Raw genomic sequence first — 140,656 nt, 5'->3', positions numbered from 1 at the left:
CCTGCTGCGGGCGGAAATGGGGACTGGTATTGACGGAGCTTTTAAAATAGCTTTTCTGCTACCACAGCACGGGGCTAGAAGGAGCAAATGGACCGAGAAGGCCTCTCACTGTGAGGATGGGCCAGGAGGGGAAACGGTCATTTGAGGGGTGGAGAGGAGGCTGCTGTGGAGAGGAGTTTGGGAGGGGGCCCGTGCAGGATGGATGGAGGTGGAGGGGACTTCTGCCTATCACCGTCTCCATGTCCACCCCACAGGGATCTCATGTCCCCACAGAGAGTTGTCCGCTCGGGGTCTGGTTTCCATGGTGACGGCACAGGCCTTGGCAGCCCACTCCCCCCCCCCCCCCATTGTCGGCATCAGCGTTCCCAGCACTGTGGCCCGGCCACAGCTGTCTGTCCTTCCGAGACCCTCCCCTTCTCCCTTCTCCATTTTGCCATCCTCCCCCTACCCACTCCGCCACCACTGGGGGTCAGAGTGGGTGGATGAAGGAGCAGAAAAGAGCCAAATGGAAGACTGTCTACTTTGAGGGGGAACAATAATATTCCCTGCCCATAAGGAGTTTACAGTCTAGAGGGGGCTGGCAGGCATCAATATAAATAAATAAATTATGGATAAGGACATAAGTGTTGTGGGGCTGAAAGGTGCAAATCCAAGTAGTTGTTGTGGAAAGGGACTGGGAATATGTGTATATGTGCGTGGATATAAGAGGAGTGGGAATTTGTGAAATGTCTGGGCACCAAGAGGGGAATATTTCTGGGTGGGATTTGTGAGTGCAATAATTGTTAAGTGAGTGTGAAAGAAAGGGCAAACAGAGATAAGAGTGAATTTGCAGGGCAGAGGGAGAAGTGTGTGTGAGTGAGAGAGAAATGTAGGTTGGAGGATTATAAAAATGGGGTGATCTATGTTTAACTGAGAAAAAAATTTTAATTTCCAAGTGTGGATTGCAATTTGGGAGTCTCAGAGAAGCTGGAGTGGAGGGCCCCAAGATCCCAGCTCTTCTGGACTGGAAATACTGGGAAAGCAAAGAGCAACTGGTTGTTTCAGGAAGGGTAGTTCTGAAAGCCTGGAACAGGGACTGGGAAGGACTTTGGAAGGGAGGTCAGGGAGAGGAGGGTGGATCCAGGGAATTAAGGTAGCATGGAGGAATCCCCAGGCCCTTTCTGTGGATTAAGTGACAGAGCAGGACAAATTCCATGGGACATTATTTACTTATTATTTTTGGAATTTATTAAGGACTTAATGTTTGCCAAGTACTGAGGTCACTGTAAGACAATCAGATCAGACTCAGTCCCTGCCCCTTTCCCCCCACAGCCTCTGTCCCCTCCACCAGGCCTGACAACCCAAGAAATAAGGAGGGCAGGTATCAATAAATCAATCAATCCATCATATTTATTGAGTGCTTACGGTGGGCAGAGCGCTGTACTAAGTGCTTGGGAGAGTACAGGCCAATAGAGTTGATAGACACACTCCCTGACCACAAGGAGCTTACAGCCCAAGGAGGAATTAACACATTTTACAGATCTTTTCCTTATTTTACAGATGAGAAGCTAAGTGACTTGCCCAAGGTCACACAGCAGGCATGTGGCAGAGTTGGGTTTCAAACTCAGATCTCCTGAATCCTAACCCCATGTTTAAAGCTGCCCTGCCTCCTATCACGTGACTCTCCAATGGACCTCCCCCCTCCCCCTACACACACCTCACTTGTTACTTAACCAAGGGATATGGAGCCGATATGAGAAGTGAGGGGGTGAAAGCCATGACAATTTTTAAATGAGTGAGGTGCTGGAGTGCTTTTTTTAAAAAAAAAATCCATGGCTAATGAGAAAAATAATGAGAAGAAATCTGAACAATTAAGAAGTAATGAGGAACTTGTAAAAATAACTGTTGACAAAGAGCATAAAATGGGAAAAATCTGAACAGGCTTCCAGCCAGCAGGTTGGAATGACAAGCAAGAGATGGGGTTTTAGCAGGATTGATGAATTAACTCATTAAACCCCTGATGCTTCTTTTTTGAAAATCATAATGAAGTAGAGAAACTAAGAGAGACAAAAGGAAAAGAACTGACCCTACGGTGAGCTGGCAGTCTCACAAAAAAAGGGAAGCCACAAATGGCCCTCTCCCAACTGCTCAGAACGTGCTCTTGCAAACAGTAAGTGCTCAGTTAAGACCTTCGATGGAATAATTGATCCTGACCATTATTCACTGGTGCATAGGACTCCAAGCCTGGTAGCCCAAAGAAGTACTAAACACCTAGATTTTGAGAGAAGAAATGAGCCACACCAGGGGGCTGCAAGGGCAGCTGACGGGGGCAGTTTCTTTCACAGAGGGAGACCATGCTGGGACAAGGACCTGATGGAGAAGGAGTTTGATGACAGGTGCGTTCTTGTTACTGGTTAATCAATCAATCAATCAATGGTATTCAGACTGTGAGCTCCATGTGGGACAGGGATTGTGTCCCACTTGATTAACTTGTATCTACCCCAGTGCTTAGAACAGTGCTGACACAGAATAAGCACTTACCAAATACCATAAATAAATGATAAGAATAAATGATTTATTGAGTGCTTACTGTGGGTAGAGCACAATACAACAGTTCCCTGCCCACAAGGGATTTACAGCTTAGAAGGTGAGACAGATACCCAAATGAATGACAGATATGTACATAAGTGCTGCGAGGCTTAGGGTTGGTTGGCTATCAGATGCTTAAAGGGTACAGATCCAAGGATATAGGGGATGCACTCTGGAGAAGGAGTAGGGGAGATGAGGAATTAGTCAGAGAAGTCCTCTTGGAGGAGGCATGATTTTAGAAAGGTTTTGGTGGCACCGCTGGTGCCGGAGAGTTGGCAGCTCCCGGCTCTGAGCCCAGAATTTGGACCAGGTTAAGGCCTGCGACCAAGGATCCAGCCAGGATGCTTCCCGGGGTGGGAGGGGTGGCACTGAGGAGGCTGGGAATTGGCTTCAACTGTTAATGACCCGGGTGAGGGAGCAAACAGCGCAGCAATTAAAATCACAAACGCTCAGCAGGCAGAAGTTGCTGCAGACTTCTCTCTGGAGGAGGAGGAGGAGCAGGAGGAGATTCACAGGGGCCCAGGGAGGAGAGAGCGAGGGCGGATAATACCAGCCACAAAGGCAACTTTGGAAAGGGAGCCACTAGGTTGGGAGGGCCCAGGAGAAGAGCGATGGGATCGGGGGGGTGGGGGTGGGCAGGGGAGAGTTGCTGTGGTGGCTATCAGGAAGTGGTGGGGGGCAAGGGGTGAGGGAACAGGCAGGAAGAGATCACATAAGCAATGTGCCATGGAGCAGCCAGCCCCAAAGTCACCCCTATTCTAACCAGAGGGGATGGGATAGGGCCCTTTCTGGTGATATTCCCATCCTGTCGGACTACCCCCCACCTAAGCCGAGACCAAGAGATGGCGAAAGGTCAGAAGGCAGTGCTCACAGGAGCCTCATTTCTTTTTAATGGTTTCTGTTAAGCGCTTATTATTAATTTATATTAATGTCTGTCTCCCCCCTCTAGAATATAAGCTCATTGTGGGCGGTATGTGTCTGTTTATTGTTGTATTGTACTCTCCCAAGCACTTAGTAACAGTAAGTGCTCAATTCACAAGGGAAGCAGCATGGCCTAATGGCAAGAACACGGGCTGGGGAGTCAGAGGATGTGGGTCCTAAACCCGGTTCGGCCAGTTGTCAGCTCTGTGACTTTGGACAAGTCACTTAACTTCTCTGTGCCTCAGTTATTCCATTTGTAAAATGGGGATTAAGACTGTGAGCCCCACGTGGGACAACCTGATTACCTCATGTCTACCCAAGTGATTAGAACAGTATTTGGTACATAGTACTTAACATATACCACAATTATTATTATTGTTATTACAATTGAATGAGTGAATGAATGTGCCAGGCACTGTACAAAGCACTGGGGTAGATACAAGCTAATCGAGCTAGACACATTCCATGTCTCACATGGAATCCCCATTTTACAGATGAGGTGACTGAGGCCCAGAGAAGTGAAATGACTTTCCCAAGGTCACACAGCAGACAAGTGGCAGAGCTGGGATTAGAAACCAGATCCTCCTGACTCCCAGGCCCGTGCTTTATCCGCTAGGCCACGTTGTTCGAGCTCCAGAAATTATTGAAGGGAAAATGGGATGAATGAACTCTGCCCATCTTGCCTAGACTAAGTGCAGGGAAGAGAGCATCCTACCCAGAGACCGGTGGAAAGGAGGAAGTTCACAGAGCCGAAGGTGCCCATGCAGGGCCCGCAAGGACACGTCGCTGATGTGGTGAGGGGAAGCCCAGACAAGTCAGCCAGTCAGTTAATCATATTTATTGAGTGCTTACTGTGTGCAGAGCACTGTACTACATGCTTGGGAGAGGAAAATATAACAATATTACAGAAACATTCCCTGCCCACAGTGAGCTTACAGTCTCCACCGGGCACAAGGACAGTTTGCTGGTCAGGAAAACTAGCATCGGGCCTTGGGCAAAACTCGCCTAGGCCTAAAAGAAATCAGGCTGCAGGCAAAGGAAATGGTCTGCCTTGAGGATGATTCTATGGGTGCCCCCCTGTCTCTGGTGACCGTTACCACAGGCAGAGAGAGCAGAGAGCCTAGGGAAACACACATGTGAACTGGATCAGTCTGTCAGTGAGTCCGTTGCACTTATTGAGTGCCTACTGTATGCAGAGCACTGTACTAAGCACTTGGGAGAATATAATGCAACAATAAATCGACACATTCTCTGCCCACAGCGAGTTTACAGTCTGTAGGGGGTGGACAGATATTGATACACATAAATAAATTACAGATATGCACATTAGTGCTATGGGGCAAGGGGAAAGGGGGAAGAGCAAAGGGAGCAAGTCAGGGTGACGCAGCAGGGAGTCGGAAAAGAAGAAAGGAGAGCTTAGTCGGGGAAGGCCTCTTGGAGGAGATGGGCCTTCAATAAGACTTTGAGAAAGGGGTGAGATATTTTCAACCTCCTGGCAGGGCTGGCAGGGCTGGGGGAGATCTTAAGAGATGGGGCTGGGAGCAAGGAGGAGGTGAGAGAGTACCAGAAGACCCCTGTGGGGTTGGCTGGGTCACAGTTTGGAGGCAAGAGGATGGAACAGGGGGACCTGCTGGTGCTCACTGCCTCCCAGGATACAGGAAACAAGGTGAGTGTGAATAGGGGTCTCTCACAGAGCAAAGCCACTGCAACCCAAGACCAGAGACAAGACAGAGACAGGTAGCCCTTGGGAACTTGTTCTGAGCTGGGCCTAACGGTGGTGCTCCATGAGCTGGAGAAGAATGCAAATCCAGGAGCCAGTCACAGAGGTTTCTTCTTTTTTTTTTTTTTGATGGTATTTGTTAAACACTTACTATGTGCCAGGCACCGTAATAAGTGCTGGGGTTGATACAAGCTAATCGGGTTGGACACAGTCCATGTCTCCCATGGGGTTTACAGCCTTAATCCCCATTTTACAGATGAGGGAACTGAGGCACAGAGAAGTGAAGTGACTAGCCCAAGGTCACACAGCAGACAAGTGGCAGAGCCCAAGTCCTCTGACTCCCAGACCAGGTCTGTCTACTGGACCACGCTGCTTCTCCAGGCTTGTGAGGGAAGGGGGGCCATGGACAAGGGATGGGATGGTAGTCACGAGAAGTAGCGTGACCTAGTGGAAATAACACAGGCCTGGGGTTCAGAGGTCTTGGATTCTAATCTTGACTTCACACTAGCCTGCTGGGGCACCTTGGTCAAGTCACTTAACCTCAATGTGCCTCAGTTTCCTCATAAGTATAACAAGGATTTAATACCATTCTCCCTCCCTCTTACGCTGTGAGTGCCAAGTGGGACTGTGTCCAACCTGACTGATTATTCTTGTATCTACTCCAGTGCTTGGAGTAGAACAAATACTATAAAAAAAGAAACTCTCTCCCCTCCCCTCTCCCTTGGGCAGACAGAGTCCAATTTTGTCTCCAAGAGAGTCTCTCAGTCAGTCAATCATATTTATTGAGCACTTACTGTGTACAGAGCACTGTACTAAGCACTTGGGAGAGTACAATATAAGAATAAGCAGGCACATTCCCTGCCCACAGCGAGCTTACAGTCCAGAGAGGGGACAGGGACGGGGAAAGATTGGCCTTGTTTCTGCCCATGCTCCTGATGTCCCTCCCTCCTCTACCTTGTCACTTTTTGTCCCCCTGCTCCAGGGATGGGGGGAGCTGGACTTATCCAGCTCAGACCTACCCTGCTGACCCCTCCAGGCTTTCCCTTGGACCTTCCCCATGACCTACCTCCCCCAGGTCCTCATCCCTCTAGAGGCGGGGGCTACCAGATGCCATGAGACCAAGTCCCCACCCCAGTGAAGCAAATCAAGTCCCAGGTGAAGGCCACCCAGAAGCACAAGAAGGTCAGGGTAGGCAGAGGGGTCTTGGCCCCTGGAACACTGGTCCATCAGGACTATGAAACCTCAGGAAGACCTGCTGATTGCTGGACTGTCAGCTCCTCCAGGGCAAGGAGAGGTCAACTATCTATTTTTTGTTTATGGTATTTGTTAAGCACTTTCTCTGTGCCAGGTACTGTCCTAAGCACAGATAGATACAAGGTGGGACACAGTCCATGTCCCATCCACATGGGCCTCACAGTCTTAATTCCCATTTTACAGAGGAGGTAATTGAGGCACAGAGAAATGAGGTCACTTTCTCAAGGTCACATGGCAGACAAGTGGCGGGGCTGGGATTAGAACACAGGTCCTTCTGACTCTGAGGTCTGCATTCTATTCATTGGGCCATGCTGTTTCTCTATTGTAATAAATAATAATAATAATGGTGATTGTGGTATTTGTTAAGCGATAACTATATGCCAATCACTCGGAACAGGGATTAGAACCTAGAACTTCCAACTCCCAGGCCCAAGCTTTTTCACTAGACTACAGTGGTTCTCTACTGCACTCTGTCAAGTGCTCAGTACAAGGCTCTCCTTACTGAAGATGGTCAGTAAATACTACTGATTGATGGTGCTCCCATGGGGAAGAAGGGGGAGATGAGGTAATCCAGGACCTGGTGTCCCTGAAGACACGAGCCTTGAGGTGGAATGGGGTAGGGAGTGACAAGCAGACAGGGAGACTTCTTCTCACCTCTGAGAAGGCAGAGAGGGCAGGAAGGGCAGCACAGAGGCAGGTCAGGGGGAAGGAGAGGGTAGGATGGAGATAAGCTCCACTGAAGCAACGGCGAGCGAGTAGGTTGAGGAGCTGGAGGCTCTGAAAGACAGGGGTGTAGGCCGGGGCAGAGCGGCGGAGAAACTCAGGGAGGGAAAGACATCTAAATTTAACCCACCAGGCAACAGGGAGCCTGGGAGGACACGAGGGGGAGTGATAGGGAGAGGGAAGATTAATTTAGCTGCTAAGGTTGGAACCGACCAGAGGGTGAGAGGCGAGAGGCAAGGAGAAGGTCACGAGAGCAGTGAGGTGACCATAGATCACGGCTGGGGGGAGTTGGGGGATGACGGGAGGAGATGTGGACAGTGTTAGGAAGGTGCTGCAGAAGGGGAAGGGAGGAGGCAAACTCTTGGGGTGTCTGCCCATCTAAAAGGCTGGGAAAATACCCAGAATGTCAGGTATGGAGCAGCACTATTAGGGTGAGTCTTTGGGGCTTGGCGATACTCTGCCTGACATCAATGGGGGCAAGGTTAAAGGTCGAGCAGGGATTCTGGAGTTGATGATGTCCTGGCCTTAAGAGAAGGGGCACAGCAGCTGCCGGCAGACTAACTGACCTGGCAGTAGAGAAGCAGAGTGGCCTTGTGGAGAGAGCAAGGGCTGGGGAGTCAGAAGGACCTCAGTTCTAATCCCAGTTCTGCCACTTGTCTACTGGGTGATCTTGAGCAAGTCATTTCCCTTTTCTGGGCTCCAGTTACCTCATCTGTAAAATGGGAATTGAGACTGTGAGTCCCATTAGGGGCATGGACTCTGTCCAATCTATCAGTTTAAATCTACCCTGACGCTTATGGCACATAGTAAGCACTTACCAAATACTATGAAAAACTATTTAACTTAATCAATGGTATTTATTGAGAGTTTCCTGTGGGCAGAGGACTTGGGAAAGTATCATAGCTAGTAGGTATGATCCTGCCCTCAAGCTGCTTTCAGTCTGCAGACCTCATTGTGAGCAGTGCCAGGCGTAACATACACCATATAATGAGGTGCCTACTATGTATTCATTCATTCATTCAATAGTATTTATTGAGCGCTTACTATGTGCAGAGCACTGTACTAAGCGCTTGGGATGAACAAGTTGGCAACAGATAGAGACAGTCCCTGCCGTTTGATGGGCTTACAGTCTAATCGGGGAGACGGACAGACAAGAACGATGGCAATAAATAGAGTCAAGGGGAAGAACATCTCGTAAAAACCGATGGCAACTAAATAGAATCAAGGCAATGTACAATTCATTTACAAAATAAATAGGGTAATGGAAATATATACAGTTGAGCGGACGAGTACAGTGCTGTGGGGATGGGAAGGGAGAGGTGGAGGAGCAGAGGGAAAAGGGGAAAAAGAGGGTTTAGCTGCGGAGAGGTAAAAGGGGGGTGGCAGAGGGAGTAGAGGGAGAAGAGGAGCTCAGTCTGGGAACGCCTCTTGGAGGAGGTGAGTTTTAAGTAGGGTTTTGAAGAGGGGAAGAGAATCAGTTTGGCGGAGGTGAGGAGGGAGGGCGTTCCGGGACCGCGGGAGCACGCGGCCCGGGGGTCGACGGCGGGATAGGCGAGACCGAGGGACGGTGAGGAGGTGGGCGGCGGAAGAGCGGAGCGTGCGGGGTGGGCGGTAGAAAGAGCAAAGGGAGGAGAGATAGGAAGGGGCAAGGTGATGGAGAGCCTCGAAGCCTAGAGTGAGGAGTTTTTGTTTGGAGCGGAGGTCGATAGGCAACCACTGGAGTTGTTTAAGAAGGGGAGTGACATGCCCAGATCGTTTCTGCAGGAAGATGAGCCAGGCAGCGGAGTGAAGAATAGACCGGAGCAGGGCGAGAGAGGAGGAAGGGAGGTCAGAGAGAAGGCCGACACAGTAGTCTAGCCGGGATATAACGAGAGCCCATAGCGGTAAGGTAGCCGTCTGGGTGGAGAGGAAAGGGCGGATCTTGGCGATATTGTAGAGGTGAAACCGGCAGGTCTTGGTAACGGATAGGATGTGTGGGGTGAACGAGAGGGACGAGTCAAGGATGACACCGAGATCGCGGGCCCGAGAGACGGGAAGGATGGTCGTGCCATTGACGGTGATAGAGAAGTCTGGGAGCGGACCGGGTTTGGGAGGGAAGATGAGGAGCTCAGTCTTGCTCATGTTGAGTTTTAGGTGGCGGGCCGACATCCAGGGGGAGACTATGTAGGGGATGGCTTGTCTCATAGTGGACCTTTCAGCTACTTCACAGCCACAGGGAAGCTTTTGCCAATCGTCTCTGGATGTGAAGTGATTATATGCCCCAGAAGTCTCGGTACCGACACCCGAATTAATCCATCAGGAAAACAGTGTGGGCCCAGAGGAAAGAGCAAGGGCCTGGTAATGAGAGGACTTAGGTCCGAATCTCGACTCTGGCACTTGCCTCCTTTGTGACCTAGGGCAAGTCACTTCACTTCTTCATGGCTCAGTTTCCTCATCTGTAAAATGGAGATTCAAATCCTGTTCCCCTTCCCACTTCCGACTGCGAGCCCCATGTGGTACAGGGACTGTATCCAACCTGATTGTCTTGTATTTAGCCCAGGGTTTAGTGCAGCGCTAACAGCTTAACAAACACCATCATTACTATCAGTCAAGAATATTTACAGAGTGCTTACTGTGTACAGAACCCTCTAGACTGTAAGCTCGTTGTGGGTAGGGAACATGTCTACCAACCCTTGTATTGTAATATCCCAAGCACTTAGAACAATGCTCTGCATACAATTAGCTCTCAATAAAAATAATTGATTGATTGATCAATTTAACTAGGCGCTTGGGAAAGTGCAATAGATTTGGGAGACATGATCCCTGCCCTCAAGGAGTTTACAGTCTTTTGAGGAGTGGAGAAAACAGACATTATCCATCCACTCCTAACCCCAGCTGGGCCCTGGAGTTAATCACTTCTGTTCACTGAGCCTCAATTTTCCTCCACTGCAAAAGAGAGAGAAAAACAGTGCTAGCCGCCTTTCCAGGTGACTGGGAAGAGTAAATGGTTATGAAGCACTTTACGAAGTGCTATATAAATGCTTACTAATAATTCTTATTGAACTAACAACACCTCCTCCCCCTTTCCCCCCCACACCACTCCACGTCAATCACTAACAGCGGCTAAACGAGGTTGGCAAGGCAAATGACGACATCCCGAAAAACCAGATGCCGTCCCGAAAAACCAGATGCTCCATTTGAGCTGTTCTTCCCAGTCCCCTGGGAGACAAATTATACCCTGAAAAGGAAAGGTGCTGTGACTCACTGGAAAGAGCATGGGCTTGGGAGTCAGAGGTCGTGGGTTCTAATCCCACTCCGCCACCTGTCAGCTGAGTGACTTTGGGCAGATCACTTAACTTCTCTGTCCCTCAGTTACCTCATCTGTAAAATGGGGATTCAGACTGTGAGCCCCCTGTGGGACAACCTGATTACCTTGTATCCTCCCAGTGCTTAGAACAGTGTTTGGTATATCGTAAGCGCTTAACAAATACCATTTTATTATTATTATCATTATTATTATGGTAATTTTCAGGGAGAGGGGAACCGGGCCGACTCAAGAGCGTCACCTAGGGGCCAGAAGGAAGGCTGCCGCTGCAATTCAGTCTCTTCCTCAGGGAACCTGGTGCTAAATTGACCAGATGTCCCGCTTTGGGTGGGACTTAGTTAAATTCATTAAAGTACCTAGTTAAATTAATTTGGGTGGGACTTTCCCTCCTCCCCACGCTTTTTTATGGCATTTGTTAAGCGCTTAGTACGTACCAGTCACTGTATACTAAACACTAGGGTGCTTGTTGGGTTGTATGCAGTCCATATCCTACGTTTTACAGATGAGATAGCTGTGGCCCAGAGAGATGAAATGACTTGCCCAAGGTCACACAGCAGACAAGTGGAAGAGCCGAGATTAGAACCCAGGTCCTTCTGACTCCCAGGTCCAAGTCCAGTCTAAATTAGGGGAACAGGAGAATAAGTATCCCTATTTTACAGTTGAGGAAACTGAAGCACGGAGAAGTTAAGTGATGTGCCTATGGTCACACCGAAAGCAATCGGACTCCCAGGCTTGTGCTCTCTCTGCTAGGTCATGCTACTTCCCATAGCACTTATCTGCTATGATAATAATAATAATAATAATAATAATGTTGGCATTTGTTAAGCGCTTACTATGTGCAAAGCACTGTCCTAAGCGCTGGGGGGATACAAGGTGATCAGGTTGCCCCACATGGGGCTCACAGTCTTAATCCCCATTTTGCAGATGAGGTAACTGAGGCACAGAGAAGTTAAGTGACTTGCCCAGTCACATAGCTGACAAGTGGCAGAGCCCATCCCAGCTCCGCTCCTTGTCAGCTGTGTGACTGTGGGCAAGTCACTTCACTTCTCAGTGACCTCATCTGTAAAATGGGGTTTAAGACTGTGAGCCTCACGAGGGACAACCTGCTTACCGGGTATCTCTCCCAGCGCTTAGAACAGTGCTCTGTACATAGTAAGCGCTTAACAAATACCAACATTATTATTTTTAAAATGGGGATTAAGACTGTGAGCCTCATGTGGGACAACCTGATTACCCTGTATACCCCAGCGCTTAGAACAGTGCTGTGCACAAAGTAAGCGCTTAGCAAATACCAATATTATTATTATTACCCCAGCGCTTAGTACAGTGCCCGGAACATGGCACTTAAAGAATACTATTTTTTGTTTAAAAAACCCAAAACTCCATCAGTGACTACCCACTCCTTTCTGCCTCGGTCGGAAATTCCCAGCCGTGGCCTCGATGGCCGCTCAACACGCACCGCTCCGCCTCGGCCACATGGTGGCAGCACCTGCAGGAGCCTGAAAAGGCATCGCTCTCCCCGGAGGCCCCGAGCGGCCACGTGACACGTGACAGAGCACGTGTCCCCCATATCATCTTCATCATCATCATCTAATAATAATGTTGGTATTTGTTAAGCGCTTACTCTGTGCAGAGCACTGTTCTAAGCGCTGGGGGAGATACAGGGTCATCAGGTTGTTCCACGTGAGGCTCCCAGTCTTCATCCCCGTTTTAATAATAATAATAATAATGTTGGTATTTGTTAAGCGCTTACTATGTGCAGAGCACTGTTCTAAGCGCTGGGGGAGATACAGGGTAATCAGGTTGTCCCACGTGAGGCTCACAGTTAATCCCCATTTTACAGATGAGGTAACTGAGGCACAGAGAAGTGAAGTGACTTGCCCACAGCCACACAGCTGACAAGTGGCAGAGCTGGGAGTCGAACCCATGACCTCTGACTCCGAAGCCCAGACTCTTTCCACTGAGCCACGCTGCTTCCGCTGCAGATGTGGTAACTGAGGCCCAGAGAAGTGAAGTTACTTGCCCACAGTCACACAGCTGACAAATGACAGAGGTGGGATTCTAACCCATGACCTCTGACTCCCAAGCCCAGACTTTCCACTGAGCCACGCTGCTTCTCTTATAATTAGGGTGTTTGTTAAGCACTTACTCTTTGCAGAGCACTGCTCTAAGCGCTGGGGTGGAGACAGGGTAATCAGTTTGTCCCACGTGGGGCTCTCATTTTTTAATCCCCATTTTTACAGAGGAGGGAACTGAGGCACAGACAAGTGAATCAACTTGCCCAAGGTCACACCGCAGACAAGTGGCGCAATCAGGATTAGAACACACGACCTCTGACTCCCTAGCCCGGGCTCTTTCCACTGAGCCGGCATGCCCAGCTGGTGTGTGGCATTTACCAAGGAGCTCCGGGCAAGACCCGGGACCTCCTGGGCTGCTCACCTGAAGCATCCTGCACATACCCTGCATTCCTCTACCTCATTGCAGCAGCCCAGCTCGCTCCAGCCCAGGCATCATCCTGCTTACACACCGCCCAAGTCCAATTGTTGGACTGTGTCCAACCTAATTAGCTGGTATTTACCCCAGCACGTAGTACGGTGCTTATCACACAGTAAGTGTTTAACATATACCATGAGAAACAACAAATAACAACAATAAAATCACTGTACTAAGCATTTTGGGAAGCAGTGTGGCTCAGTGGAAAGAACCCGGGCTTGGGAGTCAGAGATCATGGGTTTGAAACTCAGCTCTGCCACTTCTCAGCTGTGTGACTGTGGGCAAGTCACTTCACTTCTCTGGGCCTCAGTTCCCTCATCTGTAAAATGGGGATGAAGACTGTGAGCCTCACGTGGGACAACCTGATTACCTTGTATCCCCCCAGTGCTTAGAACAGTGTTTTGCACGAAGTAAGGGCTTAACAAATACCATCATCATCATGCACAGTAATCGGGTCATTCAATCTGTGCTCCACATGGGGCTCACAGTCTAGGGGGGAGGGAGGACAGGTTTTGAATCCCGTTTACAGATGAGGAAACTGAGGCACAGAGAAGTGAAGTGATTTCCCCTTGGTCACACAGCAGGCAAGTGGTGGAGCTGGGAGTAGAACCCAGGTCCTCTGATTCTCAGGCCTGTGTTTTTTCTACTAGGCCATGCTGAGAGCCCAGGCACCAGAGCTGAGCTTTGGGCAGTGGCTCTGGAGAGGGGGACGGCTAGGGATAGGCAGGGGGTAGCCCTGGGACCCCAAGGAGAAATGCTGGACAGGTTGACCAAGGAGTCCAACTGGCCCCTAGGCCCCTTACCCTAGGGGAGACCTGAGGAGAATAACCGTAACCTCTGGGCCTACTTTCTTGGGTAACTTCATCCTCTGAACCTACTTTCTTGGTTAACCTCAACCCCTGGGCCTTCTTTCTTAGGTAACCTCTCTCTGGGCCTACTTTCTTGGGTAAACTCTACCTCTGGACCTTCTTTTCTTGTTCCTCTCAGCCCCATTCACAGAGCTTGGTCCCAACCAAATCCTTTTCCAATACAGAGAAGTAAACTTCCGCACAGAGGGGAGAATCAGGGAAGGTCACTGAGAAGCAATGTGGCCTAGTGGAAAGAACACGGGCTTGGGAGTCAGAGGACCTGGGTTCTAATCCCTGCTCTGCCAACTGCTTGCTATGTGACCTTGAGCAAGTCAATTGACCTATGTGTGCCCAGTTTCCTCAACTGTAAATGGGAATTCAATACCTGTTCTCCCTCTTACTGTGATCCCCATGAAGGACAAGGACTGTGTCTGACCTAACTGACCCATATCTACCCCAGTCCTTAGAACAGTGTTTGACACATAGTAAGTGCTTAACAAATGCCCTGAAACAAAACAAAAAAACTGAGAGGCTTCTCTCCCCCCTCCACTTGGAGAATAATAATGGTGGGATTTGCTAAGCACTTACTATCAATCAATCATATTTATTGAGGACTTACTGTGTGCAGAGCGCTGTACTAAGTGCTAGGGAGCATACAACAGAGTTGGTAGACACATTCCTGCCCTCATTGACCTTAAAGTCTAGAGGAATTGCGCCCTATGACCCAAGCGCTGGGCTAGATACAATCCATTCAGATCAGATCTAGTCCCTGTCCCACATGGAGATCACAATCTAAAGGGGAAGAAGATTAGGTACGTAATCCCCATGCTACAGATGAGGAACCCCGAGGGTCAGAGAAGTTCAGCGATTTGCCCAAGATCACCCCTCAGGGAAGTGGCGGAGTTGGGATTAGAACCCAGGTCTCCTGACTCCCAGGTCTGCGCTATTTCCACTAGGCCACATTGCTTCTCAGAGAATGCGTCATTTCCGGCTTGGCAGAGTTATTCAGCCCTCGAAGGATCCCCTGTGTGCTGGCACAGGGAGTGGAAGAGCTTGCTAAACATCTGCCCAAGAAAGTACTCGTCTCTAAGTCTGAGGAGGAAGATGCTTCAGAGATTGGAGGTGGCGGGGACGTGAGCCAGGGACCAAGGATGACATCATTATCAATATCATCAACACCATTATTACCAAAGAATGTTGATTGCCCGGTGGACCGTGCCAGGCACTGGGCTGGGCACCATACCGAGGAAATCTTAGCCCCCCTCGCCCCCACCCCAACCCCAGGCCCCCGCTTCCGGCAGCTGCTGAAACTCAAGCCTGGGAGGAATGTGGGAGAGGAGGGCTAATGAAGAGTCCAGGCTTCTTCTTGGTCATCATCACGGTCATTATCCCTGTCGTTGTCCTTCATCGTTAGGGTCTTGGTCATTCTCCTTCTCCGGAGCTGTCACCTGATCCTTCTGGTAGACTGGTAGGGGTGGAGGGATTGGTGTGTGAAAAGTTCTTGCCCGAAGTCAGGGGACTGAATCAGATGATTTTTCCAGGTGCCCCTTCTCAAGTTCCCCAAGGTGATTTGTCTTTTTTTCTTTCTCTCCTCCCTTTTTTTTTTTTACTTCTTCCTTCTTCTTCTCATCCTGCTCCTCTTCCTCCTTCATTTGGCATTGAATCATCCTGACCTGCTGCTGGGCAGCAGCAGGTCAGAGTCTTTCCCATCTCTACCTGGGCACCATCGACCCCAAGGGCACCAAGTTTGGGTCTTCCCGGGGCTGCCTGGTGGGGGTGAGGGGTGGCACCCACAGCCATCTGGACACACGGTGATTCTGCCCCCTCCCTACTGCTGCACTGGCTGTGCCCTGCCCCTGTCATTTATTTTTATTTCTGTCTCACCTAGTAGACTGTTAGCTCCTTGAGGGGAACAATTATATTTACTTATTCTATTACTCTCTCAAGTGGTTGGTATTTGTATTTGTTAAGCGCTTACTATGTGCCGAGCACTGTTCTAAGCGCTGGGGTAGACATAGGGGAATCAGGTTGTCCCACGTGGGGCTCACAGTCTTAATCCCCATTTTACAGATGAGGGAACTGAGGCACAGAGAAGTTAAGTGACTCGCCCACAGTCACACAGCCGACAAGTAGCAGAGCTGGGATTCGAACTCATGAGTCCTGACTCCAAAGCCCGTGCTCTTTCCACTGAGCCACGCTGCTTCTCAGCCACGCTGCTTCTCACGCTGCTAAGCTTGTAAGTGCTTAGTACAATGCACAGCACATAGTGTGTGCTTAATAAATACTACTGATCATTTGTTTAATTGAGCCATCTTGGGCACCATACAAATTGAGTTCGGTTCGGGGAGGCCTGGTGCTTGCCCCCTGGGAGTTTGCAGTAGCAGAAACAGTGTGGTCTAGTGCCTTGGGCACGTGCCTGGGAGTCAGAGGCCTTGGGTTCTAATCCTAGTTCTGCCACCGTCTGCTGTGTGACCTCGGGTAAATCACTTCACTTGTCTGTGCGTCAGTTACCTCATCTGTAAAATGGGGGTTAAGAATGAGCCCCATGTGGAATAGGGATGATCTTGTATCCAGTGCTCAGAACAGAGCCTGGCACATTGAAAGTGCTTAACAAACACCATTATTATTATTATTATTGTTCTTATCATTACAGGCTGTGTCAGTCTGAGCAAACTCAAAGCTTTCATTTAAGGAACAGGTCCAGTCTAGGGTGTGAGTTGGAGTTTGATTTTTTTCCTGAGCTCCCCTGAGGGCATTGAGTTTAGGCAGTTCACAGCAGGTTCCCGGACCGCTGGGAACTGGTGGTTAAAAGCAAGGAGGCCCCACCCACCACCTGACCCAATCATAACCTATCTGGCTCACACAGGGCCCAAAGAGCAAACTATCAGTGATATCTATCCAGAGCCTACTTTGTGCAGAGGACTATACTAAGCGCTTGGGAGAATACAACAGAGTTGGTAGATTATTTTTATTACTATTATTATGGCATTTGTTAAGCACTTACTAGGTGCCAAGCACTGTACTAAGCTCTGGGGTAGATACAAGCAAATTGGGTTGGACACAGCCCCTGTCATTCATTCATTCATTCATTCAGTAGTATTTATTGAGCGCTTACTATGTGCAGAGCACTGTACTAAGCGCTTGGAATGTACAATTCGGCAACAGATAGAAACAATCCCTGCCCAATGATGGGCTCGTTGTCCCATGTGGGGCTCACAATCTCAATCCCTATTTTATAGATGAGGAAACTGAGGCCTACAGAAATAAAGTGACTTGTCCAAGGTCACACAGCAGACAAGTGGTATGCATATCCACATTAATCTGTACATATCCCACGCTAGGCTGTAAACTCCTGGTGGGCAGGGAACTTGTCTGGTCGTGATGGGTTCTAATCCCTGCTCCGCCACTTGTCTGCTGTGTTACCTTGGGCAAATCGCTTCACTTCTCTGGGTCTAAATTACCTCCTCTGTAAAACAGGGATTAAGACTGTGAGCCCCATGTGGGACGGACTGTGTCCAACCTGATTACTTTGTATTTACTTCAGTGTTTAGTACAGTTCCTGGCACATAGTAAGCGCTTAACATATACCATTAAAAAAAAATAAGAACTGGGGGCTGGGGGAGGAGTGAATATCCAAGGGCTTTTAAAGGAAAAAGACCCAAGTGAAAGGGGACACAGAAGGGAAGGGTAAGGCAGGTAAGTGAAGGCTTAGTTGGAGTGGAGAAGACCTCTTGAAAAAGGTGTGATTTTTGTAGGGCTTTGAAGATAGGGAGAGTGGTGGTCTGTCGGACACAAAGTGGGAGAGGATTCCAGGCCAGGCGGAGAACTTGGGCAAGGGGTCGGCCCAGAAACAGACGAGATCAAGGAACAGTGAGTAGGTTGGAATTATTCATTCATTCGCATTTATTGAGCATTTACTGTGTGCAGAGCACTATACTTTAAGTGCTTGAGAGAGTGCAATAGAACAATATTGCTCATTTGGGACAGGGACTGTGTCTGACCTAATCAATTTGGATGTGCCCCAGTGCTTGGCTCATAGTAAGTGCTTAATAAATACCATAAACAAATCAATCAATAAAATCAATTCCAGTAATCAAGCGCTTACTATGTGCAGAGCACCGTACTAAGAGCTTGGGAGAGTACAGTATAGCAATATAACAAACACACTCCCTGCCCACAAGGAGCCCACTGCAGCCTGGAGATAAACAGATTAGTTTTTCAGGTTAGAGGTCAGTTTCACATTTTGGTTTCAGTTTTGCTTTTTTGTTATCCTTGTGCTTCCTGCTCATCCAGTTACCCAGACCACAACCTGAAAATCCAAGGTTGAAATAGCAAACTGAGAAAAGAATGGTTTTTAAAAAAACAAAAAACACGTATTCAGCCCAATTCTTGAGCCCTTGACAGTTCGGGAGTGGGTGGGAGAAGGGTAGGCTTGCAGAGGGCAACTCTTCACCTTGAGAATGATGTCCCCCTCTTCTCCCCCACTCCCCTATCACATACTAAGGCACCTCACCTGTCCAGTGCTCAACCTTTAAGATGGCCCAGCCCAGATAACTAGACTGATTGTGAGCTCTGCCTCCTCTCTAGATTGTAAACTCATTATAGGCAGGGAACGTGTCCGTTTATTGTTAAATTGTACCCTCCCAAGTGCTTGGTACAGTGCTCTGCACACAGTAAGTGCTCAATAAATACAACTGACTGACTCTTCCAGGACAGAGATGATAATAATAATTGAAGCAGTGTGGTTTAGTGGAGAGAGGACAGCCCTGAGATCCAGAAGGACCTGGGTTCTAATCCCAGTTCCGCCACATGTCTGCTATGTGACCTTGGGCAAGTCACTTCACTTCTCTGGGCCTCAGTTTACCTCATCTGAAAAATGGGGATTAAGAGTGTGAGCCTCATGTGGAACAGGGACTGTGTCAACCCGATTAACTTGTATCTACCTCAGTGCTTAGAACAGTGGTTGGCAAATAGAAAGCGCTTAACAAGTACCATAATTCTAGTAATAATAACTGTGGTACTTTCTGAGCACTTACTATAGGTGTGAGATGATCAGTATGTGCTGTGGAGGAGCCCTGAGGAGCAGTGTTGCCTAGTGGAAAGAGCACCGGGTCTGGGAGTCAGAGGATCTGAGTTCAAATTGCCCTTCCATCACGTGCCTCCTGTGTGACTTTGGCCAAGTCACTTGTCAGTGCCTCAGTTACCTCCTCTATAAAATGGATAGTCAATCCCTGTTCTTCCTCCTACTTAGATTGTGATCCCTTAGTGGGACAAGGACTGTATGTGACCTATCTTGTATCTTCCCCAGCGCTTAGTACTTACGATTACCACGATTATTATTATTATTTTAAAATGGCATTTGTACCACCCTTACTATGCGCCAGGCACTGGACTAAGCTCTGGGGTAGCTACAAGATAATCAGGTGGAGTTCACAGTCTTAACCCCCATCCTGTGTCCAACCGGGTTAGCTTTTATTCATTCATTCAATAGTATTTATTGAGCGATTGAGCACTGTACTAGGCACATGGAAAGTACATTTGGGCAACAGACAGAGACAATCCCTGTCCAACAACGGGCTCACAGTCTAGAAGCAAAAGGGAAGCAGCGTGGCTTAGTGGAAAGAGCCCAGGCTTGGGAGTCAGAGGTCATGGGTTCGAATTCCGGCTCTGCCACTTGTCAGCTGTGTGACTGTGGGCAAGTCATTTAACTTCTCTGTGCCTCAGTTCCCACATCTGTAAAATGGGGATTGACTGTGAGCCTCACGTGGGACAACCTGATTACCCTATATCTACCCCAGCACTTAGAACAGTGCTCTGCACATAGTAAGCGCTTAATACCAACATTATTATTATTATTAGAAGGGGGGAGACAGACAGCAAAACAAAACAAGTAGACTGGTACAAGTACAATACCATCAAAAATAGATCCATAGAAAAATGCACATCATTTACAAATAGAGCAATAAATATGTACAAATATAGTGCTGTGGGAAGGGGGGTCAGCAGAGGGCAATGGGGAGGAGAGGAGGAGCAGAGGGAAAGGGAGGGCTCAGTCTTCTTCCTACGCCAGCGCTTAATACAGTGCCTGGCACATAGTAAGCGTGTTAGAGATGCCATCAGAACAAATATCAACGAATAATAATAACCAAACGCAAACTGTTTCCCCAGGGCAGAAAGAACTGGGGGAATGGGGCTGATGCAAGACAAATGACACCAACATCCGGGGCCCACGTCAAGCCCAGCGGGGCGCTCAGTAGGTAACGGGTGATGACGCCATGGCGCGAGGAGCCACGCCCCACTAATGAGACCCTCTCGGTGACGTCAGAGGACCCCGCCCCGTGGAGAGGTCCCGCCCCCGAGCCGGTTGGTCCCGCCCCCTGACCTCCTGACCCCACCCTCAGACTCAGTCTCCCGGGACAAGCCGGTGCAGACAAGCCGCAGGGGTGCAGACCGTTGTGCGCAGGCATTGGTCTCCGAGGTAACTGTCATCGACCTTGGGGGGGTGGGGTCGGCCGGGGGGTGCTTGGGGAGGGGGCAGAAAGGGGCACGGGGACCTGCCCGTGGGGGCGCGGAGTGGGGACGGTGAGGGATACTGGCTCCGGCCGGTGGAGGTGCGGGCAGGGCGTGGAGGGGGCTTCGGGTCCGGCCGGTGGGCGCGTGGAGTGGGGAGCCCAGTGCTCTGCACACAGTAAGCGCTCAGTACGATTGATTGACAGAGAAGGGCATCGGGTCCGGTCAGCGGGTGCATGGAGTGGGTAAGGAAAAGGGCACCGGGTCCGGTCGGTGGGTGCCCGGGGAGAGGCGAGGAGAGGGGCGCTGGACCCAGAGAGAGGAAACTTTGGCCAGAGAGACGGATTCTCTCTTCAGAAGGCCGAGTGGGCATCGGGAGGTCAAGCCTCAGCCCGATGGCCTCCGAGACACCACTCGCCATCAACCCAACAGGGTAGGCCCTGGGACACAAGTGGGAGGGGAGGCGAAGTGGGTGGGCAGAGGGTCAGTCCCGGGGGAGCAGAGAGCTGGGGTCAGGGGTCCCCGACCGACCTCCGGCCCCATCGTCGATGGCCCCATCGGGCGGGCTGCGAACGCTTGGAGGGCAGCGCAGAAAAGAGGGGCCACTGGGTCTGTGCCTTGGGGCATCCTCGGGCAGCCGGGGTTGGGCTACGGCAACCCAGGGCGGACCTGACCCGTCTGTAAACCGGGGAGAAGAGAGCCCTCCTCTCCCTCCCAGACGGTTAATGAGAAACTGTCTGTGAGGCAAACACCTCCCTCAGATGAAAGGGGCTGGCTGAGTTAAGGAATGGTTATGACTGTTATTAAGAACAACAATAACAATACTAATGGCAATAATAATGAGTGGTTATACCTCAGAGGTAGGAGATTCCTGGGCCTTTTCTGAGGGAAAAATCCTTCAGGGGAGGAAGAAGGGGGTTCTGGAGGGAGTGTGAGATGCAAGGGTGTTGGGAAACCGAAGGGGAAGAAAACTTCAGGCATGAGAAGCAGCTCGGCCTAGTGCAAAGAGCACAAAACTAGGAGTCAGGTGATCTGGGTTCTAATCCCTGCTCCACCCTTTGCCTGCTGGGAGATTGTGGGCAAATTACTTATATTTTCTTTGTCACGGTTTCCTCATCAAGATAATGTCGGTTCTCCTTCCCTGGGTGGGACAGGGATTGAGTCTGATATGATTGTATTGTAGCTAACCCAGTGCTTAGCATAGTGCTTGGGCCCTGGTAAGCCCTTGACAAATTACCACAGTTATTATTATTGAAGGCACCTGATAAGGATTCTGGGAAGAGGCTGGAGAAAGTGGGAAGGGGTGCAGGCTGGGAAACAGGGAGAAACAAGAGGCAAGAACTTTTTTGGAAAGACCCTGAAATTGGTGGGGGTTGGGAAGACAAGAAGCCTGGGGGGTGGGGGGAAAGAAAGCCAGAGAAGTGAGGAGGGTCAGGGAGGGGACAGAAGTCCATGAACTGTCTGCTGAGGTCTTGGAGGAGAGCGAGAAAAATGGGAGAAAACACAATGCCAACTCCCAAGGAGCTTGCGATATAACATAGGAGGCAGACATAAAACAGCTTACAACTAGGAGGAAGATACCATAAAAAAGAGTGTGCCAAAAGGTAAGTACAATGAGAAAGAAGTGCCAAAACAATCATCAATCGGTGGTTTTATTGAACACTTGCTGTGTTCAGAGCGCTGCACTAAGCACTTGAGAGTGCATCAATCCATCATTGATATTTGAGTGATTACTGCATGCAAAACACTGTACTAAGCACTTGGGAAAGCATACCAACGTGGGATTCCGGCCCTTAAGGACCTTTCAGTCTAGTGTGATGAGAAGTAGTGAGAGCCAAAGTCCTAAAGTGTCACAGAAGCAAGGAGAGGATTGCAAGAAGAATGTGACAGCGACAGTTTCAAAGGGGTTTTGAAGATGGGGAGAGCTGAGGTCTGGCAGATTTGAAGGAGGAGGCTTTGAAGTTTGATAGTTCTTATTTTTATTAAGTGCTCCAAGAGTGATCAGGGCAGAGGAGGACCCCACTGTCTCAGGAGTGAACCTATGAAGAACACAACGCTTGGAGCGGAGAGGCAGAGGAGAAGACGCTGCTCAGAGCCAGGGCGGAGGAGGGGGCCCTGTGAACGAAGCTCAGGAGTTCTGTTGTGCTCTCTGGGAGGTAGTGTGTCCAAATGGTAGACAGGAGACCCAGGTTGTAGTCCCAGCACAGGCCTGCTGTTTATCTACGGGCAAAATGGATATACAGCCGGGAAGCAGTGTGGCCTAGTGGAAAAAGCAGGGGCCTGGGAGTAAGAGGACCTGAGTTCCAATCCTAGCTTTGCCAATTGCCTGCTGCGTGACCTTGCGCAAATCACTTAACTTTTCTGGGCCTCAGTTTCCTCAGCTGTAAAATGGGGGGTCAATACAGTTCTTTCTACTTAGACTGTGAGGCCACGTGGGACAGGGACTGTGTCCAACCTGATTGATTTGTATCTATGCCGAATGTGTTTGACACATCGTACGTGCTTAACAAATACCATTAAAAAACCCACAACCTTTTTGGGCCTCATTTTCCTTGTCCGTAAAATGAGGATAATACCTGCTCTCCCTCCACCTTAGATTAGAAGCCCTGTGAGGGACAGAGACTGTGTCTAATCTACCTCAGCCTTTAGCACATAGAAAGGGTTTAATTAATACGGCCTTTGTTGAGGTGGTGGAAGAAGCAGAAGGACAATGAGCCCGAGAGGGCTGAGAGAGTGGATGGAGGCGAGGAGGAAGATGCCAGAACAGAGCAGTGACCAGGAAAGAGGCGGAGCTGAGGAAGAGGAGGCCACTGAGACGTCAGGAATGAGGTCACTGACAGAGATGTATAAAGGGAACCGAGGAGAGGGGTTGGGACAGATCCTGAGGGAGACCTGCTGAAGGAGAGGAGAGGCGGAGTTGGAAAGAACAGTAGCCAACGGAGAAGGAGCCCCGAGAAAGGCAGGTGAAGAGCCAGGGATCGGTGAAAAGCTGAAGGTGGTAGAGTTCCGCAGTGTCTGAAGAAGACTGGTCCAGGAGGATGAGCACGGAGCAGATGTCTTTCCACGGGGCCAGGAGGAAGGGCCCGAGAAGTCTGCTGACAGCTGCTTGAGTGGCCCAGATCGAGTTCTGGGGGATTCGAGAGAGTGGCTGAGAACAGGAGGAGACGTGGCCGAGAACAGGAGGAGAGGTGCCCGACCCCCAGGACCCCCAGCACGAGAGAGGACAGAGAGGGTGTTGACCTAGACAGGCAAGTGGCCTCCTGGTAGATCCATCGTAGGGATTGTGGCGTGCATTTGATGGCTGGGGGAGGGCAGGAGCCAGTGGAGGGGGCCGCCGGTACCCCAAACTTGGAGGAGCTTGCTGCCCCTCTTTGGGGGAAGGGGGATGGTGGTATTTGATAAGCGCTTACTAGATGCCCAGCACTGCACTAAGCACTGGGGTAGATACAGCTAATCAGGTTGGACACAGTTCCTGTCCCACATGGGGCTCACAGTCTTAGTCCCGATTTTACAGATGAAGTAACTGAGGCCCAGGGAAGTGAAGTGACTTGCCCAAGGTTACCCAAAAGACAAATGGCAGCACTGGGTTTAGAACCCAGGTCCTTTTGACTCCCAGGCCCAAGCTCTCTCCACTAGGCCATGCTGCTTCCTGGTTTGGAGGGGACCACAGACCCTAATAGCGAGGAGGGTGGGAGAAGGGAGGGTTTCGAAGACAGAAATGCCGCTTATTTCAGCCTGCCCCACAACGCTGGTGCTAGCCATCGAGCCTGCCATGGCTGGCTTCAGGACTGAGTGGCATTAATCCGTCAACAGTAGTACTTGCAGAGAGCACAGAGTCTAAATAGGAGGGGAAGTGGGTATTTAACCCCATTTTATAGATGAGGAAATTGAGGTGTAGGGAAGTTAAGTACAGTATCATCTGCAGAGCCCAGAAATCTCTTTTGTCTTCATTGTCACCTTCATCATTATTACCATGGGGACACGGATCAGCCCTCAGTGCCAGGGGGTTTATGAAGGCTAAATTAGGCCCCAGTCAGCAGTCTGTTCTGAACGCCCACTGGACAGTTATTGAAGAAAAACAAGAGTCATCACTTTTGAGAAGGTTGCTTTTTAATGGGAGAGGTTTCTGCCTTGAGGAGCTTACAGTCTAGTAGGGAGAAAAGGTAAGCAAGCATTTTGGCCTAATGGAAAGAACCCCAGTCTGGGAGTCAGAAGACCTGGGTTCTAATTCCAACTCTGTCACTTCCTTGCTCTGTGACCTTGGACAAGTCACGTAACTTTTCTATGCTTCAGTTTCCTCATCTGTAAAATGGGGTCAAATACCTGCTTCCCCTCCTATTTGGACTGTGGTCACCAGAGACTGTCCGACCGGATGAACATGTATGTACCCTAGCAGTGCTTGGCACAGAGTAAGTGCTTAACAAATATCATTTACCATGTTACCATTATTATTATTATCATATGATTTAGGTGTATTCTTCGATGACAAAGACGCCACACAAAGATGACATAGAATGCAGAAGTAACATGCACATGTACCTACCCAAAAGTGAGGATAAGGTGGGGATTAGGGGTATGAGGAAGGTAAATGGTTCTCAATTCATCAGGGAAGGCTTCCTGGAGGAAGTGGATCTTAGGCCCAGTCCTAAGGGGCTGGGAGAACCCAGATTGGCAGAGGGAAAGGAAGTAAATTGTTCTAGGAATCACCTGATTAAAGGATTGGAGAGGGGACAGGGAAGCCTGGCAGGAAGATTTTCTGGGGGTGGATTGGGGTAAAGTGGGAGGAAAGACACAAGCTCTGCTGGGTTCTTCCACCGCTGTCCTAATCTGTCCAACCTCCTCTGACCCTTCTGCAGTGTCCCTATCTATTTCACCCCAGGTGCCTCATCCAACTTCCCTTTCCCCACACTCAGAAGAATGTTCTTCTGCCAGGTTTTAGGGGTCACCTTTGAACTTGGCAGGAGAGGACCTGAATTTTAATTAGTTTTCACCTAGCCAGGTTTGGAGGGGAAGCATCAGCATAGAAAACAAATGGAAGACAGAATCTTATCGGCAGGGCTGTCTAGCAAACAGACCCTGACCCAGGAGTAGGCGTCAGGAATTTTTGAATTCTCCTTGTTAATTCACTGCAGTCCGGGGACAAAGTGCCGGGCCTCGGCTTGCCTGTCTGTGAAATGGAGGCAGGAATAATAATAATAATGTTGGTATTTCTTAAGCGCTTACTATGTGCAGAGCACTGTTCTAAGCGCTGGGGTAAACACAGGGGAATCAGGTTGTCCCACGCGGGGCTCACAGTCTTAATCCCCATTTTACAGATGAGGGAACTGAGGCACAGAGAAGTTAAGTGACTTGCCCACAGTCACACAGCTGACAAGTAGCAGATCTGGGATTCGAACTCATGAGCCCTGACTCCAAAGTCTCTATTCCAAAGGAATAGAGACTTCCTTCCCTGACATCCTGTGAGGATGAATGAGTTAAACTAGTCAGAGGTTTACGTAACTTTAGTAATGTGGTATGTGTTTATGTAGGGGTGTGTGTGACTGTGTGTGTATGTGTAACTGAATATTGTATCTCCTCTGGATATGCCTGCGGTGATTCAGTCAGTCATATTTGAGTGCTTACTGTGTGCAGAGCACTGTACTAAGAACTTGGGAGTACAATACAATAAACAGACACATTCCCTGCTCACAATGAGCTTACAGTCTAGAGGGGGAGTCAGACTTTAATATAAATAAATTACAGATATGTACATAAGTGCTGTGGGGCTGGGGGGGCGGGGAGTGAATAAAGGGAGCAAGTCAGGGTGACGCAGAAGGGAGTGGGAGAAGAGGAAAGGAGTCAAAGTGTGTTGTGTCCTGTCTCTATGATTGTGCTTGCATCGGCACATGATTTGGGGTATGTGTGTGTGTGTTAATTTGGGTTTTTGCATGTGCTTGAGTAAATATCATCATCATCATCATCCTACTCTGAAACCTTTCATCCTCAGATCTCAAAGAGCGTCCTAAGCCTTAATTACTTTTCCTAATGTCTTGGTGGGGGAGGTATCATTATCCCCATTTTACAGATGAAGAAACTGAAGCTCAGAGAGGCCGAGTGACTTGCCCAAGGTCACACGGTTTCATCAGTGGCAGGGCCAGGAATAGTACTTGGAAATCCTGACAATCACTTGGGTCATACTGGGCCTCTTGCTTCTGCCTCCCTTCCCTGACCCCACAGGCCTCTCAGTCTTCTCTGCGAGCTTCCTTTCTAGGAGCATGAGTTTGAGGGGCGTGAGGACTTAAGGGAAACTCAATTGTTTTCAGTCACTTTGGCTTATGACTCTTCAAAAAGTTACCCAAATTTAGCCAGTCATTTCCATACTAGCAGGCCTCAGTCACCAATTCTATCCTTTGGCCTGGGTCCGCTCTATCTCCTATAGACTCCAGTGCTTAAAGGAATCATTGGCCCCTAGTAAGTGGGAAATAAATACCATCGCTAAGCGATTTGAGACAAAGATGTCTCCTCCTGCCCCGACCTTTCCTCGGAGCTGCATCTCCATGGCAAAACGGGTTGGTTTGAGCTGAAGCATGGCTCAGTGGAAAGATCACAGGCTTGGGAGTCAGAGGTCGTGGGTTCTAATTCTGCCTCTGCTACTTAGCTGTGTGACTTTGGGAAAGTCACTTAACTTATCTGTGCCTCAGTTACCTCATCCGTAAAATGGGGATTAAGACTGTGAGCGCCACGTGGGACAACCTCATTACCTTATATCTACCCAGCGCTTAGAACAGTGCTTGGCACATAATAAGCACTTAACAAATACCAAAATTATTATTATTAAACGCTCTCCCAATCCCTCCTAGGAAGGTTGATAAAGAGCCATGTAGCGGCAAGTAGACAACAGGGCAGACAGAGAGAGAAGCGAGGGAATTGGCTAATCAACTCCTGCAGAGGAGGGACATCATCACCATCAAATGCACTGATTGAGAACCTACTCTGTGTAGAGCACTGTATTAAATGCTTAATTAGTCAATGGTACTTATTAAGCGCTCGCTATGTACAGAGCATTGTAAGAAGCATTTGGGCAAGTACAGTACAATAAGAGTTGGGCCACGTGATCCCTGCTCTCTGGGACCCGGCAGTCTAATAGGATATGACTGGAGCTAGGTAAATTTCATTCATTCATTCAATCGCATTTATTGAGTACTAACTGTGTGCAGAGCACTGAACTAGGTGCTTGGGAAAGTACAATACAGCAATTTGCGTTTGCGTTTCTGGGTTGATTTCCTCACATCTGTTTAATTGTGTGTCTGTTTGTGAGTGTGTGTCGAGTATGGTACCTTCCCAAGCGTGGTGGCTTGGTAGAAAGAGCGCGGGCTGGGAGTCAGAGGACATGGGTTCTAATCCCGACTCTGCCGCTCGTCTGCTGTGTGACCTTAACTTTTCTGTACCTCAGTTACCTTATCCGTAAAATGAGGATGAAGACTGTGAGCCCCACGTGGGACAACCTGATTTCCTTGTATTCATTCAATCGTATTTATTGAGTGCTTACTGAATGCAGAGCACTGTACTAAAAGCTTGTATCTTAGATCAGTGCTTGGCACATAAGAGAAGCAGCTTGGCGCAGTGGAAAGAGCCAGGGCTTGGGAGTCAGAGGTCGTGGGTTCTAATCCTGACTCTGCCACTTGCCATCTGTGTGACTTTGAGCAAGTCACTTAATTTCTCTGGGAGTCAGTTACCTCATCTTGGAAAATTGGAAATTAAAACTGTGAGCCCCACGTTGGACAACCTGATCACCTTGTATCCCCCAGCACTTCGAACAGTGCTTTGTACATAGTAAGTGCTTAACAAATACTATTTATTTATTTATAGTAAGCACTTAAATACTATTATTATTATTACCCCAGTGCTTAGAACAGTATTCCGCACATTCATTCATTCAATGGTATTTACTGAGCCCTTACTATGTGCAGAGCACTGTACTAAGCACTTGGAATGTACAATTCAACATCAGAGACAACCCCTGCCAATGACAGGCTCAACAAATACCATTATTATTATTATCCCAGTGCTTAGAACAGTGCTCAGCACATAGTAAGGGCTTAACAAATACCATCATCATCATTATTAGTATTATTACCCCAGCACTTAGAAGAGTGCTCAGCACGTAGTAAGCCCTTAACAAATGCCATTATTATTATTACCCCAGTGCTTAGAACAGTGCTCGGCACATAGTAAGCACTGAAGAAATACCATTATTATTATGATTACCCCAGCTCTCAGAGCAGTGCTTGGCACATAGTAAGCGCTTAACAAATATCATGATCATCCTTATTATTATTGCCCCAGCTCTTAGAACAGTGCTTGGCACATAGTAAGCGCTTAACAAATACCATTATTATTTTAATTACCCCAGCGCTCTGAACAGAGCTTGGCACACAGAAAGCGCTTAACAAATGCCATTATTGTTATTATTATTATCTAGCACTTAGAACAGTGCACAACACATAGTAAGCGCTGAAGAAATGCCATTATTATGATTACCCCAGCTCTCAGAGCAGTGCTCGGCACAGTCAGTGCTTAACAAATACTGTCATCATTATTATTATCATCATTATCCCAGCACTGAAGAAATACCATTATTATTATGATTACCCCCACTCGCAGAACAGTGCTTGGCACATAGTAAGCACTTCACAAATACTATCATCATTATTATTATCATTATTACCCAAGCGCTTAGAACATGGCTTCGCACATAGTGCCGAAGAAATATACCCTAGTGCTTAGAACAGTGCTTGCCACATAGTAAGCGCTGAAGTAATGTACCCCAGCGCTTAGAACAGTGCTCTGCGCATAGTAAGCTCTGAAGAAATATACCCCAGCGCTCGAAACAGTGCTCGGCACATGGTAAGCGCTGAAGTAATGTACCCCAGCGCTTAGAACAGTGCTCTGCGCATAGTAAGCTCTGAAGAAATATACCCCAGCGCTTGAAACAGTGCTCGGCACATGGTAAGCGCTGAAGTAATGTACCCCAGCGCTTAGAACAGTGCTCGGCACATGGTAAGCGCTGAAGTAATGTACCCCAGCGCTTAGAACAGTGCTCGGCACATGGTAAGCGCTGAAGTAATGTACCCCAGCGCTTAGAACAGTGCTCGGCACATAGTAAGCTCTGAAGAAATATACCCCAGCTCTTAGAACAGTGCTCGGCACATAGCGCTGAAGTAATGTACCCCAGCACTTAGAACTGGGCTCGGCACATAGTAAGCGCCAAAGAAATCTACCCCAGCGCTTAGAGCAGTGCTCGGCACAGAGTAAGCGCTGAAGAAATCCCATCATCATTATTAGCAGTAGTATGAATGGGTTCTGCCAGGATGTTGGATTTGGATGGGCAGCCTTTTGTGCGTACGTTTCCTGGGGAGTGTGTGTGTACCTGTGCTTAGGGGAGCGTACACGGGGGTGGAGAGTGGGGGGGAAAGTGTCGCCCCTTTAAATCAGGGGGGGAGGGCGAGAGCTTGGTAGGATGACATCAGTGGGTTTGGCTCCCAGGCTCAATGGAAAGTCAATGAGCGGCGGCGCCCACGGAGACCCATCAGAGGGGCCGGACAGAGGAGGAGGAGGAGGAGGAGGAGGGTGAGGAGGGTGGTGGTACTGGGTGGTTGTCGGCGGCTGAGAGACAGCGAGCGAGGCAGAGACGCCGAGGGAGCCCGAGAGACCAGACGAGAGACAGGGAGAGAGAGCAGGCGCGCCAAGCCAAGCAGGCGTTGGCGGCCCAGGCCCAGGGCCGGGAGCCACCAGCCACCAGCCACCATTCCTTCCCCTTCCCAATCCTCCGTCATCCTTCTCCTCCCGGCCACCTTCCTCCCTGACAGCCCCAGGAGCAGCAGCCGGACACCGGCCCCTTCCCGGCAGGGTAAATATTGGGGGTCCGGGGGCTCTTTTCGGGGTGCAAATCCGAGGGGAAAGGTGGCCCCTCTGGCCCTTTGTTTTTGCTGGGAAAGGAAGGTGGGGGGAGGGGAGGGCTTACACACTCACTCACACCCACACACAGACACCCACACACTCAGGGACACCCACACACAGGGACACCCACACAGACGACACCCGCAGACAGAGGGGCTGGGGAGATGTGACAGGCCAAGAAGACCGTACGACCAACCAGGAGGCAAGACAAAAGATTGTTGTTGGGTTTTTTGTTGTTGTTGGTCTTTTACAGAAATGCAGTGGAGACCTCCCCCCCCAATCCCGGCCGGGTTTCCCACCCCCCGCAATTGGGAGCTTAAAGGGGGCTTTTAATGTCTCTGTAGCAAAGATTTTTTTTTTGCAGCTGTCCCAGGAGTCGGGGGGCTGAGACGATTTGGAAGTGGGGATGGGGGGGAAGGAGGGGTTGATGTGTTCCCAGACCTGGGAGGGTGGGGGGGACACAGGCAAAGCTGTTTATTGCTGATCCTCTTCCCTACCCTCTGGGTCTTTGTATTTTTCACCAGACCGGAAAATTCAACCAACCACCCCTTCCTTTCCTTCCTTTCCCTTTCTTTCTTTTATGGTGGGGTGTCTCAAACTGAGGTGTCGGTTTCCCTTGGAATATTTATAAAGTCATATTTCTGGCACATTGTGTGTGCGAGTGTGTGTGTGTATTCAAGGGATTTATCCAGGAGAGGGTGGGGGGGGGGTTGAAAAGCAAATGAAAAATTTATATTTTCTTTTGTGCGGTAGGGGGAGGAGGGGCAGATGTCTCTCTGAAATGATTCCCCTTGTAGATAGTGGGGACAGGGAGAGAGCGGTATGGGTATATATATATATATATATATGTATGTATGTATGTATATGTTCATAAGCAGATGTAGGTATGATTGCATAGCTCTATGCAGCTCCGATCACCAAGGGCAGTACCTTTTCCGCCTGGCTTTCTCATATATTTCTTTTGAGGTAACATCAAATCAGGGGATCTGATTTATAGTGTGGTGGCGGAGAAGAGGGAGAGAGAACGAGTTTTCCCTTGAACCTTGAAAATGTCTTGATTTGGGCTTCCTTTGCCTTATGTCTGGAGGGTGTGTTCTCTCCTCTTCACCCCGCTTTTCTCTGGGAGGGGGAGAGTCTTTGATGGAGTGGAGGTGGGGGGGGAGATTGGGTAGTTATGGTAGTTGGCATTATAAAAAAAAATCTCTTTTTTTCTTGTCACTATTTGTCCCCCTTCCCCCCCAAGGGCCTCTGTGGTCTTTTTATTAACATCTCCCCCACCCCCTTTCTCATCCACCCCTTCCTCCCCTTTCCAGAGACACATTCAGGCCAGCAGCCTCCATTATGTGCCTGGCCAATCCTCACCCTCTCTCTGTGTTTTATTCTCCCCAGCCGGTGGGTCTCTGGGGGATCCGGTGGAGTGGGGAGGGGGTCTGCCGTCCATTCTCGATTTCTTCCTAAAATCAGATGTCTGCTCCTGAGTATTAACTCTGCCCACAGACCCAGTGCGTGGAGTCGAGAGTGTGTGTAGCGTGTTTATGTAAGGTACTCAGAGTACATGTGTATTTATATAACCTGGCGTGGGTATTTATATAATATCGGATGCAGGTATATTTAAATACCGTACCCTATGCGTACACAGGTTGAATGGGTTTCCTCTGAGAGGGCACGCATACAAGATGTATATTTACCCTGTCTGCAGAGGGAGAGCGTGTGCGTGCGAGTGAGAGAGAGAGAAAGCTCATAGTGTGCATGTGCTTTGCTTCCTTTGAGGACAGGGTGTACACACTTGGTGTGGGGATTCTTGCTAGGAATGTGTGGTACATGCAGGGGCAAGGAGAGAGATGTGGGCCAGAGCCCGGGATGGGCCAAATGTTGTCAGTCTGTTGTGGATGGGCTCTTGTGGTGAATTCGAGGGCCTCGAGTCCTCCAGGGGGCGAGGGGAGGAGAGTCTTTGTGGAGGGAACTTCCTGCCGAGCTGTGGCTTTGTCCCCACCACTGAGGAGAACCGGAGGCCAAGGGTTAGAAGAATGAAGCCGGTGGAGGGCAGGGCAGGTAGGCAGTAGCGGTGGAAAGGCGTGGATGGACCCAGAGAAATGGGCTGACTTTCTAACCCTTGCAGTGGGGCCTTGGGCAGAGAGTAGGTAAGAGTCATGGTAAAGCTTGGGGTGGCACATAGGGACACCCCCTGGCCCTACCCAAGAACTGAGCACTGGCCTGGCTCTTTAATAATAATAATGGTATTTGTTAAGCGCTTACTATGTGCCAAGCACTGTTCTAAGCGTTGGGGTAGATACAAGGTAATCAGATTGTCCCATGTAGGGCTCACAGTCTTCATCACCATTTTACAGATGAGGGAACTGAGGCCCAGAGAAGTGAAGTGACTTGCCCAAGGCCACACAACTGGCAAGCGGGATTAGAACCTGTGATTTCTGACTCCCAAGCTCTTCTGACTCCTCTAAGCCACGCTGCTTCTCTTTAAGGATATCAGGACACCTGTGGGTCAGCCCCGAGGAAACAAGCCCTGAGGGCTCTGTGGCCTAGACTCAGCCCAGCTGGTAGACCTCGAAGCCCCTTTCCTCAAAGAGCCAGGCATTAGGGATGGAGGAGATCTCTGCCCCATTCCCAGGACCCAGCAGTCTCTGGGCCTTGGGCAGTGCCTGGCAGCCTTCCTTGCCGCTGCTTTTTAAGAAGGGATGGGCACAAGAAGAGGGAGACAGACAATTGGTCTCCTGCTCCAGTGAGGTTCCCAAAGCTTAGTCCTAAGGACTTGCTCTGCGCCGCCCCCAAACCTCCCTCGGTTATCCCTCCCTTCTATCTCTGGGGCAAGATGTCTTTGAAGCTGCTAGCCCGGTCTTTGAAGCTGTTAGCCAGGGCCATTCACACAAGTGAAGCAAGAGCCCTGAGGGCATGGGGAGACACCATTCAATCATTCATTCATTTATTTAGCTCTTACTGTGTACAGAGCACTGTATTAAGCACTTGGGAAAGCACAATACAGCAATGAACAGTGACATTCTCTGCCCACAATGAGTTTACAGTCTAGAAGTGAGGAGTCAGATATCAATACAAATAAATAAAATTACACATATGTACATAAATGCTGTGGGGCTGGGAGAGGGAGCAAAGGGAGCAGGTTAGGGCAATGCAGAAGTGGGAGATGAAGAAAAGTGGGCCTTGGTCTGGGAAGGCCTTTTGGAGGAGATGTACCTTCAATAAGACTTTGAACGGTGGGAGAGAAATGGTCTGTTGGATTTGAGGAGGGAGGGTGTTCCAAACCAGAGGCGGGATTTGGGCTAGGGGTCAGGCAGGAGAGATCGAGGCCCAGTGAGAAGGTTAGCATTAGAGGGGTGAAGTGTTTAGGCTAGGTTGTAGGAGAGAAGCCAGGTGAGGTAGGAGGGTGATGAAGTGCTTTAAAGCCAATGGTGAGGAGTTTTTGTTTGATACGAAGGTGGATGGGCAACCACTGGAGTTTTTTGAGGAGGGGAGTGACATGTCGTGAATGTTTTTGTAGAAAAATGATCCGGGCAGTAATGTGAAATATGGCCTGAACTGGGGAGAAAAGGGAGGCTGGTCGGTTAGCAAGGAGGCCGATGTAGTAATTCAGGCGGGATAGGATGAGTGATTGTATTAATGTGATAGGAGTTTGGACGGAGAGGAAAGGGCAGATTTTGGCGATGTTGTGAAGGTGGGACTGACAGGATTTGATGATGGATTGAATATGCGGATTGAATGACAGAGAGGAGTCAAGGATAACACCTAGTTTATGGGCTTGTGAGACAGGAAGGATGGTGGTGCCATCTACAGTGATGGGAAAGTAAGGGTTCATTCAATAGTATTTATTGAGCGCTTACTATGTGCAGAGCACTGTACTAAGCGCTTGGAATGAACAAGTCGGCAACAGATAGAGACAGTCCCTGCCATTTGACGGGCTTACAGTCTAAGGACAGGGTTTGGGTGGGAAGATAAGGAGCTCTGTTTTGGACTTTCATGGTGGACATCCTGGTAGAGCTATCGTGAAGATAGGAGGAGACTGGAGAGAGGGAGAGAGATCAGGGCTGGAGGTGTAGATTTGGGTACCCCCCCTTTTCCTTTGCTCCTCCTCCCTCCCCATTCCCCCCGCCCTCTGCTCTTCCCCCTTCCCCTCAGCATTGTGCATATTTGTATATATTATTTATTACCCTATTTATTTTGTTAATGATGTGTATATCTCTACGATTCTATTTATCTTGACGTTGGTGTTTTGTTTTGTTCTGTTTTTCTTTGCTGTCTCCCCCGTTTAGACTGTGAGCTTGTTGTTGGGCAGGGATTGAATCTATCTGTTGCTGCATTGTACATTCCAAGCGCTTAGTACAGTGCTCTGCACATAGTAAGCGCTCAATAAATACTATTGAATGAATGAATGAATAGAGGTGGTAGTTGAAGCCAAGGGAGCGAGTTCTCCAAACGAATGGGTGTAGATGGAGAATAGAAGGGGACCCAGAACTGAACCTTGAGGGGCCACACAGGGGCTTTGAGATTCTGTTTCCAAACTGGTGTTGAAGCAGCCATGTGGGGAGAGGGCAGTCCAATGAGACCCCAGGCACAGGGGGCCAACAGCTATTCCTGTCTGGCAGGGCCTGGGGGCACTGAGGCAAGTCCCTGCATGGTTGTGGGTCTGGTGGATGGGAGGCTGTGGAAGTCAGTCAGTCATGGCATCTGCTGAGTGCTTACTGTGTGTGTGGAACACTGTATTAAGCACTTTTTTTATGGTATTTGTTAAGCTCTTACTATGTGCCAGGCACTGGGCTAAGTGCTGGGGTAGATACCAGCTAATCAGACTGGACACAGTCTGTGTCCTACATGGGGGTTCGCAGTCTTAATCCCCGTTTTACTGGTGAGGTAACTGAGGCACATAGAAGTTAAGTGACTTGCCCAAGGTCACACAGCAGACAAGTAGCGGAACCAGGGTTAGAACCCAGGGTGTAATCTAGAAAGCACTTGGGAGAGTAACAATATTGTTGGTCGACACAATCCCTGTCCTCAAGGAGTTTATAATCTAGTGGGACAAGCCCCCCCTCCCTTCATTCACTTTGGAGAGCAGGCTGCCCCATTGTCACTGCTGGCGACAGTCATTTGTTCATTCGGTCGTATTTACTGAGTGCTTATCGTGTACAAAGCAGTGTGCTAAGTGCTTGGGAGAGTACAATATAACAACAGACACATTCAGTCCTTGTTAGCATAGTGATGAGTATCCTACATGTCATGCAGGAAACTTGGATTTGATTCCCCAACAGGGAGTGTGATATCTTTTCATTCTTCTAGACTGTAAGTGTGTTGAGGGCAGGGAATGTGTCTGCTAATTCTGTTGTATTATACTTTCCCAATCGTTTAGTACAGTGCTCTGCACATAGTAAGCACTCAGTAAATACCATTGATTGACATGGCATTTATAAGGATCTATAAGGATCGGAGTTGGTTGTCCCTCTCCTTCATGCCTTTTCACATGAGGGTGGACCTGGGCAGGGCCCCTCATTGCCCTCTGCACCCACCCAAGCCCATGCTCCCATCCCCTGGCACATCTCTGGGTGGCCTGCTTCTATACTACTACTAATAATAATAGTGGTATTTTTTAAGCACTGGAGTGGATGCAAGCAAATCAGGTTGGACATAGCCTCGTCCCATGTTGAGCTCACAGTCTCAATCCCCATCTTACAAATGAGGGAACTGAGGCACAGGGAAGTGAAGTGACTTGCAGGCCCATGCTCTATCCACTCCGCCATGCTACTACTGACCCCTGCCAGCCTCCTGAGGTGGGGTCTTGGCTTGAAATGCCTCTCCCGGTTGGTCCCAGTTGGGACTGGGCTATGTTTTTTTTCCTCCCTTCCCCTCGGCCCCCAGCCCTTCACCGCCCTCACCCTACAGGGGACAAGGCATCCACCTACCCATCTTGGCTGTCCGTCTAGCTGTGCCGCAGTTGGATCTGGTACTTAACCCCAACCCTGCTCCACCTGTTGGCTTGCCCCAGCGCCGGGATGTGAGGTGTCCGGCTACCTGACTGACACCCACGTGCCCGGGGGCACTGAGGAAGCCAGCGCCAAATCCGATCCCGGTGTCAGGGCAGGAGTGCCCCTCCCTGCTGTCTGGGCCTGGCCCCATCGGTAGATCTGGCCCGGGGTGACGCAGGTCAGCGGGATTTAGAGTTGCTCGCGAGTGTTGATTCCGGCCTAACCGGGTTCTGCCTTCTCCTTCCTTTCTACAGCGCGCCAGAACCATGGAGCTTCGAGTAGGGAACAAGTACCGGCTCGGCCGGAAGATCGGGAGCGGTTCCTTTGGAGACATCTACCTGGGTGAGTGACTCTGGTCACAGAATTTCCGGTGTAGCTGGGAGGCTTGTGGCTTGGGGCAAATGGGAGAGACTTAATTCCTTCTAGAGTGGAGTGGGGTCCAGAGCCCGAAGCCTGGGACCTGGCCTGGAATTAGCTTGGAAAGTTAGCAGCGTTGCCCATTGGAAAGAGCACCGGCCTGGGAGTCCGAGGAGCTGGGTTCTAATCCCAGATCTGCCATTTGTCTATGGTGTGACTTTGGGCAAGTCAAGAAATTTCTCTGGGCATCAGTTACCTCATCTGTTAATGGGAATTGAAACTGTGACCCCTACATGGGACATTGGCTTTGTCCAACCTGATTAGGTTGTATTTACCTCACTGCTTAGTACAGTGCCTGGCACATAGTAAGTGCTCAACATGCGCTTAACATTTAAAAAAATAAAGTGGGTTGTCTAGAGGGCAGGGGACTCTCGCCGCTCCACCTTGACCTCCTGGGAGCTTCTTTGCAGGATCGGGACTGGGTCTAACCTAGTTATCTTGATTCTACCTCAGCGCTTAGCACAGGACTTGGCACATAGGACATGCTTAACAAAGCACACAATTATTATTAGCTGGAAAGAGGTCAAGGATTGGTGAGGATCTGCGGGGCTGGACTTCAGTCAACCAATCAATGCATCCCATCTCTCTCAGGCTCACCCCCTTAGAGCTTTCACAGAGGGACCCTTGAGCCCTGTTAATCCGGTGTAGGGCGGGGGCCGGGGCCCAAGGAGAGAAAGGCTTCCCCGTCTCCCTCCCGGCTGTCGTTTGACCCTCTCAAAACTCTCTAGAGAAGTTTTGTCCCAGCTGTTGCTGAAGAGGTTATATACAGCTGTGATTACCAGCCGGGGTCCCAGGTCCTGGGCTCGGCAGAAGACCGCCGGCCATAGCTGTGGGGGTCACCCGTGCCCCTGCTTATTGTAGGATTAAGTCCTCTTTTCTCCAATTCCCTCTCTCTTCTGCATCATTTATACAATTGGATCTGTATTCCTTCATTCATTCAGTTGTACTTATTAAGCGCTTACTCTGTGCAGGGTACTGTGCTAAGCACGTGGGAAAGTACAATACAACAATAAAGAGTGACAATCCCTGCCCACAGTAAGCTCAAAGTCTAGAGGGTTGTACCATTTGGGCATTTGGTATTCACCCCACAACCCTAATGTATGGATCTGTAAATTATCTGTAGTAATGCCTGTCTCCTCCTCTAGACTGTAATCTCCTTGTGGGTGGGGAATGTGTCTACCGACTCTCCTAAGCATTTAGAACAATGCTCTGTGCACAGTAAGTGCTCAATAAATACCTTTGATTGATAGGAAGTGGCCTGGGCGAGAGGCCGGTGACCACTCCGTGTCCAATCACGATTTATTTCCCCTTCCCCCATCCAGCTTTTAATGATGGAGCCAATGTGGCTTTCCCCTGGGGTTGGCTATTTTCCCAAGCTCAGGGACCTCCCTGCCAGGAAACGTTTCCTGTTTCGGGCCAAGTTTTTCCCTGGTTTTCTTCATTTCATAGTTTGGCCTCCCCTCCCTTCCGCCCCCGGCCCACCCCAGCCGCCAGGCAGCTTGGAACAGTCCCTCTTTCTCTCCCTCCCCCTGGATGGACGGACGGATGGTGTTTACGCCCGACCAGTGTTTGTGGCCAAGGGAACCGGGAAACTCGATCGCCGTGATGCTGCTGCCCCTTCCTTCCTGTTGTTGAGCCAGGAGGGGGGATATATTTAGTCCCCGTGATCTCGTTTCATAAAAGAGTCATGGCTAGGAATTGGGGACCCCTGGGTCCCACTCTCAGCCCTGGCCAAGACCTCCTGGGTGACCTTGAGCCAGTTGCAGTCTCGCTCCGGGCCTCAATTTCCCCCTCTGGAAAGGGGGTAGGTCACAATCCTGTCGTCCTAGAGGACCCAGGAGTTCGAAGAGCTCTATCTTGTGTCTACCCCAGTGCTCAGTACAGTGCCAGGCACATAGTACGTGCTTAGCAAATACCATAAAAAAAAAAAGTGGGCAAAATGCTTATTGCTGCAAGGGTGAAGGCTTGAGGACTGTTGAGCTATCCTGTCATCATTCCAGAGGTTCTGGGGGGTTGCCGTGCGTCACTTGCTCCCTTTGCCTCTGAGGATGTGGTGCAGCTGGGGCTTGGTCAAAGTCCTGGGGACCCCAACCCGTTCTCTGCCCGCCCTGCTCCTCTCGCTTCTTTTTCCCTTCCTGCTCCTTAGATCTCATCCTTTACCGTCTTCGACTTCAACCTTCAACCTGGGTTCCGGACAGTTTTTCTCTAGATGGGTGGGCCTCATCATTCCAAGCAGCATCATTAGAAGCAGCGTGGCTTAGTGGAAAGAGCTCGGGCTTAGGAGTCAGAAGACGTGGGTTCTAATCTCAGCTCCGCCACTTGTCTGCTGTGTGATCTCGAGCAAACCACTTAACTAATCTGTGCCTCCGTTGCCTCATCTGTAAAACGGAAATTAAGACTGTGAGCCCCATGTGGGACATGAACAGTGCTTGGCACATAGAAGGGCTTAACACATACCGTAATTGTTGTTGTTATTCCAAGCATCTTTTGTGATTTCCCTCACCTGCCTCCAGCCTCTGCTTCCCCTCCCCTGTTGTTCTTCTGGCCTTCTTGGAGCCGGGCTTCCCCGTTAAGTCCTCGCTCCAGGGCTTCTGGGAGGCTCTGCCAGCATCCTCCTCTGCCCAGGTGAAGAAGAGGGAGAGAGGGGATCAGCCCTCGCCTTGGCCTCCAAAACCTTCTAAACTTTCCCCACGGTTGCTGGCCTTGTCTCTGGGGTTCAGGCCTCCAGCTGCTGGCTCAGCTCAGCGGTGGGGCCCGGCGGTGGGAGAGTGTAGAAGGCATCTGACTGAGACGGGGGTGTCTGGGTTCTGAGGAAGAGCAAGCATATTATCCAGAGATTAGGCCCCCAGGCACCTGGCTGCCCTCTCTTTCCATCCCAGCCCGAGGTGAGTCTGAGGTGAGTTCCTACTGACATAACTGCAGCCTGATGCTCCTTCTCACGCTCAGGGAGGAGACTGAGAGTCCTCCCAGGGCGCTATGGAGGACGACTTAAACCGCCCATGGGGTCAGGCGATGATTGATTGGCATTTCCAGGAACTGTCTTCTCAACCACAGATCCGATCCTCAAAACACGATTGAATGACAAACCCAAACTCTGCATTTTTCCTGAGAGCTTGTTCTGTTCCAAGAGGAGGAGGATTTTCTTCAGGCACAATCTGACTCCCGGTCTCTGCATCTGCCTTTCTAAGAGGATTTCCCGTCTCCCTGTGTCTCTGTGGGAGCGGTCTCTCTCCCTGTCTCTCGTGGCTGGGGGTGGAATTCTCCCTCTGTCTTTGAGGGTTACGGGAGGGTCTTTCTGTCTCCATGGGTGTGTGGAGTCTGTCTCCTTGTGTGTGTCAGTGTGTATATGAAGTTCTATTTTCCTGCCTCTTTTAGGAGGGAGGGGGAAATCTGTGTCTCCCCCATCTCTCTGGGTGAGTGGGTTCTTTCTCCCTATCTCTCTGAGTCTCTGACAAACTCAAGTACCAAGGTAGAATTTAGGAACAGATGAACAGGCTTCCCTGGGAGGGAGAGACTGTGAGCTCACTGTGGGCAGGGAACGGGGCTACCAACTCTATTCTGTTGTACTCTCCCAAATGTTCTGCACGCAATGCTGTGCACACAGTAAGCTCTCAATAAATACGATCAAGAGGGTGTTTTTCCCTCACAAACAGCTGGTTCAGCGGTCAGACCCAAGGAGTCAGGTTGGCCCAGGCCTTCTGGAAGCCGAGGCTGACCATAAGTCATGTTGAATTTCCTCCTGTCCTCCTCCCGCCCCGTTCTCATAATTTCTCATCCAGTTGTCCTCAGGGCAAACCGGAGTATTTCAGTGCATTGGGAATAGACACCGGAGAGGGAAAACCACTGCACAGAATTTGGTGACCCACTTGGTCAGTGGAGTGGGAAGGAATGCTGACAAAGGGGCAAGAGAAACACCTGGGGTGAGGTGGAGCATATGCAGAGGCGGTGGGATGGCAGCATGGACCTAGGTGTTTGTCTCAGCCCTGTGTAGAATAGAGCCTGAGGGGAACAGCACCAATCAGACTCTAGCCAGAGGAATGGAGGGCCCTGATGTTTGAGGGAGATGTAGACTAAGTTCATTGAGAGCAGGGAGTGTGTCTCCCAACTTCAGTATATCGTACCCTCCCAAGTGCTTAGTATAGAGCTCTGGGCAGAATAGGTGCCCAATAAATATGATGGGTCGATTGAGCACTCGGAAAGACGTTCAGGGCTTGGGCTGGGAGGCCCCGGGGAGACTGCTGGGCGGGATCGAGGGACCCTCGGGAATGGGGGCGAAGCAGCAGTCCAGGGAAGGCCGGGCAGATGGTGGAGCCAAGCTGGGTGGGGCCAGGCCTGCTCTAGGGACGAGCCCCAGAGAGGAGGTCAGTGGACTGCGAATTGTACAACTGGCAAGGCATTGTGGGGTGGCTCTGGCAGTTCCTGGTTGCTGGCCCCTCCCTCGGAGGGGAGGGGAGCTGACGGTCTCTGAGCCTTTGTCTCTGGGCCTGTTAACTCCCTCGCCCCTTCCAGCTACTGCCATCTGCTCCGCCGCTGCCCGCTCCCCTCACTCCAGCCTGCAGGAGGCCTGGAGCGAGGGGGAGAGGAGCGGAGATCCCATCTCCTAGTAGCTGAGGCTGGCTTTTGGGATCGGGTGGGGGTTGGGGAATGCCCGGTTGAGCTACTCCCTTACGCTCCAGTCAGGCGGATGACGATCGGATCCCCTGTCTATTATTCTCACGCCCCATCAAGTGGAAAGAAAGCCCAGTGGAAACGGATTCCTTTGAATTAACACCTCTCCGCCCTCCCGTCCACATCCTCCGCTAGCAGCGGAGTGAGACTGGGGGAGTTGCTCCCGCAGAGGAGCCTGGGAAATGCGTCAGCGTCTCAGATGACTGAACCGAGAAGAGGGCACCTTAAACCTTTAGAACGTAATCAGGCTGGCCTGGGGGTCGGGGATGCTGTTTTCCTAGAGTCCTCTGCTCCAAATGCGAGAGGAGAGAACAATTGTAAAATGAAGCCCTCTTCCCTGCTGCCCTTCTATATTCATATTAGTTAATGTCTGTCTCCCCCTCTAGACTGTAAGCTCATTTTGGACAGGGAACGTGTCTGCTATTTCTATGTCGTACTCTCTCAAGCTCTTAGTACAGTGCTCTGCACGTAGTAAGCGTTCAATAAATACAATTGAGTGATTGATCCTCTCCCTACTCCTGGAATGGGCTCCTCCCCTGGTAGAGGTCACACTCTTTTTTGGGGCCCCAAAATTATCCTCCCTCCCTGCTTTACCTGTGGCTCGCATCAGCCTGAAGGGAGCCCCCAGTTCTCCCAGGTGAGAAGGCAGCTTCAGGCCTCCCGTCTTCAAAATCTCCTTGTGGGCAGGGAATGTGTCTGCTTATTGTTATACTCTTCCAAGTGCTTAGCACAGTGCTCTGCACACAGTCAGTGCCCAATAAGTACAGTTGATTGAATGAATGCTTTCTGCTGCTGCTTTGGGAATCCGAGACTTAACTTCACCCACCTTTGGTCTCTGCCCCTTTACCCCTCTCCCTGCTGCCTCTTCTTGGTCGCTCCCCTTCTCCCATTTCCCTCTCACCTTGCTCCCAGTTGCCTGCTAGTGCACCACCGCCAACCTTGCTGGGGCATTTTGAATCTTGGGGCACCTGGGGAGGGCTATTCCGTAATCCGCTTCACCTGGGTGTCCTTCGTGAAGTAGGTTAGTCTTGGTATTTATTAAGTGCTTACTATGTTCTGAGCCCTGAGGTAGATACAGTATAATTAGATAGGACTCGATCCCTGTCCAGCAGGGACTTCCAATAATCAATCAGGCAATAGCATTTATTAAGCCCTCACTCTGCGTAGAGCACTGTACTAACCCTGTAGGAGAGGACAGTAGAGTTAGACAGGATCCCTATCAAGGATCTGACAGTCTAGCAGGGGAGATGGACATTAAAGATACAGCTAGAGGGGCAAGGGAAGGTGTGAGTAAACAAGTGCTTAGGTGACAGGGAAAGTGCTAAAGTGGGAGTTGAGTGGGGGGATTAGGCTGTGGAGTTGAGAGATTAAGAAGTAAGCATAAAAGCAGGGTCCACAAACCAAGATTATAATGTTAATGTTAAGTGAATAAAGAGGTTTTAGGAGAGGGGACACTCTCTCTCTCTCTCTCTCTCTCCCCCCACTCTCGAAGATCCAGGTTAATTTTCCTCAGTTACAAAGGCTGTCCTTTCCTCGGTGCTTGAAGTGTTTTGAAGGCAGGGAATGGGGCTTCTGGAATGTGGTGGGTGGTGTGGGCACTGAGGCAGGCTGGTGCAGGCGACTGGCATTTTGTTTGTTTGTTCTTTTAATGGTATTTGTTAAGCACTTACCAAGTGCCAGGCACTGTACTAAGCGCTGGGAAGGATACAAGCTAATCAGGTTGATCACAGACCATATCCCATATGGGGCTCCCAGTTTTAATCCCCATTTTACAAATGAGGGAACTGCAGCACAGAGAATCTAAGAGACTTGCTTGCTTGTCTCACAGCAGAGAAGTGGCGGAGCCAGGATTAGGACCTGGTCTTTCTGACTCCCAGGTCTGGGTTGTATCCACTAGACCATGCTGCTGCTTGGTTTTGGACCCACATGGCCCTTGGACTCCACCTACCCTCACCCACCTCAGGAAATGGGGTATTCAGGATCCCGTGGTCCAGGCTACAGGGTTGAGAGGACGGGGAGGCAGAAGGGGATGGGGGCGGTCAGGGATGAGGGTTCACTGAGGGGTGTCGAGGAAGGGACCCTGTATCTCTCAGGGCAGAGATAGAAGCGCTCATACTTTGGCAGCCAGAGCCAGGTCTTGGGACAGGCCACTACCCGGGGGTGTCCCAAAGGTGACTTCCGTCCCTTCACTTCCCAGAAGTGTACCAGACTCCGAGTACGCTCGGCTCTTTGGATTCCAGACACATGACTCCGAGAGTAATCTGAGTCTGAGATAGGGTTTCTGGGGCTGTAGGTTCGAGAAGCCACTAGGGCCAATCACGACTCTTTCAATCAGTCGATCAAACGGTGGAGTTTATGGAGTGCTAACTAGGTGCAGAGCACTGTACTAAGCACTTGGGAGAGTACAGTGCAAGAGAATTATCAGAGGCATTCTCTGCTCATACCGAGATGATAGTCTGGAAGACTTGACTCTCAGTCTTGCTCCTGTTGGGCCGGGGCTGAAACTGGAGTGGGTGGGGCTAATTTTACCCAGAAGCGCCCCTGCCGATGTCTACTTGTGGGAGAGGGTCTACGTCACGTGGGATTCCCGAGCACAGCGAGGGCTCCCGATGGGATCTGCTAGGCTCTGGGAAGAGCAGTGGGAAAGCATAAATAAAGCACGGCATCATCCGCTATGGTCCCCTGCCAAGGGGCCTCCCACAGGAAGGTGATCCTCCCTTTGGCCTGATGGGAAAGGGATCAGTAGTAGAAAACTGTGGCTTCCCAGAACCAGAAAAGCCTCTGAGGGGTCATCTGGCCCAGCCCCCTGCCTCCAGGCAGGTGAGCGATCTAGCAGTACAGCACAGATTGGAAGTCTTCTCTCCTCCGAGATCCAGGGAAGAAAACTCGACACCCTCCCGTGGTTGCCGATTCCACTGTTTTCTTTCCCCGGTGGTCAGGAGAAAGTTCTTCCTTGCACCCGATAAAGCCCACTAATGCTTTAATGGAAGCCCAGTCGCCCTTGGTGAAGCCTCAGCAGATGAGAACAAGTCAGCTTTCTCCCCATGAAACCCTTCTCTTTTCCAAATTAAAAAATCCGAGCACCTTGACGTTTTCTCCCATAGGTCCCATTTTCTTTCCCTTTAGCTATTTTGTTGGTCTCCCCTGAACCAACTGCATGAAGCAACGTGGCCTAGTGGTTAGAGCGTAGGCCTGGGAGGCAGAAGGACTCTAATATGCTCTCAACTCTAATCCACATCCGTTATTTGTCTTTTGTGTGACCTTGGGCAAATCACTTCACTTCTCTGTGTCTCAGTAACCTCATCTGTAAAATGGGGATTAAGACTGTGAGCACTATGTGGGACAGGGACGGCGTCCAACCTGAATAATTTGTATCTATTCCAGTGCTTAGAACAGTACCTGGCACATAGTAAGTCCCTAACAAATACCATAAAAAAACCCTCCAGTACTTCTACACTGTCTTTAAAGTACGGTGACCAAAACCGAATGTGGTTTTCTATTAATTACTGCGCCTCTTGCATCGAACTCTTCTCGATTCGTCCTGGGGCCATGCTGGCTATTTTTCAACTTTACATGGCTGAGTAGATTTCAGCTTCCGGTCAGCTCTGACCCCCGGATCTTTTTCCTCCACTGAGCCTGTCTGCGACTGGTCTCTCCCCAACCTGTTTGTGGTGTTTAGTCCCGAGTGTGGGACACTGCACTTTTCTCCCTTTGAATTTCATCCTGCCTTTGCAAGACTATTTTACCTTGTCCAAGTCACTTTGAATTCCTCACTTGCTTCCAGCAGGTTCGTCGCCCTGCTCGGTCTAGAGCTTGCTCTGTTGTACTCTCCCTAGCATTTAGTACAGTGCTCCCTCTAGACTGTAAGCTACTTAAAGGGCAGGGATTGTGTCTTCCTACTCTTATTGTATTGTCCTTTCCCAAGTGCTTAGTCCAGTGCTCTGCATATAATAAGCGCTTGATAAATACCACTGATTTGCTCTGCACAGAATAAGCGCTCAGTCAATACCATTGATGGACCAGTTGAAATTTGAGGGGCAAACTTTCAATCCCTTCACCTGAGTCATCCAAAGTCCTAGATTCAAACCAGACCCTGAATTCTCCTCCACAGTGCACCCCACAATTGGTCCGATCCAAAGATATACCCCCTTTGGGTATGATCCTCGAGCCAATATGCCCCCACCTAATAATAATAATAATTATGAAATTTTATTAAGCACTTATATGCTAAGCCCTGGGGTAGATCCACGTTTATTGGATTAGACACAAACCCCTCGTACCCATGGGACCCCCAGTCTATCTATGAGGAAACTGAGGCCCAGAGGGGTAAAGTGACTTGATTTAGTTCATACAGCAGGCCATTGGCCGAGCTGGGCCTAGAACCCCGGTGTCTGGGTCCTGCGCATGTCCCGCTGAGTCACGCAGCCGCCCAGCTTGTCAGAGAGGATGTCATGAAGGGCAGGATCTGAAGCCTGGCTAGATTTCACCTGTTGCCCTGTGTGGGACTACAAGGCCGCTCCCTTACCGAGAAGGAGATTAGAGTTGTCCAGCACAGGTGGTTGTGTGGGTTGGTGGCCTCTCAGTATCTTCGGCTTTTCTGGGAGGCTGCCTATTGATTGGGCGATTGTTGGTTCAGCTGCCTTCCAAAATATGACAGTGAGCTGTCCAGCATGGGCCTGGAGTCAGAAAGACCTGGGTTCTAATGCCGACTCCACTGTTTGTCGGTTGTGTGACCTTGGGCAAGTCACTTAATTTCACGGTGCCTCAGCTCATCTGTAAAATGGGGATTAATGCTCTGAGCCCCACGTGTGGGGCATGGACTGTGTCCAACCTGATAAGCCTGTATTTCCCCCAGCACTTAGAACAGTGCTTGATGCATAGTAAGAGCTTAACAAATACTGTATTATTATTATTGTTATTATTTAATGATCGGGGCTACTTTCTCCACTTGGGAAAGGGGGACACAGCAGTTGTTCTTTCTTCTGTCTGTGTCCTGATGCCTGCTTGTTCATGTGGTCCCCATGGGCTTGAGTTGTGCAGGGCCTACCCCCTGCCCCATGGCACAGAGGGAGATAGCTACATTCAGTCCAGTGTCACCTAATGGCAAGATCATGGACCTGGGAGTCAGAGGACCTTGCTTCTAATTCTGCTCGGCCACTTCTCTGCTGATTGACTTTGGTCAAGTTACTTAACTTCTCTAGGCCTCAGTTTCCTCATCTACAAAATGGGCATTCAGTACCTGTTTGCCCTCCTACTTTACTGGGAGCCTCCTACCCTGCAACTTGGGAAACATCCCTGATCCAAATCAGAAGCGAAGCCTGAATGGGCAGCCCAGGGCTGTCAGATCACCAGGTGGGCTCCCGAGGATCACCCCGTGGGAAGCCAGGGTGGGCCGCCCCACTGACCTGGGCCACCCCCCGAGCCTCTTTGGAAGCCACGACAGCAGAGCGGAGCAGAGCCGACTCGATGGGGAAGAGCCGAGCGTTAATAATAATAATAATGTTGGTATTTGTTAAGCGCTTACTATGTGCCGAGCACTGTTCTAAGCGCTTGGGTAGACATAGGGGAATCAGGTTGTCCCACATGGGGCTCACAGTCTTAATCCCCATTTTACAGATGAGGGAACTGAGGCACAGAGAAGTTAAGTGACTTGCCCACAGTCACACAGCCGACAAGTGGCAGAGCTGGGATTCGAACTCATGAGCCCTGACTCCAAAGCCCATGCTCTTTCCACTGAGCCACGCTGCTTCTCCAGCGTTGCAAGGGCTGGGGGGAGCCTGTAAATCCCAGCCCAGCCTGTTGGGCAGTATCTCGTGTTTCCTGATCCTGGGGGACATCTAAGTTCCGGGGGCCCCCAGGGTGTGCAGGACCGACCTCGACGGGAGAAGGTCACTCTCTGGAATCGATATCGCTCTATCTGACATATGCACACTTACACATTTGATTTCTGAATTTATCTGTACCTGCTATTATTTGTTCAGCTGTTCCACCCTGCTGTGTTCATGCTGCTTCCGGCTCTATCCCCCCCCGGCTCTTTATCCCTCTGGCTTTTGCTTTTTGGAAATCGTGTGTGTCTGACTCGTCTAATCATTTGGAAGCCCCTTAAAGGCAGGGGAACGTATGTCTTCCTCCTGTTGTTCCCTCCCAACGGCTAAGCACATTGCCTAACCCAAAGTAAGCACTCAATAAATAGCACAGAATGAGTGAATGAATGGAACATCTGACTTGGCTGCTTTCTCTGCTCTGGAAGTCGCCAAAGCTGTGTCTCCGAACAGGAAAGTAGAGACAGGAGCCTCTTCCCTCTTTAGGGCCTCTCCAGTCCCCACTTTTAGCAGAAGGGGATGTTCCATGCTTGCCTACCTGGGGAGGCATCTGAGAGTCATCCTGGGCACAGATTCTTGGGGGAGGCATGGAAGGGGGCCGGGAAGAAGGAAGAAGAGGTGACACCCCCAGCTCCTGTCCTGTCGCTGAAATGGATCCTCCTTGGATGGGACAGTGCATGCTCCCAGAGGGATTGAACAGGGGGTCACTGAAGCAGTGTGGCTTACTGGATACAGCACGGACCTGGCAGGCAAAAGCACCTGGGTTCTAATCGGGCTCCACCACGTCTGTTGTGTAATGCTGAGCAAGTCACTTAACTTTTCTGGGCCTCAGTTCCCTCATCTGTAAAATGGGGATTAAGAGTGTGAGCCCCATGTGGGACAAGGACTGGGTCCAACCTGATTACCTTGTATCTTCCCCTGGAGCTTAGAACAGTGCTTGGCACATAGTAAGCGCTTAACTAGTACCATCATTATTATTGCTTTTATCACCTGGACCCTGGCCCTGGAGCGAGGGAAGGGAGAGAAGCTTTCTGGCTTTGACACTTAATAGTGAATTCACAGCGGTTCTGGGTCCTGCACGGAGGAAGAGGAGGAGGAATGGTATTTATCAAGTACCTGCTCTGTGCAGAGTTCTATATTAGGCACTGGGCACTGGGACAACATACAAGATTAAGACTTGGTCACTGTATCTTACTCTCCCAAGTGCTAAATACAGTGCTCTGCATACAGTAAATACTCAATAAATGCTTGATTTGGCTCCCAGAGGGTGTCCTGACTAGACTGATGAGAGAAAGGATAACCAGGATAATCAGTCAATCAGTGGTATTTGTGGAGGGCTTACAGTGTGCAGGGTACAATGTACACTAAATGCTTGGAAGAGTATAATACAACAGGGTTGGTAGACTTTTTCCTTGGGTACAGTGACCTTACGGTCTAGAGGGTAACTTCATTCAAAATAACTATTTACCAGAAAACAGTGTTTTAGTGAGAGCAGCCACAACCAGTTATCGGGCTCCCAGCTCACCCCTCCCACCTCAGAAAGGAGGAGATAGGGTCCTGCTCACCCCACATCCCACCAGAAAAGGCAGTTGTTTGTTTTGGATCCTCAGTCTTCCTTCCCCTCCCCTCCAGGCAATTCCACAGTCTGGGGGGCCGGGATGGGGAACACGACAGGTGACCCTATGGGCCTGGGAGTCAGAGGACCCGGGTTCTAATCCTGGCTCTGCCGCTTGTCTGCTGTGTGACCTTGGACAAGTCGCTTCACTTTTCTGTGCCTCAGTTCCCTCATCTGCAAAATGGGCCTTTAATATCTGTTCTACTTCTGACTTAGATCATGAGCCCTATGTGGGACCCAGTGCTTAGAACAGTGCTTGACACATACTAATGGCTTAGCAATACAACAGTCCTCAAAAAAGACAGCACTGCTGAGAGGGAATAGGCCTCAGGCTCCTCTAGGCCCAAGCCACCACAACTCTAGCCGTGTTCTAAGAGGGCACGGTTTGAACTCCAAGCCAGAATGGTTGGCCCTGAGTCATTTGTTTTCTCTGCCTTCCCCAGTCCTGGATAAAGCAGGAAACAGTGCAAACACATTAAGATCAAACAGCTAAGCGAATAGGCACCCCTACAGAAAAATACCGAAATCAAATGGGCAAACATCCAGATCTCCAGTAATCCACCCATCCCGTTTGGTTTGATGTCCCAGAGTCTGCTTTGCCTCTCTCAAGATTCTCCCAGCTGCCGACTAGTTAGTTCCTGGGTTTTAGAACAGGCTTATAAGTCGCTCCTCTACCCGCTCCGCTGCTGCTCTGCGTTGTCTGAGGGGAAGCTCCCCGTGGGCAGGGAATATGTCACTTCTTTATTCTGTACTTCCCAGGTGCCTGGTACAGCACTCAGTAGTTAGTACTGTTAATGCTCAACTTGTCTTCCCCATCCCTGCTCTGCCTGTCCAGGGTCCCAACTTGCCTGTGCAATTCACTCGACCCCCCACATATACGCCTGTCCCTCCACCGTGCTCTCTGCCACTATTCCTCCTAACACATAGTGGTTGGGTTTTTTTTCAATGGTATTTGTTATGTGTTTACTATGTGCCTGGTACTGTACTAAGCATTGAGGTAGATACCAGCTTGTCAAGGCCCGTTTGGCAGATGAGGGAACTGAGGCACAGAAAAGCGAAGCGACTTGTCCAAGGTCACACAGCAGATAAGTGGTAGAGTCAGGATTAAAATCCAGGGCCTTCTGACTCCCAGGCCCGTGCGCTATCCGCTTGGCCACGCTGCTTGTAGAACCCCGACGTTAAGGGCCCTCTGCGTCAAATGGCACACACAGGTACACTTGTGCCTGCCGGAGCCGTGGCTTTCGCCATCACGTCATGCTGGATCCAGATGGGCTCAGAGTTTCGGATCCCGGGTCCCTAATTCTAGCAGCTGCGTTCTGGTAGAGCTGAGTGGGGACAGTCGGTCAGTCAGTCGTATCTATTGAGCATTTAGTGTGTTCAGAACACTGTACTAAGCGCTTGGGAGAGTATAGTATAACACACATTTCCTGCCTATAACAAGCTGGGAGTCTAACAGGGAAGTCAAACAGTAATATAAATAGATAAATTACGGATGTGTACAGAAGAGCTGTGGGGCTGGGGGTGGGTGGTGAATAAAGGAGTCAAGTCATGATGACCCAGAAGGGTGTGGAAGAAAAGGAAAAGAGCTGAGATTTGCAAGTAAGCGCCCCTTTTTTTCAGAGGGGATTGATTTGGGTGGGTCTACAGACAGATTCAGCAAGGGTGTGATTGGTGGGGTTGCTGCACAGCAGGATGCCTATTGACACTTGAATGCCGTCTATCCAAACAAAAGGAAACTCTTCCCACAGCAGGTGGGGAACCTAAGGAATTCATTTCCTCAGGAAGTTGAGGTTGAAAATATCCATAGGATTTAGAGAAACTCATGGATTGGAGAGCGTAGTAGGAAATTAGAGGGCCAAGAGAAGGATTCTGGAAGAGTCAAGAAGGGTTTTTAAATAGATTCAAGAACCATGGGGGAGAGTGGTTGTTGGAAATGTGTCCATTAACCATGGAGACCACCATCACTCTGGGCCTCCAAGCTTTAGGGTTGGAGACCAGATCCTGAGTCAGGTAGCCCATTGGCCTGAATTAGCGTTGGCCTTTTTTTTTTCTTATTTTAGATGGTATTTGTTAAGCACTTACTGTGTGCTCGCCACTCTTCTGAGCTCTGGGTTAGATACAAGGAAATCAGGTTGGACACAGTCCATGTCCCACATGGGGATCACAGTATTAATCCCCATTTTACAGATGAGGTAACTAAAACACAGAAAAGTAATATTACTTACCCAAGTTCACATGGCAGAAAAGTGGCAGAGCCAGGATTAGAGCTAAGATTCTTGGACACCGTCAAATGTAAAGCCAAAAAAAGTACCACCCAACAAACTTTCAGTTTTCTAGCCCTCCTTCTTCCCAGAGAACCCATAGAGTAAAATGTGTGAATTTGACACTACTAGCCGCCTGGCATAAGCCGTGGGTGAGCCACTTTATGTAAGGAAGCTGGAGCTGGTTGGAGGAAAGGACATGGAAGAGGAATCCCAAGGATGCTAGCTGCTTGGGGTCTCTCAAGAGGGAGAGTTATAGCTCCCAACCCCAACAAGGACTGTGGAAGATCATTTAGGCCAAGTACAAGGCTACTGGCTGGGTGGGATTAGGAGTTATAAATTGCTAGGAATTGATTCAGGGCCTGTGGTGGTGGGCCCTATGAGGGAGAGGGAGCCTGGAGTTTCTCCTCATTCCACCAGGTAGCACCGCCTGGCACTGGGGGTGAGGAGCAGAAGTTCTCTCCACGAACCCAGGGGGCTTCACGTCTTGTCTCCCTCCGCAGGTGCCAATATTGCCTCCGGAGAGGAGGTGGCCATCAAACTGGAGTGCGTTAAAACCAAACACCCCCAGCTGCACATCGAGAGCAAGTTCTACAAGATGATGCAGGGAGGAGGTGAGTGCCCCTGAGGAGACGCCCCCCTCAAAAGCTCAGCCCAAGGGGCCCAGAACCCCACCTGTCGGAGTTGGGTGGGGATAATGGGGTCCTGCTCGGGGTGGGCGAGTCTTCCAGTCACAAGGGAAAGGGCACGGACCTTGCCTTCCTCCCATCCACCAATGTCCTGATGACTTCTCTCCCTCTCCACAGTGGGCATTCCCTCCATCAAGTGGTGTGGAGCCGAAGGAGACTACAATGTCATGGTCATGGAACTCCTGGGTCCCAGCCTGGAGGATCTCTTTAACTTCTGCTCCCGCAAGTTCAGCCTAAAGACAGTCCTCCTCTTGGCCGATCAGATGGTGAGCTCTGTGCTTTCTCCTTAGCACCCCCTCCGAATCAGTCAATCGGTCAATCGATGGAATTCAGTGAGCGCCTACTCTGGTCAGAGCGCTGTCTGAGCACTTGAGAGAGGACAGTACGACAAAGTCGGTAGACACGATCCCTGTCCTCAAGGAGCTTCCAGGGTAGAGGGAGAGACAAACGTGGAAATAATGTACAGCGAGGGGAAGTGTCAGAGTGTAAATGCTGTGGGACTTGGGGGTGAAGGGGGGAGCGTATCAGAGGGCTTCTTTCTTTAGTTGCCCCCGGTCAGGGAGTAGGGGCATACTCCAGGTGTGCTGGAGTTGAGAGGGACGGGCCGTTGTGTGGAGAGGATGCTTAGGGACTGTGAGCAGGACGACGCTGAGAGGCTGGCATTGACGGTGGGGAGCGGGAGGTAAAGGCAGACCCTCACACTCATCATTGCTCTGCGAGGCCCATTTGAGTTCCCATAGGCCCCCCGGGACGGGCTGTCTGTGGCCAGCACCCCCCAGGGGGCATTTGCCTCTCCCTCGTGTCCCAGGGGGCTCAGGCCATTGATTCTCTCCCCCTGCAGATCAGTCGCATTGAGTACATCCACTCCAAAAACTTTATCCACCGGGATGTGAAGCCGGACAACTTCCTCATGGGCCTGGGCAAGAAGGGGAACCTGGTGTACATCATCGACTTCGGCTTGGCCAAGAAGTACCGGGACGCCCGTACCCACCAGCACATCCCCTACCGGGAAAACAAGAACCTGACGGGCACCGCCCGCTATGCCTCCATCAACACCCACCTGGGCATCGGTAAAAGGCTCCCCCAGCCGGCTTGCTGAGGACCCCCTGGGTGGCTCTGGAATTGAACCTTCCCAGCTTCATTGGGTGGGATTTGGGCTCACAATCTAAGTAGGAGGGAGAATGGGTATTGAATCCCCATTTTAAAGAGGAGGAAATGGAGGCAGCAAGAAGTGAAATGGCCTGCTGGGATCAGAACCCAGGTCTTCTGACTCTGGGTCCGTGCTCTTTCCATTAGGCCACACTGCACACTGTGGCAGGGACATGAGCTTCTTTTCTCCTGAGGCTCCTTGGTTCAGCTGGTTCTATATTCCACTAGCCCATGTCCCTGGATTTTGAATGGCAGGGCTCCTGCTGCATTATTGAGCACTTACTGTGTGCAGAGCACTATACTAAGCACTTGGGAGAGTACAATATAATAGTAGACACGTTCCCCGCCCACAACGAACTTAATCAGTCGTATTTAGTGAGTGCTTACTGTGTGTAAACCACTGTATTAAGCACTTAGAGGAGTACAGTACAACAGAGTTGGGAGACACATTCCCTGACCACAGTGAGCTTACAGTCTAGAGGGGAACGCTGGACCCTGGACGTGATTCTACTTGGCCATTGAGCTGCTGGGGTGGGCAGCATCTTGGCAGTCCCCCTTCCCTCTGCTCCCCCCAGCCAGGCTCATTCACCTTTCACCTCGGTGATAGGATCCCCCGGATCCAGGCCCGAAGCTGCTTTGAAGTGTGCCCTGATTCATATACTTGGTTGCTGTCTGTGCTGAGTGGCAAATGTAGAATGCTGTCTATTTTAAACCAGGGTATCTACACTCCTGCACATTCTGGCCATTGTTTTTTCCCCAAAATGCATCCTTTTCCCCCCTGCAGTCTTGTTGTATCCCTGTCTCAAGTGTTGCAGTTTAAAGAGGCTTTGAATCTTTTCCCAAACTGTTTTGGAATGAGCCAAGATCCGATTGCACTTTTCCTTTTCCCCAAATAGTTTTAGTCTCTTCCGGTTACGTATCCAGTAGACTCCCCATCTCTATCTCAGCCCTGTGGATAGAACAACTCTCTCCAGCCCCTTTCAGGTGCATAACCTGTGCATAATAAGCATTTAGCAGTGGAGAGCTAATTATCCAAACTGAAGCAAGTTCAGATGACCAGGGAAAAAAAGTTCAATTAGTCAAATCCAATCGTTTGTCGACTTCAGTTTGGCTTAGCTATCCGAGCGTTTGTTAAACTGAACCAGCTAATTAGCCCCTTTCCCAGCTATTTCAGAAAACTGTCTATCTGTGCTAAGTTAAAATCCAGTCAATCGGTAGCATTTATTGAGTGCTTGCTTTGAGCGGAGCACTGTACTGAGCACTTGGGAGAGGGCAGTACGTTCGTAGGTATGATCCCTGCTCTCAAGGAACTGATTCTCTAACCAGAGTCAAAGGCCTCTATGTTTGTTCCTTGGCCATTGCGGTGGCCGATTTGGGGCAGGTGAGCCTTGACTAAGTCCCCATGGCCACGTGTCCATTGTCCCATGATGCTCTTGGGGCTCCGAAAGGGAGATGTTGCCATTGCTGAGGTCAAGTGGGAAGAGGCGGGAGGTTCTGGAGAGATGGAGGGAATCTTTGCTGACTGTAGAGAGTGAGGGTCACCCAGGGAACGGGAAACCCTGAAGAAGTTGGTTTTCCATCCACAACGCTCCTCCTGCCCGGCCCTCTTTCCACGTTAGCCGGTGCCTGACTCTCTCCCCGTCCCTCTCCCTCATCTCCACAGAGCAAAGCCGCCGGGATGACCTGGAGAGCCTGGGTTACGTACTCATGTACTTCAACCTGGGCTCGTTGCCCTGGCAGGGGCTGAAGGCTGCCACCAAGCGCCAGAAGTATGAGCGCATCAGTGAGAAGAAGATGTCTACCCCCATCGAAGTGCTCTGCAAAGGATACCCCTGTGAGTACTGTAAGGCATGGGCTCTGGGCTCGGCCGGGGGCCCCTGGGAGTGTCATAGGGAAGGGCCATTTGGCATGGCCAGGGGGCTTCTAGGAATGTTGTAAGACGTGGGCTTTGGGCTCAGCCAGAAGGCACCTGGGAGTGCCAAAGGGCTGGGACATTCAGTATGGCCAGAGAGGTTCTGGGAATGCTGTAGGATATAGGCTTTGGGTTTGACCAGGGGGCTCCTGGGAATGCTGTAGGATGGGACCTTTAGACTCGGCCAAGGGAACCCTGTAAGCCCTGACCTCTGCCTAGCAAGGGGCTGCTCAAATGTGGGCCCACTGTAGTTGATTTGGCTGCCAGTCAGCGAGTCTTCTTGAAAGGTATCAGCGGGGACAGATGAGGGGCATCCTAGCACCCCACCTAGGGAGAACTGAGTGTCTTGGAACTTTGCTCTGAAGCAGGCAGGCAAGACTTCCCCTTAGGCTGGAGAGAGGGGGATGCTTGGTGGTGGGCTCAACCTTTTGATGAGGCCAACAGGGATGTCCCCACCCCTATTCCTTCTCTTTCCCTTCCCCCCAACATGGGACCTTTCCTCTTCGTGGAGCCCCTGAGAACAATCTTTTCCCTTTGGGTGAGGTGACAACCAGAGGAACTCAGGTCATCTATTGTCTGCTGGAGGGCGGGTCTCCGAGCCACCGACTATCAAATATCTATTATCTGTCAATTACAGAGAAGTAGCGTGGCCTAGTGGATAGAGCACGGGCCTGGGAGTCCAAAGGCCACCACTTAATGTGCCGTATGACCTTGGGCAAGTCAGTTCACTTCTCTGTGCTTAAGTTACCTCATCTGGAAAATGGGGATTAAGACTGCAAGCCCCATGTGAGGCATGGACTATGTCCAACCTGATTACTTTGTTTCTACCCCAGTGCTTAGAACAGTGCTTGGAACATAATAAGCATTTAACAGATACCTTAAAGAGTATATCATCTATGCTAGCAGTAGATGGGAAATCCACAAGCATCATTTAGGCTTTATTTTAAGCTCTCTCCCAACCCACATCCAGCCTTTTTATCAGCTTCAGGATGACCGTTTGAGTTTCACCTAATCAATCCATCCTCTCGTAACTCCTCCCCACACACCCCGTAGGGGAAGTTCAGACCAGCAGGGAAATGATCCAGAGCTGGGTGGTGAAAGGGCTGGAAACGGTTCGCTCTGACAGTGAGGTTTTAAGCCCCCTCAGGCCCCAAGTGTAGTTGCCAGGATCCTGGAATGGGGAGAAGGGAAGGATGTGGCTTGAAGGGCAGGGTGGACAGAGTGGGCCTCCAGGACAGAAGGATCACGACGTCCCCCTCTACTTCCTCCCCTCGTCCAGCCGAGTTCTCCACATACCTCAACTTCTGCCGCTCGCTGCGGTTTGACGACAAGCCGGACTACTCGTACCTGAGGCAGCTCTTCCGCAACCTCTTTCACCGCCAGGGCTTCTCCTACGACTATGTCTTCGACTGGAACATGCTCAAATTCGTGAGTGGGCCCCTCGCTGACCTCGGTGGGGAGAGCGTGGGGGAAGAGAGGAGCCTGAGGAGGGGGGAGCACCGGGAGAAGTCTGCTTAGGTTTCCGCCCGGCCCAGGGAGCGCTCGATCAGAGCGGCGACGCTGGGGTCCAGCGGGGGAGTACCCCTCAGCCGGAGGTAACGACAGGCCGTGTCTCTGTCGGTAGGGCCAGCCCGGGGACAGGACTGAGGCCCCGGGCCCCGCTCCTCCTGCGGCCCAGGAGCTGAAGAGCCTGCTTAAGCCTGTCAAGGTCCTCCCGTTCCTCCCGTGCCCTCGCTGGGAGCCATGGGGCCCCTTTGGGAGCCATCTGCCCTTCCTCCTCACCGTAATGGTGCTGCTCTCCCTCCTCTTCCCCATCACCGCCGTCCATACCTTGCTGCGTGCCACCCTTTTCCCTCCCTCTTCCCTTGCCGATGGCTAGCCCACCGTCCGGGAGTTCCCACCGTGACCGGGGACCCTGACGTGGGCAGCGGTGGGGCCGGGAGGGTTGGATCCGGAGGGGTTGGATCCGGGTGGGCCAGACCTGCCGAAAAAGTGTGTCTTGTCTCTAATCTCTTCTTGAAAAGGGGGCTTGCTCTGGCCCGTTTCCTCCTTGCGAGACTGAAGTCAGCCCCAGCCCCCGCCTCTCATATCAACCCATGTACTGGTAAGAACCAGCCCATTCACTCATCCACGTTTCCCAATAGCCTCGCTTCCGGCGCCCGACGGCTGAGCCCCTCTGTGCTCTCTGTCCCCTTCCAGGTGCCCAACGCCCTTGGGCACCCAGTGCCACACAGATGGGCATGTGGAGGAAGTGGAGGAGGTGGATGAGATGGGCCGGCTGAATCGCTGGCCGGTGGTGTGGAGCCCCGGGCCCCAGTTCTGAGCCCCGTCACGGAGACGCTGTGCACCTGGAGCACAGACGGCCAGGGCTCTGTGACCTGGGCTGGAGCCAGGTGGCCGGGCCCAGGCCCACCTGGAAGTAGCCTGCTGGACCCGGCGCCATCCTCCCCGGAGCTTGGGGTGCCCCGGGGGGGGCGGGGTCCATCGAAGGAGCATCCAGCAAAGCGCTTGAGGAAATCGTGGGCCAGGAGAAGCCCCTTCCAGGGAAATGGATTCCTGGGCTGGCAGCCAAGAGGTCCGGACCCCTGCAAGAAGCCAGATGGGGCGGTTCCAAAGACCGAGCTCGCCCACCCGCGGCCTCTGTATCAATCCCGAGCTCATTAAAAGGTTTCTTTCTTGGTCGTCACGGTGTGGCTGCCTCTTTACTGGAGACTGCTCAGAGGAAAGGGGATGATGAAACGTGTGCATGTGCGTCTAAGAAACTCTGGGAGCTCCACCCTTCTTCTCACCAGAAGCAGATTGTGGTATTCACCGTGCTGCTTTCAGAAAACCTGGGAATCGCATCAGCCATCTCTTCTCCTTTCCTGTCGCTCCTTGGGGCAGAAACAGAGTCTTCACTTCTCAAAGGAAATGCATCCTCTCTGTCTCTCTCTGTCTCTGTCTCTCGCTTCCCCCCGCCCCTTCTCCCTTTTGCTTTGGTTTCCCTCACAACTTTCGCTCCTGTCCAACCAGCGGTTTCACAGGGTGGGCATCTTGAGACCCAACCCATCCCCGGATAATTCTGGCCAAAAAAGACTGGCTCTTTTGGATAAAAGAAAGGACCTTATCCTGCAGTGTTTCCCTGCCCTGCATATTCACAGCGGTGCTACTGACAAGGATCGCCATCTGGGTGGGAGAGCAAGTGAGAAGACCATTGCGTGACCACCAGCCCACCCCTCCCACCACCGAGACGCGAAGACCGAGTCTTGGTTAGATGCGGCACCGTGGCCAAGTGGGAAGAGCATGGGTCTGGACGTCTGGAACCTTGGATTCTAACCTGAACTCTCTCATTTGCCTGTTGTATGACCTTGGGCAAATCACTTCTCTGGGCCTCAGTTTCCTCATTTGTAAAATGGGGATGGAATGCCTGTTCTCTCTTGGTCTTAGAATGTGAGCCCCAGGTGGGACAGAAACCATGTCAATCTGATTATCCTGGATTTATCCTGGCTTTTGGGAAGCAGCCTGGTGTGGTGGATAGAGCACAGGCCTGGGAGTTAGAAACGGGTTCAGCGTGGCTCAGTGGCAGGAGCCCGGGCTTGGGAGTCAGAGCTCATGGGTTTGAATCCCGGCTCTGCCACTTGTCAGCTGGGTGACTGTGGGCAAGTCACTCCACTTCTCTGTGCCTCAGTTACCTCATCTGTAAAATGGGGATCAACTGTGAGCCTCACGTGGAACAACCTGATTACCCTGTATCTCCCCCAGCTCTTAGAACAGTGCTCGGCACATAGTAAGCACTTAACAAATACCAACATTATTATCCCGGCGCCACCACTTGTCTGCTGTGTGACCTTAGGCGTCACTTCACTTCTCTGGGCCTCAGTTCCCTCATCTGTAAAACGGGGATCGAGTCTGTGAGCCCCATGTGGGAGAGGGACTGTGTTCAACCTGATGAACTTTTATCTACATTTGTGCTTAGTACAGTCCCTGGCACATAGTAAGTGCTTAACAAATACACTTATTATTCACTTAGCCCAATGGTTGGCATATAGTAAGTGCCTAATAATGATTGTGGAATTTACTATTATTATTACTAACTGCCACATAGAGCACCTGTTCTGTTTTTGGCTCTATCCTCTTCCCTCACCTCCCAGTCAAGGCCTGTGTTTCCGATGGCCAAAAACCTGAGCACTATGTTTATTCTTGGCTCACCACAATATTCTCCCTCCCTGCCACCCGCTTGATGGTTTCTCTTCTGGAGTCTCTTAAATTAACTCGAATGTTTTGCCCTGAACTATTCAGAAGATTTGCTAGATGAGGTGAGCCGAGCCCCACGAGGGACAGGGCCTGACTCCGACCTGATTATCTTGTATTTATCCCAGCACTAAGTACAGTGCTTGGCACGGTAAAAGTAAGCAGTAACAAATGCCACAGTGATTTTTGTATTTTCATTATTATTATTATGAGGATTGGTGATAGGTGGTGACAGCAGTCACACAGTGTGCATGGCAGAGTGAGGTTTGGACCATTCGGTGGTATTTATTGAGTGCTTACTCTGTGCAGAGTTCTGTACTAAGCGGTTGGGAGAGTTCAATATAGCAGCGTTGGTAGACACGTTTCCTGCTCGCAAGGAGCTTACAGTCTGGAGCGGGGAGTTGGATGACCCAGCCTGGACATTCCCAACTAGCCACTTCCCCCCGGAGATATTTTCAGTTCTAAGATTTTCAGCAACCCCGGGGGTCTTAATCGTTTGTTTCCTTCCACGGGCAAGAGCTGAGAGACAGGAACTGTCTGTCTTTCGCTTGCCTCATCCCCACCTCTGAGCATAAGCAGCGGCCATGGTTACTGAAAGCGGACAGATGCTTCCGGTGCTGATCAGTGCAGGTTTTGCCTCTGTCCTCTCTTCTTCTTCTTCCTTCTGTCTTGTTGCTCCCCAGCCACCTCGCTGAATTCACTGGCCATTTGAGACTAGTCTGCCATGAGGGCCCGTTTCCAAACCTTCCCTGTGTCTCCTTTTCCCTTGGATGAACCCTTGGCTTGAGCTCGGCGCGGGGTGGGACTCAGGTCTGAGAGTCTTCGCTTGAGCCCTTTGGCGGTCCAGCCGACGGGGGCCCTGGAACGTGGACAACGCCGGTCACCACTTGGGCCTCTGTGGCCCTGACCTTCCACCGTCCTGTGGGAGCAGGTGGTCCAGGGAGACATCAGACCAGATCAGAGGAACGCTCTGCCTTCTCCGCCTTGACCGGGACCCCTGGCGTTCTCCCGGCTCTCCGACTCTCCAGGGAAAACCAGCGAGGACAGCTGCCTTGCACCTCTGAAATTGAGTTTTGGCTACTGCCCAGGGGCCAGGATGCCACAACGTGGCCAACTTTCTGGAAATGACTGGAAGGGCCTTACTGTTTGGGACTCTCACTGCCTTCCTTCTCGGGAGACCCCTTCTTCTCAGCATTGGGCTCCCAGCTTTCCAGACCACCTTACGGAAGATGGACCCCTCTTCCACCCGAGAGCCTCCATTTGGTCGCCATAAGGAGAGTGGCGGCGACCTCTGAGAATCCACAGCCCAGGGAGGGGACGGACCCCACGTCCGGCCAGGCGATGAGAGAACAGAAAAGCAGCCCACTCGACCAGGAATGCTTTGGCACCACTCACATCTCCCCGGCCTACACCAAACCATCCGGGTTTGGATTTCTTCATTTCCCAACCTCCTCATCCCCTGGACCCAGAGACGAGACTGAAGCTATACTACCACCTCAAGTCCTTCCAGTGCTACCACAGGAGGTGGGTTAAGGTGCCACCCCTTCCCGTTCAGATCCCAGCTGAGCTTCCTCAGGTGCGTGTGGCAATCTGAGATCCATCCCTCCATCCATCCATCCCTTCTGCTTCCTTCCTCATGTGGAAAATGGCTTCCTGGTGAATTGGTGTTGTGTGAGGTACCTCTCTGTGCTACCTCCCTGCAAGACTTAGAACTTTGCTCTTTTTCCTTTGGGGCAAGCTGCCCAACTCCGTCTTCTTTCCTTCTTCCTCTTGCTCCCCCGGTTCTCAGCATTCCAGGTGGTGGCCGACGAAGGCATGAACCAACTGGACAAGCAGGACGGGTCTTGTTTCCTGCATAACCAATGGATTGGGGCTTCCCCCAGCCCATCAGGTTTTTTATTGGCTTTGGGGGCTATTTTGGGGCCAAGCTGCCCTCACTAGCAAAGTGAGTTTTCCATTGGCAAGGGCGGAATCCCAGTCCACAAATTTCAAGTGTGTTTAGTGAAAAGTGCCTTCTTTATGACAGAAGCCACTGAAGTTCTTAATAATAATAATTATGGTACTTGTTAAGCACTTACTCTGTGCTAAGTGCTGTTCTAAGTGCTGGGGTAGATACAAGATAATCAGGTTGGACACAGTCCCTGTCCCACATAGGGCTCGTAGGCTTAATCCCCCTTTTGCAGATGAGGTAACCGAGGCCCAGATAAATTAAGTGACTTGCCCAAGGTCACACAGCAGACAAGTGGCAGAGCCTGGATTCGAACCTGTGTCCTCTGACTCCCAAGCCTGTGCTCATGCAACTAGGCCATTGGGAGCACACCAGAATCACCTTTTGAATCCAGCAGCACTAAAGCTCTAGTGGAGTTTCCAAGGGGGTTAAAGGGAGGCGAGAAGAATAGCGGGGTCCAACTGACCCCTGCTCAAAAGAAACTTTCTCCTTGACTCTGGAGAGAAGCAGCATGACCTAGTGAAAAGATCACACACCAGGGAATCAGGAGAACTGGATTCTAATCCCAGCTCTTCCACAGTCATTCAATCAATGGTGTTTATTGAGTGCTTATTGTGTGCAGAACATTGTACTAAGCATTTGGAAGGGTTCAATATAGCAAATTTGGTAGGTTCATTTCCTGCTGTGTTGTGACCTTAGTCAAGTCAGTTCACTTTGCTGGGCCTCAGTTTCTTCATCTGTGAAATGGGGATAAATTACCTGTTCTCCCTCGTCACTAGACTGTGAGCCCCCTGTGGGACAGGAACTATGTAAGATATGCCTATCCCATATCCCAGTTTTAGTAATAATAAGAAGAAGAATGGTATTTGTACAGTGTGCCAAGCACTGTTATAAGCACTGGAGTTGATACAAGGTAATCAGGTTGGACACAGTCTGTGTCCCACATGGGGCTCCTAATCTTAATCCTCATTTTACAGAGAGGTAAATGAGGCCCACAGAAGTTGAGTGATTTGCCCAAGGTCACACAGCAGACATGTGGCAGAGTCAGGATTAGAATCCATGACCTCTGACTCCCAAGCCCGGGCTCTTGCCACTAGGCCATGCTGCTCAGAATAGTACATAGTAAGCGCTTACCTAGTAGCACAGTTATTTGTTATTAGAGCCCCTCTTTCTCTCCCTGACCTTCAAGGATTGGTAGCAAGCAGCCTGAGCCACAGGTATGACACCCCTAAAGATGGGATTTTGAGGTGACATTCAGGTCACATACTATCCACTAGGAGCTGCATATAAATGCATTTTGGGAAATTCTAGCTTCTTTCTGAGTTCAGACCCTCGCAGTCAATTGTTTGTGGATCTTGTACGTGCTACCCGGTACACGTAAGCAGCTTCTCCTCCTTCCCCAAAGAGCAACTTTGGGAAAGTAGCATGACCTAGTGAAAATAGCACGGGCCTGGGACTCAGAGGCCCTGGGTTCTTATTCTGTCTCTGCAGATTCCTCATCAATAATATTTATTGAGCGCTTACTGTGTTCCAAGCACAGCATGGCTCAGTGGAAAGAGCATGGGCTTGGGAGTCAGAGGTCATGAGTTTGAATCCCAGCTCTGCCACTTGTTAACTGTGTGACTGTGGGCAAGTCACTTAACTTCTCTGTGCCTCAGTTACCTCATCTGTAAAATGGGGATTAAGATGTGAGCCCCATGTGAGACAACCTGATTCCCCTGTGTCTACCCCAGCGCTTAGAACAGTGCTCTGCACATAGTAAGCGCTTAACAAATACCAACATTATTATTATTATTATTACTAAGCACTTGAGAGAGAACAATACAGCAGTTGGCAGACACGTTTCTTGCCTACAGCGAGCTTACAGGGTTTACTTGGTGTGTGACCTTGGGAAATCACTAAACTTCTCTGGACCTCAGTTTCCCCAATGTAAAATGTGGATTAAATCCTCGTTCCCCCTCCTCCTTAGACTGTGAGCTCCATGTAAGCAAACTGATAAACTCGTATTTACCCCAGAGCTTACAACAGTGCTCGACACATAGTAAGCACTTATATACCATAGTAATAAATACTTCGGAGCGGCATCTCCAGCAGGCGTGGCTGGTGCGTGCCCTATGCCCAACAGCCATTTGCGATGAGTGGAGACTCTTGACGGTCCTCCTCCTGTTTCCTCATCCTCCTCCTCCTTCCTTGGGTGAGTTGTGAGCCTTCCTCCTGAGCAGATCCCCAGTCTTTGTCCCGTGAGCGTTGGGGCAGTGTAGCCGGCAGGTCTGGACTCGCGGCCAGGCCGAGAGCGGGCCTCCAGATCACCGTCTGCCTCCCGCTGCGTGGTAGCGATCCCGGCGGAGGGAAGCCGGGGGCTCCCCGCTGGAGGACCCCGGCCCCTTCTGCCTGGGAGAGACCGGGGGAGACGTGGGTGATTTTCCGAGTTCCAATCTCCACTCAGCCCCGAGCTCTCTTGTCTGCAGATGCGGCTCCCGCCCAGCCAGCCTCGTGCTGTCACTCCCGGAGCATCCCGCGATCCGTTAGGTAACGCCTCAGAGCCCCGGCTCCTCCCTCGGCTCGCCGCCCGCCGCTCCTGCCGCTCAAAGCCGAGAGGCCCCCGCAGGAGGCTGATCCTTAGTCCTGCAGACCATCCCCACCCGCTTCCCCTTTCTCCGCACTTAGTTAGACTTAGTTAGGCATCTACAGCTGCCTGGCCCAACCCGGGCACTGAGTGGGTTGGCTGGATCATGGCCCACACTGGGGTACTGGGGAGACAAGTCCGTCCCGTACTGGGAGTACTGGGGAGAAAGGCTTGGCCCATTCTGGGAGTGCTGGGACTAGATGGGGGTGTTGATCTTGGGCACTCGGATGTGGTCGCAAGGGAAGAATCACTTCCCTCTCAGGCATCGGACAAGGAGGATGAGATCTAGGGAGCTGCAAAGTCAGCCGGACCCGTTGTTGCTCCTGTGACGTATTTGTGAAAATGTTCGTGTTCCCCCCGACGCTTCCCGCAGGCAGAGTAAGGAAGGACCAACATCCTCTGGCCACAGCCACCTGCCGTGAAACCAAAGTAGCAGGGATCTGAGCAGGACCCCTCCCCACTTGGCCCCACCTCCAAGGCCTGGGGCAGGAGCTGCCCCGTCCTTGCCTTGGGCTCAGCTGCCTCTCTCCTCTGACCCCTTTTCCTTCTCCCCGACAGGGCGCGGCCCGGAACCCCGAGGACATGGACCGAGAGCGACGGGAACACGAGCGGGAGGAGAGGATGGGGCAGTTGCGAGGCTCGGCTACGCGGGCCCTCCCCCCCGGGCCCCCGGCCGGAGCCACCGCCAACCGGCTCCGCAACGTGGCCGAGCCTATGGCCTCTACACCCACCTCCCGAATCCAGCAGACTGGTGAGAGGGGGCAGGGGCCGTGGGGAAACCAGCTGGGAGTCCGTTGGGAGTCGATGAAAAGCAGCTCGATACAGTGGATAGACCACAGGCCTGGGAGTCAGAAGGTCATGGGTTCTAATCCCAGCTCCCCCACTTGTCTGATGTGACCTTGGGCAGCTTCTCTGTGCCTCGGTGCCTCATCTGTAAAATGGGATTGAGATTGTGAGTCCCAGGTGGGACAGGGACCGTGTCCAGCCTGCTATGTTTATAATCACCCCAACCCTTAGTTCAGTGCCTGGCACATAGTAAATGCTTAACAAATACCGCAATTATTATTATTATTATTATTATTACATCAGTTGGGTCAAAGCAGCAGCCCCTGATCAGTCTTTCCCCTACCCACCCCCAGCCCTCTAGTATGCTAATGCATTTATTTGTTCCCGATTTATTTAATCACCTGGGTTTCTGGGAGTCAGAAGGTCATGAGTTCTATTCCCAGCTCCACCACTTGTCTGCTGTGTGACCTTGGGCAAGTCAGTTCACTTCTCTGGGCCTCAGTGACCTCATCTTTAAAATGAGGATTGAGACAGTGAGCCCCACGTGGGACAGGGACTGTGTCCCTGATTTGCTTGTATCCAACCTAGCACTCAGTATAGTGTCTGGCACATAATAAGTGCTTAACAAATAGCATAATTACTGTCATTATTATTATTATTTAGATATGCTCTGCCACACTGGCTTCTGTCGTGTAGGTTCTCTCAACTGGTCTGTCCACTAGGGATGCTCCTCGGGGCAAGAATCACATCTTGCCCTCTTATACAGCCCCCAGGGCCTCCTCTGGCATCAGGCCCCTGCTGCTGGGGAGGTTGGTGGTGTCAGGGAGGTGGGAAGCAGCATGGCCTAGTGGAAGGAACGCAGTCCTGGGTTCCAATCCCGGATCTGCCCTTTGCCTGCTGCATGACCTTGGGCAAGTCACTTCACTTCCTTGGGTCTAATAATAATAATAATAATAATGTTGGTATTTGTTAAGCGCTTACTATGTGCAGAACACTGTTCTAAGCACTGGGGGAGATACAGGGTCATCAGGTTGTCCCACATGAGGCTCACAGTCTTAATCCCCATTTTACAGATGAGGTAACTGAGGCACAGAGAAATTAAGTGACTTGCCCGAGGTCACACAACTGACAAGCGTTGGAGCCGGGATTCAAACCCATGAACTATGACTCCCAAGCCCAGGCTCTTTCCACTGAGCCATGCTGCTTCTCTGAATCTGGGTCTCAGGTTCTTCATCTGTAAAATGAGGATTCAATACCTGTTCTCTCAACAGCTGTCCCATGTTATCGGCCCGGATGATCTCGTAATCAGCCCAGAATTATTATGTATTTTTAGTACTTATTATCCTGTGCCTATGATCGAGGGCTTTTCTCTGTTCTCCCAGCAGGCAACACTTCTCCCAGAGCGATCTCACGAGTGGACAGAGAGCGGAAGGTCAGCATGAGGTTGCACCGGGGGGCCCCGGCCAACGTCTCTTCCTCCGACCTCACAGGGCGGCAAGAGGTTTCGCGGATTTCAGCATCACAGGTGAGATCTTTTCCCCACCCCATCTGCCCCTCTGCCCGGTTGCCCGGGTGATTGGGGCTCCTGTTCTTAACAGTGTCCATGACTCCTCCACCCCTGCACCCCCATGAAGCCTCCCCTGAGTTTCCCTCTCTCTCTCACCGCTTTCCCTCCCCGGTTCCGGCCCAGACGAGCGTGCCATTTGATCACCTGGGGAAGTGAGAAGATGATGCCCCCGGACCAGTGTTTGCTTAGGTGAGCTGCTCTTTCACCTGGATGCCCCTCCCTTGGCATCTCTTACTGGAGGTGGGTAGGGGAACTGGGGGAGGGAGAGAGAAAGCTGGGGGCAGGGAAAGACTACCTAAGAGAGGTCGCTGACTCCTAAGCCAGGTGATGGAGGTGAGGACATTGGCCCTACTGTTTGCCCCCCGACTTACCCCTGGTCAGGATGAGGGACTGGCAGGGCATGGGGGGTGTTGGGGGAGGTGGGGCGAATCTCTCTCCCCCAACCTGCCTTCCCCTGGAGCATAGGGCCAGTTAAAAGGGGACTCTGCATGGCTTAGTGGAAAGAGCCCAGGCTTGGGTGTCAGAGATCATGGGTTCTAATCCCAGCTCTGCCACTGGTCAGCTGAATGACTTTGGGCAAGTCACTTGTCTTCTCTGGGCCTCAGTTACCCCCTCTGTAAAATGGGGATGAAGACTGTGAGCCCATCTTGAGACAAGCTGATTAGCTTGTATCTACTCCAGCGCTTAGAACAGTAATTGGCACTTAGTAAGCGCTTAGCAAATACCATCATTATTATCATCATTATTATTATTAAAACAGGCTGTGTCTCAGCCTCCATTTCTAACGTTCCTCTCGGGAGCGTTTAGAGGTAAGCTCTTTTTTTTAAAATGGTATTTTTAAGTGCTTAGTATGTGCCAGGCACTGTACTAAGTGTACTAAATACTGGGGTGGATACAAGCAAAATCGGGTTCTCCATGCAGACTCTGTCTAAGGGAGACAAGTATAGGTGAGAGTGAGGACACCCAGATTTTAATCCTTGCTCCACCACTTGCCTGCTGTGTGACCTTTTGGAAGCCACTTGGCTATGAGCCTCATGTGGGACAGGAACTGTCTGACCTCATTATTCCATATCTACCCCAATGTGTAGCACAGTGTTTGGCATGTAGAAATCACTTAACAAATACCGCTCTTATTATTATTTTTACTATTATTATAAGAAGCAAGAGTGGTCTAGTGGAAAGAGCACAGAACAGGGAACTAAGGAGACTGGGTTCTCATCTCAGCTCAGGCTCTTGCCTACTCTGTTGCCTTGGGCAAGTCGCTTAACTTCTCTGGGCCTCAGTTTCCTCATCTATAAAATGGGGATTAAATTCCTGTTCTCCCTCCCCCTTAAAAGGTGAGCCCCATGTGGGACAAGGGAATGTGTCCGGTCTGATTGTGTTATATCTGCCCCAGCGCTTAGCACAAGGTATTACCTTAACAAATGGCACAATTATTATGATTATTAGAAGCAGGACTGTCACTCTGGAGGGAGAGATGGGGGTTCTAGTCAGGTACATGGGGCTCAAGTGGAAAGCAGGGTGTGGGCTGTGAAGAGAGGAATTCTGGCTATGAGGAGAGAATCCAGCCTCTCTAACTTTCTTTCCTCTCTTCCCCCTTTCAGTGTCTTCACTGTATTTTTCTTTTAAAAAAAACAAAAAACACTAAAAAAAAAATCCTGAAAGAGAACAAAACAGCAAAAACCCGCCACTCACCTCACAACAGATTTTTTGGGGCTGGGAGAGACCAGCGACAAGGTGGTGGGCCACTATGCTCTGCCACTCCGGGGGCCCTCGGAGAAGATATCCACGGGAGCCTTCTGGACGCCACCGCCGAGCCCCCTCCCCTCACCGGGGCCCCACCGGCCCGGCGTCTCCACGGGCCACCCCTTCCCGCTGTCCCCGAGGCCCGGATCTCGAGGGGAAAATCTTCAATCCTCTGGGAGCTGCTCCCCTTCCCCTCCCCTCCCCCCAGGCGTGATTCTTTGGTTTTTATTTTTGATAGGTAAACGTGTTTATTCCAGTGGGCCGCCCCTCCCCGCCCTCGCCACCGTTAATTAGGCGTGGATTTCCCCCCACTGTTGAGCCTTGGAGCTGCTGAAGAGTCAGATTCTTGAGGGCCCCTGGCCGAAAAGGACAGAATTTGTGGGCTTAATTGTTGTGGCGTCCCCCGCCCCCCCGGGCCTTCTCTCCCCTTCCCTCCTCCTTGTCCCCCCCCAGGGTCCTCTGTCCAGTCTGGAGCTGGCACTGTCCTCGGGGTCGGGGAGAGCCGGAGATGGAGCGGCCGGCTCCTGCCCTCCCTGCCTCGCACCCGCCCGTGGATTTGCCTGGCCGGCGAGTTAGGGCCTGGGTGGCTCAGGTCTGAGGCGTTCTGGGGCCCCGGGGAGAGAGCGGGAGTTTGCGTGTGTGTGGACATGCGTGCAAGTGAGTGTGGGTGTGTGTGTATGTATATATTTTGTTTGTGTCTATCCTAGGACGAAAGCAAGGGGCAGAAAGGCTCCCTGCTGTGCGAAGCTGATGCCAGGTGCCCTCTCCCCCTCCCCCATGGCCCGCCTCCCCTCCCACTGAATTTCAGTTGAAGCGTTTCAGTTTGAGTTTGGAAAGCAGTGTGACGACCGCACTGAGGAGACTGCGGGAGACAGGGCCGAGCCTCGGGTAGACGAGGGTTTATTTTCTCCCCGGCCTCCTCCTCTCCCACATCTTTCCCCTTTCTCTGTCCTCCCCACCTCTCTTCCTGAACCATCGGACACCCCGGAATGACCATCTGCCCAGCCTGGCAGCCCCCTCTCCCTCCCCTCTTCCTGCTTTTAAACAGAGAAGAATTAAAAAGAAAAAATTTAAAAGTATCTGGAGACCATTTCCAAATGTGCCAGGAAAGAAAATGACTCCTGGGTTTTAACTGAACTGGTCATGGCAGTGACCTATTGACCTTTGACCTCTAGCTGCCCTGCTCACCCTCTGACGAGGAACTGGTGGGGAGGGGGCGGGTGGGTCAGTGCCAAGGCAGTGGGGTGACGGGGGGAGCGTTTTTTCGGTTTTTATCCTTTCTATTTAACACAACTTTTTTTGTTTGTTTTTTGTTTTTGTTTTTTCCTAATTTATTTACCCCTCTCTCTTTTTTCTCTCTTTTTTTAATTAAAGAGTAAAGCTTTTTATTACTTTGTAACTTAAAAAAACTGAAAAAAAAACTGAAGAACTTTGGGGGGAATTTTGTACTTTTTTCCTGTGTAAATATTGGACTTTTTTGAGCTTTATTGTGGTTGTTAATTTGAAGTAATAAAGTAGAAAATGATAAAGTGACTTGGGCTTATTTCTTCTTTCTTTCCTTCCACTGGCTGCATGATCACGGGCTGAGCCGAATTCAAAGTACCGGGGAAGGAGAAGGACATCAGAGGTTGACGGTAGACTGTCAGCTCCTTGAAGGCAGGAAACTTGAGTTGTTAGGAAGAAAAAGGCTACGGGAATCCAAGGGTTGATTACAGATTAATCTCTCTTCTTAGTGAAGAGTAGGTTTGCCTTTCCCTCCACTTTCCCTCTCACTCTCCCCTCAACCAGGATCCAAACCTCAGGTAATGAAATCAATCCTGTGGTAGGACAGAAAAGGTAGAACATTAGCCTCCTGCCCATCCTGTCCACACTTGACTCCGCTCATGAGAGGTGAAATCCATGACGGCTTTTCATCGTCCTTGTCTTCCCCCAGTAGATTATGAGCTCCTTGAGAGTGGGGGATCGTCTGGGGCCTATCTCGTCTGAAATTTTCCTAGCTCCTTAATACGGTATTCTTTGTATGCAGTTGGTTCACAACACATCCTTGTAGGAAAAATCAATACATGAGTCTTGGGAAGACCTCTGAATGAGTTTAAACTCAGCCTCTGGTTATTTCGTTGGGAAATAAAAGCTAGATTGACAATGGCCCCAATCCCGGAATAGAACTGAACTTTCTTGTATACTTGCTTAGCTCTTCCAATCCAGAAGTCATCAAATGGGGCAGTCAGAGTTACTTTCATTCATTCAGTCAGTCAGTCATATTTACTGAGCAAGTTCTGTGACTACTCTTCTAACGCGGTTGTCCCTGGGCCTATCTCAACAAGAAAGGAGACCAAATGGCCCTTCCTGGGGGTCCTTTTCCTTTACATTTTGACTCTAGGTTCCAAGAATTCTTTTGAGGGTAGTGATGTGTTCCCTTTTTCCAAATGGAAGATTGGAAGGACATGGAGACCCAGCTGCCCTGACTCCTCTGAAGGGAAGAAGGAGGAGGAGGATTATTGTTATTATGGAATTTGTTAAGTGCTTACTATGTGCCAAATCACTACTGTACTAAGCGATGGGGTAGATACAATATAAATCACAGTCCCTGTTCCACCCAGGGCTCACAATCTAAGGAGAAAGTAGGATTTAATCCCCATTTTACAGGTGAGGGAACTGAGGACAGAGAAAATAAGTGAATTACCCAAGGTCACACCACAGATAAGTGGTAGAGCCAGGTTTAGAACCCAGGTTCTCTGACTCATAGGCCTGCTCTTTCCACTAGGCCATGCTGCTTCCCAAGAATTGCGATAATTGTTACGCACTTACTATGTGCCAAGCATGAAGAAGATAATGATGATGATGGTATTTAAGCGCTTACTATGTGCCAAGCACTGTTCTAAGCACTGGGTAAATACAAGGTAAGCACGTCCAACACAGGGCTCACAGTCTTAATCCCCATTTTCCAGATGAGGTAACTGAGGCCAGAGAAGTGACTTGCCCAAAGTCACACAGCTGATAAGTGGCAGAGCCAGGATTAGAATCCACAACCTCTGACTCCTAAGCCCGTGCTCTTTCCACTGAGCCACGTTATCCCTATCCCATGCTATCCCATGCTTTTTAAGTAGGAAGGAGAACAAGTATTGAATCCCTATTTTACCGAAGAGGGAACTTGCCCAAGGTCACCCAGTAAGTAGACAAATGGCAGAACCGGGATCAGAACCCAGGTAATAATCTAACGATCTCGTCCATTAGAGAAGATGAGGTCTCTCTTTGCATGGCTGGTTCCTAGTTCATCCAGGAGGTTCTGGGATTTATTCCCCCTTTTCAGTCATGGTTTTTTATAGGAGCCTCCTCAGGAAAAAGGCCCCAGGAGTCTTCCAGGGGGTCCTTTCTAGTCATCCTACAGATTTGGAGCCATTGATGGGGACCAGTGATGGGGAGATGGACTCACAGATGACCTGAGACAGCCACAGGCATTATCTCTTTGGCTGAGGCAGGAAGTTAGGAAGGAGGAGCATGTGAGGAGATTGAGATGACAGGTGTGAGAAGTGAGTGAGGCGTGAGGGACCCAAACCCAAATGAGTGACCAAGTGCCCTGGGGCCTGGTTCTGACCCCACCTGTTCAGTGATGACTGTGGTCCAGTCACTGGCTGGCTTGTTTCCCCTCGGTAAATGGGGATAATTCTCCTCAGTAAAAGGGGATAATGAGCCTTCAGGTAGCTTTGTGTTCCTTCTCTGAAAGCGACTTGGGGAAATACAACGCAAAACAACACAGCACTTAGTGTTTCTTCACCCCTCTTCATTCTAGCAGCTCAAAACATTTCCCAATAGCCTCTCTTTCATCCTCCTATTTTCCTTCTGAGCAGGTGGGAGTTGTTTCCTTTAGCTCACGTCATCTTTATGGCGCTCCTCTGAGGGAGATGACACCCAGCACTCAGGAAGAGGGAAATGAACACTCAGGGGCCGTGGGGCAGGCGAGAGGAGAGAGACACTGAGATGATGGTGTGGTTGGACTGAGGGGCTATTTTGGGGTTGAGGAGATTGTTTTTTTTTCCTGTCATCCCTCTCTGAAGAGGATGCAAGCTTCTGTGCTGGGCAGCGAGCCAGAGGGACAGAAGGATTTAGCGTGCAGCCGATGTGTCCATGGGTGACGGGAGGTGGGGAGAAAAGAGGTGAGCGCTGTGTGAGGGTGTGCGGACAGGGGGCCGGTGGGGAGGAAGGACTGATCAGGCTTGAGGCAGGTGAGTCTTGTCACTTTAAGAAGACTAGAGCTGGAGCTTTGGTGTTTTGGACAGGGAACATGTCTGTCAACTTTATGTTACATTCTCCCAAGTGCTTAGTAGTCAGTCAGTCACTCGTATTTATTGAGCGCTTACTGTGTGCAGAATACTGCACTAAGCGCTTGGGAGAATACAATATTAACATTATAATGGACACATCCCCTGCCCACAGCAAACTTACCGTCCAGTGAGGGAGACAGACATTAATATAAATAAATTACGGATATGAACATGAGTGCTGTGGGGCTGGGAGGAGAGATGAATAAAGGGAGCAAGCCAGGGCCATACAGAAAGGAGTGGGAGAAGGGGAAAGGATGGCTTAAGTCAGGGAAGGCCTCTTGGAGGAGATGTGCCTTCAGTAAGGCTTTAAAGGTGGGGAGAGTCATTGTCTGTAGAATATGAAGAGGAAGGGCGTTCCAGACCAGAGGCAGGATGTGGGCGAGAGGTCTGCGGTGAGCTTGACGAGACCGACGTACAGTCTGTTTGATTGAACAGGGATTATTTCTCTGTCCCCCTTAAGAGTGCCAGCCTGCTTCACCTACATCATGTGATCTCTGGATAATTACACTTCCCCGTGACCTCTAAGAACCCAGTCACCTTCCCTATTAACCCTCAACGCCCCCTCGGAAGTAGCGATTATTCTGTTTTATAAGCGGGGGCAACTGGGAAGCCAGAGAGACGGACGGACATCTGCTGGAACGGACGTGTCCAAAGCCGGGCGGTGAGTCAGGGGTTCGGAGTCAAGAGCAACATGGCTGCGTGGCTCCTCGAACCTCTAATTAATTCTCGTTTCCAAGGATGGGGCCCAGGCGATGTGAAACCGTCTCTCTCCTGTCAGGAAGCCCTCTGTCTACATGCTCAACGAGATGGTCTCCGTTCCTTCCGTCGCAGAGACTTGTTTCTCTCCAGTTGTTCTTGATCTGACGTCACCGTCGGGCTGACGGTGTGAATCAGTCCCAACTAGGAGAGAATTTTGGAACAAATCTTGATAAGAATTTTCATCAGTCAGAGCATCTTATCGAGTACTTGGGAGAGTACAGCAGGAACGCAACTCGTATTCCTGGAGGAGACAGGCAGACAAAACTGATTTTTAAATAGAGGGAGGAGGAGGAAGAACAAGGGTACGTTAGGTAGAACTGGGAGAGTGCCAAAATGAAATAGAATAAATAATGGTATGATCCGCTGGCTGTAGAGATATAGTACTGAGGATGGATCTGAATATAGAAGGGCCAGGGGGGGTTGCTGGGTCGCTTCCTGCTCAGCCACTTGTCTACTGACCTTAGGGTAAGTCTGGGACTCAGTTTCCTCAGCCACAAAATGGGGTTTAAACATTGTTTTATCTCCTTCTTAGGCTGTGAGTCCCATGGGGGACAGGGATTCTTGTAGCTACAGAAGCAGCATGACATGGTGGTTTGAGCACGGGCCTGGGAGTCAGAAGGTTGTGGGTTCTACTCCTGGCTCCACCACTTGTCTGTTGGTGACCATGGGCAAGTTACTTCACTTCTCTAGGCCTCAGTTACCTTATTTGTAAAATGAAGATTGAGACTGTGAGCCCCAAGCGGGACAGGGACTGTGTCCAACCCGATTTGCTTGTATCCAGCACTTAGTAAAATGCCTGGCACGTAGTAAATCGCTTAACAAATACCATTATTATTATCTGCCCCAGTGCTTGGCACATAGTAAGCACTTCAATACCGCAATAATTATTATTACACATCTCCACCATGAGGCTTCCCCGATTAACCCCCCATTTCTCCTATTTTCTCTCCATTCCTTGTCCCCTGTGCACTTGAGTCTGTACCCTTTGGACACCTGATATTCACCTCAACCCCACAGCACTGATGTACATATCCATAATTTATCTTAATGTCTGTTGCTCCCTGTAGGCAGGGATTGTGTCTACCATCTCTGTTGTATTGCACTCTCCTAAGTGCTAGGTACAGTGCTCTGCGCACAGTAAGCACTCCATAAATTCCGCCGATCGAATGATTAAACGAGTGGAGGTGTCGGGAATTAATTGGAGAAGGCTTCCTGGAGGAAGTGGGATTATAAATCTAAGGATTTGCCCTCCAACCCTTCTATTCCTTCTCCTGCCCCCTTCTAACCATCCCCCTCCATAACTCTGGTCTCCCATCTCCACATCCCTCTCCTCCCACCCCTCCACTGCCCTGCTCCAGGTGGGAGAGACGAGTTGGATGGGTTTGCTTTTCATCCAGGATTGGAATCTTCCCAGGAACCCCCAAGCTGCCTGCCACAGGGGAAGAGGACTTGGCAACCCCCCCCAAGAGAGAACAATTGGTCCTAAACTTCTTCAGGTTGCTAAGGCTCGAGGTCACTAGATGTGTCACTGCTCAATGAGGGAAGGGCTGGAAGGAAGGGGAATTGGGTGACCTTTTCTAAAAACCTTCCAGCATTTTTTTTTAATGCCGGAAAGGATAATCGGTTGCCTTAACTTCTCCCCATGTGTTCCTTGAAGGGTGATAAGGGAGGTTGTCTAATCACCATGGAGAAGCAGCGTGGCCCGGCGAAAAGAGCACGGGTGTGGGAGTTAGAGAACCTGGGTTCTAATTCTGGCTCCATCATTCATCTGCTGTGGGACCTTGGGCAAATCACTCAACTTCTCTGTGTCTCTAGCTCTTTCATCCATACAATGGGGATTCAATACCTGTGCTCCTTCCTACTAAGAGTGTGAGCCCTGAGTGAAACCTGATTATCTTGTATCTACCTTAGTGCTCAATACAGTCTTTGTCATGTAGTAAGTGCTTAACAAATACCACAATTATTATGATTTTTATTACCATGTTGTTCAGCAGAGATGACATGTAAGTCAACTGTATTTATTGAGCACGTATTGTGTGCAGAACACTGTACTAAGTACTTAGGAGAGTACAGTTGAACAATATAAAAGACAGGTTCTTATTTATTTTGTTAATGAGGTGTACATCTCCATGATTCTATTTATCTTGATGATGTTGTTTTGTTTTGTTCTGTTTTGCTCTGCCGTCTGTCTCCCCCGTTTAGACTGTGAGCCCGCTATTGGGCAGGGATTGTCTCTATCTGTTGCCGAATTGTACATTCCAAGTGCTTAGTACTGTGCTGTGCACATAGTAAGTGCTCAATAAATACTACTGAATGAATGTTCCCTGCCCACCTTGAGCTTACAGCCTAGAGGGTGAGACAGACATTAATATAAATAAATAAAATTACTGATCAGAACATAAGTGTTCTGGGGCTGAGAGAGATGAGTCGGATGGGTTTGCTTTTCATCCAGGTTTGGAATCTGCCCCATTGGGTCTGGGATGCTCCAGAAGGCTGTGTGTTGGGAGGACCTGGAAAACTGGGTGGGAAAAGTGGGATGTGGCCAAGATCTCATAGGATCCCTTCCCTGAGCCCCGAGAGGAGACGGTGCTTTCTCAGGCTGTGATACCATGAGGCTGCAGGGAAGATGGAGAGAAGGTAAGAGATGCCATGCTCACCCGGGGGGGATGTGAGGAAGCAATCTATGGTATTTAATAATAATAATAATGTTGGTATTTGTTAAGCGCTTACTATGTGCAGAACACTGTTCTAAGCGCTGGGGTAAACACAGGGGAATCAGGTTGTCCCACGTGGGGCTCACAGTCTTAATCCCCATTTTACAGATGAGGGAACTGAGGCACAGAGAAGTTAAGTGACTTGCCCACAGTCACACAGCTGACAAGTGGCAGAGCTGGGATTCGAACTCATGAGCCCTGACTCCAAAGCCCATGCTCTTTCCACTGCTCCACGCTGCTTCTCTGATTTACTGAACGCTTACTATGTGCAGAGCACTGTACTAAGCATGATAAAGTCCCAGCCCCAGGGCAGGCTGCAGAGCTAGGGAAGATAAGCAATCTGGAATGAGTCATGCGTGTATGGGAGTCCCTTCTGTGGGTCCTCTTAAACCTCTCCCCTTTCCCACCTGGTTTCACCTACAAGGGTTTGCCCAAGATCTGGAGCAAGTCTCTGGCGGATTATCACTTCTGCCTCCCACTCTACCCTGTCAGACCTTGGTGGGGGTGGAGATTTGAAGGAGGGTGGGTGGAGAGTTGTAATATGTAAATTTCTGAACCAGGCCAGATGGCTCTCCCAGCTCGTTATGAATCTCTCAGGCGCCAGTCAGCTGACGCTTCCAGATCAGAGTTGGTCAGTGAGATTAGATTTAAGACAATTCAAGCACAGAAGTACCCCAAATTCCTGGCTCAGTGGAAAGAGCCCGGGCTTGGGAGTCAGAGGTCATTGGTTCGAATCCCGGCTCTGCCACTTGTCAGCTGTGCGACTTCGGGCAAGTCATCTAACTTCTCTGTGCCTCAGTGACCCCATCTGTAAAATGGGGATGAAGATTGTGAGCCTCACGTGGGACGATCTGATTACCCTGTATCTACCGCAGCGCTTACAGCAGTGATCTGCACATAGTAAGCGCTTAACAAATACCCACATTATTATCCGATTAGACTGTAAGCCCATTGAAGGGCAGGGGCTGTCTCTATCTGTTACCGATTTGTTCATTCCAAGCGCTTAGTACAGTGCTCTGCACATAGTAAGCGCTCAGTAAATACTATTGAATGAATAACCTTCCAACCCTCTTCGGCCTGGTATAGGAATGGGGAGATCTGGCTTCGGGTCCTGGCTCCACCCACTGACCTGCTGTGCGACCTTGGGCAAATCATTTCCCGTCTCTGGGTTTTAATCTTCCCCTCTTCAATCATGAGGCTAAAAATACCTGCCACCTGCCTCTCTCAGAGCCGAGAATTGGGGAACTGGTTTGTTATTGCCTGGGAAGGATTTTGCGTCTGGAAGCAAAAATATGGAATCAATTGTATTTATTGAGCACTTTCTGTGTGTTTAGCACTGTACTAAGCGCTTGGGAGAGTACAGTCAACAGAGGTGGTGGACACGTTCTCTATCCATAACAAGCTTATAGTCTCTGGATATCTGGGAACGGGGGTTGGCTGGTGTATACCTACTGCAGTGGTCTACACACAGCAGATATTCAGTAAATGCTGTGGATGTTGATTTGGATTTCAGTTAGTTCCAGTGAGGTGTATTATTGAAGGTCATCTTTTCATCCAAACTGCTATGATCCCATATAGGAGTCGTTCTTAATTTTTTCCTATTTGCATGCGGCCTGACCCCATCTCAGTAGTTAAATGCAAAGAGTGACTATATTTGCATTAAATGCTTGGTACAGTGCTTTGCACACAGTAAGCCCTCAATAAATACGATCGAATGAACTCACCTCCTGGCGACCAAGTCATGAACCAGGTCTGGGCCAGGAAGAAATGATCATTTCAGATTGACTGTAAAATGGAGTTGAGTGAGATCTTTGGTGAGACTGGAAGGAGGGTGAACAGCTGTTTCCATCAGCAAGGGCTGAAAAAACAGGGCAGGAGGGCCAATGCAGAAAATTTACTTCAAGAGGCAGCATGGCCTAATGGCAAAAGTATGGGCTTGGGAGTGAGAGGTCATGGGTTCTAATTCCGACTCTGCCACTTGTCAGCTGTGTGATGTTGGGCAAGTCACTTCACTTCACTGGGCCTCAGTTACCTCATCTGTAAAACGGGGATTGAGACTGGGAGCCCCATGTGGGACAGGAGACTGTGTCCAACCTGATTGCCTTGTATCTACCCCAGTGCTTAGAACAGTGCTTGGCACATAGTAAGTGCTTAACAAATACCATCATTATCATTATTATCTGGATCAGGAGTCGGCCGCCTCCTTAAGAAGGACCAGTTGACCCTCCTGTACCCCCTCTCTCTGCAGAGGATTAATAATAATAATGATGGTATTTCTTAAGTGCCTACTATATGCCAAGCACTGTTCTAAGCACTGGATGCGAGAGCTCCTAGGAGTTGTCATTTCTGCTTCAGATAATCGGGGTGAGGGTTGGATGATGGGGTGCGTGAACCCCAACCCCGCCCCGAGCTGTTTCCAATTGGGTGGGCTCCTGTTGCTGGTCCTTAGTTCTGAAGGCTCACCTCCTTCAAGAGGTCTTCCCAGACTAAGCCCCCCCTTTCCTCAGCTCCCCCTCCCCTCCCCTCGACTTGCTCCCTTTGCTCTAACCCCCCTCCCGCCCCACACTACTTGTGTATATATAAATAATTCTATTTATATTAATGTCTGTTTACTTGTTTTGATGTGTATATATCTATAATTCTATTTCTATTGATGCACATGGCTTAGTGGAAAGAGCCCGGGCATGGGAGTCACAGGTCATGGGTTCTAATCCTGGATCCGCCGCTTGTCAGCTATGTTACCTTGGGGAAGTCACTTAACTTCTCTGTGCCTCAGTTCCCTCATCTGTAAAATGGGGATGAAGTCTGTGAGCCCTACGTGGGACAACCTGATTACCTTGTTTCTACCCCAGCACTTAGAACAGTGTTTGGCACATAGTAAATGCTTAACAAATACCATCATCATTATTATTATTATTATTTACTTGTTCTGGTGCCTGTCTCTCCCCTTCTAGACTGTAAGCCCAGTGTGGGTGGGGATTGTCACTCTTTATTGCTGAATTGTTCTGTCCGAGCGCTTAGTAATAATAACAATGATGACATTTTAAAAATGCTTACTATGTGCCAAGCACTGTTCTAAACTCTGGGGAGGGGAACAAAATAATCAGGTTGTCCCACGTGGGGCTCACAGTCTTAATCCCCATGTTTACAGATGAGGGAATTGAGGCATAGAGAAGTTAAGTAACTTGCCCAGGGTCACACAGCTGCTTAGTAGCGGAATCGGGATTCGAACCCATGATCTCTGACTCCCAAACCCGAGTTCACTGAGCCTCAGTAGGCGCTCAGTAAATACGATTGAATGAATGAATGAATGAATGAATGAATGAATGAATGAATGAATGAATGAATGAATGAATGAGGGGGTGAACTGTCCCTTTAAGGAGCTGCCGCTGATGTCAGCCCCAGCTCCCCCACCATACGCCTGCGCGCTCGGCGCTGGCCGCTCTGCTCCGTAATCCCCCCTCCCAGCCCCCCACTGCGCCTGCGCGCTCGGCGACGGCCCCTCTGCTCCGTAATCCCCCCGCCCAGCCCCTCCGTGCGCCTGCGCGCTCGGCGGCGGCCGCTGTGCCCCACTCCAGCCTCTCAGGGCGCCTGCGCGCTCGGCGGCGGTCCCTCTGCTCCGTAATCCCCCCCAGGCTCCCCTCCCAGCCCCTCAGTGCGCCTGCGCGCTCGGCGGCGGCCCCTCTGCTCCCTAATCCCCCTCCCAGCCCCTCAGTGCGCCTGCGCGCTCGGCGGCGGCCGCCCTACTCCGTAATCCCCCCTCAACCCCTCAGTGCGCCTGCGCGCTCGGCAGCGGCCGCTCTACTCCGTAATCCCCCTCCCTCCAGCCCCTCAATGCGCCTGCGCGCTCGGCGGCGACCCCCTCGGGTCCGTAATCCCCCTCAGTGCGCCTGCGCGCTCGGCGGCGGCTCCTCGGCTCCGTAATCCCCCCCCTCCAGCCCCTCAGTGCGCCTGCGCGTCCGGCGGCGGCCCCTCGGCTCCGTAATCCCCCTCAGTGCGCCTGCGCGCTCGGCGGCGGGGGGGGGGCCCCCTCCCCCCCGGCCCCCTAATCCCGCCCCTCGCGCGCGCGCTCCCGCCCGCCGCGCGCGCGCGCCGCTGGGCCCCGCCGGGCTGAGGGGAGACGCTGGAGCGGGGCGGCCGCCGCGCCCCGCCGCCTCCCGCCATGGGTTCCTGAGGAAAACGACGGCGGGATCAGCCCTCCCTTCGAAGCCCGAGACCCCCGGGCGTGGCGGGGTGAGAGTCCGGCGGCGGGGACGGGCGGGGGGGCTGAGGGGAGAGGCCCGCAGTCTCGCCGTGGTGGGAGGGAAGGAGGGCGGGGGCGCGCGGCCCGCCTTGCCGTCTCCTCCCTCCCCCGCGCTCCCACACTGTGCTGCTGCTGTGCCCCGGGCAGGTTTTCCACCTCCCGCCTTCCTTTTTTTAAAAAAAAGTCATAAGCGCTTTCTCCGTGCCAAGCGCTGCAGTGAGCGGTGGGGCGGGAAGCGGCGCGGCTCGGGGGCAACAGCCCGGGTTTGGGAGGGGGAAGGTCGTGGGTTCGACTGGGAGCCCGTCCTGGGGCGAGGGAGGGTCGCGCTCTGTTGCCCAAGCGCTTAGTGCAGTGCTCTGCACAGGGTGAGCGCTCAATAAAGCCCATCAAAGGGCAGGGACTGGCTCTGTTGCCGACTTGTCCGTTCCAAGCGCTTAGTACAGTGCTCTGCACAGAGTGAGCGCTCAGTAAAGCCCATCAAAGGGCAGGGACTGGCTCTATTGCCGACTTGTCCATTCCAAGCGCTTAGTACAGTGCCCTGCACATAGCGCTCAATAAAGCCCGTCAAAGGCAGGGACTGTCTCTGTTGCCGACTTGTCCATTCCAAGCGCTTAGTACAGTGCTCTGCACAGAGTGAGCGCTCAATAAAGCCCGTCAAAGGGCAGGGACTGGCTCTGTTGCCGACTTGTCCGTTCCAAGCGCTTAGTACAGTGCTCTGCACAGAGTGAGCGCTCAATAAAGCCCGTCAAAGGGCAGGGACTGGCTCTTGCCGACTTGTCCATTCCAAGCGCTTAGTACAGTGCTCTGCACATAGTAAGCGCTCAATAAATACTATTGAATGAATAAATACCAGTGGATGAATGAATAATCCCGACCCCGACACTTGTCAGCTGGGTGACTTTGGGCGGGTCACTTCACCTCTCTGGGCCTCAGTGACCTCATCTGGAAAATGGGGATGGAGACTGGGAGCCTCACATGGGACAACCTGATTACCTTCTATCTACCCCAGTGCTTAGAACAGTGCTGGGCACAGAGTAAGTGCTTAAATTCATTCATTCAGTGGTATTTGTTGAGCGCTTACTCTGTGCAGAGCACTGGACTAAGCGCTTGGAATGGACAGTTGGGCAACAGAGAGAGACCATTCATTCAATCGTATTTATTGAGCGCTTATTCTGTGCAGAGCACTGGACTAAGCGCTTGGTATGGGCAGTTGGACAACAGAGACTATGCCTGCCCGTTCATTCATTCAATCGTATTTATTGAGCGCTAACTCTGTGCAGAGCACTGGACTGAGTGCTTAGAATGGACAGTTGGGGAACAGAGAGAGACCATTCATTCATTCGTATTTATTGAGCGCTTATTCTGTGCAGAGCACTGGACTAAGCGCTTAGAATGGATATTTGGGCAACAGAGACCATTTATTCATTCAGTCGTATTTATTGAATGCTTACTCTGTGCAGGGCACTGGACTAAGCGGTTAGAATGGACAATTGGGCAACAGAGACCATTCATTCATTCAGTCGTATTTATTGAGCACTTACTGTGTGCTGAGCACTGGACTAAGCGCTTGGAATGGGCAGTTGGGCAACAGATAGAGACTTTATTGCCATTGTTCTTGTCTGTCCATCTCCCCCGATTAGACTGTAAGCCCGTCAAACGGCAGGGACTGTCTCTATCTGTTGCCGACTTGTTCATCCCAAGCGCTTAGTACAGTGCTCTGCACATAGTAAGCGCTCAATAAATACGACTGAATGAATGAATGAATCATTCATTTAGTCCTATTTATTGAGCGCTTATTCTGTGCAGAGCACTGGACTAAGCGCTTGGAATGGACAGTTGGGCCACAGAGAGAGACCATCGCTGCCCAACGACGGGTTCACAGTCTAATAGGGGGAGACAGACAACAAAACCAAACAGAACAAAATAAAAATAAGACAGCATTATCAAGCTAAATAGAATCAAGGGGATGTACACCTCATTAACAAAATAAATAGGGTAATAAATAATATATACAAATGAGCACAGCGCTGAGGGGAAGGGGGAAGAGCAGAAGGTGGGGGGGAGCAGAAGGAAAGGGAGGGCTAAGTCTGGGAAGGCCTCCTGGAGGAGGTGAGCTCTGAGTAGGGCTTTGAAGAGGGGAAGACACTTAACAAATGCCATCATCATTATTATTATTAGCTGACAGTCAGGCCAGACACAGTCCCTGTCCCCCACAGTCCCTGTCCCCCATGGGGCTCACAGTCTCCATCCCCATTTTGCAGATGAGGTCAATGAGGCCCAGAGAAGAATAATAGTGTTGGTCTCAGTGACCTCATCTGTAAAATGGAGGTAATAATAATGATGGCATTTTGGTCAGCGCTGACTAAGTGCAGAGCACTCTTCCAAGAGCTGGATTAAGACTGTGAGACCCACCTGTTGACCTTGTATCTACCCCAGTGCTTAGAACAGTGCTCAGCATATAGCACTTAACAAATACCAAAATATTATTAATAATAATGATGGTGTTTGTTAAGCGCTTACTATGTGCAAAGCACTGTTCTAACCGCCGGTGGGGAGATACGGGGTAATCAGGTTGTCCCACGTGAGGCTCACAGTCTTCATCCCCATTTTACAGATGAGCTCACTGAGGCACAGGGAAGTGAAGGGACTTGCCCAAACTTCCACAGCTGACAGTTGGCGCAGGTGGGATTGGAACCCATGACCTCTGACTCCCAAGTCCGGGCTCTTTCCATTGAGCCATGGAGCTTACTGTGTGCCCTGCACTGTCCTGAGCGCTGGGGTGGATACAAGCCAATGGGGTTGGACATAATCCCTCTCCCTCATAGGGTTCACAGTCTTCATCCCCATTTTATAGATGAGGTAACTGAGGCACAGAGAATAATAATGATGTTTGTTAAGAGCTTACTTTGTGCTGGGCATGGTACTAAGCGCTGGGGTGGATACAAGCTAATGGAGTTGGACCCAGTCCCTGTCCCACACAGGACTCACAGTTTTGATACCCATTTTAGAGATGAGGTGTAACTGAGGCAGAGAGAATAATAATAATGGTGTTTAAATGCTTTGTGCTGGGCACTGTACTGAGCGCTGGGATGGATACAGGCTAATAGAGTTAGACACAGTCCCTGTCCCACGTGGGGCTCACAGTCTCAATCCCCATTTTACAGATGAAGGAACTGAGGAGTAGAGAAGTGATAATAATAATGATGGTATTTAAGTCCTTACTATATGCCAAGCACTGTTCTGAGCGCTGGGGAAGATAAACGGTAATCAGGTTGTCCCATGTGGGGCTCATAGTCTTAATCCCCATTTTACAGATGAGGCCACTGAGACACAGAGAAGTTAATAATAATGGTATTTGTTAAGCACTTACTGTGTGCCAGGCATGAGGTAACTGAGGCACAGAGAAGTGGTGTTATGCCCGAGGTCACACAGCAGACAAGTGGCAGAGATGGGATTAGAACCTAAGTCTTCTGACTCCCAGATCCGGGCTCTTTCCCTCAGGCCATGCTGCTTTCCTTTCTCCTTCTCCCTGTCTGGGGTCTAGGATGAGCTGCGTATTCCCCCCACCCCTCCATCACTGTATGGGGAAATAATAATTATAACTATGGTATTTGTTAAATACTTACTGTACTAAGTGCTGGGGTAGATAATAATGAATGTATTTGTTAAGCGCTTACTATATGCTAAGCCCTGTTCTAAGCGCTGGTATGAAAATCAGGTCCCACATTGGACTCACAGTCTGGCAGTGGCAGAACAGGTATCAAATCCCCAATTTGCAGATGAGGGAACTGAAGCACAGTGAAGTTAAGGGACTTGCGCAAGGTATCACAGCAGGCAAGTGGCGGAGCGGGATTAGGACTGGGGTCCTCTGACTTCCAGACTCAAGCTCTTTCTCCTAGGCTTATTTTCTTATCTGCTTATTTTCCCTTTGCCTTTCTAAGGTGGGCCGCAGCCCTAACATACACACAAACACACACATACATGACGATGATGATACTTGTTGAGAACTTACTTTGTGCCAAACACTGTTCTAAGTGCTGGGGTAGATACATTCTCCCCTGTTTAGACTGTGAGCCCGTCACCGGGCAGGGATTGTCTCTATCTGTTGCCGAATTGTACATTTCAAGCGCTTAGTACAGTGCTCGGCACATAGTAAGCGCTCAGTAAATGCTAATGAATGATGAAAGGTCATCAGGTTGTCCCACGTGGGACTTACAGTCTTAATCCCCATTTTACAGAGGAGGTAACTGAGACATAGAGAAGTAACGTGCCCAAAGTCACACAGCTGATAAGCGGGGGAGTCGGGGATTAGAACCCACGACCTCTGACTCCCAAGCCCGTGCTCTTTCCACTAAGCCACACTGCTTCTCGGTGTTAGGGAATAGTAATTATAATCGGGGTATTTGTTGCTTACTATGTGCCAACCACTGTACTAAGCATTGGGCTAGATACATTCATTCAGTAGTATTTATTGAGTGCTTACTATGTGCAGAGCACTGTACTCTGATATATATATATATGTATGTATATATGTATATATACTATACATGGTAGGTCCCACACAGGGCTCACAGTCCGAGGGAGAACAGATATTAAATCTCCATTTTGCACGTGAGGCAATTGAAGCACCGAGAAGCTAAGTGTCTTGCCCAAGGTCACACAGCAGGTAAGCGGTGGAGCTGGAATTCGAATCCAGGTCCTCTGACTTCCAGGCTCTTTCCACCGGATAATAATAATAATGTTGGTATCTGTTAAGCGCTTACTATGTGCAAAGCACTCTTCTAAGCGTTGGGGTAGATATAGGGTCATCAGGTTGTCCCACGTGAGGCTCACAGTTAATCCCCATTTTACAGATGAGGTAACTGAGGCCCAGAGAAGTTAAGTGACTTGCCCAAGGTCACACAGCTGACAAGTGGCAGAGCTGGGATTCGAACCCATGATCTCTGACTCCCAAGCCCGGGTTCTTTCCACTGCGCCACGCTAATCATGCTGAGGTTAAGGATTCCTAACCTTAGAACCCAGCAGGCTACAGAGAAGCAGCAAGACCCATCACTGCTAAGTGGGAAACCTGGGTTCTCATCCCAGCTCCGCCCCTGATTTGCTGTGTGACCTCGGGTAAGTCACTTTACCTCTTTGTGGCTCGGTTTCCTCATCTGTAAACTTGGATTTAAACCCCTTTTCTCCCATCGCCTCAGACTAGGAGCCCCATGTAAGTCGGGGTTGAATCTGATTGTATCTACCTCAACACGGTGAGCACTATGATTGGCAAGTAATAAGTGCTTAACAAAATTATTGTTGCTGTTTTCAGAGCATCTGGAGAGGCGTTGTTTTGCAGAAGATAAAAGGGGCAGGGCAGACGTAACACGGTGACAGACCGATGCGTCTGCAGAGATCATCTTGGGTAGCCATGGGAGAGAGACCCATCATGTGACATTTAGTTCTCTTTGCAGCTTTCGAACCCTGAGTTTTGGGGGGATCAGTGTACACGTTCATAGGCGGGACCCTAGACCCTTAGTCCTTCCCGTACGTTTAATATCTGCAAAGTGAGCTGGAAAGCCGCCTATCTTTGTGGATCGAGCACGGGCGTGGGAGTCAGAAGGACCTGAGTTCTAGTCTCTGCCCTGCCGCTTGTCTGCTGGGTGACTATGGGCAAGCCACTTAACTTCTGTGTGCCTCAGTTGCCTCATCTGTAAAACGGGGATTAAGACCGTGAGCCCCACGTGAGACATGGACTGTGTCCAACTTGATTAGCTTGCACCTACCCAACGTTTAGTATCCAGCACACAGTAAGCACATAAATTTTTCTTTTTTTAAGATTGTCATTTCAAGGCAGAGAATAACTCTGCCATTGTTTTTTTTAGCAGACCGTCTGGGTTTTGTGTGCGTGCTACTGCCCTTCTTTTCTGTGTGTTTGTTACAGTCCTTATTTTATTTTTTCCCCCTACTTTCCCTTTGATAGCTTTGTTTTCATGTTATGGCTGGGAGGGTCGGCCCAACCCATCCCCAGAAGGGTCTCTCTTCTATTTTCAGCCCTTCTGGGCACCAGAGCTCTGGGGCCTCCCCTGGGTGGAAACAGCCTCAGGAAAGCCGGGTGAGACGGGTTTTATTGTGCTTTGAAGCCTAACGACACAAGTGTCCCTCCTACTGTGGAGTTCTTAGGTGGAGCTTTTAGGAGGCAGGCTCCTGAAGGGGCTCCGACCAGGTCTTCTCACAAATAGCCCTGAGGGGTTGAGTTTGAGTTGAGTTTCCAAGCGGCTCTTATTGGAGGTCCTTTTCACTTGAGGTTTAAGTAACCCAGGTCCTTGTGTGAGGGAAAGACTCTATGGAGCACATTCCCCCGATAAATTAGCTTGAGACAATTACGTCTGTAGTGTTCTAACCCGCTCTCCTCTCAGAACCTCCTTTCTGTAGTTTTTTTCTACTGTCTGGAAGTGTGTGCTTAGGGGAGAAAAGAAAACATTCCAGAGCCTTTCAAGAGTTCTGAGGCTCTCCTGGTGCATATAGTTGTGATTCCTGAATATTTTTGTCTCTACTCTCTTGCCCAGAAGCCTTTTCAGGTTTTCTGGTGGCTTTTCCTCTCTCTGTGTACCCACCGTCACAACTTTTTAACTTTCATGAGGCTGCTCTCCCCCCCCCCCCGCCCCTTCTTCCCACAAATAACTCCCAACCCCACTCCTTTCCCCTGAGAATATCGCCTCAGCCTCTCCTTAGCATCGCAGTCCCTAGTGACTTCCCTTCCTCTCCTTCTCTCTTCCTTTCACCCCTTCGTGCCTCCAGCCAGCTGCATCTTCTAGCCTTGACGACTCCTTGTCAACTCTGGCGGGCCTCCAGGAGCACATTTTAGGGAAACTCTGATCTATTTTAAAGCGGAGGGCTGAAGTAGCTCCTCTCTGCTAAAATGTCCCAACTCTCAAGTGTTAAATGTTCCTTCGGATTTTTCCGAACCCCATGGCTTCCCTATATTGTGAGCATGCTTGATACGAGTGCCTGCTCTTTTCATGTGCCATGGTTGACCGGTGCCGCCATATTGATTTATTCCCAAAGAAATCAGCAGCCACTTTGCTGGGAGCTGGAGTCAGTCATTCGTGTTTATTGAGCGCTTACTGTGTGCAGAACACTGTACCAAGGGCTTGGGAGAGCTTGCAGTCTAGACGGGGAGACAGACACTAATATAAATAAATAACAGATATGTACGTAAATGTTGCGGGGCGGGGAGGAGGGATGAATAAAGGGAACATGTCTGGGCAATGCAGAAGGGAGTTGAAAAGGAAAAGAGGGCTTAGTCAGGGAAGGCCTCTTGGAGGAGGTGTGCCTTGAAAAGACTTTTGAAGAGTAATTACCTGCCAGATATGAGGAGGGAGGGTGTTCAGGCCTGAGGAAGGACAGGGTTTTCAGGTTAGTGGTGAGATGGATGAGATTGAGGTACAATAAGAAGATTAGCATCAGAGGAGCAAAGCATGGGGGCTGGGGTATAGTAGGAGAGTAGCGAGGTGAGGTAGGAGGGGGCAAGATGATGGAGTGCTTGAAAGCCAATGGTGAGAAGTTTCCTGAGAATCAAACCCAGCCCTTCTCCCCTGGCTTCCCAACCCAGTCTGAACTAGATAGGGACAGACAAGATGAAATGCAGAGGCAAAGGTGGTATTACAGCTGGTTAAGATAAGAGAAGATCTCCCTTCCCCTCCCCTCAGCACCGTGCTCATTTGTATATATTTTTATTACCCTATTTATTTTGTTAATGAGGTGTACATCCCCTTGATTCTATTAATTGTGATGGTTGTCTTGTTTTTGTCCGCCTGTCTTCCCCGATTAATTAGACTGTAAGCCCATCATTGGGAGGGATGGTCTCTATCTGTTGCTGAATTGTACATTCCAAGCACTTAGTACAGTACTCTGCACATAGAAAGCGCTCAATAAATACTATTGAATAAGAGAATCTGCATGGCTTAGCAGAAAGAGCATAGGCCTGGGCACCAGAAAGCCCGGGTTCTAATCCCAGGTCCACAGCTTGCCTGGGGCAAGTCGCTTAACTTCTCTGTGCCCCAATTTCCTCATCTGTAAAAATAGGGATGATACCTGCTCTCTTTCCCCTTTAGACTGCGAGCCTCTCATGGAACAAAAACTGTATCTGACCTGCTTATGTTGTATCTATCTCCGTGCTAAGTACAGGGCTTGGCACATAGTAAGCACTGAATAAATAGCAGTGTTGTGATTAATAGCAAAGTTGAAGAGGAAAGAGGATAGAAGAGAGCAGAGCTAAAAATACAGTTGAGTCAATGAAAGGAAGGAGTGGAAACAGTAGGCCAACACCCTGTCTGCACCATAAAGACGCGGGAAAGCAGATAAGAAACCAGTGTCAAGAATGAAATGAAAGAATTGCTTTATAGAGGAAGATGGTGCTGTATTTTTTAATTTCTTTTTTTCTTTTTTATGGTATTTATTAACACTTACTATGTGCCGGGCACTGTACTAAGTGCTGAGGTAGATACATGCTTAACAGGTTGGACCCAGTCCCTGTACCACATGGGGCTCACAATCTTAATCTCTATTTTACAGATGAGGTAACTGAGGCCCAGAGAAGTGAAGTGACTAGTCCAAGGTCACACAGCAGACAAGGGTTGGAACGGAGATTAGAACCCAGGGCCTTCTGCCTCCCGAGCCTGTGCCCTATCCTCTAAACTGAACTGCTTCTCCATTTCAGAGGAAATCTTTAACAGTTGGTATTTGATGGCCAGATAGGGCTGGTGAGTGGATTGGAGAACAGATTCCTCCCCAAAGCCTTCTCATCTTCCATCTGTGTCGGAAGGGAAAGATTCTATCCAGAGCAACTTGATAGATACACTGTCCCTCCAGAGCAATTAAACTCAACACTAACCTACTCACCCTGAATCGAAAGCTTGTTAGATCTATCCTACCCTAATAGTAATTGTAATAATAATAATAATGTTGGTATTTGTTAAGGGCTTACTATGTGCAGAGCACTGCTCTAAGCGCCGGAGTAGATACAGGGTAATCAGGTTGTCCCACGTGAGGCTCACAGTCTTAATCCCCAATTTACAGATGAGGGAACTGAGGCACAGAGAAGTTAAGTGACTCGCCCACAGTCACACGGCTGACAAGTGGCAGAGCTGGGATTCGAACCCGTGACCTCTGACTCCCAAGTCCGTGCTCGTCCACTGAGCCACGCTGCTGCATTAAGCACTACTAAGTGCCAAGCACCGTACTAAGCACTGGGGTGGTTACAGGATAATCAGGTTCCTGTTGGTCTAAACAGGAGGGAGAACAGGTATTGAACGCCCATTTTACAGATGAGGGAACAGGTCTTGAGAAGTGAATTGACTTGCCCACAACAGACAGGTGGTGAAGCCGAACCTAGAACCTCTGACGCCCAGGCCCGTGTTCTATCCACTAGGCCATCCCGCTTCTCAGGGGAGATGCTGTTTTTTCAGGGGAGGGGTTGGACGACAGGGAGGGGGAGGGGGACACTGAGGCCGGAGGCTGTAGGACGTCACCTGGGGAGGGACCGGGACTCATCAGATCAGAGAGGTCTTCCCTGGAGGGCCACGGTGTCACGTGGTAGTTAGTTTTCTCCGGTGCCCGCGGCAGGCCTTCTGAGCTGCCCGCACTCCTGAAACCTTGTGTGTTGAAAGCTTCATGGACTAGTCGAAAGAGCATAGGCTTGGAGGGACTAGGTGCCAGGCCAGCTCGGGCCAGCTTGGACTGTGTACTAAGCGCTGAGGTAGATACAGGGTCATCAGGGTGTCCCATGTGAGGCTCACAGTTAATCCCCTTTTTCCAGATGAGGTAACTGAGGCACAGAGAAGTTAAGTGACTTGCCCACAGTCACACAGCTGACAAGGGGCAGAGTCGGCAGAGAAGTGAAGTGACTCTCCCCAGGTCCACCCAGCAGACCAGTGGCTGCGCCGGGATTAGAGTCCTGGTCCTTCTGACTCCCGGGCCCGTGCTCTTGCCACTAGGTCCCAAACACGTTCCTTGCCCACAGTGAGCTTTTTGTTAGCTAGGTCTTCCCTGGAGGCAGGCCGACCAGCCCCTGCTTTTCAGGAGTGAGGATGAACCCCTGAGGCTGCCGTCTCCAGGGTGACCCTTATATCTGACAGTCTCCAGTCCTCCCCTTCTTCGAAACCCTCTAAAATCACACCTCTCCCCTCCGTGTCGCTGAGGTAACCCCTTAAGCACTTTTATAATACTAATAATGTTGGTATTTGTTAAGCGCTTACGATGTGCCGAGCACCGTTCTAAGCGCTGGGGTAGATACAGGGTAGTCGGGTTGTCCCATGTGAGGCTCATAGTCTTCATCCCCATTTGATAGATGAGGGAACCGAGGCACCGAGAAGTCAAGCGTCTTGCCCAAAGTCACACAGCTGACAGGTGGCGGAGTCGGGATTAGAACCCACGACCTCCGACTTCTAAGATCGGGCTCTTTCCACTGAGTCACGCTGCTTCCCTATACTCACCCCAGGCCCATGACACTTAAGTACGTATCGTACTCTACTATTTCCCCAATCTAATTTTATTTTTATTATTATTATTATTATGGTATTTAAGCGCTTACTCTGTGCCGGGCACTGTACTAAACATTGGGGTCGATGCAAGCTAATCAGGTTGGACACAGCCCGTCCCCCATGTAGTGCTCAGAATCTTAATCCCCATTTTAATAATAATAACGTTGGTATTTGTTAAGCACTTATTATGTGCAGAGCACTGTTCTAAGCACTTAGGTAGATACAGGGCCCCACGTGAGACTCACAGTTAATCCCCATTTTACAGATGGGGTAACTGAGGCACAGAGAAGTGAAGTGACCTGCCCACAGTCACACAGCTGCCAAGTAGCAGAGCCGGGATACGAACCCCTGACCTCCGGCTGAGGTAACTGAGGCATGGAGCAGTGAGGTGATTTGCCCAAGGTCACACAGGTGCCAGATCCGAGAATAGAACCCATGCCTCTGCCCTCTCAGGCCTGGGATCTAACCACTAGATCACGCTGCTCTTCCTTAGTCATTTGTTTTATAAAAACAGGTCTCCCCTTGTAGTCAGCTCCTTGTGGGCAGAGATCCGCTTCTTCCAACTCTATTGCACTTTCCCAAACGCTCAGTACAACACTCTGCCCACAGGGTTACCTGACCCGGCAGCCCTCCAGGGACTTAGCGTTGTGCTGGGAGCTATTTGCAGTAGGTTAAGCAGACCTCGTCTCCCAAGGGCTTTTGGGCTTACTCAGATGACCCTGCTTGTAAGCATTCAGTCAATAGTAAAACTTCATTTCCTCTTACCCTAATCTATTTTAATGTCTCTCTCCCCCTATAGACTCTCTGCTGCTTGTGGACAGGAATCAGGTTAGCAGTTTTCTTGTAATAACAATAATAATGCTTACTATGTGCCAAGCACTGTTCTAAGCAAGATAATTGGGTTGGACACAGTCTCCGTCCCACACAAGGCTCACCGTCTCGATCCCCCTTTGACAGATGAGGGAACTGAGGCCCGGTGAAGTGACTTGCCCCAGGCCACACAGCAGACAGGTGGCGGAGCCAGGATTAGAACCCGTGACCTTCTGACTCCCAGGCCCGTGCTCTATCCACTCTGCCGTGTTGTAGTTTCCCAAGCCCTGTGTACGGTGCTGTGCACACAGTGAGTACCACTGATTGCTATGGTGAGCGCCTCCCGGGGCCCGAGCACTGTACTCAGGACTAGGGAGAGTGCAGTAGTCAGCCGTATTTACCGAACCCCTACTGTGTGCAGAGCGCTGTACTAAGCTCTTGAGGGCGTACAGTACAATAATAGACACATTCCCTGCCCATAACAAGCTGACAGCCTAGAGAGTAAATAAGTATGATCTCTGCCCCTCAAGGAGCTTGCCGTCTAGCAAGGGAGATATTGAAATAAATTTGATAGGAAAAAGGGACAGGCGAACCTCCGCGTCAAACAGATACTCTTTACCGTCGGCTTTAAAGCACTCAATCAGCTCGCCCGACCCTATACCACCTCACTCATCTGCTCCAGCCCAGCCCGCACACTCCGATCTCGTCTATCTCGCCCCCGACCCCTTTCCCATGTCCTCCCTGGAATCGGGAACTTCCTCCCCTCCATATGTGCCAGACCACCGCTCTCTCCACCTTCCGAGCACTATTAAGGTCACATCTCCTCCAAGAGGCCTTCCCCCGTTAAGCCCTTTCGTCCCCAGGTTGCTCTCTCTTCCGTGTCATCTATGCACTTCGATCTGTGACCTTTAGACATTTGATATTCACCCCACAGCCCGTAGGAATATATCTTTGAATTATATCTTATAAATCACTTAGTCATATTAATGTCTGTCTCCCCACCAGACTATAAACTCATTGTGGACAGGAAATGTCTGCTAATTCTGCTGTATTCTCCCAACCGCTTAGTGCAGCGATCAGCTCATAGTAAGCACTCAGTGAATACAATTGATTATTATATAAGTAATAAAGAATGTAAGATGTACAAAAGGGGTTGTGGAAGCTGCCGAGGTGCTTAGGTGGTGCTGAGGTTTATAAGCAGGATAGCTCAATTAATGGTATTTGAGTGCTTACTATGTACTAAGCCTTTGGGAGAGTACAGTGCAATGGGGCAACAGATGTTCCCTATCCGTAATGAGCTTACGTGAGTCATTAATTTGAGAGGGCCCCTTGGAGGAGGTGAACTTTTCAGTCGAGGGGAATGTGAGCAAGAGGTCAGCGGCGAGAGAGACGGGAACCAGGCACAGTTTAGCTTGGGAGCCTGAAGAGTGTGAGCTGAAGCTAGTGGGAGGGGAGGGTGGATAAGTAGGTGGGAAAGAACTGATTGAGTTTCTTAATGGGGGCAGTGAGGGATTTTTGCTTGATGGGGAGAGGAGTGGGCAACCGTCGCAGTTTCTTGAGCAGAGTGGAGATTTGTGCCGAACAGTATTTTTAGGAAGAATGATCCCGGCAGCAGAGCGAAGCATGAAGAGGAGAGGGGGAGGGGTGATGCAGTAGTCAAGCCAGGAATAGTCAGCATCTGGGCTGGTGAAATGTGACTTTTAGATCATCGACATCATCATCAGTGGTATTTATTGAACGCTTACTGTATGCAGAGCAGTGTAGGTACTAAGCGCCTGGGAGAGGACAAAACAACGGAGCTGGCAGGCACGTTCCCCGGCCGCCACGAATTCACAGTGTAGAGATGAAGAGGAAGGGGCGGGTGCAGGAAATGAGAGAAACGGGAAATGAGAGAAACAAGAAATAGGCAATCCCACGGTAAATCCTGGCGACGAGTTGAATACCTACAGAACGGAAATTAAGGACAAAGGGTGGGCTCAAGTGTGGTAAAAATGGGTGGCGGTTTTAGTGCTGGAAAAAGAGTTTGGAAGGCAAATACCCCCCCGCCACTGCCTGCTCCCTCCCTTAGAGATGAGTTGGAGAGTTTAAATCTCCATAGCCACCTCAGCCCATCCCCCAGTTACACTCTCGGGGACCCCGACTCCTTCCCCAAAAAGGCCAGTTAGTGCTTGGTGTCATGGAAATCGGATTGCATCCACCATTCCCACCCGCTCCAGGTCTCAGTCCTGTGCTCTTAATACAGGAAGCTCTCAATAAATTCCATCGATCGACTGATTAACCGGCCTAGGCTGTTGCTTCATTTACCCAGCCACCGTGAGAGAGGATGACTCTAAGAGTGGTGTTGGTTTTCCTGTTCAGAGTGTGAACTTCTCCTCCAAGTTAGTGGCTCCAGAGTCCACGCAGTGACCCAAGATCTCTGTCGGGGTTGAAAGTTCAACTCTCTGACTTCCTTCTGCAGTCTTAATATAGTGCTCCGCACCCAGTGAGTACTCATTAGGTACCATTGGTCGATTCGGGGCACTGGGGTGAAACCGACAAGGCTGCTCTGGACACTCCGGCCCCCCAGCCAGTGGGGAAAGGAGACAGAAGCAAACAGCTGAGGGGTCCATATCCCCGATGGACGGTGAGCAGGCTTTGCCTGGCTTGAGGTCCTAGCTTTCGGGGATTACTCGGAAACTGCCGTCTCTGCATTCAGTCAGTGGCATTTATTGAGTGCTTACTGTGTACAGAGCACTGTACTAAGCTTTTGGGAGAGTACAGTACAGCAGAATTAGCAGACACATTCCTTTTCTGACTTTACAAACCCACTCATCTCTCTCAAGCCACGCCCTGCACCTTGAAATCTAACTCTCTGAGGAGAGGCCTTCTCTATCTCCCGACCTTGCTCCTTGCCGGTCCTTCCCTTAGGATTTTTCCATTTGTCCCCGGTGGATTGAAGGGGCAGTTGGGGGTGGGGGCGGCAGGGGGGAAGGGATGGGGAACAGAAGCAGGGGTTATGTGTGCTTGGTCTCTGTCAGACTCCCCAGACTCCCGTCCCTCCACACCCCGGGCCTTTATAAGCAGTCTTAGGGCAATGGGTCTGATTAGATCCTATCTCTGACAGGCTCAGATGCAGTTACTTGTTCACTGAGACCTAATGAACTCACTTCCCTCAGGGGATGACTAGATCTGCAGAAGGAGAGAGAGTAACTTTCTTCCCTTAGTACAGTGCTAAGTGCTTAGTACAGTGCTTTGCACAGAGTAAGCACTCGACCAATATGATTAAACGAATTCTCTCCCTCCTCTTGTGAGAGATTGCCTCCCTCAGAGGGTTGGTCTAGGACATATTGCCATCCCTGGGACTCTCAGGGAGCTGGTGAACTACTTTTATACTTGGCCTCAGCATTAGTAAAAATAATTTAATATCTCCCAAACACCCTAAAGTGCTGGAGTAGCTACAAGATCATCAAGTTTGGCTCAGTTGCTGTCCCACAAGGGGCTTATGGTCTAAGTAGGAGAGCGAATTAACTGTAAATATTAACTTCAGTTTATCTCTGTATTGAGAGCGAGGGTTTGGGTTTGTTTTCCTTCTCTCACAAATGCTGTCAGAATGTGTGGTTAGGGTTCGGTAGATCTGTGACCGCCTCCCCTGACAAGGCCCCCGTCCACTCCCGCCGAGGGGGCTTTGGCACCGGACCAGGCTCAGGAATAGAGCCCAGCCCGGGGAAGTTCTTCGGTAAGTCGGGCAATCCGCTCAGGCCCCAGGAGACTGGGAGATCCCAGTTCCAAGCATCCCCAGGAGGCCAAACTGGAATTTGAACTTGCCCGGTGTGGGGCTGGGTATCAGTCCTTCCTCAGGACCCCTGAGGGTTTACCTGAAGGTAGATCGAACCAGGCTCGGGCCCCAGAAACACCAGAGGCTCCTCTGACTCGAGCCTGGCACGTACAGAGAGCAGAGCCACCCTCGGGTCGGTTAGGGGGGAGTGGTGGTCCCTCCCTTTCCTCCTCCTCCTCATGGGCTGGGAATACTGCTAGACCTGAATGCCAGAGTTGACTCTTAGGTGAGGTGGCTAGTGGTCATGCCTGGGCTAGTAGTTTTTCTGGGTTTTATCCTCCTCTGTAAGGGCGCATGCTTTCTCCTCCTCCAATCAGCCTTGCTCCTCTCCCTGAAGTGGCTGGAAAGGAGAGATCGTAGTGGAAGAAGGAGATCTGAGCCACTCACCCCTTAGCCTGGAAGGGAAGGAAGGTTAGAAAGAACCTCGAACTTCACGAGAGAATCGCCGACAATAGTTGAGTGTTTAATCTCCACTCGGCCCAGTGCGGCCTTTTTTGGTGAAGAAAGGGACCCGCCCCATTCCAAGTGGAGTTGAGCAGAAAGATTGTGTCTCCTCAGTCCCTTCTAATCGCGGTATTTGTGAAGCCCTTACTAGGCGCAGAGCACTATATTAAGCACTGGGGACTATACAAGGCAACCAGGCTGGTCACAGTTCCTGTCCTACATGGGGGCATGCAGCCCGTGTGTGTCGGGGGGCGGGGGATTCCCGCCCAACCCCCAAAAGGATCCAAGAACTGAAAATTAATAGAGCAGAAGAACCTCCATCGGAGGAAAAAAGGAGTGACTCAGGCTAAAAGGATTATTCTGTCATTCTTGAGGACCGGGAGGGGAGGACACAGGAGAATTCCTCTTTTCAAGAGCCCTGGGTTTGGAGTAGAGGAGGGCCTGAAAGTATGCAGGGGCTTGAAGCCTCACCAGTGGTTTGCCTGAGGAAGAGAGTTTCGGAAGAAGGTTCTCAGTCTCCTAAATAGACTGTACCCAAATGTGCTAATTAGTTACAAGTATAGCCCGGAGACCGTGGGTGTGTTCGAACCGGATGAGTGAGCCTGTCTTGGTTGGATCTTGAAATGATTTGGGGCCCTGAAAAACCAGTGAATGGAAATAGCATCTTCAGAAAGATTTTTGGGAAAAAAAAAAATCAGGAAAGATCCCCTCAGGCCAACGCAGAATGTGCTGGAAGGATAGGACAGAGAGCAAGCAGGAGTGGGAAGGTGACTTGTCAGGAGGGAAAAGAGGGAACTGGTGAAACATCAAAGACCAGCCTTCTTCTGAAAACAGGGAGGTTTGTTGGTGGTGGGTGGCACTGGGGTTCTGGCATCCCGTTTAAGATAATTGTGGTATTTATTAAGTGCTTGCTATGTGCCAGGCACTGTATTAAACACTGGGGTAGATACAAGCTCATCAGATTGGACATGGTCCATGTCCCACATGGGGTTTACAGTCTTAATCCCAATTTTACAGATGAGGGAATCGAGGCACAGAGAAGGGAAGTGACTTGCAGAGCCGGGATTAGAACCCAGGTCCTCCTGACTCCGAGACCTGTTCTCCATCCACTAGGCCACGCTGCTTCTCCAAGCCACACTGCCTGTTATGTGACCTGCGAAAGGTACTCCAGGATCCTATAGTTTGAGTGGATCTCCATCAGTCAACTGATCTTGTTTATTGAACACTTACTGCGTGCAGAGCACTGTACCAAGCACTTGGAAGAGTCCAGTGTAACAGGTGGACGTGTTCACTGCCCACAATGAGCTTACAGTCTAGGGGGAGCCAGTCATTAACAGAAATAAATTATTTAGATAGACATAAGTACTGTGGGCCTGAGGGAGAGGTGAATAAAGGGAGCAAATCAGGGAGATGCAGAAGGATTGAGGGCCTAGTCCGGGAAGGCCTTTTGGAAGAAGTGTTCCTTCAATAAGACTTCGAAGTTGGTGGGTCTGGTAATGCGGCTCCCTCTCCCCTCCTCCCTTCCTCCCTCCCCCTCCTACTTTCAAAATTATAAAATGGTAAGGAGTCATTGGGGCTTGGGGTCAGTGTGGAGAATTTTCTGGGCAGCGCGTTGTACCAGACCCTTGGTGAACGGCTAAAGGACATTTCCCTGACCTTTAGGAGCTTGCACTTCAGCGTGGGAGAGAAAATAGGCAAAACAGAAAAAACCTAGAGAGAGGTAATAGACACAAGTCAGCAGGACCGTAACATAGGTGGCCAGTTGGGCCAACCTGCCTGTCGAGATGTTTGTTCCATCCCAACTCGACTATGAGAGTCAGAAGGACCTGGGTTCAAATTCCGGCTCCGCCACTTGTCTGCTGTCTGACCTTGGGAAAGTCACTTCACTTCTCTGTGCCCCAGTTACCTCATCTGTAAAATGAGGATCAAGACTGTGAGTCCCTTGTGGGACGTGAACTGTGTCCAAACTTGTGTCTACCCCAGCGCTGAGTACAGTGCCTGACACATAGTAAGCGCTTAACAAATGCCGTAAAAAATAAAATCAGCCTCGTTCACCAATCTCTCTGCCCACAGTCTCTCCCCTCTCGGGTCCATTATTCCTTCTGCTGCATGGATCATTTTTCGAAAATATCATTCTGCACACACCTCCCCAGTCCTCTCCACATCAAGCAGCACAGCCTGGTGGATAGAGCGTGGGCCTGGGAGTCAGACGACCGTCGCTCTGCCACTCATCTGCTGTGTGACTCTGGGCAAGTTACAGTATTTCTCTGTGCTTCCGATAGTTCATCTGTGAAATGATGATTAAGACTGAGAGCTCTCTGTGGGCTAGGGACTGTGTCCAACTCACTGATCTCGTATGACTCCAGTGCTCAGTACAGGGCTTGGCACAGAGTAAACATTTAACAAATAACATTTAAAAAAAACAACTCTTGACCATCAGCATTAAGGCACTCACTCAGCTCTTTCCTTCCTACTTATTTCTTGTCTTCTCCCTCTACGCTCCTGCTCGCAGTCTTCATTCTCCCGGAGCCAGCATAATCAGTGCTCTTTGTTCTTGTCTCTCCCACTCCTGACCTCTTGCTCTCACATCCTCCCCAGGATTCCCCCCTTCAATTAATTAATTCTTCATTAAGCACCCTGGCCTAATGGATAGAAGAGGGGCTCGGGAATCAGAAGAACCTGGCTTCTTATCCCAGCTCTGCCTCTTGTCTGCTGGGTGCCCTTGGGCAAGTCACTTAACTTCGCTATCCTCAGTGACCTCATCTGTAAAATGGGGATGGAGACTGGGAGCCCCATGTGGGGCAGGGACTCTGTCCAACCTGATTAGCTTATCTCAACCCCTACCGGTAGTAAGCACTTAAATGCCATCATTATCATTATTATTCCCCAATTAATTTCTTATAACCCCAGCTGCCACATTGGCATTTTTTAAGCCTCTTAACCACTAAATGACTCACAACTCCCCATTGTGTTTAATGTACAGATCTTTATACTTTATTTCCTCTTCTCTGTAATTTATTGTAGTGCCTGTCTCCATCTCTTGATTGTTTAGCCCCTGGAGGGCAGGGATAGTAGTAATAATAATTGGGGTGGTTAAGTGCTTACTATGTGCCAGGCACTGTACTAAGCGCTGGGGTGGATACAAGCAAATCGGATTGGAAGCCGTCCCTGCCCCTTATGGGGGTCACAATCTCAATCCCCATTTTACAGATGAGGTAACTGAGGCACGGAGAAGTGACTTGCCCGAGGTCACACAGCAGACAAGTGGCAGAGCCGGGATTAGAACCCATGACCTTCTGACTCCCAGGCTGATGTCCTATCCACTGTGCCGTGCTGCCGGAAGTACTGGCAACATTCTGACCTTTGACCTGTGGCCTGATGCCCCTCCCTGCTTCTAGGTCGTCGTCCCCCACGTCTGTTGGGCCGGGCAGGGTGCTCGAGAAATCGAATTAACGTTGTCGTCACCCCTGGTCCCTTCTCCTCCCCACCCCCTCCACCCCAACCCTCCTGCCTGTCGTAGGGGAAGGAGCACGCGACGGCTCCTTGAGGCTCTGGGGGAACCGACGAGCGACCAAGCTGTCCGCTCCGGTGTCAGATGCTTCTCGAACCGGGCCTCCGGCCGAGGCCTCATTCATTCAATCGTATTTATTGAGTGCTTACTGTGTGCAGAGCACTGTACTAAGCGCTTGGAATGTCCAATTGGGCAACAGATAGAGACCATCCCTGCCCAGCGATGGGCTCACAGTCTAAAAGGGGGAGACAGACAACAAAACAAGTAACTTCCCTAAAAGTAGCTCATTGATCCAGCCTCGGTTTCAGGCCATGATCCGGTTGAATGAAATCGGAATGCTCTTGGAGCCCGACGGATTAGCTCCCAATAACCCCGTCGGCTACGATTATTTAGGTGTCTTGGAGCGGCGGCTTGTGTTACGGAGGCCGGCGGGTTCCAGATGGAGTATTTAGTAGTGGCCCACGGGGGGGTGACTTTGTCACTTGTCACCGGGTCCCCAAGGAGGCGGGGGGGGGGGGGGGGGCGGAGAAAATGGGTCATACTGGTCTTGTTTGGAAAGAAACCACACTTGTCCTTTACGGTGTCAGAAAACCAGGGGTGGAAGATGGGTTGGATCTGGGGGTGGTGGGTGTGAGTGACACAGGGTCACTTTGGCTGTTCAGAAGCATTTCAGCTCGGGGTGGTGGTATTAAACAGTTTCTGCCCCTCCCCACCGCCCCCTGTTTTATGGTATTTATCAAGCACTTATGTGCCCCAGGCACGGTATTAAGCGCTGGGTTAGGTACAAGATAATCAGGTTGAACACAGTCCATGTCCACCTGGGGCTCACAGGCTTAAATCCCCATTTTACACACTGAGGCACAGAGAAGTGAAGTGACTTGCCCCGAGTCACACAGCGAACAAGTGACAGATCTGGGATTAGAACTCAGGTCCTTCTAACTTCCAGGCCTGGGCTCTATCCGCTAAGCAGCACTGCCCTTCTCCTAGTAACTGGGCTCTTGGTTGTGGGGTGGTTTGTTTCCTTCCTGAATGAAAACATCGAAATCCCCCTGTAAACAATAATGATAATAACTGGTATTTTTAAGCACTTATTATATGCCAATCATTGTACTAGAGCGCTGGGGAAGATACAGAATAATCAGGTCCCACATGGGGCTCACAACCTAAGTAGGAGGGAGAACTGGTATTGAATCCCCCCTTCACAAATGAGGGAACTGAGGCACAGAGAAGGTAAGCAACTTGTCTGAGATCATAGAGCTGGTGGAGCCGGAATTGGAACCCAGGTCCTCTGATTTACAGGCCGGGGCTCTTTCCACTAGGCCCCGTGAATGTGTTTAACCGACTGTTACACTGTACTCCTCCAAGTGCTTAGTGAAGTGCTCTGCACCCAGTAAGCACTCAGTCAAGCAAACAATAGTATTTATTGAGTGTTCACTGTGTGCGGAACACTGTACAAGAAGAGCGGTGGTTGGTGTAAAGTGGGTAAATGAATGAAGCAATGTGGCTCAGTGGAAAGAGCCCGGGCTTGGGAGTCAGGTCATGGGTTCTATTCCCGGCTCTGCCACTTGTCCGCTGTGTGACTTGGGCAAGTCTATTCACTCCTCTGGGCCTTAGCTACCTCATCTATAAAATGAGGATTAAGATTGTGAGCCCCAGGTGGGACAACCTGATCACCTTGTATCACCCCAGCACTTAGAACAGTGCTTTGCACATAGTAAGTGCTTAAATACCATCATTATTACCATTATTATTATGAATGAGTGGAGAAGCAGCGTTTGCTAGTGGAAAGAGCCTGGGCCTGGGAATCAGATGGACCTGGGTTCTCATCCCAGCTCCTCCATTCATCTGCTGTGTGACCTTGGACAAACCCCTTCACTTCTCTGGGCCTCAGTTCCCTCATCTGTAAAATGGAGAATAGACTGTGAGTTCTATATGGGACAATGACTGTGTCCAACCTCATTAGTTTGTATCTACCCCAGTGCTGGGGATTAAGACTGGGAGTCCCACGTGGGACAGGGATTGGTGTCGAACCTGATTAGTTTTTATCTATCCCAGCGCTTTATAGTGCCGGGCACATAGTAAGCGCTTAACAGATACCATTTAAAAAAAAAACAAACTCCCCTGAACTCGCCAGTGGTCGTTCCCTTGCCCCAGCATCCGTCTGCCCCAGCTTGAATGGGTGCTCTCCCCTTGCAGGTTCTTGGTGACCTGCCCCAGCAGGGGTCCCCTCCAGGGCCCCCGAGGCACGATGTTGGTGACGGGCGCCTCTCCGACGGCGGCCGCGGCCCCCAGCGTCTCGTCGGGGCCCGCCGGCAGCCCGGCCGTCGTGGAGCAGCCCATATTCCTGATGACGACGGCGGCCCAGGCCACCTCGGGCTTCTTCGTGTGGACGGCTCTGCTCATCACCTGCCATCAGGTGCGGGGCGGCCCCGGCTCCTTCCCTGCCCCCTCTTGCCCTCCCCCGTCCTCTCCCACTGCAGAGGGGCGGGCCTCGGTCCAGTCCGGGGACCCCCGGCCGGCTGAGAGAGAACTGACCCCAGAAGACATTGTGAGCCGCCCCAGACCAAAAGCAGCATGGTCTAGTGGCTAGAGCTCAGGGCTGGGAGTCAGAAGGACTTGGGTTCTAATCCCGGCTGTGCCGCTTGTCTGCTGAGTGACCTTGGGCAAGTCACTTCACTTCTCTGGCCCTTATTTACCTCATCTGTAAGTTGGAAATTAAGACTGTGAGCCCCTTGTGAGACGGGGACTGTATCCAACCCGATTAGTTCTTAGTACAGTGCCTGGCACCTAGTAAGCACTTAACAAATACTGCTATTATTATTATTATTTGTCTGATCTGCTTATATATTTTGATGGTTTTCATTAAGCACTAGCGAAGATACGAGGCAGTCAAGTTGGACACCGTCCACGTCCCTCATGGAGCTTACGGTCTTAATCCCCATTTTACAGGGGCGGTAACCGAGGCAGAGTTAAATGACTTGCCCAAGTTCACGCAGCAGACAAGCGGCAGAACTGGGATCGGAGCCCAGGTCCTTCCGACTGCCAGGCCGTCGTTCTGTCTCCTGGGCCATGCTGCCTCTCGTTGCAATCCCATTACTTAGCACAACGGTTGGCATATAGTAAGCACTCAACAAATACCGCAGCAATGATGGTTCTTAATCCTGACGCCGTTGTAATTCCCCAAACTCCTAGTCCGGTGCATTGCACCCAGCAGACATCCAGGCAGTACAATGGATTGATTTTGCTGGATGAGTTTGCGGCAGTCAGGGGGGTTCTCAGTAGGAGATGAATCTCCCCCGCTTGCCCCCCCCCCCGATGGACCTGTCCCTTGCAAGGATAAAAAAGCGATGTGTAAAGTGTATCTTTATCCGTTTTTAACGTTTTACTGGGCTAAGCGGAGGATGACCTCTTAAAGTAGTCTGATTGGGAAACCTGTTTTGGGGAGGGAAGCTGCTAAAAGGGAAGGGAAGGGACCCCCCACCCGGGCCCCTGAGGGGCGGGGGCTGAGGCTCTGGTTCTCCTCCCGCTGCGGCTCAGAAGAGAGGACCCCTCCCCGGCCTCCCCTCCCGGTCCCTCTGGTGAGCTCCCCTCTGCCCGGCCTTCTAGATCTACATGCACCTGCGCTGCTCCAGTTGCCCCAACGAGCAGCGCTACATCGTCCGCATCCTGTTCATCGTGCCCATCTACGCCTTCGACTCCTGGCTCAGCCTCCTGTTCTTCACCAACGACCAGTACTACGTCTACTTCGGCACCGTGAGGGACTGCTACGAGGGTGAGCGAGACGGGGGGTCCTGGGGGTGGTCTCGGCCCGTGCCGGGGACGGGGTGAGGGCGGGTCTGGGAAGCGGGAGGCGACGGGGGGTTGTGTTTCCTGCTGTGGAGAGAAAACAGGCCTGAGAGTCAGAGCACCTGGGTTCTAATCTCGGCTCCACCAGTTGCCTCCGTGTGACCTTGGCCAAGTCACTCAGCTTTGTCTTCAGGCCTCAGTTTCCTCAGCTGCAAAATGGAGCGTCAAGATGTTTTTTTTCCTCCTCAGACCGTGAGCCTCGTAGGGAACGGGGACTGTGTCCAACTTGATTACCTTGTACGATGCTTGACATACAGTAAGCGCTTAACAGATGCCACCTTATTATTAAAGGGGAGGAAACCGAGGCCCAGAGAGGTTTGGCGCCTCACTCAAGGACACCCAGCAAGTCAGCGGATGAGGCGCAAATAGAATGAAGGTTCCGCGGCTCCTAGCACTCTGCAGGTGATTGTCTGTTGCTGCCAAGCAACCAGGGAGGGAGAGAAGGAGCCAGGGAGCAGCCTTGGGCCTGTGGAGACTTGAGTTGATTCTGCCGGAGAAGCATGAGCTGAGCCTGGAACTCCTTATGATTCCTTGGCCCTCGGGCTCCTCCTCTGCCCTCCTGCCCTGTTCCACCCCAGCAGGGCGCCCGTTATATCCACCCCTGGGTGCAGATTCCTCTTTTTTGTTTTGATTTTTATGGTATTTGTTAAGCGCTTACTCTGTGCCAGGCCCTGTACTAAGCGCTGGGGTAGATACACGCTAATAAGATTGGACACATGTCCCACAGGGAGCTCACAGTCCTAATCCCCATTTTTCAGGTGAGGTAACTGAGGCCCAGAGAAGTTTGTGTATTCATTGTCATATTTATTGAACGTTTACTGTGTGCAAAGCACTGTACTAAGCGCCTGGGAGAGGGCAGTATAACAACAAGCAGACCATTGCCTGCCCACGCGACTTGCCCATCGTCACACAGCAGGCAGGTGGCGGGGCGGGGATTAGAACCCAGGTCTTTCTGACTCCCAGGCCCGTGTTCTATCTGCTGGGCCGCATTGCTTCTCAACCAGTCCGCTCTGCTGGTGGCTCTCCCTCCTCTTGGACTTGGGTCAGCTGAGATGTAGCCAAGGCTGGAGGCGGGGAAGTTTGGACCAAGCTTGGGTGGCCCTCTGGCCGCCCCCTCCCACTTAGGAGTGGGAGGGCTGTGGGGTGACTGGGGCAGGTGGATGCCATTCATTCATTCGTATTTATTGAGCGCTTACTGTGTGCAGATAAACGCTTGAAGGAGTTCAATATAATAATAGACACATTCCCTGCCCACAGTGAGCTTACAGTTTAGAGAGGGAGAGGTGTCCCCATGGGTTAGCAGGATTTCACAGCCATTTCTGCCGGGACACGGGAGTTGGGTTTTCATGAAGGGAAATCGGGTTCTTGTGAACCATTAACCACTGATATGCTCCCTTCATTCATTACCCCCTCCTAGCTCTACAGCACTCATGTCCGTATCTGCAATTTATTTTACATATATTCACGTGCGTCTCCCCCGCTTCTAGTCTGTAAGCTCATTGTGGACAGGGAATGTGTCTATTGCCCTCTCAAGTGCTTAGTGCAGGGCTCTGCACACAGTGAGTGCTCAGAAAATACCATCAAATGGATTGAGAGACAATTAAGGGGTCGGAGGGGAACCCCCGACTCTTCACAGGCTGGGTGACAGGGTGGTTCATTATTGCCCTTCCGTCGTGGCTTACCCACCCTAGAGGGGTGCACCATCAGCTCCCAGCCTCACGGCCAAAACCCCTTCCCCTCTTGGCAGATCCGGCTCGCCCTTTTAATGGGCGGGTCTCGACCATATCATATATTTTTTTTTGGTTCGCGGCTTCTCGGGTCACAAGGCCACCCCTGGGAGATGTGGTTCAGAAATGACTGTTGAGCTCATTCATTCATTCATTCAATAGTATTTATTGAGGGCTTACTCTGTGCAGAGCACGCAGGGAACTTGTCTGCCCACTCTGGTATATTGTACTCTCCCAACGCTTAGTCCAATGCTCTGCACTCAGTAAGTACTCAATAAATACGGGAAGCAGCATGGTGTAGTGGATAGAGCCTGGGAGTCAGGAGGTCATGGGTTCTTACCCCGGCTCTGCCACTTGACTGCTGTGTGATCTTGAACAGATCGCTTCCCTTCCCCGGGCCTCAGTTCCCTCATCTGTAAAATGAGGATGAAGGCTGGGAGCTCCACGTGGGACAGGGACCGTGTCCAGTCCTATTTGCTTGTGTCCACCCCAGAGCTCAGTACGGTGCTTGGCACATAGTAAGCACTTAACAAATACCATTATTATTACTAAATATGATTGATTAGCATAGAATCCGGGATGAGCCCAAATCCCCGACTCCTTCCGTAAATGCTATTCTGCAACGTCTCCCGTTCCCCCTAAGGCACTCCTTTGGGGAGTCACAGCAGAGTAAGGGAGAAGCCCCCTGGGCCTGGGAGAAGGACAGTCCCCTCCAGCTCCTCCTTTTTGGAAGAAGGAAAGCCGGAGGGATTTCCTGAGCTCCTTCACCAGGGACACCTATCAGCACAGGCAGAGCCGGGATTTAATAACCGTGGACTTCATTAAGCTCTTACTAAGGCACTCTGCTAAGCGCTGGGGTAGATAAAAGGAAATGGGGTTGGATTTGGCCCCAGTTGGTGCTGGTGAGAAGCACCGTGGCTCAGTGGAAAGAGCCCGGGCTTGGGAGTCAGCGGTCATGGATTCTAATCCCGGCTCTGTCACTTGTCAGCTGTGTGACCTTGGGCAAGTCACTTCACTTCTCTGGGCCTCAGTGACCTCATCTGGAAAATGGGGATGAAGACTGTGAGCCCTATGTGGGACACTCTGATTACCTTGTATCTACCCCAGCGCTTAGAACAGTGCTCAGCACATAGTAAGCGCTTAACAAATACCAATTACCTTTGTACCTCCTTACTAGTCAGGCCCTACTTTCTGCTCCCGGAGCCAGGGTCTTGTTTATGGGCTTTCGTGCCTGTGAATGCAGCAGAGTAGAGGGTTCGGGGGCCCACCCACCCACCCCGCCCTCCCCAGAGAACAGTCTGGCCCGTACACCCTCCCGAGCCCATTTCTGTGCAGACCGTTCCTCCCCCAACTTGAGTCATCTGGGGCTAGCCGGAGGTCTGTCGCTCTGTAAAACCCATCACCCGCTAGTGGTCTTTCTCAGCAAGGGCGACTGTCAAACAGCTCAGACTTTCAGCACGGGCTCAGGGTGGGATGCTTGCCGGACGCAGGCCTGGATGGTTTCTTTCTCCTGCCTGGAGTTGAGAAGGAGAGAGGGAGAGAACATGAAAAAACATACACACACAGAGTCAGCCGGCATGAATCGACTGGATGCTTAGAGCGGGTGGTGTAATAACATACTGGATGTCATGTGCATTACTTCCCTCTGCAAAGGAGTGAATCCCCCCACCCCACCCACCTTCTCCCCTTTCCAGCGAAAGATTTCTTTTTCTTGTAAGCAACCATGTGAGTAACGTTGAGTGAATTAGCAGTTGTGGGGGCGAAGGTCCCGAGATCACGTTCTCAGACTGACTCTGGTAATCTCTGATCGGAAAGTCCGCGTCACACCGCCTGGGGCAGGAAAATCTGTAAAGAAGCAGCGTGGCCTAGTGATTTATTTATTTATCTAATTTATTTATTTTTATTAATGTCCCCCTCTAGGCTGTGAGCTTGTTGTGGGCAGATATTATATTGTACTCTCCCAAGCACTTAGTACAGTTCTTTGCACACAGTAAGAGCTCAATAAATATGATTATTATTGTTAGTAATAATAGTGAAAAGAGCCTGAGCCTGGGAATCAGAGGACCGGGATTCTAAACCCGGTTCTGCCACTTTGAACTTGGGCAAGTCACATAACTTTTCTGTGCCTCAGTCCATCTCATCTGTAAAATGGGGATTAAGACAGCCCCAAGTGAGACAAGAACTGGGTCCAACCTGATTAGCTTGTACCTACCCCAGCACTTGGTACGGTGCCTGGCGCATGGCAAGCGCTTAACAAATGCCATTTAAAGAAAAAAGACAAAAGGGAGGGATAGTGCCTTCCTCCTCCCTCCACCAAGGAAATGCAGTGGATTTGAGGGGGTTTCTGAAAGGCCAGGAAGAAGTGGGACATGGGCCAGCTGAGATGATGGACTGATGACATTTGGTTTTTTCAGTTCCCTTTGCTCCTGGATTCCTCCTGCTCTTTCATTCATTCATCAGCACTGAGCTTGCACTGCGGGAATTAGAGAAGAGAAAACGAGGCGCTCTTCCAGTCCTGAGTGTGCTTACAACTGATGGGTTGGCGGGGGCGTCGGCCGTTGTGGCAGGGGGACTGTCTCTCTAAAATGGGGTTGAAGTACCTCTTCTCTCTCCCGCTTAAGACTGCAAGCCCCATGTGAGACAGGGACTGTATCTGCCCTGATTAACTGGTATCTACTCCCAGCACTTAGTACCTAGTAAGCACTTAAGAAATACCAAAATAAGGAAAAATAAGAAATAAATTGTCCCCGGTGTCACCCACCAAGCCACCGGTTCTCCCGCCTCCATTCCAAGCCCCAGCTGTCTCATTCCAGTGTGGAATTCCTCACGTGGTCCATCTGGGTTCTGTGTCCGCAGCCTTTGTCATCTACAACTTCCTGAGCCTCTGCTACGAATATCTCGGAGGAGAAAGCGCCATCATGTCTGAGATCCGGGGGAAGTCCATTGAGTGAGTATCGAGCGTCTGTCCCCCGGACCGCCGCGCTCCCCTCCCCGGGTCTGATGTCCCCCCCCGAGTCCAGCGCGGCCCGGGATGCGGAACTGACCACCCGGGGGACCTGAACTCTCCCTGGTCCCTCCTCTCCTTCCCCGTTGAGCCACGGGATCCCGAGCCGGCTTCCAGCCGACGCGACAGCTCCGCCGACTTTCCCTTCCCTTGTTAGGGAGGGGTTAAAGGAGCAGATTTCCTTAGGGGGACGCCTGGTCTCCGGGAGGGACCAGCCTGAAAGCCCCTCCCTCTGCACGGCCAGATTTAGCGAGGCTCTCCCTGTTCCAGGGATCTACTGAGGCTTGTCTGGCTCTGGAGGAAGCAGGCCGCCTCCTCTCCCCCCTACCCCCATCGTGTTCTCCCTTCAACCCCTCTCCCCCAACCAGTACAGGGCTTTGCTCTGCTTCCTGCTGACCCTCCTCCCTCCCTCTGGCTCATCTCCCCCCTTACCCCCCTCACACACAAACACACAGCTTACAGGGCTCTGCTCCACTTCCTGCTGGCCCTCCTCTGACCTGCCCGCCTCCTGGGAATCCCCCTCAGGTCCAGCTGCATGTACGGGACCTGCTGCCTGTGGGGGAAGACTTACTCCATTGGATTCTTGCGGTTCTGCAAACAGGTACGGCAGTGGGGGGCGGCGACCTAGCGGCGAGGGAGAGTGGCCCCGGAGCAGAGGAGAGATGGGCTGGGCCGGGCCTCCCCGGCCCACGCCTCGGGTGAACGATCGGGGACGGCCTAGGAATGACAAGTCCGGGGGCGACTGTGTTGTTCTCAGCAATCTCTGCCTCGTCTGTAAAATGGGAGATTAAGACTATGAGCCCCACGTGGCACAGGGACTGTGTCCAACCCGATTTTCTTGAATCCACTCCAGCGCTTAGAGCAGTGTCTCACACCTAACCAGTGCTCAACAGATACACAGTCATAGCTGTTAGTATTATTATTAGCACTGTCGAGGAAGGCGGGGTGGGGGTTTGGAAGAACCTCCCCGCCATGATTCCCCACCAAACCCCCGTCTTGGGGACCAACATGGTTTAAGACTCCAAACTCCCACCTCCCTGCCCCTTCCAGCCAGGCTCAGGCCCAGAAGTCGAAAGTTTCAGCACCCTTTTTTCAGAGGGAGGTGGGGAGAGCACTGTCCGAAACAAAAGTCAAAGTAACCCGCAGCTTTACTTGAAATGGTACACTTCCTTTACTTGGTGGCTGTTCCATTCCAAAGCCCATTAGCAGCTTTCGCTTCTGAATAGCGTATGGGTCAGCTGTTGCTTTCTATCCGAACCCAGCTCCCCCGTCATCTCTTGGTGGTCCCCGGCAGCCGCCCCCAAACCGCTCAAAGCCCCTGTGTCGGCTGGACGGTGGAGGACCGGTCTCCCCCGAAACCCTGAAGCGGCCTCCTCACCGAGGGGGACCCGAGATCGGCCCCTTCACTCTCCTTAAGTAGGAGGTCGGCTCGGAGCCGATAGAGGGGACGAGTCTCACCCTGAGACATTGCAAGTGTTGGAGGTGGGAGAGAGGGGTCCCTCTGCCCTCTCAGGGCTTGGAAGAGGAGGGGACCCTCTTTCTCATTCCCCACCGGCATCCTCACCGCTCAGGGTCCCTGCTGCGCCCCAGCCCGTCATTTGGTATCCCCCCCCGGCCCCCTGGTATCCAGATCCTTCCCTTGCACCACCACGCCCAGATCGCAGAGCTCTCGGCCACAGGGGAAACCCACAGGCCAGCTGGCTGCACACTAACCTAAAGGATGCCGACTTCCTTGTTCCCTCGGCCATCCTAATGCTGCTGTTCCTGAACTGGGGTGCTGTCCCTGTGGGCCGTGACCCTGTTGGAAGCCCATTGCTTAGTAGAATAAGACAGTTTGGCCTAGTGGATAGTGCATGGGCTTGGGAGTCAGAAGGTCATGGGTTTTAATCCTGGCTCTGCCACCTGTCTGCTGTGTGACTTCGGGTAAGTCACTTCACTTCTCTGGGCCTCAGCGATCTCATCTGTAAAAGAGAGATTGAGACAGTGAGCCCCATGTGGGTCAGGGACTGTGTCCATCCCGATTTGCTCATATCCACCCCAGAGTTCAGTACAATGCCCGGCACATAGTTAGTGCCTAAGAAATACTACAATTGTTATTATTATCATTGTTAGGGGTATTTGTGGCTTACTATGTGCCAGTCACCAGGGGAATGCACAATATAGGCAGATATCAGACACAATCCCTGACCCACATGAGCCTCTAGACTGCAGTCCTCTAAACTGTAAGCTTGTTGTGGGCAGGAACGTGTCAGTTATATTGTTATATCATGCAATGTAACTCTCCCACGCACTTAGTACAGTGCTCTGCACACAGTAAATGCTCAATAAATAGTATTGACTGACTTGCAGCCTAAGTGGGAGGGAGAACTGGTATCTAAATTCCATTTGACAGATGAGGAAACTGAGGCCCAGAGAAGTTGTGACTTGTTCAAGGTCACCCAGCTGGGATTAGAATCCAGGTCCTCTGATTCCCAGGGCCCTGCTCTTTCGACTAGGTCAGTGCTGCTCCTCTGCCTCCTGGGGCAAATCTCCCTCTCTCTGAAAGGGGCCAGAGAGCTGCTTTCAGGTTCAGTTTGCCTCCCCTTGGTTCCTAATCATTAAAAATGCCACTAGAATTCATATCCAGCTTTAAATTTTCCCAAAAGCTTTTCACCTCAGTTATCTCATTTTTTTCCGACATTCCCGGGAAGTATGTAGAGAGAGAGTCTCTATCCCCATTTTCCAGCTGAGAAAACTGAGGCCCAGGGAGCTTAAACTGCTTGGCCAAGGCTGCCCTCTTGGCCTGGAGCTGGCAAGAACTCAAGTCTCCTGACCAGCTGAGCCTTTTGCTCCTTCCAGTAGACCAAGCTGCCTTTCCTGGGGAGTTTCCAAGAGCGAAGCTCCTGGCCCACGAGGCTGTTAAGTAAATGGTTAAACAACGCGGATCAGGGCGGGGGAAGTTCTGAAGTCTTTGTTTACCAGCTCGCATGTCCTGGTTCCTGTCCCAGCCCTGACTCACTGGCTTTTGTTTGGGTGTGTGTCGGGTTTTGTTTTTTCGGGGTTTTTTTCCTCTCTCTCTCTCCTAATTCTCCTTATTTCACGAACCCGGCAGGTGCCTCCCGATAACAGATCGTCATTCAGCCTCTCCCCCAAGTCACACACATGTTGTAGGGTTTAAAAAAAAAAATGGGGGTGGGAGGTGGAGGGCAAGAGAACGGGGAGAAGGTCACCTGCAGACCTTCTCTGGGTTATCCGGGCAAGAGTGGTAATTGGGCTGTCGGTGTGGTGCCCCCCGGTTCCATAGCAGGTGGAGTGGTGGAAACAGCAGCAGGGTGGCCTAGTGGAAAGAGCACGGGCCTGGGAGTAAGAGGACCCGTGTTCTAATCCCAGCTCCTCCATTTTGTCTGCTGTGTGACTTTGAACAAGTCACTTCTCTGGGCCTCGCTTACCTAATCTGTAAAACAGGGATTAGTACTGAGAGCCCCATGTCCAACCTGATTATCTTGCATCCATCCCAGCGCTTAGTACAGTGCCTGGCACATAGTAAGCGCTGAACAAATGCCATCCCCCCTCCCAAAAAAAGCTAATAGCCGTTGGCATTTGGTCTCCAAAGAAGGGAGAAAATTGGTGACCTGGGGACGAGGAAGGAGGATTGAGGGTGACGGGAAGGGGAAGCTGTTTTAGAAAGAGGAAAGAGCGGTCCTGGGGATGCCCAAGACAAACCTGTTGATGGCCTCTCCTCTTCTTTGTCCTGGTGGGACAGAGGAAGGGTTCCAGGACCGGCTACCCTTTGCCCTGGATAGTCTACATTCTGTGGTACTCAAAGGCAGGGGACTGGACCGGATAACCCTTTGCTGTCCCTTCACGGTGCCAGGATGCTATCAAACAATCAGTCGTATTTACCGAAGGCCTGCAGTTCACAGAGTACTGAAATAATAATAATATTGGACTTGTTAAGCGTTCTCTATGTGCTAAGCACTGTTTTAAGCCTTTGGGGTAGATACAAGTTAATCGGTTGGGTCACGGTTCCTGTCGCACATGGGGCTCTGCCTCTTAATCTCCATTTTACGGATGAGGTAACAACCCCAGAGAAGTGACTTGCCCAAGGGAACTGAGGCGCAGAGAAGTAAAGTGATTTGCCTAAGGTCACACAGCGGACAAGTGGCCGAGGCAGGATCAGAACCTGTGACCTTCTGGAAGATGCCCAGGCCCGGGCTCCGTCCACTACGTCATGCTGCTTCTCAGCCAGGGGCCTGGGGCTGCGGGTCTGAATACCGTCACAGTTGGGCTCTCTCCTTCTCCCCTCCCCGGCTCCACCTCACCTCAGGCCACTCTGCAGTTCTGTGTGGTGAAACCCCTCATGGCCATCAGTACGGTGATCCTCCAAGCCTTCGGCAAGTACCGGGACGGTGACTTTGAGTAAGTGAACACGTCCGGGGCCGGGATCGCCGTCAAGGCGAGCGCTGTCCCGTGTGCCACAAGGCCGAGGGAGGGGGTCCGGCTGGAGGAGGCCGGGAGGGGTGAGGCTCGAGCGACGAGGGGTGGGGAGGGCCTGGGCATTTTCCCAAGGGCGCAGCGGGCGGGTCGGGTGGCCGGGGCACATCCTCAACCCCCCCGGCCGTTGCAGCGTCACCAGCGGCTACCTCTACGTGACGATCATCTACAACATCTCCGTCAGCCTGGCCCTGTACGCCCTCTTCCTCTTCTACTTCGCCACCCGCGAGCTGCTCAGTCCCTACAGCCCAGTCCTCAAGTTCTTCATGGTCAAGTCCGTCATCTTCCTTTCCTTTTGGCAAGGTGAGATTCCGGCCTGGGCCCCCGTGGGACTCGGTGGCTGCTGGTTTTGCCCCATCTGCTCATCCCTCCTCCCTCCCGCACCTCCACCACACACACACACACACACACTCACACACCAGAGTCTGCCCCCCTCCTGGTGTTCCTGAGCGGCTTAACCTGGCTGGGGCTTCAGGCCTCCAAGCGCGGGCATTCGGGGCCCTGGTGATGTCACTGTCATAGCATAATAATAATAATAATGTTGGTATTTGTTAAGCGCTTACTATGTGCCGAGCACTGTTCTAAGCGCTGGGATAGGTCCCATGTGAGGCTCACACTCTTAATCCCCATTTTACAGATGAGGTAACTGAGCCACCGAGAAGTTAAGTGACTTGCCCAAAGAAACACAGATGGCAGGTGGTGGAGCCGGGATTAGAACCCATGACCTCTGACTCCTAAGCCCAGGCTCTTTCCACTGAGCCACGCTGCTTCCCATAGCGTGTCATATCATCGTCATTATTAATGATGGCTGCGGTCTTACTGTGTGGTAAGCACTGGGGAAGATCTAATAGAGGCAGAGATGCAGCCCTCGTCCCACATGGGACTCACAGACTAAGGGGGAGAGAGAACGAGTATTCCTCATTTTGCAGATGAGGAAAGTGAGGCGTGGAGAAAGTGACTTAAGGTCACACGGGAGATAAATGATGGGGTTGGGATTAGAAGCCAGGTCACCTGATTCTCGGGCCTGAGCTCTTTCCACTAGCCACGCTGCTGATTGATTGTGGAGACAGAGAGGCTTTAAATATTTGTCCTGGGAGGAAGATAAACACGGTGTTGGGTTTACCACCCCACTCTGCTTGTCTTGGATTTCTTTTTTCTTTTCAAGTTCTCCGGCTGTCATTCTTGCCCCTTCCCCCGGCCCCTCCCCCAATTCCCACCCTTCCTTTGGTCTCCACATCAGAGAGCCTGGGCTCTGCAGCAGGGGCGGAGCAAACACTCCCTCTTCCTCTGGCTGCCATCTCTGGGCTCAACACCAAATCCCTCCTCCAGGACCCGCCCCTCTGGTGGCTCATCCCCAAGTGGCCATGCACGAGGGAGCGATGGGTTGGGTGGAGCAAGGGGTCGCTTCCTCCTCAGGCCCAGTGTGGAGCACCTGCTACCCCAGAAATCTCTCTTCCCTCGAGCCACCCCAAGCGTCAGCTCCGGCCTTTCCCAGTGAAGCCGTGTGGGGTTTTGGGGTGGGCCAGACTCTCTCTCAGAGTTGGGATTTGGGGTACCCTGGGAAGAGGCGCACCCTAGCGTTCCCAGCAGCCCCCACGGGAGGCCGGGTGGCCTGGCGGGCATCCCCTGGCCCCTGAGTCCTCAGGCTTCTTTGCCTCTCCCTCATATGTTAGCTCGCTGTGGGCAGGGAGTATGTGTGTTTACTGTTGTTTTGTACTCTCCCAAGCGCTTAGTACAGTGCCCTGCATTCATTCAATCATATTTATTGAACACTTACTGTGTGCCAAGCGCTGTACTGAGCTTTCGGGAGAGTACAATATAACGACAGACACATTCCCGTCCACAACGAGCGCACGGTGTAGAGGGCACACAGTAAGCGCTCAGTAAATACGACCGAATGAATGTGCCCCAGGGGATGCTGCTGGCCTGGCCATTCTGGGGACCCCCCGGGTTCTGAGGCTCCTCCTCCTCCCTCCTCCCTCTCTCCCCGCCCACCAGGGATGCTGCTGGCCATCCTGGAGAAGTGTGGCGCCATCCCCAAGATCCACTCGGCCGAGGTGTCTGTGGGCGAAGGCACCGTGGCCGCCGGCTACCAGGACTTCATCATCTGCGTGGAGATGTTCTTCGCCGCCCTGGCCCTGCGGCACGCCTTCACCTACAAGGTCTACGCGGACAAGCAGCTGGATGCCCAAGGTGGGCCGGAAGGGGCTTCTGGGACACACCGCACCCCGTTGTGGGAGAGAGGGGGCCCCGGATCTCCTCAACACCCCTTCCCACTCCCCCTCTCACCAGTGAGGTTGGCAGATGGTGCTGGCCTGGAGGAGTAGGGTGGCTTGTTTAGGGTCCCACAGCAAGTGAGTGACAGGGAGGATGAAAATCCAGCGTTCGGGACGCCCGGTCCCACAAACACCAATGTACCCTGTCTTCCTGGTGCTCGGAATTGGTCTGTGCTGTGGCAGTCTAGTCACCTGCTCCAAGTTCAGTCCTGCCCCCTGCCTAGAAGTCCTGGTGACTGGGGTGGGGGTTGCGGGGAGGCAGAAGGTGCCGGGGGGGGGGGGGAGGGCAGGGGAAGGGGAAAGGGGAAGGGGTCTTCCGACAAGCAAGCCAGCTAAAACATTAGTTTCCATGGCGTGAGAAAGTGCTTTAACCAGGATGGGGAGCTCAGAGGGTGAGCAGGGGGAGCTGTTGAAGTCGGTGTCAGCCCAGGCTGATGAGAGGCCCATCTAGGGGGCTGCCATCGGACCCCCACCCGCCCACTTTCTTCTGGGACCTCGGGAGGAGGGTCTCCCTGCTTCCCAGAGGCTGCTCTGCCTCCAGCGGGTAGGTGATAAGATTCTAGCCCTAGGTGAGCCTGACCGCCCCAGGCATGTTTTTCCCACCTGCCTGAGTTGTAACCCCACCCACGCTCTCATCCCTCAATCCAAAAATATAAAGGGGCAGCGGCGACTGGAGACAGACACCGAAGGAGAGGGGAAACAAAACCCTGGGAAAATGTAACAACATGGGTAGATATCAAAATGAAGACAAAGGTCTACGGGGTACTGTGGCTAGAGGAGCCGAAAACAGACCCCTCGCGGCTCAGAGGCCAACACTGACGACTGCAGTCACGGTGACCACTACAGCCTTCCTGGAGTTTTGTAATGGCTTTGGTCTTTTGGGGGACGTCAGGTTCCATTTCTGACTGGAATTCAACTGAGGCTTAAGTCACCGACCAGGTAATGATTATTTCACTCAGTTGTCCACTCCGCTCCCTGCCTCGGTCCTCAAACCACATTCAGTACAGCCTTTCTAAAGTCACTCCTTTAGAACCAATTAATTAATGGTGTTTGTTTATTTGCGGTATTTAAGTGCTTACTGTGTGCCAGGCACTGTTGTAAGATCTGGAGTAGATGCAAGATAATCAGTTTGGACACAGTCCCTGTCCCACATGGGGCGCACAGTCTTATCCCCATTTTGCCAATGAGGTAACTGAGGCTCAGAGAAATGAAGTGACTAACCCAAGGTCACGCAGCAGACAAGAGGCAAAGGTGGGATTAGAACCCAGGTTCATTCATTCAATTCAATAGTATTTATTGAGCGCTTACTTTGTGCAGAGCACTGTACTGAGCGCTTGGAATGAACAAGTCGGCAACAGATAGAGACGGTCCCTGCCCTTTGACTGTCATTCAGGTCATTCTGACTCCCATGCCCATGCTGTCTCCATTAGGCCACACTGCTTCCGTTTTGGGTTTTTACAGTGGGCAGAACATTGGTTTTAAGCCCCATCAATAGAGTCGGTAGGCATCATCCTTGCCTTCAAGGAGCTTGCGGTCTAGGAGGCCAGCTGGCCCCGGGTGATTCCTCAGAGACACCCAGGACGGTTTGAGGGAGACCAGAGGTGGGGCCTTCTGGGGCTGCGTCATCCCTCCCTCCCAAAGGGGAGAGGCTGCGAGACCCAGAGGCATCAGAGTTTTCCCCCTCCCCACCCTTCTGGGGACTCCGAAGCCCAGGTCCCTCGGAGAGGGTGGGCCGCCGGAAGATTGTTAAACTGCCTCCGAGGGGGCCCTGCGCTGGAACGAGGGCTGGCCTGGGGAAATCGGGAGATGACCGCTCCTCCGGGAAACCCAGGGCACTGGGGCTGTGTGTGCAGCTGGTGGTGGCTGTGGATTTGGGCCTGCTCTGGTGGTGGGAGTGTTTGCTTGTTCACTCAGTTATCTCCCGTCTCTTCTGTGTCTGGTTTCTCTCTCTCTGTCTTTCTGCCTCTCCCTTTCTTCTCTCTCCCTCGCTTTTTGCCTCTGGTTTCTGGCTGGCACGTGCAGTCCCGACGTACGGCCCTTACGGTAGGTGCGGCTCTCTGACCGCGCGTCCGGTCCGGGCTCTCTGCCTTGGCAGAGGGTCATCCCGCCTTCCCCTGCCTCCCCCGAGACTCTTCCCCACCTCGCTTCCCCCAGCCTCTAGGTCCCGAGGGACCCGGGTGTTGAAGGATCGGCCGTTTCACAGAGCCAGGAAGGGTCTCCACTCCCTCCCTCCCTCCATCCTTTCCGTGTCTCTGCCTCTAACTTCCCCTTCCGTGGGAACCAGCTTTTGGTGGGTCCTGTTCTGGCAGCAGGCTTGCACCGAGAGTGGGTTGGGGTAGGCACGGCCCCTTAAAAAGAAGTAATCACTGTGGGATGTAAGTGCTTAACTATGTGCTGAGCACTCTACTAAGCCCTGAGGTAGAATGTAAGCAGATCAGAGACAGTCCCTGTCTCAGTCCAAGTAGGAGGATGACTAGGTGTTGAACCTCCATTTTACAGGCGGGTTTCTGCTGGGCCATTTTTCAGCTCCTCCTCATTGTTCAGAGCCCCCGTGGAGGGCGAGGGGCCACCCCGGGCCCTTGCTAAACTTAGTGCTGCCCCGCCCCGTCACCACTGTCAAGAGCTGGGAGACCCTTGGAAACTCTTCCTGCTCTTGAGGAACTTCTGAAACTCAGATCACCCGGTCCCCCGGGCGCCCCTTCCAGCCCTCTGCTTCAGATCCCTCGTCCCCATGTCTCCTCCGCATTTCCCACTTCCTCTAAGCACTTCCTCTCCTCGTGCTCCTTGGACTTCCTGGGAGTAATCGGAGACCTTTACGAAGCCGCTTTATCCCGCAAGATCCTCTGGTTTCTGTCGCTGCCTTCCCCCACCTGACGCTCAGTCGTTCCTTCGTGGTCCCCTCCTGCTGGCAGCACCCCCCAAAAGCCGCCCCCCCCATCCCCAGCTCTTCAGTAATTCCTTAGCGATCGAGTGCTTTCTCTGGGCAGAGCACTCTAATCACTGCTTGTTAGAGGATAGTGGAGTTAAGAAGAAGAAGAAGAATTGTGGTATTTAGGTGTCTACTCTGTGCCCAGCATTCTGCTAAGCACTGGGGGAGATACAAGATGATCAGATCCCACCCGGGGCTCGTAGACTTAAGTAGGAGGGACAACAGGGATCGAATCCCCAATTTCCAGATGAGGGAACTGAGGCACGGAGAAGTGAAGTCACTGGCCCAAAGTCGTGGATGGAGCCGGGATTAGAACCCAGGTCCACTGACTCCCAGGTCCCGGCTCTTGCTGCTGGACCGTGCTGCTTCCTTAGAGTTAGTAGACACGATCCCTGCCCCCAGGGAATGTCCGGTCTAGTGGTGGGAGGGGACAGATGCCAAAATGAACGACAGGTCAGTCGCCGGCCCGCCCCTCCAGCGGAGTGGGAGGAAGATTTAAGGGCTAGGCTCTGGGTGAGGGCTGGAGGGCGCCCGAGTCCCCCGCTTACCGCCCGTCTTCCCGGCAGGCCGCTGCGCTCCCATGAAGAGCATCTCCAGCAGCCTCAAGGAGACCATGAACCCCCACGACATCGTGCAGGATGCCATCCACAACTTCTCCCCCGCCTACCAGCAGTACACGCAGCAGTCCACCCTGGAGCCCGGGCCCACCTGGCGTGGCGGCGGCGGCGGCCACGTGCCCACCCGCTCCCACGGCCTCGGCGCCGCCCACGACCACGAGAAGACCCTCCTCCTCAGCTCAGACGATGAGTTCTAGAAGGCAGAGGGCCCCTCTCTCCTCCCCTCCCCTCCCCCCCGGGCCACCCCGAACCTCCCTTTAATTTATTGAACCAGAGGCGGGTGGGCTTCTCCGACCTCCTGGGATCCCGGCAGTGCCCGTGAACTGATCCGGCGCTCCCTCGCCGGGAGTGCTTGAGCGAGGCCGGGGTGGGGGCGGGCGACCGCGGAGCACGAGAGCCGAGCGCTCAGGGCGATTTCTTCCCCCCACGTCCCGAGTTCTGCGGCGCGCGTGGCCAAAACGTTTGCGTTTGTGTCGGTGCTGCCTCTTCTGTCTGTCCCCGAGCCGGGGGGCCGCCCCCACTCCCCGGCTTGCGGCCCAAACCTTCCTCTCCAGGCCGAGGGGAGGGACCAAGTCCCCGTCCCCGTCTGATAGTGCAATACCCTGCCCTGCTCCCTGGGCTTCTTCGCCCGTGATCCCCACCCTACCCCCAGCTGGGGCAGGCTTTGGCGTTGGCTTGACCCGGTTGCGTCTCTGCCCCCCCGTGTCTCTGGTGGACCTGCTGGGAAGTCGGGGAGAGGGAGCCCACTCCACCTTTGCCCTCTGCTCCTCCTCTTCCCTCCTCCCCCCCCCCCCCCCCGCTGTTTTCCCCCATCCCATCTTTTCATCCTCCTCTTCAGGCTCCGCCCCTCCACAGTGCATTAAGTGAGGCTCGAAGGCTGCAGCACTTCAAAGTCACCACCTGCAGGGGCCGTTGGCGGGCTTGGAGGGGTAGGCAGAGGCCCACAGTGCTGGTGAGAGAGCGGGGGTCTCCTCCAGTGATGCTCTATGCCTCCTGGGGTCTCCTCTCCCGTGCCTTCCCTTTCCTTCCACCCCTGTAAGCCAGGAACAAACGGTTGTTGGTCCTCCCGGGGCCCCCTCTGCCTTGTTCCGTTGCTCTGCTCCTTTTGCCCATGATGTCAGTGGAAATGATGCCCACAGTGAGCGCTGGGCAAGACGAGCTGGGCTCTGCCCATCCTAGGGATCGCTGTAGGCTTCCCAGCACTGGACCCTGGACAGCGGAGGCCATCCTGCTGCCTCCTGACATCAGCTCAGTCCCCTGGTCTGAGGGAGTCTGGGATGGAAGAGGAGGTTGGTGGGGTGGGGGGGATTTCCCTCCCTTGTGTTCTAAATCTCCCTCTCCTAGGATTGCCCCATTCTCTCCTCCCTCCAACGGCCCCTCCCTCTTCCCCCTCGAACCCCGGCCTCTTCTGTGCCTTAGTTCCACAGGGGCCCCAGCATCCCCCTTCCCCTCCCACCACCTTGCCGGAAAAAGCCACCCTCACGTGGCCCAGGGGAGGCAACAGCCGGCCGGGGTGGGGGTTTTCGCGGGCCGCAGAGTTGCCGCCAGAGGGATGAAAACTGGGGTTCCACCTGTAGTTTCCCTCCCCCGGCCCCAGCCTCTGTCGGCCAGGGGGTGGGGAGGGCCGGAGAAGCGGGCGGGGCTTGTAGAGCATTCGCTTTATATTATCAAGATCTCATGTAACATCTATCCTTAAACATGAAGCATCCAGTCAACTTTCAACACTAATTGCCGTGTGGGTGGTCAGGGAGGGATGGGAGGCGGGCACCTCCCCTTTAGACTGGGGCACTGGTCAGTGGCTTGTTCTGGCCCCTCCGTGAGGGCACAGCCGTCCCCCCTCCCCATGCACACACATCAACCTGGAGGGTGGTGAGAGAGGGCGTCTTGGTCCCCTATTGATGTCTTCCTGGACTGGAGGGTGGGCAAGGGAAAGCCTGACTCTGTGATCGGGATCCCGGCCTGGTTTAGAAATAAACGGGCGACCCGTCCCCCTGGGAGGGCGGGGGGCCACCAGCCTCGCCCCCTCCCATTTGGTCCTCCATCTTCCTTTCTCCCCTTGTCACTCCCTGACTCCTGCCCTTTGGGTCGGCATTATGGAGTTTGGGTTGTTGGGATGGGGAATGGGTCGGGGGACACGAGGGGAGAAACGGACAAAAGGACAGGGGAGGTGTTCGAGTGGAGGAGGGTGGCACCTGCTGCTGCCTTGAAGGTAACAAACCATCCTGACGTGCCCTGCTCTGTCCCACTCACCCCCTTACTTCCTCTTTGTGTGTAACATACCGTGTCCCTTTTTTTTTTATTTTTTATTTTCAGGTAGAGTAGCGTCTTTGTATATAAAAATGACTTGAAAACAAATTGTATGATATATAAGACAGAGTCACCTAGTTTTGTACCTCGTGTAGAACTGCCGTGGGCTCCGCCAGAAGCCGCTCTCTCTATTTTGGTCTCTGTGACTTTTAAACGCGCGACTGCAGCAAGCAAATAAAGTAAGAAAAATAAATATATATATCTGAGATGCTATACAGATTGTACTCAAACTGTGTGCCTACTTAAGTGCCACTCTTTCTCCTTCCTTTTTCCTCAGGGTCTAAGCTCAGGGGGGAGCCAGCCTTCCGGGGGCCTGGCTGTCATTTCTCTGCCTTAAAGCGAATTAAACTCGTCCCCGGTCTGCTCACTTGAAGGGTGAGAGGTCTCGGGGGGAGGGGGGGAAGCGAGGGATGTTAGCGGTTACGTCCCTGACCACAGGGGCTGCTCGTCACGGAGGCTGAGCCAGACGATCCTCAAATGAAAAAGTTCTGACTTTTTTTCCTCTAAATTTACCTCCGGTCTCAGCTTCACAAACCCCTTCGGTTTGAACTTCATAACAGCAGCTCCCTTTACGGCACCAACTCCCGTGTCATGGGCGGTGGAAGGGGGAGGAAATGGGAACCTTCGGGGGGAAAAGGAACACAATCAATCAATGATATTTTTTAAGCGCTTACTATGTGCAGAGCACTGTACAACAGAATGAGCAGACACCGTCCCTGCTCATAAGAAGCTTAGTCTAGGGATGAGCCTACGGCCTAGAGAATGGTATTTGTTAATGGTATTTGTTAAGCACTTACTTTGTCATGTGTCTGGCACTGTATGAGACCCTGGGAGAGATACAAGCTTTAAAAAAAAGTATTTAAGTGTTTATTATGTGTCAAGCGCTGTCCTAAGCGCTGGGTTAGGTACTAAGCGGTCGGAAGTCAACATGTCATCAATGCTTGGGCAAGATGTTGCTGGCTTTCAGTAGAGGGGTAACAGCTGTTTTTTCGGAATAGACTGGAAGCTCCCTGTGGGTAGGGAATGTGTCTACCAACTGTGTTGCGTTGTAACCTCCCAAACACTGTGTGTGTGCAATGCTCTGCACACAGTAAGTGCTCAGTACATACCACTGATAATAGCAACTTTAACCAGATTCAGTCCAGTGCCTTCCTGCTTTAGTCTACAGCCAGTCTCCAGTCTGGGCTCTTCTTTACTGCCGAGAGAAGGGCTTTTAGCCCTGGTTGCTCCAGACCAGTTGACCCCCGTGGCCCCTCGGTCAATCGATCAACCAGTGTGGTTTTTTTATGGTATTTGAATGCTTACTATATATCAGGCACTGTACTAAATAATAATGTTGGTATTTGTTAAGCGCTTACTATGTGCAAAGTACTGTTCTAAGCACTGCGGGGGGGGGGGAGGGGGCGACAAGGTGATCAGGTTGTCCCATGTGGGGCTCCCAGTCTTCATCCCCATTTTACAGATGAGGGAACTGAGGCCCAGAGAAGTGAAGTGACTTGCCCAGTCACACAGCTGACAAGCGGCAGAGCCAGAATTAGAACCCATGACCTCTGACTCCCAAGCCCGCTACTGAGCCACGCTACTAAGCGCTAGGGGAGATCAAAGATAAGGTAGGACACAGTCCCTGCCCCATGTGGGGCTCACTGTCTTAATCCCCATTTTACAGATGAGGTAAAGGGTGCAGAGAAGTTAAGTGGCTTGTCAGAGGTCACACATCAGGCAAGTGGTGGACCTGGGATTATGAACCCAGGACGTTTTGACTCCCAGATAGGTCCCGTGAGTGCTTACTGTGTGCAGAACACCGTACTAAGCATTTGGCAGAGTACAGTGGAGCGGGTAGACGCAGTCCCTGCCTTCAAAGAGGTTATAATCCAGCAGGGATCACTTTTGGATTATCAAGGCTGGGAGTTGGCTTTGTAATGAATAAATACTAGCAAGTGGTTGATGGTGTAATCTCCCAGGGATGAAGGAATGAAGCTAACCCTGCAGGCTGGTGGTGAAAAGTCACCTGAGCCGGTCTCCAAGCCTCTCCCTCCACCCCCACAACCCCTTCCCTCCAGGGGCCTGTGGAGAGATTCATTTATTCATTCATTGAATTGTATTTATTGAGCACTTACTGTGTGCAGAGCACTGTACTAAGCACTTGGGAGTGTACCGCACAACAGTAGACATTCCCTGCCCATAATGAGTTTACAGTCCTGGGGGGGAGACAGACAAATGACAGATATGTATGTAAATGTTGGGGGGCCGAAGGGGGGTTGAGCAGAGGAGCGGGAGAAGAGGAAAGGGGGGTTTAGGGAAGGCCTCTTGGAGGAGGAGATGGGCCTTCAATAAGGCTTTAAAGGGGAGAGAGTAGTCAGATTTGAGGAGGGAGGGTGTTCCAGGTCAGAAGCGGGATGTGGGCGAGGGGCGTTGGAAGCAGGGGACGCCGTCCACTGTGGGGATTGGGCCCTGTCCACTCCGAGTTCAGCAGAGGGCACCTCTCCCTGCCCTCACCCCCTCCCAAGATGGAGTCTGGCCCCAGCTGAGCCCCCTAATCAATCAGTGGTATTTACTGAGTGCTTATTGTCTGTCTTCTCTGAGAGGCCTCCTTTCCTCTTCTCCCATTCCCTTGTGTGTCATCCCCACTTGCGTATTCATCCCCCTCCCTGCCCCACAGCACTGATGTACATATCTGTAGTGTATTTATGTATAACAGTGTCTGCCTCCCCCTCTAGACTGTAAGCTCGTTGTACGCAGGGGATGTGTCCGTTAGGTTCTATTCGCCTAAGCACGTAGTACAGTGCTCTGCCCGCAGTAAGCGCTCAGTAAATACGATGACTACTGTGTCCAGAGCAGCGTGCTAAGTATTTGGGAGAGTACAACATAGTAGAGTCAGTAGACACATTAACTGTCCGCAAGGAGTTTACAATCTAGCCCGGGGAGTCCCCAGAGTGAGATTTGGTATCAAATGGTAGTGAATCCGGTGATGGAGATGGCCCCAAATCACGCCTGTCCTGGGTTCTCTGTACACGCATGTGCACGGGTGAGCACACCCCCCACCCCCCACTAACCCCCCACCCCTACTCCAAGAAACCACTCACCTCACCATGGAAAAGAGAACTTGCTTTATTCAGAAAGTCTACAAAATACAGGAGGCGAGCAGGCGCTTACTGTAAGTCAGAAAATAAATAAGATCTGGGATCTATTTTTTTTTTTTGGCTTTTTCTTTTGGCTTTCCATACATATAAGATAAAATGTGATTTGCAGATATAAAATATAAAGTCCAGCTCGGGGCCGCTCACCGGTCAGGTTACTGGGGGCGGGGCTGGGGCTGGGAGGGGGCGTTGGTGGCTGTGGAGAATAATTTATTCCGTGCAATAAATAAAAAGAGGAAGATGGTAGGGAGAGAGGCAGGTGAAAGAGATGTTGCCTTGTCCGGCCCCTCCCTCCCAGGTGTGTGGAGGGGGGTGGGAGCAGGAGGAACAGGAAGGGAAGGGAAGTGGGATTGGCAACAGTGGATGCCTGGTCTGCCTTGCAGTGGCATCCTGAGAAGGGACCACTTTCCCTCTACAGAGCCTTCACCCACCCTCCCTAGACTGGAAGCTAGAACAGGGGGAGCCTCACTGCCCCTCCTCACCCGCCCCCTCACTCCCACCCTCTGCTGCGGCACTTCTCGACACCGCCCCCCACCCCAGCCAGCGACTTCCCCCTTCTTTCTGGCCTAGGTCTCCGGGCCAGGGGCAGAGTCGGCCCGTCCCTCTCCCCAAGCTGAGCTGTATCAGGCGGGGGGGGGGGGGGGAGTTCTCCCCTCTCATCTCTCCTCTTTCCCCACCAGCTCCGGTCCTGCTGCCTTCGATGGGTTCCCTCTGAAGCTCTCCCTTCTGTCCCGTAACCACCTCCCCTCCACTCCTGTGGCCAAGGAGCAGAGGGAAGGGGTCTGCAAGAGGGTCACCATCCCCAGTTGGCTGTGGAGCCCTGGGCTTGGTCTGGCCTTTGGCTGTCTCTGGCCCTGTGGGGGTGGCAGGGGGAGGGCTGATCATAGGAGTCTCTTCCCTCTCATCTGGCCCCACTCCCCTCTTTGGCTGGAGGTCCCTCGCTCCTTCTCTGTCTCCAATCTCCACCCTCTCTCCAGGGGAACCCAGGGGAACTGAGTCTGAGAGCGGTGTTGGGCCGGCCGAGGGTACGGCCTGGGCCCGAAGCCTGGATTTCCAGGGCCACCGAGCCGCTCTCTCTCCCCTGGGGACCGAGGACACGGAAGGGGCGTGGACGGGGACCGGTCATCCCCAGTCTGACCGTCGACCGGGCCTTAGCCTCCTTCCCCGCGGCGGGTATGGCGTGGGGAGAGAGGGGCGGAACGGGGACCGGGGTACTCGGACCCCTCATCCCCACCGGTTTCAAGGGCCCACCCCCAGCGGATGACAGAAGTGGATCTTTTCCCCACCTCCACCCCAGGGCTAAACCATCTTCATAAATACGCTGGAGGGAGAGGAGGGAGGCGGGGACCAACATCTGCTTTCAGAAGTGGGGCGGGATGGGAGGAGGAGGTGCGGTCACTAACCTCTCCATTTCTGTGGATGGGGAGGGACCGGAAGGCCCCAACCCCAAAACAACTGGTGTGGTGATGGTCGGGGGAGTGGACTGGGCTGGGCTCACAGTCTGTGGGGGGTGAGGGCAGCGGAGGTGGTGGGGGGAGAGAGAGGACCGGGTGGGGGGCAGAGGAGGGGACAGGAGGCCAGAGGGGCGGGACTAGGAGCAGGCGGCCGGGTTGGCGGACTTGACGATGGTGATGACGCTAGCCGGGGCCACCTTGGTGGCGGGGCCGTGGGCGGCCACGGAGCGGGCGAAGCCCTGCAGGGCCTCGTACTTGCCTCGCAGGGCGTCCAGCTCCAGCCGCATGGCAGCGTTCTCGCGGGCCAGCTTGTCCACCTCGCGCTCCAGCTCCGTCTTCTGCTTCTGCAGCTCCTCCTTCTGGCACACGCGCTTGACGCGGCAGCTGGCGGCGTAGCCGCGGTTCTTAAGCGTGCGGCGCCGCTGCTTCAGCCGGGCCACCTCCTCCTTGGACAGCCCGCGCAGGTGATGGTTCAGCTCGCGGACCGACAGCCCCATCAGCTCCTCGTCCGACAGGTGCGGGGTGTTCTCGCCCAGCTCCCGCTTGATCTGCCCGGCCCCGGCCGGAGGACGAGGAGGAGAGCCCGGCGTCAGCGGCGGGTAGGGCGAGGGGGACCGGGCGAGGCGCGGGGGGGAGTAAGCGAGCCAGGGCGGGGAAAGCGGGTCTGCCGACTCTCTTTTACCGTACTCTCCCAAGCACTTAGGTAATAATAATGTTGGTATTTGTTAAGCGCTTACTATGTGCAGAGCACCGTTCTAAGCGCTGGGGTAGACATAGGGTAATCAGGTTGTCCCACGTGACGCTCACAGTTAATCCCCATTTTACAGACGAGGTGACTGAGGCACAGTGAAGTGAAGTGACTTGCCCACAGTCACACAGCTGACAAGTGGCAGAGCCGGGAGTCGAACCCATGACCTCTGACTCCGAAGCCCAGGCTCTTTCCACTGCACCACGCTGCTTCCCCTGTGCAGGTCAGTGCTCCGCACACCATTGACTGATTGACCAGGCCACCTCCATCGATGGCTCTTGGACATCTGCCCGGTGACCAGCGAAGAACGTAACAGTAATAATAAGCATATTTGTTAGGCGCTTATTATGTGCCAAGCACTGTTCTAAGCATGGGGGTAGAGACAAGGTCATCGGGTTGGGCACAGTCCCACATGGGGCTCACGGTTTTAATCCCTTTAATGCAGATGAGGCAACTGAAGTACAGCAAAGTGAAGGGACTTGCCCAAGGTCACACAACAGACAAGCGACGGAGCCGGGATTAGAACCCACGTCCTCTGGCTCCCAAACCCGTGCTCTTGCCACTAGGCCACGCTGCTTCTCTTCTCTAACGTGGGGAAGGGTGGACCGATCCTGGTCCTGTGGGAGTCCTGCCCCGCCCCCAGAGGCTCCGCCCAGATGCCCACATCAAGGGTTTCATGATTAATGTCAGATTAATGTCGGATAAAACCGAGACGCAGATAAGCAAGCGCCCACAGACCACGGGACCACGGCCCAGACAGAAATCGATCGGTAGGCAAGTAATACTAATCACGGTATCTTAAGCACTTACTATGTGCCAAGCACTATGGTAAGGGTTTACAATACTAGACCGTAAGCTCACTGCAGGCAGGGAACGTGTCTACCAACACGATTGTATGGTACTCTCTCAAGGACTCGGTGTAGCGCTCTGCACACGGTAAGCGCTCAGTAAATACCACTGACTGAACACAATCAGATCAGCCACAGTCCGCGTCCCGTATGACAGTCCCAATCTAGAGGAGAGGGAAAGCGCTTATTTAATTGCCATTTTACAGATGAGGAGACTGAGGCACAAGGAGTAATAATTGTGAAAGAGCAAAGGCTGGGAGTCAGGGGACTCAGGGAATCATCCCAGTTCTGCCGTCTGTCTGCTGCATGACCTTAAGCAAGTCACTTGACCTCTCTGGGCCTCAGTTTTCTCACTTGTGAAATGGGATTAAGCTCTCTCCTCTCCCACCTTCTCAGGCTGGGAGCCCTTTGTAGGATGGGCCTGTGTCTGACGTGACCATCTTATATCTCCCCTCAGACTGAGCACAGTGCCCGGCCCCTAGTAAATGCTCAGTAAAGAGCAAAGTCATTATTATGATCTGCAAGGGTGGAGGCCGGGGTGGGTGTGGAGGGTGAAGGTGGGGGTGAAGTATTTAAGGGGAGCCCAGGACTTGGGGTGGATCCCCCTCCAGCGCTTACTACAGTGCTCTGCACCCAGTAAGCGCTCAATGAATACCATTCGATGAATGAGGGAACGGATGAGGAGGAGGAGGCAGGGAGGGGACTCTCACCTTCAGGGCTTTGCTTGATAAGCCGTCTGTGGACATTTCCGCCTCAGGTGGCCCTCTGGGCTGGAGACCCTGGAACAGAGAAGAGACAAGGTCCATTTTTCTAACCTAATCTCCCTTTCACCCCAAGGAGATCCTCCGTGAAAGAAGAATTATGGTATTTGTTAAGTGCTTACTACGGGTCCAACACCATTCTAAGCAACGGGGTATATGCAAAGGAATCGGTTCGGACACGGTCCCTGTCCCACGGGGGCTCACAGTCTGAGAGACTGTAAGCTCCCTGTGGGCAGGGAACGTGCCCACCAGCTCTATTGAACTGTACTCTCCCAAACGCTTAGTATGCTGCTTTGCCCACGGTAAGTGCTCAATAAATACCACCGATCGATTTATTGACTGTTTGGGAGTGTCCTGCTTCCATTCACTTCCTCAACCCCACAGTGGGGAGGGGGAAGGAGTTTTGAGCCTCCTCATTGAACAACTGGGGAAACGGAGGCAGGAAGGGAGTTTTGGGGGTGGGGGGCATGCAGATGACTCGCCAGAGGGCAGCTGGAAGTGGGGTTAGAGCTCCCAGCTCATTCCCAAATACCATTATTATTATTATTATTATTATTATTCTAGGCCCTCCGGCTCTTTCTCCTCACCCACCCCTGCCTCCAGCCCAGCAGCCAGCCAGCAGGGACCCAGGGTCTCTCTCTCTCAGGCCTCTTCAGGGAATGAGTCAGGCAGGGCGGCGGCAGCCGGGGGCCGGGAGATTCCCTCCCCACCCCCCCAAATTCTCAGAAGCACCTACGCACCCCCCACCCCCGGTCCCAGCGGAAGCAGCCAGGGGAGCAGGGGGAGCAGGGAGATGGAGCCACAGAGGGAACCAGAACTAGCTGGAGGCGCGAGGAGGAAGCAGGAGAGGGAAGTTGGCACTTGGAAAAGATCCCCCCTTGCCTCTGGCCCGCCCCCCATCCTGAACGTCCACGGGGGCTAAGTCGGGCCGGGCGGAAGCGGCCTCATGGGCAAGGAAGGCTTCCTGTCTGGAAGGAAGCGGCGTGGGGTGCCGGGGGAGGTGGGCGCAGGCAGAGGGACGGGAAAGGAAGAGGTGGCCGGGGCCGGGTGGGCCCCCACAGGACCGGGGTCAGGAAGCAAAGGCCGGGGCCGGCACCAGGGGGAGGGAGCTGGGAGACCCTCAGGAGGCTGGTTCGCTGGTATGACCTCGCCGGGAGCTCATAGTGGTCCACACCCCCTCTCTGCCATGTGGGGAGGAGGCTGTGTACTGATTCTGCAGCACACACCCCAACACGCACGTTCACACCCCCACACCTCTCCCACCCACCCCCATCATTCTCCCCAACACAGACTCAGTCACACCCCTCTTCCACTCACACGCCCCCCACACACACATTCACATCCCAACTCTCTCTCACACACGCACCCCTGCACCCCCGCATCTTACTCCCCCAACACAAACACAGTCACACCCTTCTTCCACTCACACACCCACTGAGGCATTCACACACCCTGGGGGAGCACGAGGGATGGGAAGGGTGGAATAGGTTCTTGAGAAGAGGTAAAAGCAGGGGGCTCCAGCTGGGGGGAGAGAGGACAACAGGGGATAACGGGGCCCCCCCAGGTCCCAACCTTCTGGGCTCCCCAACAGGAAACCACTCAGAGTGGGCTAGGGTGCCTCAGCGCTCAGTACAGTGCCTAACACATAGTAAGTGCTTAACAACACCATAATTATTATTCTGGGGGCTTCTGAGAGGGAAGCTGCTCTGATAATAATAATGATAATAATAGTATTTGTTAGTGCCTATTATGTGCCAGGCACTGTCAAGTGCTGGAGTAGATACAAAATAATTGAGTTGGATACAGTCTCTGTCTCACAGAGGGCTCACAGTCTTAATCCTAACTGACAGATGAGGGAACTGAGGCACAGAAAAGTTAAGTGACTTGCCCAAGGACACCCAGCAGACAAGTGGCAGAGCCGGGATTAGAACCCAGGCCTTTGACTCCCAGGCCTGTGCTCTAGCCACTAGGCCATACTGCTTCTTGAGGTTCTGATGGCCTCAGGCAGCCCCAGTCCAGTTGACCTTTCCTCCCCTGGAGCTGGGGTGAGACTATGGCCCAGCAGCCTAGGGGATCGGAGGTGTCTATTATCTCCTCTGCCCTCCTCCTGCAGGTCTCTGGAGAGAGAAGTAGAACTCCCCCGCCAACCCTCCCAGTGGAGAGATGGCGCATGCGTTGTGCTTGTATTTGTGTGTTTTTGTGTGTAAGTGTGTGAAACCTGCAGGAAGGGCAGAGGGCAGAGCCAGGCGCAGGGAAGGGAAGGAGGCGGCGGAGGTGGCTTGGTGAGATGCCGGGGTCAGGGGACAGAGGGTTTGTGGTTCCCCCGAGGAGGGCCCAGTCATGGAGGGAAAGAGGAAAAGGTCTAGGGGTGGGGAGGGAACTTCCCGCCCTGAGCCAGGACATATCATGGAGTCACCCAGGGTGCTGCCCTATTCCAGGAAACATGAGGTCTTGAACTCCCAGAAACTGTTTCCCAAATACTGGCACCCACACTGGGCCCACTCTCACACGCATAGACACACTACATACATCTATACAGAACATACTGTTACAAATTCGGGTTGAATCAGTCCACCCCAGGTGCTCTATTACTTGGAGAAACGCACCCAGCCCCCACCACCCCCAATTTGGAGTTTTTACCCCCAAACAGAGTCACCCTCCCCCAACCCACACTCAATCTCAGCCCTACCCATCCCTCCACGTTGGGCACCTTCCTGAGACAAAAGGGTGATGACGATGATAATAATAATGGCATCTGTCAAGCACTTACTATGGGCCAAACACTTTTCTAAGAGCTGGGGTAGATTGAAGTTAGATTGGGCACAGTCCTTGTCCCACTTAGGGCTCACAGTCTAAGTAGGAGGGAGAACAGGTGTTGAATCCTCATTTTCCAGTTGAGGAAACTGAGGCTCAGAGAAGTTAAGTGACTTGCCCAAGGTCACACAGCACACAAGAGGCAGAGCGGGGATTAGAACCCAGAATCTCCGACTCCCAGGTCTGGGTCCTTTCCCCGGGGCCACGCTGCTTCCCACACAACTCAGGATCTTTTTTGGTTTTAAGAGAACATTTTCCTTCAGAGTAACACCAACAGGACAGGACAGACCAGTCCTGCTCTGAGAGAGACTGGGGTCAGTGAGGCGGTGAATTCTCTGTTCTACATACACTCAGTCTATCAATCAATGATATTTACTGAGCGCTTACTGGGTGCAGAGAACGAGACGCTTGGGGAGAGCACAACAGAGTTGGTAGTATGTTCTCTGCCCACAGTGAGCCTAACAATCGAGAGAGGGACACTGGCATTAATATAAATACATAATTTACAGTCTCAGGGGACAGGTAGCCTAGTGATCGGGGGTACGATGGTAATTATACCCTTTACCGCCTTCTCACTTCCCTCCTCCTCATCCCCCTTGAGATCTCTGTGGGGCAGAGAAGGGGGCGTCTGTTCCTCTTGGCTACCGGGATGGGTTCACCGCCAGGCAAATGGGCAGTGAATAATAATAATCGTATTTGTTAAGGGTTTACTATACGCCAAGCACCGTACTAAGCGTTGGGATAGATCCATCAGTGGTATTTATTGAGGGCTTATTTTGTGCCGGACCCTGTACTAAGCACTTGGGAGAGGACAGTACAACAGAATTGACAGGCATGTTCCCTGTGTGTACCGAGCTTACAGTCTAGAGGGGGAGATACAAGAGAATCAGGTTGGACACAGTCCCTGTCCCACATGGGGCTCACAACACATCTCCGCCCTGCGGGTGGTTGAGCCCACCCTTGGGAGGCGGGCCCGGCCAGGGGAACGAGCCCACCGGGGAACGAGTCCACCGGGGCAATTAGCCCACTGGGGAAATGAGTCCAGTGGGAAATGAGTCCACTGATTGCCCGAATTGGTTTGGAGCCTCCTGGGGCACCGGAGAAAATCTCAGGAGGCTCAGGAGAGGATTTAGTTACATTCCTGGGCAAGAATCCAGCTTGGGGATTGAGCCAGTAGAGGCAGAGTGAGGGATGTTAGTCAGTCCCCACCTGTTCCTAGCCACGAGGCTAGGACGGATGATCAGAGGGACAAAGGACGGCGCCTCTCGGCTCCTCCCCACACCCCGGTGAGCCGGGAGGGCACGAGAAGCAGGAATGAGACCGTGAGCCCCATGTGGGACACGGACTGTGTCCACCTTGCTTACCTTGTATCTACTCCAGTGCTTAGAACAATGCCTGGCACATAGTAAGCACTGAACAAATACCATTAAAAAACCCCCAAACATCGCTAGCTGCAGGGACCACTGCTCCGACCCAGCCATGGCCCCGCTGGCCAGCTTAGGTCCCAACCCTCACCCTCCCACAGCCCCCCACCACCCCACCCCGGCCAAGGGCCGTATGAGAGGAGCAGAGAACGGGGGTGACCAGAGGCCAGCAGCGTGGCCTAGTGGATAGAGCACGGGCCTGGGAGTCAGAGGCCATGGGTTCTAATCCTGGTCCACCACTTGTCAGCTGTGTGACCTTGGGCGAGTCACTTCACTTCTCTGTGACTCAATTCCCTCATCTGTAAAATGGAGATTAAGACTGTGAGCCCTTTGTAGGACAGGGACTGTGTCCAACCCTAATATCTTGTATCTACCCCAGTGCTTAGAACAGTGCCTGGCACATAGTAAGTGCATAACAAATACCATAATTATTATTATGTAGTGTGTCTGTAAGCACTACGTTGTGTGTGGTGGTGGGAGACAGCCCACCCAGCTAGACCAGGTACATATAGCATGTCGGTATGTAGTTATGCGGGGGAGAGCACCCCCAGAGATTCCAGGTACATTTAGAATGGGAGTATGAATTATCTGAGGGGAGACACCTTCAGAAAGGCCAGGTGTATATAGAAGCAGCATGGCTTAGTGGATAGAGCACAGGCCTGGGAGTCAGAAGGGCCTGGGTTCTAATCCCAGCTCCGCCACACGTCTGATGTGGGACCCTGGGCAAGTCGCTTCACTTCTCTCGGCCTCGGTTCCCTCATCTGTAAAATGGGGATTAGGAATGTGAGCCCCATGTGGGACAGGGACTGTGTCCAGCCTGATTAACTTGTATCGACCCCTGCGCTTATAACAGTGCCTGGCATAGTAAGCGCTTATCAAGTGTTACGATCATGCGGGCGCCTGGGAGTAACTGACCCACGAGCAGGCTGAAATTTGAAGGTGTGTCTGCCTATCTGTCCACCTGTCTTTATCTGTCTGCCTATGGCTTAGTGGAAAGAGCACAGACCTGGGTTCTAATCCCAGATCTACGGCTTCCTCAATCCTAACTTGGTCAAGTCACTTGATTTCTCTGTGCTTCGGTTTTCTCAACTGCAAAATGGGGGTTCAATCCCTGTTCTCCCTCCTACTTGGGCTGTGAGCCCCATATGGGACAGGGACTGTGTTCGACCTGATTTACTTCTATCTACCCCAGCGCTCAGGACAGTGCTTGACAGAGTAGGCCTTCACAAACACCATAACCTCCAACCTGAGAGGGTAGGGGACCTATCTGGCCCACCAGGCCAGAGCGGTGGCCCAAGCTCCGCCCAAGTCCGGCCCTCAGACTTTCCCAGAGAACAAATACCTGGATCCGGTAGCCCAAAAATGGGCCGGTAGGGCCTGGCTGAGTCCTGACACTCCAAGCCTCAGGGCCAGCTCCTGCTGGGAAACTGAACGGGAGGCGGGGGCTGGGGGTAGGGTCTGAAGTCAGTCCTAATAATAATAATAATGATACTTGTTAAGCGCTTATTAGGTGCCAAGCACTGTTCTAAGCAGTGGGGTAGATAAAAGTTAATCAGGTTGGACACAGTCCCTGTCCCACATGGGGCTCACAAAATCCCTATTTTACAGACAAGGTAAATGAGGCCCAGAGAAGTGAAGCGACTTGCCCAAGGTCACACAGCAGATGTGGTGGAGTCCCAGGTCTTCTGACTCTCAGGTCCATGCTCTATCCACTAAACCGTGCTGCTACACTCCTTTGTGCAGGAGCCACAGACCAGAGAGTCCTTGCTCGTCTGCTAGACTGTTACCTCGTTGTGGGTAGGGAACGTCACTGTTTATTGTTGTGTTGTACTTTCCCCAGTGCTTAGTACAGTGCTCTGCCCACACTAAGCGCTCTAAAAGTACGACTGAATGAAGGTACTACCCTTCCCTCGCTCGTATACCAAACATATTGCCCTGCCCTTGGTTGTCTGGTAAGCGTATGATCCTCACCCTTTGTCCGGCGATAAACCCGGCCCGGCCGCCGGCTCACCGCTTCTCCGGGAGAAACGGGGACCAGAGAATCAGATTCTTCCAGCTAAAAGGGACCTCTGGCCCACCTCCCGCCTCCGGGTACCACTGCGCCTAAATCAAACCCAGGGGTTCGGACTCCCCACCCGGAAACGTGTTCCACGGAAACGTATTCCACGGTCTCGACAACGCTCCAAGCCGGAAGCTCCTTCCTAACGTCTCACCCGGCTCCCTCCTGCTAATGTTAACTCCTTTCCCTCCGGTCCTGGACACCGTGGAAACACGACGACCAAACACCACCCTGCAGGCCCCAGTCCGAGGCTGACCCTACCCGGTCCAGCTGTGCGGGGCAGAAGGGAGTGGGAGAGAGAGAGAGAATGGGGCAGACAGGTAGACATCCTGACAGATGGAGTGCTAAGGAGACAGAGAGAGCGGGAGAGGCCGAGAGCGGAGTTGGGGACTGCCCAGGGAAGAGCGGGAAGGCCGAGTCAGAGGGTGTGGGAGGCCGAGCGGCCGCGTCACTGTGATTCAGCACTGGCCAGTCCGGTCAGTGGGCTGCTGGAGCCCTTACTCTAATGATAATAATAATAATAATAATGTTGGTATTTGTTAAGCGCTTACTATGTGCAGAGCACTGTTCTAAGCGCTGGGGTAGATACAGGGTAATCAGGTTGTCCCACGTGAGGCTCACAGTTAATCCCCGTTTTCCAGATGAGGTAACTGAGGCACAGAGAAGTGAAGTGACTTGCCCACAGTCACACAGCTGACGAGTGGCAGAGCCGGGATTCGAACCCAGGACCTCTGACTCCCAAGCCCGGCCTCTTTCCACTGAGCCACGCTGCTTCCCGGGCTACTCTACCTGCCTGGTTCCGGGACTCCTTGGGTGATGGGGCGGGGGGGGCCGAGGGGAGCACCCCAGAGCTTTCCTCAGGAGATGGGCTCACCCACCCATCTCTGCTCACTCTCCGCTGAAGGCAGGTGCCTGAAGGGTGTGGTAGTTGCCGGGGGTGGGGAAGCTTTCTGAAGGCCCCAGGTGGGGCTCTCTGGGTCGGGGTCCCTTTGCTGGGGGTGGGGAGAGGGAAGAGAGGGTCGGGGGTGGAGAGAGGGAGGCACATTCTGAGGCGGGGAGCGATTTCCAGCTGGACTCTGGACCCAGTTTCAGCTTGACCAAACTCGGAATGTCCACTTCCATCTCGCACCCAGGAAGGGTCCAAGTGGCTACAGGCAGCGTGGTGTAGTGGATAGAGCACGGGCTCGGGAGTCAGAAGGTCATAGGTTCTAGTCCCAGCTCTGCCACTTGTACCTTGGACAAGTCACTTCATTTCTCTGTGCCTCAGTTATCTATAAAATGGGGTTTGAGACTGTGAGCCCCACGTGGGACAGGGATTATGTCCAACCTGATCTGCTTGTCTCCACCCCAGCGCTTAGTACAGTGCCTGGTATACAGTAAGCACTTAACAAATACCACAATTACTATTAGTATTATTACAAATGGTCACAATGCTGGATCCAGAGAAGGCCTGGCTGAGGTAATAATAATAATGGCATTCGTTAAGCACTTACTATGTGCCAAGCACTGTTCTAAGCACTGGGGCGGGTACAAGGTAATCAGGTTGTTCCACATGGGGCTCAGTCTTAATCCCCATTTTACAGATGAGGTAACTGAGGCACAGAAGTTAAGTGGCTTGTCCAAGGTCGCACAGCAGAGCCGGCATTAGAACCCAGATCCTCTGACTCCCAAGCCCGTGCTCTTTCCACTAAACCACGGTGCTTCGTACGGACCTTGAGAGGTCACTTGAGCTCCCACCTAACCCATATCAGGCAGTAATTACCCCCGATATTGTGAAGTTCTGCCTTAGGTCTAACTTAAAACCCTCTTGCTGTCTTTTAAGCCCCACCCATCTTGTTGGGACTTCAGAGGAGGTGGAGAGCAACCAATCACCGGCAAGGAGAGGGGTAAAACAAAAGGGACCAGATGAAAGGGGCTATTAGATCGTAAGTTCCTTAAAGGCAGGAAGGGCTTCTTTCGTTTCTATTGCATAATAATAATAATAGTGATGGTATTTGTTAACTATGTACCGAGCACGCATGCTCCCTAAATACCCAGTACAGTGCTTGGCACATAGTAGGCGTCCCACAAAAGCTGCCAGAAGTGATACCGATTCTATTATTGCGGCAGCCGAGGCTGGTCTCCCCCCAAGGCTGGAAAAATATTAATTTTTCCAAGCTGGGTTGACCCAACCCTATTCAGCTAGGAGAAAGGGGCAGGGCTGAGAACGTTGGAGGGAATTTCTGGGCATCTGAAATGAATGGCATGTGAATGGTTTAGTAATAATAATAATGGCATTTATTCCTATGAGCTAAGCGGCGGGGTAGATACCAGATAATCAGATCAGACACGGTCTCTGTCTCACACAGAGCTCACAGTGTAAGAGGGAGGGAGAACAGGCATTTTCGCCCCACTTTACAAAGGAGGGAACTGAGGTTCAGGGAATCAACGGGGCCTAGTGGATAGAACACGGACCCGGGAGTCAGAAGGATCTGGGTTCTAATCCCAGCTCTGCCTCTTGTCTGCCGTGTGGCTTTGGGCTTCTCTGTGCTTCAGTTACCTCATCTGTAATGGGGCAGGGAACGTGTCTGTTATATTGCACACTCCCAAGCACTTAGTACAGTGCTCTGCACATGGTAATTGCTCAATAAATACGATGATCTGACTGTGAGCCCCACGTGGAACACAGACTGTGTCCAACCTGATTAATCTGTATCTATCCCATCACTGAGTACGGAGCCTGGCACATAGTAAGAGCTTAACAAATACCATAGAAAAAAAAGTCCTAAATGCTTTACCCAAAGTCACACAAGTCCCATTGACAGAGCTGGGAACTTATCTGAGATCCCAGACCCAAGCTCTTTTCACTAGGTCACCCTGCCTCTCTTCGTCCACACTTTCACTTCCATTCTTTTCTAAGTCCTCAATTCGGGCACTTTTCAAAATGAGACTGCAGCCTAGGCAACTCCAAAGAGATAATAAAATAATAATTGTGGTATTTTGTTAAGCTCTTCCTCTATGCCAGGAACTTGTACTAAGCAGCAGGGTAGATTCAAGCTAATCAGGTTAGACACAGTCCCTGTCTCACGTGGGGCTCGCAGTCTTAATCACCATTTTACAGATGAGGTCACTGAGGCCCAGAGAAGTGGACTTACCCAAGATCACAAATAATAATAATAATGTTGGTATTTGTTAAGCACTTATTATGTGCCAAGCACTGTTCTAAGCGCTAGGGTAGAAACAAGTGCCCTAAGTGTCCCACGTAGGGCTCGCGGTCTTCATCCCCATTTTACGGTTGAGGTAACTGAGGCAGAGAGAAGTTAAGTGACTGGTCCAAGGTCACAAAGCAGACAAGTGGCAGAGTTGGGATTAGAACCCAGGTCCTTCTGACTCCCCGGCCCGGGATCTACCCACAAAACCACACTAGGCAAATATTGTGCTCTCCACCTCCTGCCAGTGAACTTCTCCCCCACTCCCTCCTCCCATCTCTGTCATCCAAAGAAGGAACTTTCACACCCCGCCTAGAGATCTTAGGGAAGCATTACCCTCTGGACCGAAACGTCGTCACCCACTGCTTTCCCAGTTTGGGAGCCGAAGAAGGCAGGGAGGCTGCCTGAGGGGCTGAGAAGGCCCGGGGAAGGTCGGGAGAAGGATCAGGGCACGATCCTTTGGGCCTGTGGACGGTTCGAACGAGCGAATCGTGAGATCGCGCTGGGCCAAGGGGCCACCAGCAGGAGCCTTCTGCCTCTCTAGTCTCGGCCAACCTGAGCCGATCCCCTTAGTAGAAAGCCTTTCACCCCCATTTTCCACATGGGAAAACTGAGGCTCTGAAAGGGGAATAACCTTAACTCCAGGCCTCGATATGGGTCCACACCCCCTCACCAGCAACTCGCAAGACTCCGCTGTATTATCGTTGGGTGCACGGAACGTGCCCACCCACTCTGTAGCATGGTACTCTAGACTGTAAGCTTGTTATGGGCAGGGATTGTGTCCGTTTATTGTTATACTGCACTCTCTCAAGCGCTTAATACAGTGCTTTGCACACAGGAAGCGCTCAGTAAATATGACTGAAGAAATACTCTCCCAACCGCTTAGGATGGCGCTCTGCACATCGAAAGCGCTCAGTAAATTCCACTGATTGCCGGTCTTGGGGTTACGGAGGGGAGGGCGGCAGGCTTAGGGAACCTGGATTCTATCCCGTGTTGTAAAGGGGAGGAAAAGCTGAGCCCAGAGAGGAATGTATTTCTGGCAGCACAGGGAATCGGTAGGGAAACTGAGCCTCAGCCCATATGCTGTTTCTCCCTAAGCTCTGGCAGGTGCGTGCTGGAGTTTGGCGTAAAAGCAGCAGCATGGTGTTGTAGTGGATAGAGCCCGGGCCTGGGAGTCAGAAGTTCATGGGTTCTAATCCCAGCTCTGCCACTTGTCTGCCGTGTGGCCTTGGGTAAGTCATTTCACTTCTCTGGCCCTCAGTTACCTCATCTGTAAAATGGGGATTGAAACCGTGAGCCCCATGGGGGACGGGGACTGTGTCCAACCCGATCTGCTTGTATCAACACCAGGGCTTAGTACAGTGCCTGGCACATAGTAAGCGCTTAACAAACACCACAATTATTATCATCTAGGTTCCACCACCTGACTCGGCTCCCCACAGCTGGATAACACAGCTCTCCCTCCGCCTTTCAAGGGCGAGGGACCTTCCTCAGGAGTTGGCTATTCTCTCCTGGGGTGGTACACCTGCCTTAATATTAATAATAACTATGGTGTTCGTTAAGTGCTTACTATGTACCAGGCACTGTACTAAGTGCTGGGATGGATACAAGTAAATAGGGTTGGACACCCGGCCCCGTCCCACAGGAGGCTCACGGTCTTCATCCCCATTTGACAGATGAGGCAACTGCGGCACAGAGAAGTGAAGTGATTCACCCAAGGTCACACCTCAGACAAGTGGTGGAGCTGGGATTAGAACCCAGGTCCTTCTGACTCCCAGGCCTGGGCTCTCTCCACTAGGCCACACTGCCTCTCTTGTCTTCCTTGCCAGCGGCCAGTCGCAGCCACCCGCCTGCCGCCCCACCCGGGCCCGGGCGGTGGTTGGCGGGAATGTGGCCCAAACTCTGCGCTCCACACTCTATCCCCCGAGCCGGGTTCACAGATCCTACCGGGGGAGCCAGAGCGAGGGGGTCACCAGGGGCAGAGTTGGGGAGGGAGGAAGAGGGGGTGTTGGGGACCCCACCTGCCCCTTTCCCTTGGGCGATCCCCCACCTCCTGCCTCCGGCCTGGAGTTGGCTGTCAGCTCCCTGACCTTCCTTGCCATGACCGAGGTTTTCCGATCCAGGTGGCCAAAGCGAGGGGGCCCGTAGGGGACACCTCCCCGCACCGAGCCCGGGAGGGAAGCCGAGCCGGGCCCCGGTCGGTCCACCCCCTTTCCCCGCCACGGCCAGGCCCTGCTCCTCGGTCCGGTGACCACCGATGACTAACTCCTTCCCTGGGGCCTAGCAGTTGGCCGGAGCCCACGTGCCGGGAAAGGGAATCTCCAGTCCCGGAGCCAAGAGCCAGTGGGGCGTGGGGGACGGACACCGGGAAGACCACCTAATAAAGCCCACCGGGACGGATCCAGGCCGGCAGGACTTTCCCGTCTGGCATCGTGCATGGAAAGGGTCAGCTCCTGGGGAGGGGGAAGGACACGGGACAGGTCATCTCCCAGGCCCCCCGACCTGATCACTACAGTGTTCCCGCTCCCAGAGCACACGACACGCGCCCACCCTCCCACATAATGATGATAATCACGATGGATGGCATTCGTTAAGCGCTATGTGCCAAGCCCTGGGGTGGATGCAAGGTAGTCAGTCCCTGTCCCGTCTTAACCCCCCTTTCCCAGATGAGGTCACCGGGGGGGGGGGGGACCCAGAGAAGTGAGTGAATCTAACCCCGGCTCCTCCACTTGTCTGCGGTGGGGTCTGGGGCGGATCACTTCACGGCCCTCAGTTCACTCATCTGAACTTCACGGGGGACCCCCCCCGATCACCTTTACCCCCCCCCCCAGTGCTTAGAACAGAGTTTTGCCCTTTGGAAGCGCTGGCCAAATTCCATTCTTCTTCTTATTCGGTGAGGTGACTTGCCCCGGCTCACGCGGCAGACATGCGGCGGAGCCAGGATTGGAACCCGTGACCCGCCGACTCCCAGGCCGGGGGGCTCTACCCGCTGGACCACCCTGCCTCGCGTCGGTAAGCCCACCGGGACACCCCCAAGCCCCCCCCCCCCCCCCCCCCTGCACACACGCACATCCTACACACACACACGTACACACCCCCTGGCAGGCCTCCCGGAGCCCGACGGAACACCCAGAGACGCGCTTGCAGGCACGCACCCACCCACCCACGGTACACAGAGGAGAGTACACACGAGGGGAGGTGCACACGCAGGCAGGGGCGGGAGGAGGGGGACACAAAGGGCCGGGGGTCCTCGCTCTCCCGACCCCGCTCCGGGCCCCGGCCGGGCCCAGTCGCCGGCGGCTTGGCCCAACGTGTTGCGCAGCGGCCGGGGCTTCCCGGGCCGGTCCCTCCGGGGGACGACGGCTGGTTCTGCCGGGCCCCTCGGGCCTCCCCCTTCCTCCCCTCCCCTCCGGAGAGCCCCGCGGGGAGAGGGGCGCGACGCCCACCCACCCTAAAGTTTGGGCCTCGAGCCTGGGGAGGAGGAAGGGCAGGGCCGAGGTCTTCCCCAGGGGCCGGAGGGCTCTCCCCACCAAAAGACGCACACACGTCCACACCCCAAAACACCCCCGGGAGACCCCCGGCAGGCCGGCCGGACAACTCACCCTTCTCTCCTCCCCGTCCCCGGCTCCTCCCGGTCCTGGGTGGGCCGCTCTTCTTTTCCTGCCCGCCACCCCACGGCCCCGGCCGGCGGAGGGGCTCCTCTCCGGCTCCGGGGAAGGGAAGTTGTTGTTTGGGAAACGGGGGCAGAGAAGGAGCGAGGGCAGCCGAGATCTGCTGAGTTGTAATGTGAGTTTCCTGGAATTACTCACTCACAGGATTCCTTTCATTCATAAAAACACAGTCATGCAGTGACGTCAACCCTCTCGCCTGCTGTGCCTTCCCCGCCCCGGGGGGTGGGGGGAGGATCTGGGGGGGGCCCGGGGGGTGGGAGGGGGCGGAGAGTCCCTCCCACCCTCCCCCTTTTAGGGCGGCGGACATCTTAGGGGCGTCTCCGTCCTCCCCCCGCCGGGAGGGTTGGGTTGGGGGCAGCTCCCCTTCTGCCCCCCGACTTCCTCATCGGGAGGCACCGAACCCTTGAAGGTCCTGGAATAATAACCCTAGTCGATCGCGTTTATGGAGCCCTTACTGCGTGCACAGTAGTGTACAGAGCGCTTGGGAGAGGACCCTATTCTTATCGTGATGGTAGTTGGTAAGCGCTTCGTCCGGG

The 140,656-nt window shown here is 51.9% G+C and overlaps 3 protein-coding genes across 10 annotated transcripts; 2 read left to right on the top strand and 1 right to left on the bottom strand.

The window, feature by feature from the left end:
- The first annotated feature begins 20,210 nt into the window (after nt 1-20,210).
- On the top strand, nt 20,211-69,233 carry LOC100090166 (casein kinase I). 5 transcript variants are annotated; one of them, XM_029079194.1, is made up of 11 exons: nt 20,211-20,309; nt 36,519-36,606; nt 51,551-51,661; nt 51,854-52,002; nt 52,578-52,806; nt 54,549-54,719; nt 56,077-56,225; nt 64,160-64,352; nt 65,770-65,912; nt 66,078-66,143; nt 67,559-69,233. In XM_029079194.1, the coding sequence occupies exons 2-10, from the start codon at nt 36,531-36,533 to the stop codon at nt 66,108-66,110; spliced, it is 1,254 nt and encodes a 417-aa protein (XP_028935027.1). In that variant the 5' UTR covers nt 20,211-20,309; nt 36,519-36,530; the 3' UTR covers nt 66,111-66,143; nt 67,559-69,233. The 5 variants fall into 5 exon arrangements, with proteins under 5 accessions (XP_028935027.1, XP_028935029.1, XP_028935030.1 ...); XM_029079196.2 differs by lacking the exon at nt 20,211-20,309 and adding an exon at nt 29,916-30,230 and having other exon boundaries at nt 65,773-65,912; XM_029079193.1 differs by lacking the exon at nt 20,211-20,309 and adding an exon at nt 29,917-30,230 and having other exon boundaries at nt 67,939-69,233.
- A 3,327-nt stretch (nt 69,234-72,560) lies between these two features.
- Nucleotides 72,561-120,233, top strand: TMEM184B (transmembrane protein 184B). Of its 3 annotated transcripts, none has more exons than XM_029079433.1 (10): nt 72,561-72,683; nt 101,034-101,253; nt 102,444-102,609; nt 107,267-107,357; nt 107,940-108,015; nt 111,721-111,812; nt 112,021-112,190; nt 113,886-114,080; nt 116,186-116,206; nt 117,659-120,233. In XM_029079433.1, exons 2-10 carry the CDS (start codon nt 101,086-101,088, stop codon nt 117,904-117,906), a joined length of 1,227 nt encoding a protein of 408 aa, XP_028935266.1. In that variant the 5' UTR covers nt 72,561-72,683; nt 101,034-101,085; the 3' UTR covers nt 117,907-120,233. The 3 variants fall into 3 exon arrangements, with proteins under 3 accessions (XP_028935266.1, XP_028935265.1, XP_028935267.1); XM_029079432.2 differs by lacking the exon at nt 72,561-72,683 and adding an exon at nt 79,604-79,728; XM_029079434.2 differs by lacking the exons at nt 72,561-72,683; nt 116,186-116,206 and adding an exon at nt 79,605-79,728.
- A 2,870-nt stretch (nt 120,234-123,103) lies between these two features.
- Nucleotides 123,104-140,253, bottom strand: MAFF (MAF bZIP transcription factor F). 2 transcript variants are annotated; one of them, XM_029079436.2, is made up of 3 exons: nt 140,052-140,253; nt 126,914-126,982; nt 123,104-125,155 (listed from the first exon to the last, which is right to left on the bottom strand). In XM_029079436.2, the coding sequence occupies exons 2-3, from the start codon at nt 126,947-126,949 to the stop codon at nt 124,745-124,747; spliced, it is 447 nt and encodes a 148-aa protein (XP_028935269.1). In that variant the 5' UTR covers nt 126,950-126,982; nt 140,052-140,253; the 3' UTR covers nt 123,104-124,744. The 2 variants fall into 2 exon arrangements, with proteins under 2 accessions (XP_028935269.1, XP_028935268.1); XM_029079435.2 differs by lacking the exon at nt 140,052-140,253 and adding an exon at nt 133,174-133,269.
- Nucleotides 140,254-140,656: the final 403 nt, after the last annotated feature.

This window comes from Ornithorhynchus anatinus, chromosome 14, assembly GCF_004115215.2.
Source record: "Ornithorhynchus anatinus isolate Pmale09 chromosome 14, mOrnAna1.pri.v4, whole genome shotgun sequence".
NCBI classification, from domain to species: domain Eukaryota; kingdom Metazoa; phylum Chordata; class Mammalia; order Monotremata; family Ornithorhynchidae; genus Ornithorhynchus; species Ornithorhynchus anatinus.
The sequence above is the reverse complement of the archived record's forward strand: the minus strand, read 5'-3'. Positions and strand labels throughout refer to the sequence as shown.

What these genes read in the sequence shown, in the direction of transcription:
- LOC100090166 (XM_029079194.1), top strand. Translation starts at nt 36,531, where the DNA reads ATGGAGCTTCGAGTAGGGAACAAGTACCGGCTCGGCCGGAAGATCGGG. An exon ending in CAACACCCACCTGGGCATCG is followed by an intron (nt 52,807 to 54,548) that starts GTAAAAGGCTCC and finishes TCATCTCCACAG; the next exon opens with AGCAAAGCCGCCGGGATGAC. An exon ending in ACTGGAACATGCTCAAATTC is followed by an intron (nt 56,226 to 64,159) that starts GTGAGTGGGCCC and finishes TCTCCCCGACAG; the next exon opens with GGCGCGGCCCGGAACCCCGA.
- TMEM184B (XM_029079433.1), top strand. Translation starts at nt 101,086, where the DNA reads ATGTTGGTGACGGGCGCCTCTCCGACGGCGGCCGCGGCCCCCAGCGTC. An exon ending in TCTTGCGGTTCTGCAAACAG is followed by an intron (nt 108,016 to 111,720) that starts GTACGGCAGTGG and finishes ACCTCACCTCAG; the next exon opens with GCCACTCTGCAGTTCTGTGT. An exon ending in TACCGGGACGGTGACTTTGA is followed by an intron (nt 111,813 to 112,020) that starts GTAAGTGAACAC and finishes CGGCCGTTGCAG; the next exon opens with CGTCACCAGCGGCTACCTCT.
- MAFF (XM_029079436.2), bottom strand. Translation starts at nt 126,949, where the DNA reads ATGTCCACAGACGGCTTATCAAGCAAAGCCCTGAAG. An exon ending in TATCAAGCAAAGCCCTGAAG is followed by an intron (nt 125,156 to 126,913) that starts GTGAGAGTCCCC and finishes GGGGCCGGGCAG; the next exon opens with ATCAAGCGGGAGCTGGGCGA.